The sequence below is a fragment of the Castor canadensis genome, chromosome 11, assembly GCF_047511655.1.
Source record: "Castor canadensis chromosome 11, mCasCan1.hap1v2, whole genome shotgun sequence".
Lineage (NCBI taxonomy): Eukaryota > Metazoa > Chordata > Mammalia > Rodentia > Castoridae > Castor > Castor canadensis.
In genome coordinates this window covers 80,744,324-80,888,502 of record NC_133396.1, presented here as the reverse complement: position 1 = coordinate 80,888,502, position 144,179 = coordinate 80,744,324, and the positions used below count along the sequence as shown (strand labels likewise).

The following is a 144,179-nucleotide window of genomic DNA, read 5'->3' as shown; positions in this document are numbered from 1 at the left end:
GAGATACAGCAGTATGAGGACAGAGAAAAAGTAAAAAACTAAAGACTCTGATACATCAACTGCACATTCCTATCACGTAAGGATCTGGCAGTGAAGTGTCTGGAATTCTTTTTTAACTGAAAAAAAACTGTAATATGCCAGAGAATTTTGACTCAGCCTTATCTGAAGCCTCAAAGTAATGTATTCAAAAGTTGTATTACAGCTAATATTCAAGCATCTTGATTGCACGTAGAGCACAATAGAATGATGGAATACCCAATTTGTCAAAATAGGTGATCGGGATGGAAGAAAAACTTGTTCTTGGCTGTCACTTATCCCCATATGCTAAGATAATGTTGCATTTATAGCCTTTCAATGCATAATGGTCAGGTGGATGAACAGTCTTTATTACCTTTCATGTGTTTTATTTTTTCTCTTCTAGTTTAAATTCATTTTCTTCTGGAACTCCAAACACTAGGCTATGTTCCCAGGGCTGCTGCTTGTGATAGGGGAAGAGATTAATGGATTGCATGTGTAAGAGGCTTGATGTTTCCAGAGGCTTTTCTTGTATGTGCACCCATTTTCAGAAGAGGAAAAAGGTGATCATCATGCTAACAAGAGCTGCTGACTCTAGACCCTGTTGTCATTGCTGCTATGGACATTGGATGCTAACTGGCATCTCTGTCTACAATGACTGTTAGACTGCCCTCCTAACATGCATGACCCTAACAGCTACAAAGTGTTGGTTAAGTGAGTTTAGGTCTGATGTCCATACACTAGCTGCAAGATTTCAACTAAATCAGTAACTGGTCCTTTTTTTTTGGCTTCTGTTGTGGGATAAAGATCCCCCACCTAACAAGATTTACAAAACGATGTATTCCCCAAATATAGGGAGGAGTTTAAATTTCAAACAGTAGATATTATTGTCATTATTAATATTGTTATTGTTGTTGTTATTGTTATATTATGGCCATTTATCCTGTTCATGGCATCCTATCCTTTGAGACTCCTTCCTATATTGGAGAAATATTCCAAACTATGAGCCATCACCACTCCAAGGTGAGAGTCAGAATGCAAATTTGCAGCCTTTCTTACAGCTAGTGTTCAGGCACATGAATTAATTCCTGCCAGGTAAGGATGTCATCCTACATCATAAGATGTTGATTGAGAAGGAAGCACCAAGAGGAAAAAGAGTCTACGTGGGCCTTTCATTTTTACATCTTTGCTGGTGAGGGTGAGGCAGAGGTGCCTGGTTTTTGTGGTGGTCATTTCCCTGGGAATCCATGGGCATTCCTGACAGGGAAGTCACAGTTTAGAGCAAAAGCGGTTTCCATAGACCTTTGGCTTTATTTGGTTTGGGATATTGCTCCTTAAGGTGTAGCCTCAGTTTTCCAGTTTCTTCATCAGTTCTGTTATCCACCCCATGGATTTTTTTTGAATCTTTTTTTAATAAATTGCCTTTCTATTTATTGAAGAAGAATAAGCTTCTATTGTTTGGAGATAAGAACTCTGACTAATAGAATTATAGTTCTGATTTCTCAGATGTGGAAACCGGTGCTCTAAGAGGTTAAATTGCTCACGGTCACAGAGGTAGTCAATGACAGAACAAGGATTTGAATCCAAACTGTCATAATCCAAAGCCCACATTCCAAACTGAAAAGAGTTAAAAAAAAAAAAAAAGAGTATATCATAAGGTCATAAAACTAGTGAGTGAGTCAGGGTTGGGATTTTTGCTTTTAAATTAGAATAAACTATTAAAGTATCTGGTCTAAACTGAAGCTCTGAGAAATACAGTGTCAAAGCAGAGGCCATAAATCAGATCTTCTGACTCAGAATTTGATGTGCTCTTCTTGACACCTCTTATCCTCATATGGCCATCATATTCTACTTTGTTTCCTTGGAGACATGTTTAGTGCCTTTGGGTTCAAGAACATTATACAGAGAGGAGATTCCCATTGTTTCCTGCATCCAACACCTTTCTGTATTCAACTTCCATCTCACTGAAATATACCTTTTTTTTTTTTTTGGTTGGTACTGGAGTTTGAACTCAGGGCTTCATACTTGCTAGGCAGACGCTCAACCACTTGAAACACTGTGCCAGCCCATTTTTGTGTTGGGTATTTTCCAAATAGGGTCTGATGAACTATTTGCCCAGGCTGGCTTTGAACCATGATCCTCCTGATCTCTGCTTCTTGAGTTGCTAGAATTACAGGTGTGAGCCATCAACACCCAGACTCCTTTTTTGTTTTTGTTTTTTTAAGTATGCACTTTAATAATTCAAAAGGGGTCTATTTTTAAAATTGTTTATCAAAAAATTACCAGGTATCCAAGCCCTTTACAGAGCTTCCAACAGCATCCAGAGATTCACAGCCTCTGTGGTCTATGGAAGCCACTACGAGCAAGGCCCTAGGAAGAATCTGCCATTTTCCAGTGCAAAAGAAGTAGCGGTCACTGGTTATGATGACCTTGTACTTTGGATCTGATTTGTTGTACCTTTCTTTATAATAAAACACCAACCGCTTAAAAAATAAGGATTACTTAATTCACCCAGTCAGCAGATATGAAGAATGTTTTAAGAGGTGCAGTCACTTTGGAAAATGGATCATACTCTTGAACTCATGTAGCATACTAGATATGCTAGATATGTTTGTGAATAAATTGATGACATGAATGTTTGATGCCTCTTCTTTGAAATAGAGAATGTGACAATTGAGCATATGCTTATTTTATTATTTGAGTAATTCTCCAATTTTAGGTTTTTTCATCAAGAGCTATATGATTTAACTTCTTTTGTAGTCTTAAATTGTGAGATTTTATTACTAAACTTTGATTCACAGGTCAGGACATTGATGGTAATTTATGTTTTAAAAATAAAATGCAAATTTTACCAGTTGTTTTATAATAACTTCTAATTTAAGGAGAGAAAACATATATAACTTTAGTTTCCTCCTTCCTTCAAAGGAATAATCGCATTTTCTCCATGAGTGATAAATAATCCTGAAAAGAACCAATAACATAAATAGATTGAAATTCTGATTAGATGGATATTTAAGAGCTTCATTGTTTGCTCTAGACCTATAAGCTAAAACTGAAATCTTTGCCTCAATAACTGTACTACTGACCAGTAGCTGGTCTCCTCTGCATTTGACAAAGATAAAATGCTTGCAATGTACTGTAAGACCAGAGGTATAGTGGTAGAGCACTTGGCTAGCGAGCATGAAGCAGTGAGTTCAAACTCCAGTACCACCAAAAAAAGGGTAAGATATAATATATAAGCATAGAAGATACAATAGAGGAAATATTCCCAATTTTTTCTGGAGCTTTGTCTATAATATACCATAGATAGGAGGTAAAGGTGGTTCTGATGAGTAATTTTATCAATGAATCAAGTTAATGAGTAATAAAATACTGCTTATGGCTTAAAATGCAATGACTTAATTTCTAGGGTTTTGTAGTAGGCAAGGGAAAGTAGTCAGCTATTAAATATTTTAATCCTGGTTTGTTCACTGTTGGAATATCACCAATGGTAGAAAAATATTGTGGAAAGATTGCAAACTTGTTAAAAAAGAAAAAAAAACAAGGAAAAAGAAAGACAGAAGGCAGAGAGGCAGGAGAGGAAGGAAGTGACCTGACATGGTGATACACTCAGGAGGCTGAGACCAGCCTGGGTTACACAGTAGGTTTGAGGTCAGCCAGGGCTACATAGCAAGACCCTGTCCCCAAATAAAGCAAAATAAAACAAAAAATGCTGTCTTAATTTTCCCTCATTTTTGAATAACAGTTTGGTTGGATACAGATTTTAGATTGCAAATTATTTCTGTCAACATTTTGCAAATACTATTTCATTGTTTTCTCGACTCTGTTATAGTTTGGAAAGCCTGCTATTGATATAACTTTCCTTCTTCTGTGGTTAATATGGTCATTCCCCAGCTGTTTTAATATTTTTATATTGCTTTGAAAGGCTGCAATATCTGCATAATGTGATGTTCATTCTTACTTATCCTGGTTGGAACTCACTCTGATTTTCATTCTTAGGGTCTTTGTCTTTCCTCAATTTTTGGAGATTTCTCAGTCATATTCTCTTCTAATATTGCTTTACATCTGTGGGACAAACTGAGAGTTGTCCTCTAATGCCCTTCCCCATCCCCCTCTATTTCTTTTTTAAATGGAGTTATTTTCTGACAACATGAATGGAACCCTTCCCTCTACTGGCTTTGTGATATAAAATACCTTTGTATTCTGGATAGTGCCTTTAAAATGCATAACCTTTTCCTTTTCTTGCAAACTTCCTTCTCCCTCACCCATTCCAGGGATGCAGACATGATGGCTAGAGCTAAAATAGCCACATGGGATTCTGAAATAGAATCAACAAATTAATCATAATAGAGCTACCTTATGAGCCCTTAACATTTGGATCATTATATGGAAGAGAAATAAATTTCTGTTTTCTTTAAATGTCTTTATTTGGGGCTGGAGATGTGGCTCAAGCAGTAGAGCACCTGCCTAGCAAGCACAAAGCCTGAGATCAAACCCCAGTACCACAAGAAAGAAAGAAAACAGGAGAGAGAGAGGGGGAAGGAAGGAAGGAAGGAAGGAAGGAAGGGTTGGGTTGGGTCTGGAGACCTAAAGGACAGATGAATGAGTATCCCACCCCTCATGGAGAGAACTATGACTCCTGCATCCTGAGAGGGAGTTATAAACCTGCATTGCTGTACCCTGAGGAGGAGATACAAGGTCTCATAGATCTGCCACAGGGCTGATGAGCAAAATGCTCTCAAGATTGTTTCCCCTCCCCCAATAAAGGTACAAACTAAACCAGTTCACCTGAGAAAGCCCGTGAATCCATGGCCAATGAGAAAAACCCACCTAACCCAGAGTTAAAACGTCCATAAAAGCCCCAGCCTTCACCTGAGCAGGGAGCCACTGGTTTCTGGGCTGCCCTGCACTGCTCTAGCTGTAGCCTTTCCTTTCTCTCTAATAAATCCTACTTCATATACCAGCTTTGGCTCACAAGCTGCCTCGCGAGCCAGCTCTCTGACCAGTGAAGGCAAGGACCCTCGACACCGGCCCACAACACTGTACACTGGCAGGTAACAGAAGGGATGGAGGGAAAGAGGGAGAAAGAGAAAGAGAGAAACAAAGAAACAAAGATTAAACATCTAAATTTTGAGGTCCCTTTTTTCTTAATAACTTCTTTCACATTTAGACAATTGTTGCTCTGTTCTGTCTGCTTTCCCTTTCCTTATGTCTTCCTTAATACATATGTGTGTGAAAATATATAGGTGAACTTCCACTCCTCCTATTCATGTTCATGTTTTCCTCTCTCATTATTTCTCTGTGCTTTCTGAGTACTCAGTTCTTTCTTCCAATTCATTTCTTTTCTTCAGATGTCTAATAACTTATTTAAAATGAGGTTCCCAAAGAGGGAGGGAGACATGAAAGTAGAAGGGAGTTATCAGGGAAGAGAAAGAGGATCAGAGGGGGGAGACAGGGGCATAAGAGAAGATAAGAGGAAGAGTGAATATAATCTAGCATATTATATGCATGTATGGAAATATCACAATAAATTCATTATTTTGTACAATTAACATATGCTAATAAAAATTACCATACAATTCTCATAGCTTCATCTATTTTTTCCACAGTACATTAGTACTTTATGTGCTAATGTTTTCATGACCTAAGTACAAAATTATAATAATAAAATTTGGTGTAAAGTATATTTTAAAATAAAATATAATTAGTTTCCCTTTTAGTTTCTAATGTTAAAACAAAAATTTCTAATTTCTACTGAAAGGAAAGTGAAGAAGCAGAAAAGAGACATACTGAGAAAGAATTTATGACCTTCACAAGCAGCAGGTCTTTATTCGGGAGAGGAGCTCGGAGAGGGACCCTCAGCCATCAGAGTAACACTGAGAGGGGCAAGAGCTCACCTTTCTTACAGGCTGGGATTTTAAACGTCCTGTGGCAGGAAAAGGGAGGGTGGAGGGGGATGTGCATTAGGTAAGATGGTTGGGAAGGAGGATGGGGGGAGGTGATGGACATTAGTGGGAAGGTCACTGGAGTTGGGCACGTATGTGTGGTGTTGTCACGACATTCCAGCAGTTCCAGCATTTGCATTGTTTTAGTGTTTCCCGACATTCCAGCATCTACAGTTTCCATTTGTTGTTTTCAAATAAACCTGGTCTTTTTCATAATAAACTGTTCTTTCATTCTATCCCTTCCTGTATGTTTCTGGCATTTAAAAAACACTTGTGTCATGCCAGTGGTTCACGCCTATACTCCCAGCTTCTTGGGAGGCCAAGGTCAGGAGGATTGTGGTTCAGGGCCAGCATGGGGAAATAACTTGGGAGACCCCCATCTTCAAAGTAACCAGAGCAAAATGAACTTGGAGGTGTGGCTCAAGAGGTAGAGCACCTGCTTTGCAAGTATGAAGCCCTGAGTTCAAATCCCAGTCCCACCAAAAAAAAGAGTTCAAAGCTTTATCAAAGCTAGTTATACCAATAGATAGCAATTGTAAAAATACCCCCAGCATAGCTGTTTGTTTTCTTCCAGTTGAGGGTTCAAAGGTCTTGCACTGATTTTTACAGTAATTTCTTAGGTTGAGGTTATATCTCCCAGGTAGTACAAATTTCCATCCTACTTCTACTCCTGGGAAGGCCTGGGTTGCTTACACATCCCACTCACATCACCCAAATAAGCCAAGCTTACTTCCCACCTCCCCACAATGGCAGTGTTTTCTCCTTTTCCCTGAGGATGAGGCACCCCTGCTGGGCTCCAGTCAGAGTGACCAGATCAAATACAGAACACCAGTATAATTTGAATTTCAAATAAATAACAAATCATTTTTATCATTATTATGACTCATTTAACTTGAAGGACATACTTATATGAAAAAATATTTTGCTGTTTATCTGAAATTCAGATTTAACTGAATATCCTGTATTTTTCCTTGTGAAATCTGACAACCCTAGTCAGTGTCTCTCTTATACTTGGCCTGAGGCTATGTGTCCTGTCCCCAGATAGACCTCAATATCCCAGCCAGCAGAACCTAGGATCTATCTGCAGTTTCAGTAACGTCAACTATGGTAACACAGGCTCTGAGTTTTCATTTCACCTTGAAAACAAGAATGTTCCCCATTTTTCAACACTGCTTATATATAAATATTTTAAACTGCTTCCACATTGTAACTTACTTTCTATGTGACAGTAGTGGGAAAGAAACTTCCTTGTGTCAGCTAGTCTTCCATGTTGTCAGAAAAGCCTTAATTAAATTATATATGTCCCTCATCCTCTACCTGAGCACTGTACTATGGCCATTCAATCAAAAAACAGGAGCACATCAAAAAGTTCAATACCCAATGAAAAAATGGGCACATGAATTGAATAAGGGAATTTTCAAAGGAAGGGGTACAACTAGTCAATAAATACATGAAGAAGTGCTCAACTTCCCTGGCCATAAAACACATGCAAATGAAAACTACACTAAGATTTCATCTCATCCCAGTTAGAATGGTCATCTTCAATAGCAAAAACAACAAATGCTGGTTAGGATTGTTTGGGTGGGATGGGAAGAGAGAACCCTTATTTACTGTTGAAGCAAATGTAAATTAGTATAACCACTATGGAGAGCAGTTAAAAAACTAAAAATAGAACTGCCATATGATCCAGTGATACCACTTACATACCCAAAGGAATGTAAGTCAGGATACAATAGAAACACTTGCACAATAATGTTTATTGTAGTGTTACATGCTGATTTGAAGTGTTGTGGGCTGGTGTCGAGGCTCCTTACCTTCATAAGCCAGAGAACTGGCTCGTGAGGTGGCTGACTGACTTGTAAGCCAAAGCCAGTGTATGAAGTAGGGTTTATTAGAGAGAAAGGAAAGGCTACAGCTAGAGCAGTGCAGGGCAGCCCAGAAACCAGTGGCTCCCTGCTCAGGTGAAGGCTGGGGCTTTTATGGACGTTTTAAGTCTGGATTAGTGGGTTCTTTTCATTGGCTGTGGATTCGAGGGCTTTCCTCAATGAACTGGTTTGTTTGCCCCTTGTTGGGGGGGGGGAGTCAATCTTCAGAGCATTTTGCTCATTAGCCCTGTGGCAAATCTATGAGACCCTGTATCTCCTCTTCAGGATGCAGGAATGCAGATTTACAACTCCTTCTCAGAATGCAGGAATCATAGTGTTCTCCATGGGTGATGGGATACTCACTTATCTGCCTTAGGTATCCAGACCCAGCAAGTCCCCCCTCTGAGACAAGTACCCACCTGCTGTTGGGGAGAGGGACGATGACTCATCTAGCTGATTCATGCTGACAATGGGGAGGGGGGAGGGGGATAGGGGGTGGTATTTGTCTCAGGGATTGAACCCTGTAGTCTCCAGAGGCTCATGATAGAACTGGATGGAGGGCTCTGGCATTGGCTGCATATCTAGGGATTCAGAGTCTACAAAATACTGCAACTCCCAAGAAAGCTCTAAGCTGCTTTATGGTCTTGGGGGAGTGGAAAATGCAGGGTTGTGTTGATCCTCTCATGACTCAGGGAGCAGGTCTGTCCCTTTAAGATCATGCCTAGCCTTCATCCCAGGAATGCAGGGGTGGTTCAACATATTAAAATCAATAAACATAATAAACCACATTAATGGAAGCAAAAACAAAACGACTTGATCATCTCAATAGATGCAGAAAAAGCCTTTGATAAGATCCAACACCATTTCATGATAAAAGCTCTAAGAAAACTAGGAATAGAAGGAAAGTCCCTCAACATTATAAAAGCTATATATGACAAACCTACAGCCAGCATTATACTTAACAGTGAAAAACTGAAACCATTCCCTCTAAAGTCAGAAATGAGACAAGGATGCCCACTATCTCCACTCCTATTCAGCATAGTACTGGAATTCTTAGCCAGAGCAATTAGGCAAGAAGAAGGAATAAAAGGAACACAAGTAGGTAAAGAAACTGTCAAAATATCCCTATTTGCAGACGACATGATCCTATACCTTAAAGACCCAAAAAAACTCTACTCAAAAGCTTCTAGACACCATCAATAGCTATAGCAAGGTAGCAGGATATAAAATCAACATAGAAAAATCATTAGCATTTCTATACACTAATAATGAACAAACTGAGAAATAATATATGAAAACAATTCCATTTACAATAGCCTCAAAAAAAATCAAATACCTAGGTGTAATTTAACAAAGGATGTGAACTACCTCTACAAGGAAAACTATAGACTTCTGAAGAAAGAGATTGAGGAAGACTATAGGAAGTGGAGAGATCTCCCATGCTCATGGATTGGTAGAATCAACATAGTAAAAATGTCTATACTCCCAAAAGTAATCTACATGTTTAATGCAATTCCCATCAAAATTCCAATGACATTCATCAAAGAGATTGAAAAATCTACCATTAAATTTACATGTAAACACAAGAGGCCACCAATAGCCAAGGCAATACTCAGTAAAAAGAACAACACTGGAGGTATCACAATACCCAACTTCAAACTATATTACAAAGCAATAACAATAAAAACAGCATGGTACTGGCACAAAAACAGACATGAAGACCAGTGGAACAGAATAGAGGACCCAGATTTGAAGCCACACAACTATAACTAACTTATCTTTGACAAAGGAGCTAAAAATATACGATGGAGAAAAGACAGCCTCGTCAACAAAAATGGCTAGGAAAACTGGTTAGCAGACTGCAAAAAACTGAAACTAGATCCAAGTATATCACCCTATACCAATATTAACTCAAAATGGATCAAGGATCTTAATATCAGACCCCAAACTCTAAAGTTGGTACAGGAAACAATAGGAAATACTTTGGAATTAGTAGGTATAGTCAAGAACCCCAGCAGTGAGATTTCCAAGATGGCGGCTAGAGGGAGGTAGCAGAAAGCATGTCTCCTAAAGTGAAATCTTGGAGAGACGCTGGAGACACACCTTGCAGGCAAGGCCACCGAGAAGAGGCAAAACTTTGAACCCTCCACACCTCCAGCCTGCACAGAGCATCCCCACTTCACATTGAACGAAGAAACCAAGAGGGCCCCCAGGCCACCAGTCGCCCGTGCCCAGGAGGCTTGGGAAGACATGGACAAGGTGAGCTAAGCGGTATGCAGTACTCCCAAAGACAACCCTGGGCCAGATCAGCATAGCCCCCTGGACAGACTGACCCCCACCTGGGGAAAAAAGAGAAACTGAGTAATAAGCAATAAGAACAATAAAGACACGTAGCAAAGATGGTGAGGAGACCTGACAGCCAAAGGGGGGGGAGGAGAATCCCTCCCAGAAACTGTAAATAAACAAACCAGGCCTGGCTGGATAGGGCGGAAGTGGGGGCAGGGGCGCACCCAGCAACCAGGAGCAGGAAAGCTTGTGAGAGTGGCAGAGGGAGGAAAACCCCACAGGAGGGGGGAGGACCCACTTCCCACGTGAGCTGTAAACAAACATGCCAGCCAGCAGGAGCAGCAGCACATGCCCAGCAAACAGGAGTGGGAAAGCTTGTGAGAGTGATGGAGGGAGGAAAACCCCATAGGAGAGGGGGGAAGACCCACTTCCCATGTGAACTGTAAATAAACACGCAGGCCTGAGAAAGCGGGTGATGTGTCACCTCCGCCAGTGTGCTTGTAGCAGTGGCATCACGCACAGGAGAACTCTGAGTAAACAAAGCCTGCAGGGCCATGTGAGTGTTAAGCTCACCCCAGAGATCTGCATAAATAATGCCTCCAGCAACAGCAGGCTGACAGCAGCGGGCAGGCAAGCCACAGCCGCAGATAGCCATTCACAGAACTGTCTCCAGACTCTTTTATTTCTCTCTCCCTACCTTTGATGAGAAAACAATCGAACTACACCTGCATGCTGAAAAACTTACTGAAACAGTATTGCACTTGAACTTGGGACACTTTGTGGTTTTTTCTTTTTTCTTATGTTACCCCTTTGATAACACAACTACAGAACAACATTTGAGGCACCATCTCCAGGATTGGAGGCTGAGGGATGAAAACTGAAACTTCATTGCATTTGATCTTAGAGGTTTTTTTTTTTATTTATTTAATTTAATTTTTATTTTTTATTTTATTTTTTTATATATACATTTTTTCTTTCATTTGTTTATTTTTTATTTTTATTCTTATCTTTATTCTTTTTATTTTTTATTTTCAATCCTCTCTCCATCTCTCTAATGCCTTTTCAGCTTACTGTTGATTAGTACACCGTCTCTCCCTGTTTATATCTTTGAAACTTTTTTGTTTGTTTCTTTGTTTTGCTTTTTGGGTTTTTTTCTACTTGATTATTTGTTTTTCCCTTTTCCTTTAACTTCTTTGCTTTCTATCCCCTCTCACCCTTCCATTCTAAATATCACAAGTGCTATTATTACAGCCAGAAAATACTTAATTGCACACAGTACAGGGACAATAACAACACCATGGGCAATGACGGGAAGACAAAAAAAACAGGGAAACCACTTTCCCCACAGCAAAAAATTAGTACAGTAACCAGAGGGAAATGAAGAAAACAGATACTCAGATCCAGACTCCAACAAAATGAAGATAAACTATGCCAAAGAACCCAATAAGGCCCACAAGAATAATTTAAAAGAAGACATACTACAGGTACTCAATGAGAATTTTATAGAGATGATACTGGATAGGGTCAACCAAAATATACAGGAGACACTCAAGAAATTCTAAGACAACAAAAATAGAGAATTTGAAAAAGCAAAAGAAGAAATAAAGGAAACCATAGAAGCACTGTATAAACACCAAAGTGAAACAGAGAACATGATTAATAAAGAGATAAATGAACTCAGGACAAAAATAGACAACATTAGAGATGAAACAACCCAGGATATGGAAAACCTTAGAAAAAAGAATGAAACAGAACTGCAAAACAAAACGGAAGGCCAATCCAGCAGAATAGAACAAACAGAAGACAGAATCTCAGAACTCAAAGATGAAATGGTAATTAAAGGAAAAACTGAAGAACTATTAATTAAACAACTCAAGACCTGTGAAAAGAAAATGCAAGAACTCACCGACTCCATCAAAAGACCAAACTTGAGAATCATGGGAATCAAAGAAGGAGAAGAGATGCAAGCAAAGGGAATGCATAATATATTCAACAAAATAATAACAGAAAATTTCCCAAATCTAGAGAAAGATAGTCCCACACAGATGCAAGAGGCCTCCAGAACACCAAACAGACCAGATCAAAATAGAACTACTCCACAACATATCATCATTAAAACAACAAGTACAGAAACTAGGGAAAGAATATTGAAGGCTGTAAGAGAGAAAAAACAAATAACATACAAAGGTAAACCCATCAAAATCACAACAGATTTCTCAACAGAAACATTAAAAGCAAGAAGAGTGTGGAGTGAGATCTTCCAGGCACTGAATGAAAATAACTTCAACCCCAGGATACTCTACCCAGCAAAACTATCATTCAAAATAGATGGAGCATTAAAAGTCTTCCATGATAAGCACAAACTAAAACAATATGTGACCACAAAGCCACCACTACAAAAGATTCTTCAAGGGATTCTGCACACAGAAAGTGAAACCCAACTTAACCATGAAAGGACAGACAGCACCAAACTACAGGAAAAGAAAAAGCAAGAAAGTAGAGAGTAACCTCAACTTAGGTACACACAATCAAACCTTCAAACAACTAAAACAACTAAATGACAGGAATCACCACATACCTATCAGTGCTAACACTAATGTTAACAGACTTAATTCACCCATCAAAAGGCACCATTTGATGAAATGGATTAAAAAGGAAGATCCAATAATTTGTTGCTTACAGGAGACACATCTCACTGACAGAAATAAGCATATGCTTAGGATGAAAGGCTGGAAGATTTACCAAGCCAATGGCCCCCAAAAACAGGCAGGAGTAGCAATACTTATCTCTGACAAAATAGACTTCAAACCCACGTTGATCAAACAAGATAAAGAAGGACATTCCATACTAATAAAAGGGGAAATAAACCAAAAGGAAATAATAATTATCGACCTATATGCCCCCAATGTCAACACACCCAATTTCATCAAACATACCCTGAAAGACCTAAAAGCATATATTAACTCCAACACAGTGGTTGTGGGAGACTTTAACACCCCATTATCATCAATAGATAGGTCATCCAAACAAAAAATCAACAAAGAAATCCAAGATCTAAAATATACAATAGATCAAATGGACCTACTTGATGTCTACAGAACATTTCATCCAACTTCTACACAATATACATTCTTCTCAGCAGCCCGTGGAACCTTCTCCAAAATAGATCATATCCCAGGGCACAAAGTAAGCCTCAGCAAATATAAGAAAATAGAAATTATACCATGCATACTATCTGATCACAATGCATTAAAACAGAACTCAACAACAAAAGTAAAGACAAAAAACATGCAAACAGCTGGAAACTGAATAACTCATTACTTAATGAACCATGGGTCATTGATGAAATGAAAGAGGAAATTAAAAAGTTCCTGGGATGGGAATTCCAAGATGGCGGCTAGAGGGAGGAAGCAGAAAGCGAGCCTCCTATAGTGAAATCTTGGAGAGACGCTGGAGACACACTTTGCAGGCATAATCACCGAGAAAAGGCATAACTTTGACCCCTCCACACCTCCAGCCGGCGCAGAGAATCTCCACTTCACGTTAAACGGAGAACCGAGGAGGGCCCCCGGGGCCGCCAGGGGCCGGCGCCCATACGGCTTGGGAAGACGCGGACCAGGTGAGCTTCGCGGTACCGCGGTTCCCCCACAGACAAGCCTGGGCCAGAGCAGCATAGCCCCCTGGACAGACTGACCTCCACCCGGGAAAAAAAGAGAAACTGAGTACTAAGCAATAAGAACAGCTAAGACACGCTGGAAAGAGGGTGGGGCGCCCTGAGCGCTGAAGATTGGGGGAAGGGAATCCTTCCCGGGACTGTAAATAAACGAGCTGGGCGGGCCGGAGAGGCTCTGGCGGGAGCGGGGCGCGCGCCCAGCAACCAGGAGCGGGGAAGCTTGTGAGAGGAGGGAAGACCCACTTCCCACGTGAACTGTAAATAAACACCCAGGCCTGACAACGCGGGGCAGTGGCACCTTTCCCAGTGCTTGGAAAGGGGAAAGCCTGTAGCAGAGGCCGCCGCACAGGAGAACTCTGAGCAAACAAAGCCTGTGGGACCAGGTGAGTGCTAGCTCACCCCAGAGATCTGCATAAATAACGCCGCCAGCTACAGGCTGAGAGCAGCAGGCAGGCAAGCCACAGTTGCAGATACCACTCTCAGAACTGCCTCCAGACGCTTTTTTTTCTTTTTCTCCCTACCTTTGATGAGAGAACAACCGAATTACACCTGCAAGCCGAAAAACTTACTGAAACTGTATTGCATTTGAACTGGGGACACTTGGTGGGACTTTTTTTTTTTTTTTTATCTTCTGTGTGTGTGTGAGTGTAGTTTTGTTCTACTTTATGCATCCCCTTTGATGAGACAACTACAGAACAACATCTGAGGCACCAACTCCAGGACTGGAGATTGAGACGGACATCCAAATTATTAAGACTGAAATTGCATTGCATATAAACTTGGAAGTTTTTTGGTTTTTTGTTTTTTGTTTTTGTTTTTTTTTTTTAATTTTCTATTTTCCATTTTATTTTAATTCATTTTTATAAATAGATATTACTTTCATATACTTATTTTTAATTTTTTTATCTTTGATTTTCAATCCTCTCTCTGTCACTCTATTGTCTGTTCAGTTTACTGTCGATTAGTACACTAACACTCCCTGTTTATACCTTTGAAACTCTCTTGTCTGATACCTTGTTCTGCTTTCTCCCTCTTGTCTGTATATTTGTTTTCCCCTTTTCTTTAACTTCTTGCTTTCCATCTCAGCTCACTCTTCCATTCTCAATATTACCATTGTTATTATTACAAGCTAGAAAATACTTAATTACACACAGTACAGGGACAGTAACAACACCAAGGACAATGACAGGAAGACAGAAAAAACAAGGAAACCAGTTTCCCCACAGCAAAAAATTAGTACAGGAACCAGACTCCAACAAAATGAAGATAAACTATGCCAAAGGACCCAATGAAGCCTACAAGAATAATTTAAAAGAAGACATACTACAAGTACTCAATAAGAATTTTATAGAGATGATACTGGATAGGGTCAACCAAAATATACAGGAGACACTCAAGAAATTCCAAGACAATAAAAATAGAGAATTTGAAAAAGCAAAAGAAGAAATAAAGGAAACCATAGAAGCACTGTATAAACACCAAAGTGAAAGAGAGAACACAATGAATAAATGGATAAATGAACTCAGGACAAAAATAGACAACAATAAAGAAGAAAACAGCCAGGATATGGAAAACCTCAGAAAAAAGAACGAAACAGAACTGCAAAACAAAACGGAAGGCCAATCCAGCAGAATAGAACAAACAGAAGACAGAATCTCAGAACTTGAAGATGAAATGGTAATTAAAGGAAAAACTGAAGAACTATTAATTAAACAACTCAAGACCTGTGAAAAGAAAATGCAAGAACTCACTGACTCCATCAAAAGACCAAACTTGAGAATCATGGGCATCGAAGAAGGAGAAGAGGTGCAAGCGAAGGGAATGCGTAATATATTCAACAAAATAATAACGGAAAATTTCCCAAATCTAGAGAAAGATATTCCCATACAAATGCAAGAGGCCTCCAGGACACCAAACAGACCAGATCAAAATAGAACTACTCCACAACATATCATCATTAAAACAACAAGTTCAGAAACTAAGGAAAGAATATTGAAGGCTGCAAGAGAGAAAAAACAAGTAACATACAAAGGTAAACCCATCAAAATCACAGCAGACTTCTCAACAGAAACATTAAAAGCAAGAAGAGCGTGGGGTGAGATCTTCCGGGCACTGAATGAAAATAACTTCAACCCCAGGATACTCTACCCAGCAAAGCTATCATTCAAAATAGATGGAGCAATAAAAGTCTTCCATGATAAGCAGAAACTAAAACAATATGTGACCACAAAGCCACCATTACAAAAGATTCTGCAAGGGATCCTGCACACAGAAAGTGAAACCCAACTTAACCATGAAAAGGCAGGCAGCACCAAACCACAGGATAAGAAAAAGCAAGACAGTAGAGAGTAACATCAAGTTAGGTACACACAATCAAACCTTCAAACAACTAAGATAACTAAATGGCAGGAATCACCACATACCTATCAGTACTAACGCTTAATGTTAATGGACTTAATTCACCCATCAAAAGACACCGTTTGACAAAATGGATTAAAAAAGAAGATCCAACAATTTGTTGCTTACAGGAGACTCATCTCACCGACAGAAATAAGCATATGCTTAGGATGAAAGGCTGGAAGAAGATTTACCAAGCCAATGGCCCCCGAAAACAAGCAGGAGTAGCAATACTTATCTCTGACAAAGTAGACTTCAAACCTACATTGATCAAACGAGATAAAGAAGGACATTCCATACTAATAAAAGGGGAAATAGACCAAAAGGAAATAATAATCATCAATCTGTACGCACCCAATGTCAACGCACCCAATTTCATCAAACATACCCTGAAAGACCTAAAAGCATATATAAACGCCAACACAGTGGTTGTGGGAGACTTTAACACTCCATTATCATCAATAGATAGGTCATCCAAACAAAAACTCAATAAAGAAATCCAAGATCTAAAATATGCAATAGATCAAGTGAACCTAGTAGATGTCTACAGAACATTTCATCCAACCTCTACACAATATACATTCTTCTCAGCAGCCCATGGAACCTTCTCCAAAATAGATCATATCCTAGGGCACAAAGCAAGCCTCAGCAAATATAAGAAAATAGAAATAATACCGTGCATACTATCTGACCACAATGCAGTAAAAGTAGAACTCAACAACAAAAGTAAAGACAAAAAACATGCAAACAGCTGGAAACTAAATAACTCATTACTTAATGAAGAATGGATCATCGATACAATAAAAGAGGAAATTAAAATGTTCCTGGAAGTCAATGAAAATGAAAACACAACCTACCGGAACCTATGGGACACAGCTAAGGCAGTCTTGAGAGGAAAGTTTATAGCCATGAGTGCATATATTAAAAAGATTGAAAGATCCCAAATCAATGACCTAATGATACATCTCAAACTCCTAGAAAAACAAGAACAAGCAAATCCCAAAACAAATAGAAGGAGAGAAATAATTAAAATAAGAGCTGAAATCAACGAAATAGAAACCAAAAAAACCATACAAAGAATTAATGAAACAAAAAGTTGGTTCTTTGAAAAAATAAACAAGATCGATAGACCCCTGGCAAACCTGACTAAAATGAGGAGAGAAAAAACCCAAATTAGTAGAATCAGGAATGCAAAAGGGGAGATAACAACAAACACCATGGAAGTCCAGGAAATCATCAGAGACTACTTTGAGAACCTATATTCAAATAAATTTGAAAATCTAAAAGAAATGGACAGATTTCTAGATACATATGATCATCCAAAACTGAACCAAGAGGAAATTAATCACCTGAATAGACCTATAACACAAAATGAAATTGAAGCAGCAATCAAGAGTCTCCCCAAAAAGAAAAGTCCAGGACCTGATGGATTCTCTGCTGAATTCTATCAGACCTTTAAAGAAGAACTGATACCAACCCTCCTTAAACTGTTCCATGAAATGGAAAGGGAAGGAAAACTGCCAAACACATTTTATGAAGCCACTATTACACTTATCCCAAAACCAGGCAAAGACACCTCCAAAAAGGAGAACTATAGGCCAATCTCCTTAATGAACATCGATGCAAAAATCCTCAACAAAATAATGGCAAATCGAATTCAGCAACACATCAAAAAGATTATTCACCACGACCAGGTAGGCTTCATCCCAGGGATGCAGGGGTGGTTCAACATATGAAAATCAATAAACGTAATAAACCACATTAACAGAAGCAAAGACAAAAACCACTTGATCATCTCAATAGATGCAGAAAAAGCCTTTGATAAGATCCAACATCATTTCATGATAAAAGCTCTAAGAAAACTAGGAATAGAAGGAAAGTTCCTCAACATTATAAAAGCTATATATGACAAACCTACAGCCAGCATTATACTTAACGGAGAAAAATTAAAACCATTCCCTCTAAAATCAGGAACCAGACAAGGATGCCCACTATCTCGACTCCTATTCAACATAGTACTGGAATTCCTAGCCAGAGCAATTAGGCAAGAAGAAGGAATAAAAGGAATACAAATAGGTAAAGAAACTGTCAAAATATCCCTATTTGCAGACTACATGATCCTATACCTTAAAGACCCAAAAAACTCTACTCAGAAGCTTCTAGACATCATCAATAGCTATAGCAAAGTAGCAGGATATAAAATCAACATAGAAAAATCATTAGCATTTCTATACACTAACAATGAGCAAACTGAAAAAGAATGTATGAAAACAATTCCATTTACAATAGCCTCAAAAAAAATCAAATACCTAGGTGTAAACCTAACAAAAGATGTGAAAGACCTCTACAAGGAAAACTATACACTTCTGAAGAAAGAGATTGAGGAAGACTATAGAAAGTGGAGAGATCTCCCATGCTCATGGACTGGTAGAAACAACATAGTAAAAATGTCTATACTCCCAAAAGTAATCTACATGTTTAATGCAATTCCCATCAAAATTCCAATGACATTCATCAAAGAGATTGAAAAATCTACTGTTAAATTTATATGGAAAAACAAGAGGCCACGAATAGCCAAGGCAATACTCAGTCAAAAGAACAATGCAGGAGGTATTACAATACCTGACTTCAAACTATATTACAAAGCAATAACAATAAAAACAGCATGGTACTGGCACAAAAACAGACATGAAGACCAGTGGAACAGAATAGAGGATCCAGATATGAAGCCACACAACTATGAGCAACTTATCTTTGACAAAGGAGCTAAAAATATACGATGGAGAAATAGCAGCCTCTTCAACAAAAACTGCTGGGAAAACTGGTTAGCAGTCTGCAAAAAACTGAAACTAGATCCATGTATATCACCCTATACCAAGATTAACTCAAAATGGATCAAGGATCTTAATATCAGACCACAAACTCTTAAGTTGATACAAGAAAGAGTAGGAAATACTCTGGAGTTAGTAGGTATAGGTAAGAACTTTCTCAATGAAACCCCAGCAGCACAGCAACTAAGAGATAGCATAGATAAATGGGACCTCATAAAACTAAAAAGCTTCTGTTCATCAAAAGAAATGGTCTCTAAACTGAAGAGAACACCCACAGAGTGGGAGAAAATATTTGCCAATTATACATCAGACAAAGGACTGATAACCAGAATATACAGGGAACTTAAAAAACTAAATTCTCCCAAAACTAATGAACCAATAAAGAAATCGGCATGTGAACTAAACAGAACTTTCTCAAAAGAAGAAATTCAAATGGCCAGAAAACACATGAAAAAATGCTCACCATCTCTAGCAATAAAGGAAATGCAAATTAAAACCACACTAAGATTCCACCTCACCCCTGTTAGAACAGCCATCATCAGCAACACCACCAACAACAGGTGTTGGCGAGGATGCGGGGAAAAAGGAACCCTCTTACACTGTTGGTGGGAATGTAGACTAGTACAAACACTCTGGAAAAAAATTTGGAGGCTACTTAAAAAGCTGGACATCGATCTACCATTTGATCCAGCAATACCACTCTTGGGGATATACCCAAAAGACTGTTACTCCAGAGGCACCTGCACATCCATGTTTATTGCGGCACTATTCACAATAGCCAAGTTATGGAAACAGCCAAGATGCCCCACCACTGACGAATGGATTAAGAAAATGTGGTATCTATACACAATGGAATTTTATGCAGCCATGAAGAAGAACGAAATGTTATCATTCGCTGGTAAATGGATGGAATTGGAGAACATCATTCTGAGTGAGGTTAGCCTGGCTCAAAAAACCAAAAATCGTATGTTCTCCCTCATATGTGGACATTAGATCAAGGGCAAACACAACAATGGGATTGGACTATGAGCACATGATAAAAGCGAGAGCACACAAGGGAGGGGTGAGGATAGGTAAGACACCTAAAAAACTAGCTAGCATTTGTTGCCCTTAATGCAGAGAAACTAAAGCAGATACCTTAAAGCAACTGAGGCCAATAGGAAAAGGGGACCAGGAACTAGAGAAAAGGTTAGATCAAAAAGAATTAACCTAGAAGGTAACACCCACGCACAGGAAATCAATGTGAGTCAATGCCCTGTATAGCTATCTTTATCTCAACCAGCAAAACCCCTGTTCCTTCCTATTATTGCTTATACTCTCTCTACAACAAAATTAGAGATAAGGGCAAAATAGTTTCTGCTGGGTATTGAGGGGGGGAGCAGGAGGGGGTGGAGTGGGTGGTAAGGGAGGGGGTGGGGGCAGGGGGGAGAAATAAACCAAGCCTTGTATGCACATATGAATAATAAAAGAAAAATGAAAAAAAAAAAATGACCTAAGGAAAAAAAAAAAAAAAAAGTTCCTGGAAGTCAATGAAAATGAAAACACAACCTACCGGAACCTATGGGACACAGCTAAGGCAGTCTTGAGAGGAAAGTTTATAGCCATGAGTGCATATATTAAAAAGACTGAAAGATCCCAAATCAATGACCTAATGATACATCTCAAACTCCTAGAAAAACAAGAACAAGCAAATCCCAAAACAAATAGAAGGAGAGAAATAATAAAAATAAGAGTTGAAATCAATGAAATAGAAACCAAAAAACCTATACAAAGAATTAATGAAACAAAAAGTTGGTTCTTTGAAAAAATAAACAAGATTGACAGACCCCTGGCAAACCTGACTAAAATGAGGAGAGAAAAAACCCAAATTAGTAGAATCAGGAATGCAAAAGGGGAGATAACAACAAACACCATGGAAGTCCAGGAAATCATCAGAGACTATTTCGAGAACCTATATTCAAATAAATTTGAAAATCTTAAAGATATGGACAGATTTCTAGATACATATAATCATCCAAAACTGAATCAAGAGGAAATTAATCACCTGAATAGATCTATAACACAAAATGAAATTGAAGCAGCAATCAAGAGTCTCCCCAAAAAGAAAAGTCCAGGACCTGATGGATTCTCTGCTGAATTCTATCAGACCTTTAAAGAAGACTGATACCAACCCTCCTTAAACTGTTCCATGAAATAGAAAGGGAAGGAAAACTGCCAAACACATTTTATGAAGCCAGTATTACACTTATCTCAAAACCAGGCAAAGACACCTCCAAAAAGGAGAACTATAGGCCAATCTCCTTAATGAACATTGATGCAAAAATCCTCAACAAAATAATGGCAACCAAATTCAACAGCACATCAAAAAGATTATTCACCACAACCAAGTAGGCTTCATCCCAGGAATGCAGGGGTGGTTCAACATATGAAAATCAATAAATGTAATAAACCACATTAACAGAAGCAAAGACAAAAATGACTTGATCATCTCAATAGATGCAGAAAAAGCCTTCAATAAGATCCAACATCATTTCATGATAAAAGCTCTAAGAAAACTAGGAATAGAAGGAAAGTCCCTCAACATTATAAAAGCTATATATGACAAACCTACAGCCAGCATTATACTTAACAGTGAAAAACTGAAACCATTCCCTCTAAAGTCAGAAATGAGACAAGGATGCCCACTATCTCCACTCCTATTCAGCATAGTACTGGAATTCTTAGCCAGAGCAATTAGGCAAATAGGTAAAGAAACTGTCAAAATATCCCTATTTGCAGACAACATGATCCTATACCTTAAAGACCCAAAAAACTCTACTCAGAAGCTTCTAGACATCATCAATAGCTACAGCAAGGTAGCAGGATACAAAATCAACATAGAAAAATCATTAGCATTTCTATACACTAATGATGAACAAACTGGAAAAGAAGATATGAAAACAATTCCATTTACAATAGCCTCAAAAAAATCAAATACCTAGGTGCAAACCTAACAAAAGACGTGAATGACCTCTACAAGGAAAACTATAAACTTCTGAAGAAAGAGATTGAGGAAGACTATGGAAAGTGGAGAGATCTCCCATGCTCATGGATTGGTAGAATCAACATAGTAAAAATGTCAATACTCCCAAAAGTAATCTACATGTTTAATGCAATTCCATCAAAATCCCAATGACATTCATTAAAGAGACTGAAAAATCTACCATTAAATTTATATGGAAACACAAAAGGCCACCAATAGCCAAGGCAATACTCAGTCAAAAGAACAATGCAGGAGGTTTCACAATACCTGACTTCAAACTATATTACAAAGCAATAACAATAAAAACAGCATGGTACTGGCACTAAAACAGACATGCAGACCAGTGGAACAGAACAGAGGACCCAGATATGAAGCCACACAACTATAACCAACTTGTCTTTGACAAAGGCGCTAAAAATATATGATGGTTACTCCAGAGGCACCTGCACACCCATGTTTATTGCAGCACTATTCACAATAGCCAAGTTATGGAAACAGCCAAGATGCCCCACCACTGACGAATGGATCAAGAAAATGTGGTATCTCTACACAATGGAATTTTATGCAGCCATGAAGAAGAATGAAATGTTATCATTTGCTGGTAAATGGATGGAATTGGAGAACATCATTCTGAGTGAGTTTAGCCTGGCCCAAAAGACCAAAAATCATATGTTCTCCCTCATATGCAGACATTAGATCAAGGGCAAACACAACAAGGGGATTGAACTTTGATCACAAGATAAAAGCAAGTGCACACAAGGGAGATATGAGGATAGGTAAGACATCTAAAAAATTAGCTAGCATTTGTTGCCCTCAATGCAGAAAAACTAAAGCAGATACCTTAAAAGCAACTGAGGCAAACAGGAGAAGGGGACCAGGAACTAGAGAAAAGGTTAGATCAAAAAGAATTTACCTAGAAGGTAACACACATGCACAAGAAATCAATGCGAGTCAACTCCCTATATAGCTATCCTTATCTCAACTAGCAAAAACCCTTGTTCCTTCTTATTATTACTTATACTCTCTCTTCAACAAAATTAGAGATAAGGGCAAAATAGTTTCTGCCAGGTATCAAGGGGGTGGGGGGAGAGGGAGGGGGCAGAGTGGGTGGTAAGGGAGGGGGTGGGGCAGGGGGGAGAAATGACCCAAGCATTGTATACACATATGAATAATAAAACAATAAAAAAATCAAAGGCAAACAGAGGCTGACTGTCAGGATACAGAGGAATGCAAAAGAAAGCATCCTTTAAATCTAGTACAGAGTAATATTGGGTTTTTGAGGGTACTTGAACCAATAGAGTATAGGGATTGGGAACAATTGGGTGGAGAGGAATGACTGCTTCATTAATGAGCTGGAGGTCTTGAACCAACCTCCATTTGTTTGGCCCTTGTGGACAGCAAGAATAGGGGTATTGTAGGTGCTGGAGCAACTAATTAGTAGCTCTTGGTTTTTTAGAGAATTTATGATAGGTAGGAGGCTTCATCGTCCCTCAGGCTTGAGGGGATACTGTTTTTGATGTGGAAACTGGGAGGGATCTTTGAGTTTTATTTGAATTGGAAGGGCCATTTTGGGTCGCCCATCAGTCCACACTGTGGGATCTACTTGTTCCTGAAAAAGGGGGCATCAGGCTCCTCAACATTGATGCTAAGAAGTGGAGCCCCCAGGATCCATTAATCCATAGGAGGTGGCACCCTGCCTTCCATCTGAAAACAGGGGCACTTAGACCTCCAGAGGTTACCTTTACAGAGAGAGCAGGGTCCTGGTGGGGGCTGGGGCTGTCTTCCAGGCTGTCCCCCTTTTGAACATTCTCTGCAGAAGTGCCCCTCCTGTCCACAATGGTAGCAAGCTCAGCTCCCGTCAGGTAGGGCACTGAGAGCTGAGATAAGATCATGATGCTTCTTTATCTTTTTCTCTCTTTTTTGGTATACAGACATGGCTAATTGCATGAGTTGGTCTGATGATTTTTCGCTTTCAGCCACAGACTTTTGGAGTTTTCTACATATATCTGGGGCTGCTTGAGTTAGAAATTTATCTTTGAGGAGAACCTCTCCCATCTGTGACTCTGGGTCCACTGCGGTATGCTTTTATATAGTGTCCTTAAGTCACTGTAAAAAGGTAGGGGGGTTTTCATTAGGGCCTTGTTGTACTACAGTCACCTGGGAATAGTTTAGAGGTTTAACTTTGGCCCTTTTTAGCCCATCCACTATAAGATGGGTGAAGTGGCATCGATGCCATTCATCCTCCTCACCATTTTGACCCCAATGTGGATCTGCCAAGGGGACTGCCTGTGCCCCTGTGGGTATAGGCATATTCATTCCCTTATTTCCAGGTGCCTTGGGTATCGGGGCTTGTTGTAGATGGAAATTGTCTCCAACCTGAGTGGCTTGGGCTATGACCTGTTGCTTTTCTAATGAGGAAAGAGTCTGGTCCAGTAGAAGCATAATATCCTTCCATGCCAATTCAAAGGTTTGGATCACAGAGATAAAGGCTTGGATATATTTGCAAGTAAATGTATGGAACTGCATAACATCATCCTGAGCAAGGTTAGCCAGGCTCGGAAGATCAAAAATCGTATGTTCTCTCTCATACCCAGACTTTAGATCAAGGGCTAATACAGCAAGGGGATTAGACTTTGGTCACATGATAAAGCGAGAGCACACAAGGGAGGTATGAGGATAGGTAAGACACCCAAAAAACATGATAGCATTTGATGTCCTCAGTGCAAAGGAAATGATGCAGAAACTTTAAAATGACAAAGGCCAATAGGAGAAGGGAACCAAGAACTAGAGAAAAGGTCAGTTCGAGAAGAATCAACTTAGAATGTAACACATATGTACATGAAAGCAATGTGAGGAATCTCCCTGTATAGCTATCCTTATCTCAACTAGCAAAAATCCTTGGTCCTTATTATTATTGTTTATATTCTCTCTTTAACAAAATTAGAGATAAGGGCAAAAGAGTTTCTGCCTGGAAATGAGGGGATAGGGGGGTGGGGGGGGAATGGAAAGGGTGAGGGGAAGGGGGAAGAAATGACCCAAGCATTGTATGCACACATGAATAAAAGAAATAAAAAAAAAGAAAGGAGAAAAAAACTCTTAAAGACAGAAAGTTAAAAATTGCCTCCCTTAAGGATACCTTAGAAAGGACTAATAAAAATTCATAGATAAAAAAAAAAAAAAAGGCTTCGATGTATTGGTCTGGGGCATCAGTATAGCTACCCAGATCTTTTCTGAATCCCCCTTAGATCTGATAACTGGATGAGGACATAGACTCGCCCTCTTACCACTGCCCGTTGAAGGGGGAAGCACCCACTAGGAGGTTCTGAATATGGGGTGGCTTAGAAGGTAGGACAGAGGGTGGAGCAATAGGGATGGGGGCCTTGTCATTGGTAAGGGGTTTTTCTGGTCCTCCTTCCCCATGTTTATCCTGTGGCTTACAAATAATGGCCAGGGTTTGAGTACCTAGATAGCAATTATGGAGCCATTCTGGGTAGTCTTGGAGATAAAAGAAAAGCTGTATATAGGGGACCTCAGTCCACTTTTCCTCCTTTTTACAGAAAAGCTCTAATTGGAGTATGGTATTATAATTTAAGGAACCCTCTAAAGGCCAATTCTCTTGGTCACCTAAGGGATACTGAGACCAGGCCTCAGTGCAAAGAAAGATGAGGGGGTTTTTTTTCTTGAGATTAATAGGGTCAAGGTCCTTCCAACGTTTCAGTAGACAGGCCAGAGAAGACCTCTTGGGTTCCAAGGCCAGAAGACTGGAAGGAGCCAGTCCTACCTAGAAGAACTTGTCAGACTCCCCTTTTGTCGGCATCCCCACTGGGGAACAGACTTAACTAAGGAGAGCAGGTGTCCTGTCTCATGACTTCCTTCCACTATCTGTGACCAAGACCCAAGGAAGTGACTGGTCAGAGCAGGCCACCTTACCAATGCAGTGAGAGAAAAACCCTTGGATCCTGCCTTTTAGCTAAAAGCAGGCAGCCTCTTTAACAAAGCCTACCTCTTTAACAAAGGGATGCATCACCTGGAGATTAGGTTCTCTAAGGTTAGAGAAGGGCACTTAGAGGGGGTCCCGGGGCAATCACAGAGCCTCAAGAGGACAACTAGTGTTAATATTTGGAGGAAAAAAATTTTATACTGAGGCCAAAAGTACAGGAAATTTTAAATGAGAGGTTTAGATGCCATAGCAATGCTCATTTTTTGCTGTTCCCAGAAGGTTACATTGTGCTCTTTGGGACCATAACCTTGAGATAAGAATTAGCTCCAAGGACTGGCTTGGTCAGGCTCAAGGCATGAGGAGGGCTGGGAACTGGGCCTGCTCAAAGTGCTGCTCCCCTCCCCCCACCCCCAGGATGAGCAATCCCATCTGCACAGGCCCAACCCTGCGGCCTGTTGCCTCATCTCCTTGCATGTATGCATGCCTGCACATGTTTATTTTCACTCTCATCTGTTTTGGGGGGAGTGGCAGCGAGTCACAGTCACCACCATGTATGGCTGGCGGCTTTGGATGCATGCTGGGCCCTCTCTATGGATTGCTTTAGCTATGGCAGGCATTACCACTGCACCGAGGGGCCAGCGTCCCTGTGCACACGCACGCCTGTTTGTTTCCCCCCTCCCCTTGTGGTGGCAGAATTAGGGCTTGAGTGTGTGGTGCAGCCACAGTTTTCTGCGGGCGCCCAGCAGCCAATTTAAAGTTGCTGTGGACTGAGGGGCATGACAGGTGTGGGAATCACTTAAAAAAGTCATAAAGTACCATGGTATGAGTTTTCCATGGGAGGCCAGGGTCCCAGTAAGTACAGGGAGGATTAGGCAGACAGAGATGAAGGACAAGGTGGCTGGACCGGGGAGGGAGTGTGTGAGTAAAAGTATGTTTGCTGCTTCTAGTGGGGACAGAAGGGGTGTCCTGACATCTGAGGTAAGGGAGGGGAAGGTAGAGCCTGGAGGCAGGACACACGCCTGAGGGATTAACAATTAAGTGCGCTTCCAGGTCATTCCCACTAAGTGGTACTGGAACACTGTCAGCCATACAAAATATCCACTCTTGGGTCACTGCCTCCAGCAGAAGGGGTATTTGACAGGTGGGAAAACTTGAAAAATTGTCAGGTACCAAAATCAATCAGGTCTCCTCCAACATAGAATGAGGCATACCCAAATAAACCCTGGGCTCAGTCTCAGCCCGCAGGAAGGAAGCAAAAGCACCCCCAGAGCCAGAATTACCATGAGGCAAAGTTGGCTAGGAGCTGTTGGTTTGATACCATGATGGGAAAGTCCCTCGGGAAGACAGGAACTGAGACAGGGTGAGCAGTGCAAGGAAGTCTGCTTTTGGCTAGTCCTCAGCAGGGGATCTTCCCCAGCAGGAGCATCCAGCAGGGGGCCAGAAACTCACAGTCGCACCTTAGATGTGCTCCTGTGGTTTGGCGCTCAAGTCATACCAACCTTGGTCCAGGAGAGATGTCTCTTCATGCGGTTGCCAAAATGTTATGTGCCAATGTGAAGTGTTGAGGGCTGGTGTCAAGGGTCCTTGCCTTCACAGGCTAGGGAACTGGCTCATGAGGCAGCTGACTGACTTGTGAGCCAAAGCTGGTACATGAAGTAGGGTTTATTAGAGAGAAAGGAAAGGCTACAGCTAGAGCAGTGCAGCGGAGCCGGGAAACCGGTGGCTCCCTGCTCAGGTGAAGGCTGGGGTTTTTATGGACGTTTTAACTCTGGGTTAGATGAGCTGTTTTCATTGGCCGTGGATTCACAGGCTTTCTTAGATGAACTGGTTTGTTTGCCCCTTATTGTCAAGGGGGGACAATCTTGAGAGCATTTTGCTCATCAGCAATGTGGCAGATCTATGAGGCCTGTATCTGCTCTTCAGGGTGCAGATTGCAGATTTACACCTCCTTCTTGGGATGCAGGAATCATAGTGCTCTCCATGGGAAATGGGATACTCACTCATCTATTTTAGGTTTCCAGACCCACTAGTAGCACTGTTCACAATAGCCAAGCTATGGAAACAACCCAGATGTCGAACAATTGATGAATGGATTACACACACAATGGAGCTTGCTCCACCATAAGGAAGAATGACACCATGTGGTTTGAAGGTAAATGGATAGGATTGGAGGACATCATGTTATATGAAGTAAGCCAGGTTCAAAAAGACAAAGGCTACATGTTTTCTCTCATATGTGGAAGATAGATCCAAAAAATAGACATACACACAAAATAAACATGATCATATACACATTTACAGGTAGAATATGTTGGCAATAGTGTAACTATGCTATGGAACTTGGAGGAGGAGGGAAAGGAAAAGATAATGATAGAGAGTCACCAATATTGAAATACTTCTCATTTGCACAAGTAGGGAACATAAAGATATGTACCGAAAGCTGCCAAATAATGGGGTGAGAGGTAAAGGGGTAAGGGAGAGTAACAGAGGATACCAAACTGACCAAAGTAAAGCATATTCACAGCTGAGGTACATTGAGAAACCCCTTTGAACATCAATTTTGGAACTAATAATGAAAGACAGGACTGTAAAATAGGAACAGTGTATGGGGGACACTGTGGGAAGGGGAGGATGAATGGAGGAGATGAAGATGAAGGAATAGAGTTGATGGGCTTCATATATAGAGAGGACATAGAGTGAGGAACCCCCTGCAATTGCTTTAAGTGCAATGGGGAAAGGGTGGCAGTAGAGAGATGGAGGGGCAATCAAACCAATGTGCAATGTAAGGTTATTGAGAATTGTCACAACAAATTCCCTCCCACACAGTGAATATATGCTAATAAAAGTGGGGAAAAATAAAATAAAATATTAGAACTCAATTTTCAAATAAAAAAAAAACAGAGCCACAGAGTAGTTAAGTCACTCGAAATAGTGGAAGGAAAGGTCCTCATGAGCATCCTCCAGGGATGCCTGCCATCTCAGCAAAAGGATGTTTTCCAGTGCTGGGGATTGAACCCAGGACTCTGCACAAGCTAGGCAAGCTCTCTGCTACTGAGCTACAACCTCAGGCCCAAAAGGAACTGAACTCAGGGCCTTATGCTTGCTAAGCAGGTGCTCTATCACTTGAGCCATACCTCAGACCTTTTGCTTTTAGGTTGTTTTTCAGGTAGGGTCTCATGCTTTTGTCCAGGCCAGTCCAGACATGATCATCCTACCTCTGCCACCTGAATAGCTGGGTTTACAGGTATGCACCACCACACCCAGCTTGTTTTTTTTCTTTTTTGCTGGGGGGGGCGGAGGGGCAGCACAGGGTAAGTGGTAGGGAGGCTTTTTTTGAGATAGGGTCTTGCAAACTTTTGCCTGAGCTGGCCTCAAACCATAAATTTCCTATCTCTGCCTCCTGAGTAGCTGTGAAATATGTATATATTAAGACATTAAATTAGTCAAAATCTAGGAAATAGAAGGCACCAAGTCATAGGATGAGAAAATAATGTGGTTTTATATTGGAATGTTTCAAAGAAAGGCCCTTTTCAGGACAACCCTGTCATAGTTCTCAGAACAGAAGAAAACTGTTTTGTTCTCACTTTGGACATGAAAAATCCCCGAACCAAAAATTCCTAAGTCCTCTCCACATATTTTCTGATTTTTTTTCCCCCAAGAATACCACATCCGCCACACGGTTTCCAGGAAAGGCCTGATTTGGCCTAGACTCCACATGCACTAAAAATCTCAAATTCAGGCCTTTGACACATCTCACAATGTAGTGATACTTTCTGCTCTTATTTCTCTGTGTTAACGATAACAATTTGTTCAAGATAAACATTTAAAAAGACGTCACTGTTCTTGAAACTCTCTTTTGGCACTGGTAAATTTTTTTAGTACTCTAGAAGTCTTAAAAGTTGATCCATACCCTGAGCTTTACACCCCTTCAGCGCACTCTGCTGCTAAAAAGTCATGCTGTATAAGCCCTGGAATGTGCATTCCTCCCAGACAGCTCCTACATGGATGTGAGTCCAAGAAAAGAAGCAGACATTCTGCTGATAGGAGTTATTTATAATTCAGAAGAGAATGGAAAGATGCTTCCGATGGCTGTCTTGGACTCAAAACTTATCTGACCCATGAGAGCTTTGGGGCTAACCCATCCACCAACTTGGTCTGGAGTGCTTCCTCCAAAACAGGTCAATTCCCTCTAAGAAAACTCACTGGCTGATAGTTTGAATTACTATCATCAAAACTTTCCAAATGAACTACATCAGGGAAACATCAGATTTGGATATGTGTTGTATTACAAAGTTAGAAGTAGAAATCAGCCAGGCACCAGTGGCTCACTCATGTAATCCAAGCTACTTGGAAGGCTGAGATGCGGAGGATTGGTATTGAAGGCCAGCCCAGGAAAATGGTTAGCAAACCTCCATCTCCAAAATAACCAGAGCAAAATGGGCTGGAGGCATGGATGAAGAGGTAGAGCACCTGCTTTGTAAGCACAAAGCCCTGAGTTCAAACCTCAGTCCCACCAAAAGAAAAAGAAAAGTAGAAATCAGATATAATCTTATCACTCAGATATGTCACTCCACATAAAATGCATTTTTAACAAAAATGGAATCATACCCTACAAGTTTTAGAATTTGCTTTCTTCACTTGTGTATGTATTGTAAACATTTTCTACCTCATTAAGTATTTTTCTATAGTTCCATTTTTTGAGGGCTGGTGGAGTGACTCAAGTGGTACAGGCACTGTACCACTGTCTAGCAAGCATGAAGCCCTAAGTTCAAACCCCAATGCTGCCAAAAAAAAAAAAAAACATTTTTTGTGACTATATATTCCATTTTATAAAGACGTTTCAACTTATTACATGAGTCTGTGTTTGGGGCATTCAGATTGTCCCATTTCTCTTGCTCTGTGATAATTATCATTGTAGGAAAGTTTTTTGTTTTTGTTTTTGGCAGCACTGGGGCTTGAACTCAGGGCCTCATGCTTGCTAGGCAGGCACTCTTACCACACTCTGCCTAGCCCTTCATTGTGTTGGATATTTTCGAGAGAGGGTCTCCAAACTATTTTATGGCTTCAAACCATGATCCTCCTGATCTCTACCTCCTGAATAGCTAGGATTACAGGCGTGAGTCACTGGCGCCTGGCAGGAAAGTTATTCTCGCAGTCAGCCATAATTATTAGATCCTAAGGATAAGTTCCCAGACATGAAATTGATGGGCTAAAGGATGTGCACATTGTCAAGATTTACGAGGTTTCTCAGTCCCATATGGAGTATACAAGGATACCTATTCACTACCTACTTTAAGGAATAAAGAGTTCTGGGCTTCAGACGCCCCACAACTGATGAATGAATTAAGAAAACATGGTATATATACACAGTGGAGTATTATTTAGCCATAAAGAAGAATGAAATTGTGGTTTTTGCAGGTAAATGGATAGAACTAGAGAACATCTTGTTAAGCAAATTAAGCCAAGCTCAGAAGGTCAAAGATGACGTTTTCCCTCGTATGTGGAAGCTAGCCCTATAAAAGAAATGTACACATAAATACACATATGATCTCATATACATGTATGCAGAGAGAGAGAGAGAGAGAACACATGAGGGAACTGCGGGAGGCAGGAAAGGGAAAGAGAATATGGGAGAAAGAAAAATATTGAAGCATTGCATCTGTGTATGAAGATAACACATCACAACGCACTGTAAGCTGTTAAATATTAGGGGAGCATGGAAAGTAAGTATGGAGAGGGCTAACCTGATTAAAGCCATATGTACATGTGTGAAATATCAAGGCAAAATCCCACCCCCAAAACTATCAATATACACTTTAACAAATGAAGGAGAGAAAGGTAAAACAGGTCCTGTCTGGGGATGGGTACGTGGGAGGTGGGAGGGCATAAGGACAGAGTGAAGGAAGATGGATAGAGTGGATGTATTAGAATTCATACATGCAAATGGAGCAATGAAACCTGCTGAAATTGTTCTAGAAGGAGAGGGAATGAGGGAGAATAATGGAGGAGGTGAGTCTAAGCAGGGTTTTTTGCAGCACTGGGGCTTGAACTCAGGGCCTACACCTTGAGCCACTCCATCAGCCCTTTTTTTGTGTGTGTTAGGTATTTTCAAGATAGGGTCTCACAAACTATTTGCCTGACTGGCTTCAAACCACAATCCTTCTGGTCTCTGCCTCCTGAGTAGCTAGGATTATAGGCATGAGCCACTAGCGACTGGCTAATTAAGATATTTTGTAAGCACATATGTAAATGTCACACTTTTTATCCCCCTGTACAACTATCATATGCTAATTTTTTTTAAAAAGTACTGGAGGAGTGGCTCAAATGATAGAGCGCCTGCCTAGCAAGCGCAATGCCCTGAGTTTAAACCCAGCAGTACAAAAAAAAAAGAAAAGAAGTATAAAGAGTACTTATTTACTAATCCCAGCTATAGTATACGAGAGGGCCTATTTACTACCTGCTTTCAGGAATACAGAGTACTTATTCACTATTTGCTTTAAGAAAGCATGTACAAAGATAAACCAGTGATCATAATGCAAAAATAGCCTTCTTAGTTAAAAGTATTTACATGGTTCCGTTAAACAGTGACCTCTCCTAATGCATTTAATTTGAAGTATGATTTTAAGTTTCTGTAACCTAACAAACGTAGAAAACAAGGTATTTCTGTGTTTGGTTTTCTTAGCGGAGAACGCCACCTCTCAAAAGGACGGGCTCTCTGTCTGTGCTCATCCAGCCCGAGATGAGCACAGCACCTTCCTTCTGCTCTTGATCATCTTCTGTTTTATATTCCATTCCCATGATGCCCGGGGAAACACACAGCGCTGACAGGCTGAGAAGCCTTCTCTGAAGACTGCAGCCCACACTCATCCATCCATCCCTGAACTCCTATTATACTTATTGTCTGCACCACACAATTAGCACTTTATTATATACTGTCTTGTTCTCTAATTGTCTGTACCACACAATTTAGCACTTTATTACATTCTGTCAGATTCTGTAACTGTGTCATGTATTTTTGTCTTACCTCTCCACCTAGATTACAAGCACAGGGTGGCAGGGACCCTGTCTAATCCCGTTTTGCCATTCCCCGTGGCACTAAACAATATACTGGGCACAAGCAAAGTAGACCTTTGACAAATTCTGGCAGTTTCTTGGCTGGTGGTGAGTGTGGGGTTGGAAGGTTGGTTGGTTGACTTTCTGATGGACTTTAAATACTCTGAGTTATCTAAACTTAGAGTAAGAAACAGCTAAGGTACTGGGTAACAGAAGAAGGGCACCATGATTGTGCCAGCCATGGCCCTTCAAGCCCACCTACTCTGTTGCTAGCAAGTCATTCAGTATCTATGTGCCTGTTTTTCTATGAATGTAGAATTGGGAAGCCAAAATGTGCGACCAAACCAGACCACTTTTGTTTGGTTTGGTGGTACCGGGGTTTGAAGTCACGGCCTTGAGCTTGCTAGGCAGGCACTCTACCAACTGAGCTATGCCTCAAGCCCTCAGACCATATTTTTTTCTTTTTTTTTTTTAATCATCATATTATTATTATACTTGGGATATACTGTGACATTTACAAAAATGCTTACAATATATCTTAGTCACATTTACCCCCTCCATCTTTCTCCTTTATCTTACCTTCCCCATTCTTAGAATAGTTTCAACAGGTCTCATTTTTCCATTTTCATACATGACTACACATTCACCCTTTCCTCACATCCTCCCACCTCCCACTGGTACCAACCCCCAAAGAGGAACTGAGTTACCTTCCTGTCCTCCGTTTTCAGATCATTTTCAAAATCACATATTTTCCATCTGAAGATTCGTTACAGCCTTCTCTGCTGTGAACAGGAAAGGCTATGCTCTGGAATTAAAGAAACCATACCAGCTTGTGGTACTAATTTTTCTTTTTCTTTCTTTTTTTTTTTTTACTTGATGGTAGTGGGGGTTGCTAGGCAGATGCTCTGTCACTTGAATTGTACCCCAGCCCTAACTTTTCAATCTGTCCTCTCTGAAGCTAACCTCTGCTTCCTCATGTCTGAAATTATTCCAGTGAGTGTGATTACTTGTGATATTGCCACTGAGTCTCTGTAAACCTGTTGGTGTGTTCTTGCTTTTCCCAAATTCTACTACTCTAATGCCTTGAAGTAAGGGCTAAGTATTATTAATAGCATAATAAATATAATTAATACCTCTGAATTACACGCTTCTTGAATGGTGTCTGTCTTGGCTGTGATTCATGAGCTGCTTCTCAGTATGTGTGGAAAACAGAACCAGATAGAGTTACACAATTTGTCTTCCAAGGCTGAAGTCATTTACACTTAGTGGTCTATTACATGACATCAATTTACTTCTAGTAAATAGTAAAACACCCAATATCCAACACTAACAAATCTCTTCCATACTCTGTCACTTTTACCTCTGCTATAAACATTTAGGTGTACTGAGTGTTAAGTTAGCCATATTTCTCTGAATTGGAGTTGATGCAAATTAAATGTTCTGTCCTGTGTGGCATGTGTTTTGCCACACACACCATGTCTTCTCATGTTTTTGTCCTAACTTTTTTGAGGAGAAGGAACAGTATTTGAGATTGAATTCAGGGCCTCACACTCTCTAGGAAGGTTATCTACCACTTGAACCACTCCACCAGCCCTGTTTTGTGTTGAGTATTTTGAGATAGGGTCTCAAGAACTATTTGCCCAGGCTGGCTTCATCTGAACCACAATCCTCCTGATCTCTGCCACCTGAGTAGCTAGGGTTATAAGTGCGAGCCACCGGTGCCTGGCTTGTCCTGGCTTTTCAACTGGCAGGTGCACAATAAACTGTAACTAGTCAAATAGTTGTTTAGTATGTAATTCTCTCGAACAGGAGAATTAGGCCTCTCTTGGAAGTGCTGCTTTTATCCTGGGTCTTTTCTACCCCTGGGGATCTAAGTTGCCTACACAGTTTAAAGGGCTTCTTTAGAGGCTTTTCAAGAATAGCTTCTCTCCCTCTGCGTGTGTTACCCAGTTTCCCTTTGGTAAAGGTAGGGTTTTCTGTTTGCTACCTATGTAAATTGGCTGCAATTATCCTTTGAAAATATTTTTCAAGGTTGTCACAGTCAGGATACTACATGCTGGAGATAGAAAAATAAACACCACCCACTTGGGAACTCATACCCAAGAGACCCACAGACAAACAGAAACAGATATGCCAACAGACAGTTCCCAAACTGTCAGATACATGTGAATAGATTGAGTGTGGCCAGGATATCAGCTTGAACCCAACGAGACCCACGCCCAAGAGTCAACTCTGTCTGATAAAATGTAAGGGGACAGTGGACCGACCTGGCTACAGGTGCTGATTAGTCTGAAGGGAAGGGAAACTGTTATGGTGGTCTCAGGGCGGAGAAGGAAGGATGGGAAGAGGCACCCTTGGCAGGGAGCTGTTTTGTCTCCAATGATAGTGACTCATGCCTGGGCCATACAGAGAGAGAATCTGTAGGGAGAGGGAAGGGCTCAGTGAGACAATGAACACAAATCAGCTGTGTAGGGCCAGGTGGAAAAATGTGGAACAAAAGAGAAGAGGAGATCTCCCCTCACACACAAGTTTAAGGATGCTAAACTTGATAGCCCTAGGGACAACCTCTGCTGAGAGTGGGTGAGATGAAACACTGCCCCCCAGTGGCTTCATGGCAGGAGATGTCTGCAAAAATCCCTGAAGTGGGAGAGTAGGTAAGGACAGCAAGAGGTACATCGGAGGTGCCGCCATGTCAAGCCTGCCCAATAATGGAGACATTTGGAGGGGTGCACACTCTGCACTGGACAGGTGGGAACACAAGTTAGCACAGTGTGAATTAGCACCACTGTGGTAGAACTGCTCCTGTTAGTGATCTACCTACGTAATACTGTAAGAACATACACAAAAGCACCCATTTTCCCGTAACAAGATTAAGCAAAGTGATGCCTGTCCTAGAAATAATGGAATGGTGGAGAGACGAGAAGACAAAATAAGTAACAAAAAGAGTGAGGCTGAGGGGCACTGAGCAATGGTGAGAAGGAACTCAGCCAAGTTTCTCCTTTCCAGAGAGCTGCTTAAGGAAAAGTTCTCAGTAGCGGATCTAGAAGGTGGAACCAAAGGAAGCAGTCCTGGGCTGGGGAGAGGCTGAAGGCCTGTCAGGTAACTAGACAGAAATAATTGCAAACAGGTTAGAAAATAAGACATCCCTTGAGCTGAACAAATGGAATTCTACCCACGTGCACACAATTAAATACAGTTCAAACAAAAACCATTCCACACAGTTCTAAAGGGCACACTCTGCCTCTGTGAAATGGGGCTAACAGCAGGTATGCACCTGTATGGACCACAGGTTGTTAAAAACAGCTTAGTACTTCCCTACAGGTTGCCAAGTAGTCACTGCTTCCGGCCCCGGGAGTGCTGCTTCCAGATTTTCCATCCTCCAACTAAAGGGTTGAAACATGAGGAAATACAGATCGCATGTTTTTCTCTCAGGGATACCATGTAGCTTTAGGTAAGCATACAAACTAAAGCTAAGATGCCTCACCTGAGAAATACAGCATAGAAATAAGGAATGAGACTTTGGAATCACTCTGTGAGCTTTCCATTAAGCCCAGATGAACGTGGCCCAAGGGGACAGTGGAAATGACAGTGAAAGCTGGAATCTAAGTGCAGTGTGCCCTGAGGTCATGCAGAAGAAAGGGGAGAGACAGATCAATCCCCACCCGCAGCCCCCCAAGGCCCAGATCCGGAACTATGAGGATTCAGCTGTTTCTAATCCTGGCAGAAGTAGGAATTCTGAATTTTTTCTTCTGTCAGAAGGTTCATAAAATGAAGTTCTTTATAAAAGAGCTGAAGTGTATTTCTCCTAATTGTCCCTTTCGTACGGCCAATGCTCAAGGAAACCACAGTTTTATTCATAAAAGAGAAGATACTCTTTAAACTTGATCGAGATTATTAAATATCCTCTACTTATCAAAAATTAAAAACCACTGTGTGTACTCTTATTAACCATCTCATCTTTATCTTTGAAACCCAAAGAACCAGTATTTGGGGGAATTTTTAAAAAATTTTTCGTGCCTGATTTCTGTTTCTCCACATTTTTTCATTGTTTTAATGAGAAAGAGATTGAAGAAGAATGTTTAAAATTGAAGATTTTACACTGCAAAGATTTTTTGAGGAGGAGGACAGGGAACGTCAGTAGAAACATTTTCTAATATTCTGTCTAATATTCTCATTAATTCCTAGTATTCCCAGAAACTTGGAGTCTGGAAAAGACTCATAAAAGAGAAAGCAATTTCTTCTGATAGACTGCCACCTAGTGGTAGGTTTCTGCCACACAGTATTGGTAATAGGATCAGCTGTTGGGCCTTGGATGCTTTTGGAAGACCCCTATTACCCTTGTCGCTCTCTGGGGAACCTCTGACAGTATTGTCACAAGTAAACTATCACTCGTGTGTTTCCCAAAGGCCTAAAGTTCATGCAGGCAATGGATAATACAGCTGAAATCCTTCAAAAGGAAGTTTTACCTCTGTGATTACTTATTTTCAATGAAACCCTGCCAAGCAAAATTAATATTATTTTTAATGGGGTAATTATTTAATTGCACAGGAGAAAAACATGTTATAAAACAAGCCTTTTATAAGTAATAGGTAGAGAATGACTTCACTTTTTATTTAAAAAAATTAAAAAGTGTACACATGTATGCAAAAATCTGGAATGTTACGTACCAATAAATCAGCCAAAACTAATGTTACTAGCACTCTCTTCTGTTTACAGCCTATAATACCTTCACAGTTCCCCATGCTGATAGTCAAATCAGGCTCACATTTTCCAAGGTTTTCTCCATTATTAGGTGGTAATAACCTACCTACCCATTGACCACATGTATGTCTGGAGGGGCAATTTAGGACCACCAAATCACAAAGTCAGCAATGAGACAACAGTTTCCAGATTTAACCCACCAGCAATCCCTCCTCTTTTTATTCCTCCTATCTCTTTTTGGTGGTGCTGGGTTTTGAACTCAGGGCCTTGTGCTTGCTAGGAAGGCGCTATACCCTGTAAGACTTGCCCCAGCCCGTTTAGTTATATTTCAGGTAGAGTCTTGCATTTATGCCCAGCCTATCTTGGACCACAATCCTTCAACTTAAGCTTCCCAAGTAGCTGGGATGACAGGAGTGTGCCACCACACCCAGCTTTTTTGTTGAGATGGCCATTTTGCCTGGGCTGGCCTGGAACTGCCATCCTCCAGATCTATGCCTCCTGAGTAGCTGAGATTGCACATGTTAACCACTATGCTCAGCTCAATCACTCCTCCTTGCTCTCCACATTTTTTTTTTTTTGCAGTGCTGGAGTTTGAACTCAGGGCCTATACCTTGATCCACTCCACCAGCCCTGTTTTTGTGGTGGGTTTTTTTCAAGATAGGGTCTTGTGAACTATTTGAACAGGCTGGCTTTGAACCGTGATCGTCTTGATCTCCACCTCCTGAGTAGCTAGGATTACAGGTTTGAGCCACTGATGCCCAGCACTCTCCACGTTTATTACAGTTCTCTGTGCAACACCACACCTTTAAACACCAGGGCTCCCCGAGTTGCTATAACACCAATCTATAGAAAGGCACCTCCTCCATCAGGGCTGAAGGCTGTGTCCAGGCCAGAAGGCTGGCTCACTGCTCTGTTATTTACATCCATTCTGTAGTCCATACTAACTAAACCTTGTGTGGTGTGCAGGCATACTGTGTGTCACACAGAACAAAACAGAACAAAAACACTGTAAGTTGTGATCAGAAGGGAAGTACTGGGCATTAAGAGAGGAAGGATGTCCCCAGTACTGGGAGGACCTGACATGAGGTCCCTCTCAGGAAAGATGGGAAGTCAGATGGATAGGGAGCCTCTTGGGCTCATGGAAGAGACCCAATCTTGGTAAGGATGTGAGGTCTCTGAGGAGCTTAACAGAGACCAGAATGCGATAAACACTCCACTGAGAAAGAACACCACAAAATCTCAGGTGTAAAATCTGGAGTCATGACAGTTGTAACAATCATAATAACCAGTAAAGTAGAAACAACCCAACTGTCCATCGCAGGTGAAAGGGTAAGTACAATATGGTTTATTCATGCATTGGAACAATATTTGACCTTTAAAAAGGAATGAAGTACTGATTCTTGGTGCAATACGGACAAACTTTGAAAACAAGCTAAATGAAAGAAACAGGACACAAAAGACACATAATGCTTGGTTCCATTAAGTGAAATGCCCAGATAGCCAAATCTATAGCGACAGAAAAGTGAATGGTTGCTCAGGAGTAGGGGTACAGAGGGGAATGGAGAGGGGCATGACTGCTAATGGCTTTTCTTGGGAGGAGTGATGAAGATGCTCTAAAACAGATTGTGACAATGGCTACACAACTCTGTGGATGTACTAAGACCACTGAACTACTAAAATAGATGGCTTGTGCACTATCATATCTCAATAAAGCTGACAATTTTTTTTTTAAATCTAGAATTGCATATCCCAGTTTAAGAATTCCAAGCTCTTTCTCCTAGGAAACCAATGTGCATTCTCTAAAGGGTAAGGCAGCTCAAAACTGTCCCTTCTGGGGCCTAAGGCTCTCTGAAACCCAGCATGGGCACCAAGCAAGGTGGCACACATCTGTATTCCCAGCACTCGGGAGGCTAAACCAGAAAAATCCCTAGTTTAAGGACCCTGTTGAAAGGAAGGGAAGGGAAGGAAAGGGAAGGGAAAGGAAGGGAAACAAATGAACTAATGAATGAAGGAGAAGGAAAAAAGAAAGAAAGGAAGAAGGAAGTAAAGAAAGGAATGGAAGAAGGAAGGAAAGGAAGAAAGAAACCCAGCTTATATGCAGGGTTTTGTACCTCCTCAAGAGATGTCCCTCTTTTAATTGGCACTCACCCTCAAAAAACAAAATCTAGGTTGGGCACAGTGGTTAACACCTATAATCCCAGCTACTTGGGAGATAGAGATAGGGAGGATTGGGGTTCAAGGCCTGCTCAGGCCAAAAAAAAAAAAATTAGCAAGACCCTCTCTCAACAAACAAGCTAGGCCTGACAATGCACACCTGAGATCCCAGCTACACAGGAGGCATAGGAAGGACGAATAAGGTCCAAGACCAGCCCAGGCAAAAGTGCAAGACCCTATCTGAAAAATAAAACAAAAAAAGGAGATGCTAAGGTCATGACTCAAGTAGTAGAGCGCCTACCTAGCAAGCATGAGGCCCTGGGTTCAAACTCCAGAACTGCAAAAAATTAAAAAGATCTAAAGGACAAGGATTTTGTCCCTAGGACAAAACAATCAATCCAATCTCTATTCAGGGCCTGATCCCTTCTCCAATGATCTCTGAACTTTGACACGAAAATATACTCACCTTTCACCAACCCCACCAACACACCCATACAAAAAGAATTCCTAAGAATTTGAACCTGTAACCTGATTATACAAAGAAAGAGGATCTGTCTCACCTACAGACAGAGGACAGATAGCATCACTTCAAGACACAGCTTAGCTCACCCTCCTTCATGCAGGCTCCCCAGTGGAACAGTCCTGCTGCTGTCTAACCCATTCCTCCTTTCTGGTAAGGGCATCGCCACCAGAAAGCAAGGGGAATCTTTGGGGGGCTCGCCCCTCAGCCTCAGTCAGTTCAGGAGCCTGTGATGGGGTTCCACCTGCTCCACAAGTGCAACAGTTGCCAGTTTAACCACGTTCAGCGCATCATATCCCTGACGCTCTTTCCCCTGTATCAGTGGGCTTCACACTTGGGTTACAGCAAACGAAATCAAATGTGGAACCCCATTTATTTTTCTTAAATGAAAGACAATCGAGGGAGCAAACGTCTCCAAACCTCATCCTTCTGGCTTGCAGGTAAACAGGCCACGGTATTCTGCACTGTGGGAAACAAAGGAACAGAAAGGCTGCCTGCCTTGAGCTCCTCATGGTGGAGTTGGTGTAAAGAAAGAAAAGCATTGGGGCCGGTAGAGTGGCTCAAGTGGTAGATTGCCTGCCTAGCAAGTGTGAGGCCCTGAGTTCAAACCCCAGTGATACCAAAAAGAAAAAAAAGCATAATTTTGCCAGTGTCTTATGCCTGTAATCCTAGCTACTCAGAAGTAAAGATCAGGAGGATCGTGGTTTGAGGCCAGCCAGGGCAAATACTTTGGGAGACCCTATCTCGAAAAAAACCCATCACAAAAAAAAGAAAAAAAAAATGAGGTAGTGGAGTGGCTCAAAGTGTAGGCCCTGAGTTCAAATCCCAGTACTGCAAAAAAAAAAAAAAGGAAGGAAGGAGGGAGGGAGGGAGGGAGGGAGGGAGGGAGAGAGAGCCAGACAGACAGAAAGAAAGAAAGAAAGAAAGAGCCAAAGGTAAGAAGGTAAGAAATGATGATTGAGCACAGCAGAGGAAATACCACAGAGCCTTTGCCACTTACTGAGAAGGGGTTAGAGGACTACAGTTGATTGACACTTAGCTCGGCTGCGTTCCAGGAAGTCTTTCTGAAATATTTTCCTGCTTCATCACACACACACACGATATGGTAAATATAGTAATTATAGTAATTATAGAAAAGTGCAGAAATTATAGGAACACTGAGATGAGACTCTAGGCTGAGGGGTGTGTGTGCGTGTGTGTGCATGTGTATGTGTATGCGTGTGTGTGCATGTGTGTGTGTGTGTGTGTATGTGTGTGTGTGCGTGTGTATGTGTGTGCGTGTGTATGTGTGTGTGTGTGTATGTGTGTGTGTATGTGTGTGTGTGTGTGTGTGTGTGCGTGTGTGTGTGTGTGTGCGTGCGTGTGTGTGTGTGTGTGTGTGTGTGTGTGTGTGTGGTGGCACTGGCATTTAAACCCAGGGCTTGCGTGTGAGGAAGGCACTGTGCCACTTGAGACATACCTTCAGCCCTTTTGCTCTGATTATTTTGGAGATAGGGTCACCCTTTTTGCCCAGGCTATCCTGGGCCCAATCCTCTTATTTTAAGCTTCCCGCCTTTGTTGGGATGCCAAGCACATGTCACCACACCCAGCTTTTTCCCATTGAGATGGGGTCTCATGAACTTTTTTGCCCAGGCTAGCCTAGAACTGAGATCCTCCCAATCTCAGCTTCTCACATAACTTGGGAAGTCAGGAGTATGCCACTGTGCCCAGCTATTGGTTGAGATGAGGGTCTTGGGAACAATTTCCCCAGGCTAGCCTTGAACCACCATCCTCCCATTCTCAGCTTCTCAAGTAGTTAGGATTACAGACATGAGCCACAGGCACCTGGCATGTGTGTTTGGGGCACGGGGAGGGTGGGGAGTTGTTTCTTTGTTTTTTTTTGGTGGGACTAGGGTTTGAACTCGGGCTTCACATTTGCAAAGCAGCACTCTACAGCTTGCGCCACACTTCCAGTCCATTTTGCTCTGGTTATTTTGGAGATGGAGTAACAATGTAGTTGTGGCAGCTGGCCTCAAAAACTGCGATCCTCCCCCATCTCAGCCTCCTAAGTAGCTAGGATTATAGGTATGAGCAACGGGTGTCTGGCTGTGTGTTTGGTTTTTTAAGACAGGGCCTTGCTATGTAGCCCAGGCTGGCCTCAAACTCATAATCATACTGCCTGTTTCCAGAGTGCTGGGATTACAGATTTGTGTCATGCCTGGCTAAATTTACCATATTTTAAAGATCATCCCCTTGGCCAAGCACCCGTGGTTCACCTTTGTAATCCTAGCTACTTGGAAGGGTAAGATCAGGAGGATCACAGTTCAAGGCCAGCCTGGACAAATAGTTCATGAGACCCCCATCTCCTAAATAACCAGAGCAAATTGGACTGGAGGTGTGGGTCAAGTAGCAGAGCACCTGCTTTGCAAGCAGGAAGCCCTGAGTTCCAATAACAATCCCATCAAAAAAAAAAAAAAATCATTGTCTCCCCCACAAGTCACTTTAAAGGCCCTGTGTGTGTTAAGAGCACAGAGTGGACACTGTGTGTACCCCTACTCCATTCTCGTGACTCTTCCTACCCTGCCCTTTTGCTCTCCACCCTCTTTCCTTCCATCTCTCCTTGTCAGATGTTAGCCTGGCACAGCAGTCTGCAGGACGTCCCTGTCTTCTCCAACACCCATCTTGCACATTTAATCCCACACTTTAGCACTGCTTCTTAGCAAATCCTAACACCTTATTACAAGGAATTGCTTTGTACTATATTTATACAAACAGTAGTTTCTTTATGCGTTTAGAATATTGGTTTATTGTTGACAATGTTAAGTCTAATAATTTACCTTCTAGGGACTGAAAGTTTTAATTTTGCATATATTAAGCTGTGACTTGAAAAAAATCACTTACATTGTCCCTTTTGGATATAATATTCTTGTTGACATTACAAACAACAACAAAAAACTATGCTATATCCTTAGCAGAACTTCCTTCCCTTTTTCCTTCCTTTCTCCCTCACTGTCTCCCTCCATCCATTCTTCCCTTTCTTCCTTCTGCAGGATAACATACAACACCTGGACATGATGGTTTGTACCTATAATCCCAGCACTCAGGAGACTGAAGTAGATGGATCATGAGTTTGAGGGCAGCCTGATCTGGGCTACATAGCAAGACCCTGTCTCAAGAAAAAAAAAAAAAAGTACAAGCTCCCAGGACTGGATAGGGATGAAGCTCAGAAAGTAGTACTTTCTTACCTTATGCATGATCTTGGATTTGAACCACAGTACTGGAAAAAAAATTTTTTTTAAAGTAAGGCCTGGACAGCAAAAAGCAGAAGGCTAGACATGTTTCGTGGGAGCACCTCAATGACCTTCAGCCACACACCAACCCCAGTATGGTGCTGGAAGCCAGCCCTAAAGACAGTAGGGCTGAGTCAGTAGATTACTTGGAATCCTGTTCCTCAACCACAAATGGCACTCCAAAGCAGCCATCCATTTGTAGCCATTCTTGGTCTTGTTTGAGTATTAGAAAGTGCATCTTTAATAATCCTGAGTGTCCTTTGATGGGCCTAGAACAATTTTCTCATTGTTGTTGGAGCTATATGCCTATGTGGAATTGATATGACAGTGTGGCCCCCATCTGATGAGAGAAGCCTCTGTGGCCCCTTTACAAGTCGGGTTTACTCCTCACTCAGAGATGGACCGTGGACATCTTGGTTTAGAAGGTGAACTAGGCCAGGTGCCAGCGGCTCACATCTGTAATCCTAGCTACTCAGGAGGCAGAGATCAGGATTGTGGTTCGAAGCCAGCCCTGGGTAAGTAGTTCTTGAAACCCTATGTCAAAAAAAGACATCATAAAAAAAGGCTGGTGGAGTGGCTCAAATGGTAAGAGCACTGGCCTAGCAAGTGTGAGGCCCTGAGTTCAAACCATAGTGCCGCCAAAAAAAAAGACTGAGATATCTTTGGATGTCCTTGTATCAGGAAAGAAAATCATCCCAAAAATCATTATTGGTTTAGTTCTTATTTATTCTGTATTTACTGATGACCTGCTATGGGTTAGGTTTGGTGATAATATAAGAGGACTTGCAAGTCATGTTTGTGGAGGATGTAATATATAAGCAAATTAGTACATTATAGTTTGATAAATACAGTAATTGACTACCTGGTTCCTGTACCATGCACGAAACAGGTACAAGAGTGTTTTGCCACACGAAAAAAATGCTCACCATCCCTAGCAATAAAGGAAATGCAAATTAAAATCACACTTAGATTCCACCTCACCCCTGTTAGAATAGCCATCATCAAAAACACCACCAACAACAGGTGTTGGCGAGGATTCAGGGAAAAAGAAACCCTCTTACACTTCTGGTGGGAATGCAAACTAGTACAACCACTCTGGAAAAAAATTTGGAGGTTTCTTAAAAAGCTAAACATTGATCTACCATTTGATCCAGCAATACCACTCTTGAGGATATACCCAAAAGACTGTGACACAGGTTACTCCAGAGGCACCTGCACACCCATGTTTATTGCAGCACTATTCACAATAGCCAAGTTATGGAAACAGCCAAGATGCCCCACTACTGATGAATGTATCAAGAAAATGTGGTATCTATACACAAAGCAATTTTATGCAGCCATGAAGAAGAATGAAATGTTATCATTTTCAGGTAAATGGATGGAATTGGAGAACATCATTCTGAGTGAGGTTAGCCTGGCCCAAAAGACCAAAAATCATATGTTCTCCCTCATATGCGGACATTAGATCAAGGGCAAACACAACAAGGGGATTGGACTTGATCACATGATAAAGTGTGAACACACAAGGAAGGTATGAGCCTAGGTAAGACACTCAAAAAACTAGATAGCATTTGTTGCCCTCAACGCAGAGAAACTAATGCAAATACTTTAAAGTGACTGAGGCCAATAGGAGAAGGGAACCAGAAACTAGAAAAAAGGTTAGTTCGAGTAGAATTAACTTAGAAGGTAACACACACGTACAGGAAATCAATGTGAGTCAACTCCCTGAATAGCTATCCTTATCTCAACCAGCAAAAACCCTTGTTCATTCCTATTATTGCTTATACTCTCTCTACAACAAAACTAGAGATAAGGGCAAAATAGTTTCTGCCTGGTATCTAGGGGTTGGGGGGATAAGGGAGGGGGTGGGAGGGTGTAAGGTGGTGGGGGAGGAATGACCCAAACATTGTATGCACATATGAACAATAAAAAAAAAACAGAATGTATTGCCTATATCTGATTTTAATGAGGCAATCCCAGCTTACTGAAGCCTTATAAGGAAAAACTTTTCTAATCACAATCATAGGTCTTACCACATTGCCTGTGGATACTTGTGCAGTCATTTGTGGCTTTGTAACACTGCATTCCTAAGCCAAACTGGTTTGTAGCTCTTATCTTTGTTATTACTTATACTGCATTGGGGGAATATCTTAAATTTGATTTTTCTAAAGGTTTTTTGTTTTTTTGCGGTACTGAGGTTTGAACTACAGGCATCACCACTTACTAGGCAGGCCTTCCACCACTTGAGCCATTGAGCCAACCCTTTTTGTGCTGGGTATTTCTGAGATAGGGTCTGGAGAACTATTTGCCCCAGCTGGGTTTGAACCTCTATCTTTCTGATCTCTGACTCCCAAATAAGTAGGATTACTTACAGGTATGAGCCACCCACGCCTAGCCAACATACGAATTCTTTTTAAAATACCCATCACGTGGGATTGTTTTTATGATTTAAATGTTAAATAGCTAGGATGGTGCAGGAAAGTAAGCACTAAATACATAGTTATAATTATCTCTAGGAGTGTGTGCATGGAAAGAGCTATTATATTTAAAAGCACTTACCAAACTAGAAATGTATTTGGGGAAATGTATTTTGTCTAAATGAAACAATAAGCACTAGCCAATAGCTTTCATGAAAAACTGAGATCAGTTCACATCAAGAGAAAGTTGAGGACTTGTGCGTGGCTGTGTCCCCCGTTTAGAAAGCAGACGCTTGACATTCTTACAAGTAGAGACATTTTGGTTAAAAATACTTTTTCCTTTCAAAACGTTTGATTGTTCTCCAGAACACACCAGAAAAGCTCCTGTGTTAGCAGCTAACCCTTTTTAAAAATACGCTTTCCCAAGAGAGCCTTTCTTGCAGGGCCTGGGCAGAAGGAAAGTGAAGACCGAGGAGAAAGGCCAGGCGATGCGGAAAGACGGGAGAGGCTGGCGTTCTGGGGCACTGAGCTACCAGTCAGAAGCCTGGGCAAGAGCCCCTGTCCCCTGAGTCACCCCGACCGCGCGCCGCGGAGGAGGCAGGGACTACAACTCCCAAGTCCCCGCGCGGCGCACGTGGTCCCGCGCCCGGGCGCCGCGTGTATAAAGAGCGCGGCCCGCAGCCCGGGCAGAGTGCGGCGCTGTACGGTGCGGAGCGGAGTGGAGTGCGATCGGATTTCACTGTCAGGGTGAGCGCGGCACGCCACTCGCGGGAAAGACAGACGGACGCCGACTGAGGCCACCCGGTGTTCCCGCCGGGAGCGCGGGGGGACCTGACGCGGGGGTGGGTGAGACCGAGGCGACCCGAGCAAAGGAGGAAGGCGGACAGCTGAGGAGTGGTGCGGAAGGGAGTGTGAAGGCGACGTCCCGGCCTGGAGCAGGTGTCATTCCCGAATCCTTTACTGATCACACAGTCGGGCCGCCTAGGATCCCTGTGTCACTTGATCACTTAGTGACTGAGTGATTAAATCTCATACACCTCCCGCAGGTTTTACGAGAAATTGGTTGTATTTCTGCTTCTTTTGGTTTTTTTCAATGTCTTCTTGCGCAGAGCTATTTTCCACCCTTTTTTCTTTAAATTTTGAAACTTTGCCTTTTAAAATTTTTTAAATTCTTTGCAGTGTGCTTGTGGGTCTAGGAGTAAGATCAAGTGTACTACCCCTCCCCAGTGTTTCAGTAGTTACTTTCTAAATTCACAGCAAGCCTCAGGCTGGAGAACATTTTAACTAACCATTTGCTCTGGATACAAGCTGTGAATTTCACAGCAGAACATTCCCAAGTTTATCCTAAAGCTCCAATATTAAAAATGATCATTGTCTGTTAAAATTGTGGTGATTTATCCCATCTCTTTCTGTATGATTTTAACAGGTCATAAAGCCAGTAGACTTTACTCTGTTATGGTTGTTCGTTTGGCAGTACTGGGGGTTGAACTCAGAACCTGAGCTTGCTAGACAGTCACTCTACCACTTGAGCCACGCCTCCAAGCCCAAACTTTATACTTTAGAGTATTGCTCTAGGCAAAGGTAAATTTTTGAAGCTGTTCCTGTCCCCCACATGGCTTGGAATCAAAACCATCTGCTTCTAACTCTGATGTGAAGCTTTTAATGAAAAGCAAATGTTTGGGGGAAATTTTGAAGGTTAAGAAATAATTTTCGGCTTGAACTATCAGGGATTTGGTGGTACTGGGGTCTAGCACCTGCAAGCGCTCTACCTCTGAGGCTATGCCACCAGAGGTATGATTTTTAAAGTGAGTTTTTAAAAGTTAGCCAGACTGGAGGAATTGAAGAGGGAGAAGCTTGGGACACAAAGGCAAACCGGCCAGACAGTGAAAGGCAGGTAAGAGCTACAGGGACTTAGTGCAATTGGGCTGGTGTTCTGCAGGCATGAAGAGACTTTGTAGAGACAGATTGGGAAGCTGGCATTTTCTGAATGGTGCAAAGACATGATCTGGAAGATTTGTCTGGCAGCCTGTGGGGATTAAAGAGGCAGGAGATCATGACAGTGATCCCAGCCTCGTCCTATTCTCCCACAGGCCCCATGTTTTGAATTTTTTTAACTACTCTAACTGTATATAAGTCATAGTTAATTTGATTTCTTTCAATTAAAGACACATAAGCCTTCCAATCCAAGCTTCTGGCCATCCTAAAAATGTAGTGTTACTAAGTATAAAATGCAGCTAAAAACACAAGAATATGGAAGTCCTTAGTGTGAACAGGCTAGCAGTGTTTGATTCAGGAGACTTAATGCTGACTCAAGCTCTCAGCCGTCTTATCATTTGAACTTTCCTTCACCCCAGGGGCCTCCTGGACCTGTGGTTGTGACCACTAGTCTAGATAAGAAATAACAAGGGGGTAAGTCATAAGAAGGTCAGTAAGGGTAAGGAAGAACTAGCAGTGAAGAAGATAGCAAGCCTGTGCTGGTGGCTCAGGCCTATAATCCTAGCTACTCTGGAGGCAGAGATCAGGAGGATTGATGTTCAGAGCCAGACTGGGCAAATAGTTCTCAGAACATTCTCTCAAAAAACCCCTCACAAAAATGGGGCTGGTAGAGTGACTCAAGGTGAAGGTCCTGAGTTCAAACCCCAGTACTGAAAAAAAAAAAGCAGATAGCAGATATTTGGTCCCTGACTAGACAAAAGTAGTGAAGACTGGGGAGGAGGTGCTCCCAGAACAGAAGTGATTGTGAAGATGGCACCGGTAAGCACATGCTAATACTTGCTGTCATCCTGTGCCCTTTAGACAAGACTATATGGAAGGCACTGAACATATATGTACTCTGTGCCTGTCTTTATTTATTATCCTCACTCACAGAAGAGTAAGTGAAGCACACGGAGCCTAAATAACAGGCCCAAGATCACCGATCTGGTAACTGGTAGAGCCAGGATGCAGACCCATAAAGTATGACCCTTTAACACCTCTACTGTAAGGAACAGAGGAAGAAATCATTTCAAGGACAAGATGGCAGCTCTGTGTTGGGTTTCTTGAGTCAAGATACTTGTAGAAGTGCCAGGTGAAGATAGGCATAGGATCAGTCTCATGTGAGGCTCACACATTCCTCTGGCTAGACAGGGCCTCCCAGGTGTAGGGAAGGCGGTCACATGCCGCCTAAGGATTAGAACCATGTCTTATGATTTCTTGTCTTGTGTCTTCCTCAGGGGCAGGTGATTATGTTTGTCTTTCTAAGCTTCCAACATGATTTTAGTCTCAGATTTGAACTAGGAAATGTCAGAGAAATCCTAGTATTCAGTAGATCCTAAAAGACTCTCCTTTATGGCCGTTCACTACAGAGCAGTGCTGCATGCAGGATTTGAGCTTGATTTGAGGAGGAAGTCTTGTTGGGAACATTCTGTTTTCAAGGACAGGTGTCATGTTGGCTTGTCACAAAAGCAGTGTTTGTCAAGAGCTCACTGGAGCCAGGATACTCGGAGGATACAGAAAAGTAGAAGATAGGGATTCTGAACTTCAGAAGCTTAATCCATTAATGAGATTAGCAGTTTTAAGACAAAAGCAAATTAAATGGGTTGCTTCATAATTAAGTACTACAAAGTCAGGTATGGTGGTTCATGCCTGTAATCTCTATATTCTGGAGGCTAAAGCGGGAGAATCATGAATTCTAGGCCAGCCTGGGCTACATAGTGAGACTGTATCAAAATAATAATAATAATAATGAGTACTATATTATGTGGGTCAGATTTCAGTATAGTAGACACTGGGCTCTTACTTATTTTCTTTATTTTTTATTGTACTGGGGTAAATTGTGATATGGCAGTCAGCTTTTAAATGTGCCTGTGATATCAGAAATACAACATGTCCCTTCTTGCTGATCACCCACCTATAGACATTTTGTATTTCCTGTAAGCCCACTGTCTTTTGTATAATTGTCACAAAAGCTACCTGATTATCGTGTATTTTCTTCATTGTTACACATTACATAGGTGGCTTCAAATTGCATTTGTGACTTTTTATGTCTTATAGCTCAAAAAAATGTTTCTATTAGTAGCAAGAGACAGGCTGAGAATTAAATCAGGCAATCTGCATGGAATTCAGGCTGTGTCACCAGTGTGCTCTGTTGCCTCTCTTTGTCCGTTTTGTCTTCTCTACTAATTCTGGACAGGTTCACTCTGCCAGTGCATGTAGAGGGATCCTTTGCCCGAAATGAGTGGCATGGGTTGACTCTTTCAGCAGTGAGTGTCCATCTGGGAAGTCATCATCTAGTTACAGTCTGAACATCTTATTCATTCTCCCACATAGTCATCACTTGTGAATTGAAAGCCGAGTGTCAAGCAGGTTGCTGTGCTTATGGCAGGGAAAGAAAAGACAATGACACATTTCCTGACCTCCCTCCGTAGCCTGCTGTGGTGGGGAAAGGAGAGATTAAGGAAACTGTGGCAAAGTTAGAATATAGCAGAATAGCTAGGTTAATCTAAGGATAGTTATATAAATCACACTGAAACCTTAATACTTTCAGTGCTGTTTTTAAGTGGTATTCTAGCTTAAAAGAATGAACATACAGAAAAAGGAGAGAATGCCCTTTTTTCTGACCACCTTTTCAATTAAATTATAGGAATTTCTTCTATTTAACTTAATGCTAGTGAGGTTGCAGTTGCTTCTTGAGTCTGCTGTTAATTTACTCCTACTCTTTGATGCATGGGATTGCCTCAGTCATCTGTGTAGCTAAAACAGGAGGCCTTCCAGATAGTATTTTCCAAGGCCCACTTTCTCCTTGTCTTAAAGTTTTCTCCCCAATAGAATTATACTCTTGAAATTTTACTTGCTTTCTGTGTTTGTATGCTTGCAAGCATATTTTTCAGTTCTAAACTAGCAGTGAACTTTGCCCGGGAGTTAGATCATTAATTAGCATTCCTTGAAGAAAGAGGAATGATGATGTGTGTTTTCCAGACTTCAGCAGCTCCATGGCTTCTCCAAAGAAGAAACTGCAGGGTCTCGTTGCTGCCACCATCACACCAATGACTGAGAATGGGTAACTATCACTTCAGGCCATAAAGGAATCTGTTCTCATTCAACCAAAAAGGACAGAGCACTCTATAAATAACTCTCCCTTAGGCTCTGAACCACTTAGCTTCTGTGGATCTCTCTTCTATACTGTCGCTGATCCCCAAGTCAGAGAAAGGCTCTATATCACCATGCAGAAAGGGAGAAGGAACAAAATGGCAGCTTGCCTTTCTCCCAGGGTCTGTTGATCCACAAAGCAAATTCTAGGATTTCACCACAGCCCTGGCTTTCCCAAGTAGGACCAGCAGAATTAGATGAGGAGAATTCCATTTTAGATTTGATACCAAGCTCTGTCCTGGTCCCTCTAGGGATCCTGTCACTAGACATCTGTATGATTCAATCGGGCTGTTCAGGAGCTGGTGAAGCTCACTGGTAGAGCGCATGCTGGACATGCATAAGACCTTGGGTTTGATCTCTAGTATCACAGAAAACAAAACACAGCAAAGCCAGGCTGGTCATAAGACTTTATGAAAATATCCTACCCTTGGGAAATTGGAGGATATCTACCTGACGGACCCTCTAGGCATGTTTATGGTCTCATTTCAATACTGATTAAATATTGGGAGGGGGAGAGAAAGAACAGAGATAGCAGAAAATGATTGTTGAATAATCATTCTCCCAGCAAATATTTTGACTTCTGGATGAATACTGTGTCAGTCCTTTTGCTCACAAAATAAATAATGGGCCCATGCCATAGGTGACCCTCAACTATCTATAAGCCCCCAATAAACATTACCACAACAGCAAGGAGATCCAGCCACTTGCTGGATCTGAATGTTTTTTACCCATTAGAGGTATTAGACTATCAAATAATGGTTTTTTCCGGCTTCTTTCTTCCTCTATAAAAAATAATCCTCACCATACCACGTCATAGAATTTTGAGCATTAAATGAGATAATCTGTGCAACAGGGCCAGTGTGTACTTAGATCAAAAAGTATGAACTGTTATAGCATAAGACAAGGGCAAGGTGTCATTTGTTTTGTTTTTTTTGGCTTTAGTGGGACTGGGGTTAGAACTTAGGGCTTTGTGCTTGCAAAGCTGTCACTCTACCTCTTGAGCCACACCTCCAGTCAATTTTGCTCTGGTTATTTTGGAGATGGGGGTCTCATGAACTATTTGTCCAGGCTGGCTTAGAATTGTGATCCTCCCAGCCTCAGCCTCTCAAGTAGCTAGGATTGTAGGTTTGAGCCACCGGTGCCTGGCACAAGATACCTTTTGGAAAGCCCTTGCTTTTTGGTGTTCTCTTACTGAGTTTGTAAACCCTAACCTTCCTCCTTTAAAGCAGATGAAATTTCTTGTACTTTCAGTATTCTCATTCAGAGATGACCACATAAGTTCTCCTTTAGATTAGTGGAGTCTAAAATATAATTTCTAAGCTTCATGAAAAAGCCCATCCTTGCTGCTTGTAACATCCTGAGTTGGCATTTAGATTACTCAGCTGGTTAATAACAGGGCTTTTTTTTTTTTTTCCTGTTACTTCTCCCTTTCCACAAGTTCTGAGAAAGACTGAAGTCAGCTGTTTCTCAACCACTTGTTGGGCAGATAAAGCAGAAGCCATGTGACTGCATGCGCAGGCAGGACTTACTTCCTAGTCCAGAGCAAGATCCTGTCTGTGAGCTCAAAACACTCCATCTGCTCCATGCTACATTAACCTATGAGCAGGCCCCACGTAGCCTGGAAGTGGCTTCTTAAAACAGCCTTGTTTGTTTATCTGGGACCCACTGAAAGTGTGTTCTTCCTCCCTGCTCCGCTGTTTTCCTGGAAGCCCAGACTCCATGTAGAAAGAATTTAAAGTCTCTGCTTTTCTGGATCTTTTTCCATTTCTCAAAAATCTTCTGACACTAATGCCTCCATTTCATTATTTCCTCTTTTTCATCAAATCTTCTTTTCTAAAAACTTCATTTTCTGTGGGCTTGGGGCCTGGCTCAAGTGGTAGAATGTCTGCCTAGCAAGCATGAGTCTTGCATTCAAACTCCAGTACTGTCATAGATAGATAGACAGACAGACAGATAGATAGATAGGCAAAAAAAAAAAAAAAAAAAAACCAAAACCTTCACTTTCCTGAGGTATAAAGTCAAAATAAGGAGCTTTCTTTTCTTTTTTTTAAAGTATCTTGCCACATCACCTAAACTGGACTGGAGCTTGCTTTGTAGCCCAGGCTGGCCTCAAACTCAAGAGCATCCTGCTTACACCTCCTGAGTGCTGAGATTACTGACTGGCATGCCCAGCTAGCATGCATTTTTGTATGGGCCTTTTAAGAATTAAATTAAACCTTATATATATGTCAGTGTATAGCCCATGGTAGGCACACAAGCTGTGCCTTTTTCTCCCACCACCTGCTCTAGCAAATGTTGCTATATGTACAAAGCAGGTTTGGGACACACAATAACAAGTGGACATTAACCTACTTGAGACAAGATGAAAAGAAGAGATACATGGAATCTAATACTTAAAAACATGAGAGTGTTCCCTACCTAGCTTATACCAAAGTCCACAACCTCCATAATTCTGAATGGCTGAACACTGACTTTTACTTCTTAATTCTCTGCAGCTTTTTTCCTTCTTAATTCTTGTGAATACTCACAGTTCAGCTCTCTTAACATAAGTAGATGTCGCAGAATAGGAAAGTTGACAGAAAAAAAACAAACAAACAGAAAAAAAACACTTGGTTAAATGCATTTTAGTTCGGGTATCTGCCAGCTTTGCTACCAAGTAGCCATCTTGCCTTTTAAGAGCTCCCTCTAATATTCTGTAAAGAGAGCATTCGGTGGTGTCATCTGTAAGACCCTCTCTGACTCTGCGAGTCTGCAGGCCTCCACCGTTTTGTCATTGCAATGCTGTGAGCTTCTCCATGAAGTAAGACTGTGTAAAATACCTGCAAGGCACTTGACACACCTGCAGCCCAGTAAACAAACAAACAAATACACTTATTTCCTAGTAAGTAAATCCGATCATGTCACTCTTAAGGAATCTGTGTTGACCCTTTTGTAGAAGCCCTGCTACTCTCTGTATGGCCCATGGACCAATTACTCTAGTGTCACACAGGAACATGGTAGGAATATAGGGTCTCAGGCCCTGCTATATACCACTTAAGGCCATCTTCACAGTGGCCCCCAATGATTCTTTTTGTCCCCTCTCACAGTGCTGGGACCTTGATAATTCTTTAGCACATCAAGGTCTGAGATGAACTGGTCTAAAGATTAAAGCCCAGCCTCCCTGAGACAGCATAGGAGATTCTCCACAATCAACCTTCTATTTCTACTGCTTTGCTTTTGTTTCCCCAAACACATTTTACCCTGTCTTCCCTTCCAGACTGTGTGCCTCGACTCATTCAATTTTCCTCTCCTTTTTTTCACCACCACCCTCTCCTCTCTGTCTATTTCATGTGAACATTTCTATTTATCCATCAAAACCATTGCAGGGCGAAGGAGCCACACAAAATGGGAAACTCAAGAAGGACTAAATGGTGGAGGTTTAAATGCCCTCTCCAGCAGGGAGCTCTGGGCACTTTTAGAGAGAAAATAAATGATTTGCAGGGAAAAGAAATAGGCCCAGTGAGCAGACACTAGTTTGTAAATGATTCTCGCTGGAAACAGAATGGGAGAAGAATGGACAGTAGCTTGTGAAAAGTCTGTCTTGGTGTGGCGACATTCCCATCTTTCTTTGGACCATCTGAGTTTAAAGATGGCGCCAGCAATTGTATTCCTTCTAAAGGGACTTCCATAAGTAAGGAAGCTTTAGAGAGTGTATTTCTGCCTGCACCTGGGGGAGAAAACAGGTCACAAAGTCCTTAGTTCTGAGACTACTTCTAATGCTTTTTGACCTCCCTAGTTCAAACTGAATGCCAAAGCACCACACTTTGGGCATCATTTTCCAAGCCCCATCCCCATCCTTTGGCAGTTCTTCCTCCTTCTCCTTTGCATACATCATAATTATTTGTACATACCGATTATTGCAATAACTTTTTGTTAAGTGCCTGTCACTTCCAGCAGACTTTGAGCTGTTTTGTCTTACTCAGCAGGTATTTCCTGAGTGCCAGACAACATACAATATACAAGGATTGAGCTTGTATCTTGTTTATCCTTGTGTCTTCAGCATCTGGTAGAGTTGTGGTCAATTTTGTTATTTCCTGAGTGAATGTACTACAGGGATAGCTAATGATGCAATGCAAGTACAGGGAGGAAAGGAAGCAAATGCTGATTGAGTAAACTCTGCATGTCCACCATCATGATGGGCATTTTCATCTACAAGTTACAGTTTAGGTTTTTTTGCAGTGCTGGGTTTTGAACTCAGGGCCTTGTGTTTGCTAGGCACATGCTACACCACTTGAGCCATGGCCCCAGACCCCAGTTCAATCTTGACAACCGCTCTGAGAGAGCTGTATCTCTGTTTTTGCAGTTGAAGAAACTGAGGTCCTAAAGGATAGCCCACTTGCCCCAAGCAATGTAGCTGGAAAGGGAGGTCTTTCTCTACCCATCCCAACCACACAAGCATCTCCTTTCTCTACTAGAAAAAAAGGCTTGCTAGCCTTAGTTCCTTCAAAGCACCATTTTTAGCTGGGCACATTGGAACACACCTGTAGTTCCAGCTACTCCAGAGGCTGAGTTACAAGGTCACTTGAGCTCAGGAGTTTGAGACTAGCCTGAGCAACATAGCAAGACTCTGTTCTCTTTGCCACCTCTTCCCGCCACCAAAAAAAGTCACTTTTTCCTCTAGGCAAGTACATGGTTATTAGAACAGAATGTCCATTTCGGATTGGCTAAAATGTTAGAAGAAAGTTGTGTTTTCTTCCTCAAGTGCTTGGCTTCTGCATGGAAATTTGTTAAAGAGACAAACCTGTTTCCTAGTCAGAAACAGCATGTCTTGCTGTCTCTTTGTGGCAGATAGCTTTTTTTGTAATTTTTTTTTTTTTTTGGCTGTACTTGGAGTTTGAACTCAGAGCATTACACTTGCTAAACAGGTGCTCTGTCACCAGAGTCACTCCACAGCCTGCTTATTGCCCACTTAAGTATGTGGAGACCCAGTGACCAAGCTCTCAGAACAGAACATTCCGGACGTCCACCTGGGTGGGGCAGCTTGTTCTCTGCACACTTCTCTGCCTGGAACGTTTTGAAATAGGGGAGTAGTGATTTTGCCATGAGCACACATGACTTCTATCTGATTTTGAATGAGAATTATGTATAAAAAGTGAAAGGACATGGGAAGTCCTATCTTCCCCTGCGTGTCACCCATCAGGAGTGGGAACAAACAGAATGTCTCTGAAAAGTCAGCTGGGAAATTATCTTTCTCTCGCTCCCTGAGAGAAGAGCCGTAGCTTGCCCATGCAGTTTCACATCCACCACTCTAGGCCCCAATCTGCAGTAAAAATAACTTGATGAGTTCTTTCCTCGTCTGAAGTTTAGGTAGGCTAAATGTCTAAGAATAGATTAGCTAAATTAATTATGTTTACCCATAAAATGAAAGTTATGTAGCCAACGTAATAACAGACTATCTAAAAACATGGGGGAAATGCTCAAGTTAGAGTAAGTGGAAAAAATACTGCAAAACTATTTATTTGATGGCTGTATATTAGAAAATAATATATATAAAAAAAAAAAGAGAAAATAATATAATCTGTATTTGTGAGTAGAATACCAAATTATAACAGGAATCATCCCCAAGGAGATGCTGAATGGTTTTTCTTTTTCCTTTTTATTGTGTGCAAACTATATAGCTTCTATAATAGAAAATATAATAAGTACCTTCATTTGAAAAAAGAAAAACATGGGCTGGGCTCATGCCTTTTAATCCCAGCTGCTCAAGAGGTGACTATTGGGAGGAGTGAGGCTAGCCCACCCAATAACAAAAAAGTTAATGATACCCTCATCTCCACCAGTAAGCTCAGCATGGTAGTGTGTGTCTGGAATCTCAGCTAGGTAGAAGGCTTTTAGTCTGAGGCCTGCCCTGAACAAAAATGCAAGGCCTTCCCTGAAAAATAACTGAAGCACAAAAAAAGTTGAAGGTTTAGCTTTTGTGGGTAGAGTGCTTCATGGTTCCCAATAGCCATGGGAACCGAAATTTAGACAGTAACCTAGGGGTAAGTATAACAGTGACCACAGTAAGCATGGAATTTGGTTTGTTGGTTGTTTTCGACAGTACTGGTATTTGAACTTAGAGCCTCAGCTTTCTAGACAGGTGCTCTCCCACTTGACCCACTCCACCAGCCCACTTTCTCCTTTCTTAAAAGGAGAGAAGGGGGGAGAAATGACCCAAACATTGTATGCACATATGAATAAAATAAAAATTAAAAAAAAAAAAGAGGAGAGAAAATACATCACCATTAGCACTCCTCACCTGAGTGGACTTGTCAGCTGAAATACAGCAAGGCCTGATGGAGGGTTGCAGAGAAGGCGGGTGAGTGTAGGCAGAAGCTATCCACTTAGGCCACAAAACTGTGAGGTTCAGTGAGGAAGAGAAGGAGGCTTGAGAGTCACATACCTGCCTGGCTCTACCTGAGGGTGCAGCCACCTCCTTAGAGACAAGGACACCAGGACAGGGCCAGACACACAGCAGCACTCAAGAATGTGGGAAGGAATGAGGTGCACAGGGTTTTTCCAGACCCAGCTCCATGGTATCTCCTTCCTGGCCTTCCTACTTGGGATTTACCAGTCTCTCTTCTGAACCCCCATACACATAATTTCCACTCAGTCATAGCTTTCATGTTTTCCTCTCTGTTATGGTTCATATAGACACTATCTCCCTTACTCAGTTAACATAACAGTGAAATTTCAGAATGCTGAAATTTTGGTGAAGGCTGAAATCAGACATGTGCCTATACCACCACTCCTTTGCCCAGCCTTTGGTGAGCGCCCTGGCTCTGCCAGGCAAAGCTCAGGACAGGGAGGAGGCAGTGCTGTGTACTGGGCATGAGCCATTGTGAGGGGGTCTGCTCCCCTTGCAGCCTCGTAACTGTGCCAAAGCACCCCTTTTTCTGAGTGGCAGGCTCAGCCGCACTAGCTGTCTTTCTCCCTGAGCATATGGAGGGCAGTGATTGCCTTGCATCCTTTGCTCTTTGTGTCTCTCTCTTTAATCTTAGAGTCCACTGCCTTTTATTTTCTCCTTGTTCCTCCTCCCTTTCACAAATACCCTCTGATGTCTGCTTCCTAGATGCTTCAGATTTTTTTCTCTTATTTTTGTTGTTGAAGGAATCCAGTAGCTAAAGATAAAAAGAACATTAGTAAGGTTAAAATTAAATTAGGATTCTCTGGTCCTCCTAAGAAAAGTACAAGTAGCAAGAGCAGGCACTTTGTGTTCTTGGCAACATAATCGTGGTTCTGTGACATGAAACCCAGACTTGGCACACAGTTCTCCTTTGGATTTTCACTCTCTTCTGCTCATTGCCCCACCTGCATTTTGATTGGGAACACTTAATACAGTTGTGAGTCAATTTACAGATTTTAAAATCAATATGATTTTAAGGGAAAATACCCTATCACCTCAAGTTGCATCAGGTCTCACAAGGTCAGTGTGCCCCATACTACAATGGGCAGGCAGGTCCCCTGGGGATCTCACTAAAATGCAGGTTCTGGTAGACGAGGGGAGGGGGGTCAAACTGGCCAAATTCCCATGCTGCTATTTTCCAGGCTTGTCAGCTCATTTTGAACAGTGACAACAAAGTGCCTTTCCAACTTTCTTCAGTTTGAAACTACCAAATACAAGCTGGGCCCAGTGACACAAGACTTTAATCCTAGCTACTTGGGAGGCTGAGATTGGGAGATCACAGATCCAGGCCAACTGGGGCAAAAAAGTTCACAAGACCCCATCTCAATGGAAAAAGCTGGGCTTGGTGGCACATACCTGTCATCCCAGCGATGCTGGGAAGCATAAGTAGGATCATGGCATAGACCAGCCTAGGCAAAGAGTAAGACCTGATCTCAAAAATAAAGCAAAAAGTATACTCTCTCTACAACAAAATTAGAGATAAGGGCAAAATAGTTTCTGCTGGGTATTGAGGGGGTGGGGGGGAGAAGGAGGGGGCAGAGTGGGTGGTAAGGGAGGGGGTGGGGGCAGGGGGGAGAAATGACCCAAGCCTTGTATGCATATATGAATAATAAAATAAAATAAAATAAAGTAAAAAGGACTGGGTGCCTGGCTCAAGTGGTAGAGCACCTGCCTAGCAATGCAAAACCTAGTAAATACAGATGAGGCTAAGTTGTCATTTGTTGTCACAGATGTTAAGTGCTAAAATTCTTAAATTGTTAAGATTGAATTTTCCTGTCTTCTAAACCTAAGAAATGATTGTTCCTCACCAAGTAGAATATTTTAAGTTCTTATTTTACCATGTCCCCAACCATCACTCTTCCCGAAAAAGGACAAAAGATGATTAGGTAACTGCTTTTTAAATATTACTTGTGGTGAGGTTTAAATGTAAAACCTCTGTCAATAACTAAGAGTGTTCTGCTCATGTAAGTGGGTAGAGAAGTCACCTAATTCAGAAGAACAAAAACAAAAAAAATGACTTGGGCATTATGCAGACTAAGAATTTCATAAAACCAAGTGGATTTTTAATAACTATTAATAGGAGAGAACAGTTTATAGATCTGGGAATTGTTGGAAGTTCATCTAAAAAGACTAACTAGGGCTGGTGGAGTGGCTCAAGTGGTAGATTTTCTGCCTAGCAAGCATGAAGCCTGGAGTTCAAACCCCAGTATCACAAAAAAAATAATAATAATTAAATAAAAAGACTAACTATCCATTCTTTCTCACTCTCCCCATGCCTTTTAGAGAAATCAACTTTTCTGTAATTGGCCAGTATGTGGATTACCTTGTGAAAGAACAGGGAGTGAAGAACATTTTTGGTAAGTTACCATGTGATTTTTCTGCATGTCTCTAGTCCAGTCCTTAAAAGATAGGTATTACCTGCCTACCTGGCTACAGAGTCATTGTGTCACAGGACATGGTGGAGCCTGGCTAGGTTAACTAAAAATGGTGAATTTGTAGACCCCTGATGTTAGATCTCAAGAGATGATCTCATTTAGTGGAGTGCCAACAAACAAGGATTTGTTTTTATCTCCATTTTGAGATGAAAAATCCATGACTCAGATACACATTTCTGATTAAGTCTTTCAACCAAGAAGCATAGAATAACAGCTGAGCCCTCCTCGTTAGTAACAACTAAGCTCCCTTAGCTCTTTTAAGAATGGGCTTTGGTCTGCCTTGCCTGAGCTTTCAAATTACGAATGGAAGAAAGACTCCAAATGCAGCACAGAATAAATCAGAGAATTAGCATTTATCCCCCTTTATTTCAGACTGCAAAGATCTTCAAAAAGAAAAAAATATCAGGCCAGGCTTGTTGGCATACACCTGTAATCTCAGGGAGAATGAGGAAGGAGAGTAGAAAGTTCAAGAACAGCCTAAGCTATATCATGAGTTCTAGGTCAGCCTGGGCTACATAGCAAGACCCTGTCTTTAAAAAAAAAAAAAATCAGACCCTGAACATTTTAAGCCTAAAAAGTATACCTACCTGCATTTTATGTGGTATTCTGGGCTGTCTGCTCCCTGGATACATTTTCATTCTGTATTCTGGCCCTAGAAGCACCACGGTCAAAATCAGCAGAGGTTAAAACTTGGCATGAGCCAGGCACAAGTGACTCACGCCTGTAATCCTAGCTACTCAGGAGGCAGAGATCAGGAGGATTGTGGTTTGAAGCCAGCCCAGGCAAATAGTTCACAAGACCCTATCTCGAAAAAATCCATCACAAAAATGAGCTGGTGGAGTGGCTCAAGGTGGAGGCCCTGAGTTCAAACCCCAGTACCAAAAAAAAGGTATAAAAAAGTGACCTGGGGGCCAATGTCAGAACCAAAACCTAAGGGCTGGCAGAGTGGCTCAAGTGGCAGAGTGCCTGCCTAGCAAGAGCAAGACCCTGAGTTCAAGCCCCGGTACCACAAAAACAAAACAAAAAAGAGACCTGATTACACACCACTCAGTGTAGATCCTATGTATTTAAGCCATGGTAGGGAAGAGAAATACTCCGCAGAGTGCCCCAAGTCTTCCCTGGGCATAGGGAAGGAGCTGGACTGTCCCTATGACTGGAGCAAACTCATGCCACCATGAGACCTACTGTCTCTTGCCTCCCAACCTCCCCTATTCCAACCCAGTACTTAGAGATTCAGAGTGCTGCCCTATCCAGGAAGCCACAGTAATGTACACTACTGCCACCTCCATCTTCCTACTGTCATTAAGAGATGATGGCATAGAAGAGGAAGAGGCCCAGTGTGGTGGCATGTACCTGCAATCTCAGCACTCAGGAGGCTGAGGCAGAAGGATTGTGAGTTAGAGGCCAGACTAGACTGCATGGTGAGACCTGGTCCCTTGTTGAGAAAGAGAGAGAAAGAGAGTGAGTCAAGTGATAGAGAGAGAAAGAAGAGTAGAGGAAAGAGGATGAATTTTGGAATCGAATTTAAATTATTTAGTGTTTCTGACTTCATTATTCTTCTGTAAATGAGAATTTCTGCTGTGCTGGGTTGCTGTGGGGAAGGGGATGGTGACTGAAGGCTGGGCCCCTGACTTTTGCAGAGCAGTTCATACTTCTCCCTTCATATAAGGGAATATATGAGTCCTTGGTACAAAAAATATTAATTCTCCGTGCTTACTTATGAATTATTTTGTTTAAATGAGGCATCTTATAGCACTACAACCATGTCAAAGACAGGTATTTTAGATCTGTAATAAGCAGAAGCACCTGGTGAGTAACTCCTCTTATGACCTCCTTGACCTGCAGGACTGGATGGAGCAGGTTTTCCTATCATGTTTGCCCTGATAGAGGACTGGGTGTTTGGAAATTGGCCAAAAATGTGGTCAATTATCTCTGTCAGCATTCAAACTATTTGCCATCTGTCCCTAGTGGCAAGGAGAGGTAATTACAAGTCACAGTTAACCTTCCCACTGCTTTTGATGAGGTGAAGGTAGAAAAAAGCCCAAAAAATAGACACATGGCATTTTCCCCTCCCAACTCCTTGCTGTGGTATTTGTCAGTGTCCCTTCCTCTCGAGCAGGGATTTGGATCCCACACTTCCAGACTTGGGTTTGGAGGAACAAAAGGCATTGGACGGCCCACTGACTGACTGACTCTTTATTTGGAACAGTGAATGGCACAACAGGAGAAGGCCTGTCCCTGAGCATCTCTGAACGTCGCCGGGTGGCAGAAGAATGGGTGACACAAGGGAGGAACAAGTGAGTGACCCTGCCAAGACAAAATACACTACATCAGCAAGAGCTGTATTGAGTGCAACTCTTCTTCAGTGACATAGCTGTCCCAACTTCCAGTGAGCTGGTGGGAAGATGAGCAGGGGTCCAGGGCACCCTGCACTTAGGTGAGGAGCACCCTTTCTTTCTATGTGGAAGGGCAACCAAACTCCAAAGTACCCCTGCTCCCATCTGAAACCTGAAAACCCTACCCCCTAATCCATCTACAGAGCCAAACCCCTCAGGGTTATCTTCTTTGGGCAGAAAGAGGAAATGGGGAAGTGATCATGACTGATTGCTGGGTGCCTGACTTTTCCACTGATCAGCTCATATCTCTTCCCTTCTCTGGGAGGGTGCCAGATGTTTATGTCAGCCCTCACATTCCTTCAGGTCTTCTCTGTGCATAGGGCTCAGTATACTCTTCCTCTTGTGCTGTTGAGGGACTTTCTGTACCCTCTAAACTTCCACATAGTGTTCTGTTTTTGTTGTAACACCCAGTTCATGCCATGGTAGAATAAACAGGACACTGTCAGTTCCATCACCACATCTTAGTCATTCTCCGTTTTATCTATGTGTTAGTACTCTGCTAACACAGAGTACTAACACAGCCCCAGGGATAATAAAGCCAGGTCTCTACCTCTGGTTGCTTTCCATCCAACGGAGAGTCAGATCATGAAATCTAACTCTCTGACCCTTCTGATAAGTATATAAGAACTCCTTAGGTGTTGCCTAAGTGGAGGCAAACATTGGAGGTAAATCCCGAGTGAGCCTAGACAACAAATTGTCAGTGTGAAGCCCTACCGTCTTTGGGGATCCTAAAATGGGTTCAGGGCAAACTTGAATACTCTGAAATTAAATGCCAGGTTTGAGTGCAGGTCTCTTAAGCATTTGCTGGTGATCCATCAGCTTTCAGTTAATTTCAGTCAGGTGTGGGGCCTGAAAAGTTTAAAGACATGGGCAAAGTGGAAAAAGAGGAGGCTAGAGATGAACATTAAGAAAAGCAAAAGGGGAGGATGGAAAGGTGGATCAGGTACAGAAAGCCCTCAGAAGGGCAGTGAGAGGTCGGGAATGAACCCTGTCATGTGGCACAGTGTATGTCATACACACTGTGGCACAATGATTCAGAGCAGGGACTGTAGAGCTAGCCTGTCTGTGTAAAGTGGGGACAATATACTTTATGAGGTGCTGAGAACTAGAACGGTGCTGGTACCTTTAATACACATAATACTAAGCAGTAGAAAAGAACTTATAACTATTTTCCGTGAGTGCTGGGTTGTTATATTTTTTCAAGTAATTATTAGATTTTGTGAAAGTCAATAATGGAGGATTGAGGAAATCACTTGACTTGACAGGAGGGAAGTCACCCATGACCTCAGAAAGAGCAGGGCCAGTTGGGTTACTGTAGAGAAGCCAGACTGCAATGAGCTGTATAGCAGCAGAAAAGGAAGTAGAGGCAGTGACTGTCGTTTGTTCTTGCTGAAGTTTTCAGGTGAAGGGAATGAGAGATGGAGTCCTAGATTAGGGAGGAAGAGGCAGGGTTGAAAGAAAGGTGGTTTCTTTTCCTTAAACTTGGGAAGTCTCAAACCAGTATGTATGCTAAAGGATCCTGCCATGGGAGAAGAGATTAAAAACACAGAAAAGTGGAGAACCATCTTTGCTGGAAAGTTTAAGAGGGGTAGTTGAAATTCAATCAAAGGTAGCTATAGACACAGCTGAAAAACAGGAAACACAGGCCCCCAGGAATGTAGCTAAGCATAGAGGTGGAGAGCAGGAAAGGTGAGAGAATGCAAAGCTTCTTTATCTTTGGGATCTGAAGAGCAATGACACCTGCCCAAAAGAATTTGTTGGGTGGAATTTAGAACGTGATAGGAATAGATTGGGAGTGGTCACTGCTATGAATGGGGAAGGGAAATGATCCAGGAGGGCCAGAAGACTTTTAGGAACCCCCTTCTCCTATTGGGAAGTTTGTATTAAAGCCCAAGGTAGTTTCTTCTAGCTGTGCCTGTCATCCCAGCTACTTGGGAATTCTAAATAGGGTCACAGTTCGAGGTCTGCCCCAGGCAAAAAGCAAGACCCTATCTAAAAAATAACCTAAAAAGCAAAAAGAGCTGGGGACATGGCTCATGGTAGAGCACCTGCCTAGCAAGCGCAGGGCTCTGAGCACAAACCCCAGTACTGGCCAAAAACAAAATAAAAAATAAAATAACTTTGAGTAGTGGCAAGCTTACTTACTAAATGAGGGCAGAGATATTTTCATACATTTTCGCCTCGTTTTTTATAAGCACCGAGGTAATAGCACTGTATCTTTTTAGTGTTTGCACTTAAAAAGATTTTAGTGATTTTTTTGTGTATTAATTTTTTTTTATTTTGCAAAAAAGATCACCACAAGCTCTTTTAATTAGATTAATTTAAAATCAATCACAGTAGAATTTAAGAATCTTGAGCTTGAGATCAATATGCATTAGCTAACTGCTTAAACCAGCCCAAACCAGCATGGTGTGGTCTTTTGTGTCCTCAAGTGATTCACATTGCTTTCTCTTTTACAGGTTGGACCAGGTGGTGATTCACGTAGGGGCACTGAGCCTGAAGGAGTCACAAGAACTGGTATGTATGCTGTTCCATCTGGGAGAGACTGCTCAAGGGACCTCCATTTTCATGCTGAAATTAGTATCAGTGCTATATTTGGTCTGTGGTGGATGCTATGCCAGATGAGATAAGGTGTGGGACCTCAGGAGGCACCATTGAGAAGTAGCAGTGAGCCATAGAAAGGCTACTGTGGCCCAAGGTGATGACAACTACAGGATTGGAGACGGTGCGACCTTTCTCCAAGCAACGTGAGGATGGGTATAGATGCAGTTACATTTGTAGGTGAAGTGCAGAGCTTGAGCCAACTTCTGTTTTCTCCGGAAAGGCCATCTGCTGGACAGAAAGAGGATGGGAAATTGAGCCTTGGAGAAAGGGAGGTAATTGCAACTGCTGACTTGAATGGAGATAAATGCGAAACACAGGATTGTCCAGTGGAGCTGAAAACCAGCTAAAGCTGTAAACCGGATTTTATCATGTCACCAGCACAGCTGTGGAAATTTTTCTTTAGGTACATGATTCAGGTAGCATATCAGATCAACAATGCAAACAATTGGATTGCTCTAGATTTAGGGATTAGCAGGTTAGGTGGAACAAAATGCAAAGGAGGAAGCAGTTAAAGTTGTTGATAGAAGCTGGGCACTTGCCTACAATTCTAGCTTCTTGGGAGGCTGAGATCAGGAGGATTTCGATTCAAGATCAGCCTGGGCAAACAGTTCACAAGGCCCCCATCTCCAAACTAACCAGAGCAAAAATGGACTGGAGGTATGGCTCAAGTGGTACAGCAATTGCTTTGCAAGCAGGAATCCCTGAGTTCAAACCCCAGTCCTACTAGAAGAAGAAAAAAAAAGTTGTTGGCAGAAAAGCAGATGGTAGTAGTTTTGAGGCCTGAGTGAAGTGCTTGAGAAAAGAAGACACAAAATTGTTTATCAGAAGGTCCAGTGCCAGAACTACTACTAATTAACCATGTTTCTAGGATTTAGAACTGTAACTCCAAAGATTACAGTGATTTGATCTAGCCCAGTATCTTTTTTTTTTGCAGTACTGGGGCTTGAACTCAGGGCCTATACCTTGAGCCACTCCACCAGCCATTTTTTGTAATGGGTTTTTTGGAGATAGGATCTTGCAAACTTTTGCCTAGACTGGCTTTTAACCGAGATCCTCCTGATCGCTGCCTCCTGAGTAGCTAGGATGACAGACGGAGCCACTGGCACCCGGTGTAACCCAGTACCTTCTCGATGGATTTTGTTTGATTGATTTTCCTATTATTTGGACTTATAAGTGAGATACATTAATACATACTTGCAAAATTGGTTGAATGCGCTTAGGCAGCCGGTCCCTGGTGGTTCACACCTGTAATCCTAACTACTCAGAAGGCAAAAATCAATAGGATGTTGGTTCAAAGCCAGCCCAGCCAAATAGTTTAAGTAACCGTATCTCAAAAACACTCGACATAAAACAGGGCTGGTAGAGTGTCTCAAGTGGTAAGAGTGCCTGCCTGGCAAGAGTAAGGCCCTGAGTTCAAACCCCAGTGCCACCACCAAAAAAAAACTGCTTTAAGCAAACCACCAGGCACAACATTAAATTACTAGCTTCATAAGCCTGGAGTTAAAGCTAGGAGACTTGATTCATTCTTCTTATACTTGATTTGCTCTTATAAAAGGTCTTTCAACTAGGGGAGTATGATGTAAGCACTGTTTTTTCTCTTTTCAGTAGCTTTCTTTTCTAATGTGTAATACACATTTTAAAATATTGTCATCTCAGGACACAAAAGAAGTGTCATCCACTGGGCTGAGCACAACAATAGTACAGAGATAATTTTGGGGCTGATCCTCTGGGTGAGGGGTAATCTCCTGGAATAGAGGCAGTCTTGCCACGGAGGCAATGATGTTGACATCTACTTAGCCTCACCACCGATGCCCTGAATGGTGTTTGAATGGGGGCTACCATCAACTTTCTCTGGGTATTTCTTTTTCATTGCTCTCACTCAGGTTACGCTTTTTTTTTTTTTTTTTTGCAGTGCTGGGGCTTGAACTCGCAGCCTTCATCTTGAGCCATTCCACCAGCCCTTTTTTTGTGAAGGGTGTTTCGAGATAGGGTCTTGCAAACTATTTGCCCAGGACTGGCTTTGAACTGTGATCCTCCTGATCTCTGCTGCTGAGTAACTAGGATTATAGGCATGAGCCACTGGCACCCGGCTAGCTCTTTTTTGTGTGTGTGTGTGTGTGTGTGTGACAGTACTGGGTTTTGAACTCAGGGCCTCATGCTTTCTAGGCAGGCATTCTTACCAGTTGAGCCACTCCATCAGTCCCTCTTCTCTTTTCTTAAACAAAGTACTAAACAATGATTCAAATGCATCTGATGCTGTGTAATGAAATTATATGCCGGGTCCTGACTGGTCTTTGCACTATATCCCAAACTCCTCTTTTAAACTCTCTAAATTTACTTCTGCAGAACATTAATCATATCTACTACATAGAGATTTTTATAATTTGATGTCTCAAAGAGAAGTCCTTTTCTCTTTCTGGTGGTGGAGCACATTTTGAAACGACAAGCATATACTGAGTCCTTGTTATATGTCCAACACAATGAACACAAGGGTGAACAAGGTCTGACCCCTGCCATCAGGGGACTAATGCTCCAGTGGACGGACAGTCACCATACCCAACTTTCTTACAGTATGGTAGATATAGATACTGTACTTATGATAAATTAGAAATGTCCCGAGGCAATGAAACCTCCTTGTAATTTATGCTAATAAAAAAAAAAAGCCGAATGCTGATGGCTCATGCCTGTAGTCCTAGCTACTCAGGAGGCAGAGATCAGGAGGATAGTGGTTTGAAGCCAGCCCAGGCAAATAGTTCGTGAGACCCTATCTTGAAAAAACTCATCATAACAAAGGGCTGGTGGAGTGACTCAAGATGTAAGCCCTGAGTTCAAACTTCAGTACCACAAAAGAAAAAAGTAATAGATACAGAAAAAAATATTTTTGAGAGCCCAGCGAGAGGAAGTGTTCATTTTTTTTCTAGCGGAATTTGAGAAACCATCAAAGCATGATACAATACACCTTTTGTGATGTATACAGTCTTTTACTTCTTAACCTTTCTCAACTGCATTCCCAGTCTGTAATGTAGACTTGAAAATATGACTATCATGCCGTTAGATGGGAAAGATACTATCATTCATAGGCTGACCAGTAGGAGAGAAATTACAGCTGCAAGTTTCTCTGCTAAATACTGTTACATCAAAAGTGAACCACTCATGTCTCCTTAGCAAGGTTTTATGAACTGACAAAATCCAAAAAAGTGGCCAGGCACATGCTCAGAAACCCAGCAGGAGGATCACAATTTTGAGGCCCGCCTGCTCTACATAGCAAGACCCTGTCTCAAAACAAAAATAAAACAAAACAAAAACCCCAAATAAGTATAAGATTAAGTACATAGCTTACCTCCACCAAGGATCTCTACTTTGCAACCTGCAATTTTCCTGGCAATGACATTATCACTGAATTTGGCCAATCTTTCCATTCCCTAGTGGCGTATTAGTTGGCACATTTGAGGAGGTTGTTTGTTGCTGAACACTAATATGTAAGCTGTAGGTGGCTACAGTAAATCACTTACTCTAGAATGGTCTTTCTTCTTATAAAGGCCCAACATGCAGCAGAAATAGGAGCTGATGGCATTGCTGTCATTGCACCTTTCTTTCTCAAGCCTTGGAACAAAGGTAAGTAGATACGCCTAAATGCACAGTGCCTCACACAGTCAACTTCTTGCTTCCATTGCAAATTCTTATTAAATTATATTTAATTCTTAAAGGCAAAGCCCTACAGACTAGAGGCATGGAGTTTCAATAGTACAGTGGGTCTCTGAGTATTTGTTCCTTCTAGGTCCATAGATTGCATTAAAGCACTTCAATTCTTTTGCCAAGTAATCAGATTGGGTCATCTACTGAGCTCCAATTGGTAGGTACCTATATTTGGGTTAGGCGTCCACTCATTGTCCAATAAGTTGTGTAGGGTGCCAGAGTAATGTGGCAAAGCATGGAACTGCTTTTCTCCAAGAAGAGGAGTATATGTGATAGTCATTTTGAAACTACATGTTCTATTTAGGGTTGATGAATAGTAACAAATTTGAAAAGATTTCACAGAAATATCCATTGTCTTCCAAAATGTCAAGCTATTGATTTCTCCTTCTCCACTGCTCTCTCTGTAGAAACTGTTTATGTGTCCAAGTATACAGAGACATTTTAAGCCTTACTGATTAGCAATAAAAGAAATTTTATAAGATAAAAACGTAAGATGTTACTTGGTTTTTTGGGTTTTCTTTATACTGGCCAAGATGCTATTTGTATGCATGATTAAGTAAAGCCATAGTCAAGTGTATAATAGTTGTTCAAAATCATCATGAAACATCACCTACTTACTGTTGGTAGATAAAAAATAGTTGCTTAGTATAGGTAAATAACTAATTTGGAGATTTACAATGAAGATTTTAAAAAATTTTTTCACATGGTTTTACACATTTTTACATGAACAATTTTTGTAAAAGATTAAAAAGGAAAAAATTACATATGATAAGTTTGTCTGAAGTATTTATCATGGACTGACTAAATAATCACAATATTGAGAGGAAGTAGAAAAAGCTCACTCTCCGCCTACTTGGCAACATCCAAAGGGAAAACAATTCTGCTGGACTTTTGTATCATGTGCAGTGATGTTGCCATTGAAACTTATGGTGGGTGACATAGGGATTCCCACTTCCTCAGTAAACCAGAGTGCACTCTTCTGGTCTGTCTGGATCACTCTCAAAAGGGAAAAGCACCAACCTTCGTGGAATTTTTATGAAATATGTCACCTCTCTCATAACACCCCTCTTGAGGCAGATGTTGTCTATACTGTTGTATTAGAGTGTTCTCAGTTATGACTGTATTGCTCTGATCTAGTCCTCAGTCCTGTAGATCTTTGCATACTTATAGCCTTTCTGTGAGGTACAAAGACAAGGATCTTATCTGACAGGCTTCTGGTTCTTATGCCCCCATTGTCTGATAATACATGGTTTGCATCAAATTCTTACTTTGGGTTGGGGGGCAGGTTGTGCCCAAGATCTTTGGATGGGAGGGCAGGTTGTGCCCAAGACCTTGAGCGTGCTTACTCTGTACTCCATGCTGAATTACACCTCCACCCACAGTTTAATAATTTAGTATGGTAGGAAAATAATCATCTTATTTAGGTTTCTACAGAAAGAAAAATAAAGCTTCAGACAAGGTAGGTGCCAGTGGCTCAACCTGTAATCCTAGTTACTCAGGAGACAGAGATCAGGAGGATCGAAGTTCAAAGACAGTCCAGGCAAATAATTTCTCGAGACCCTATCTTGAAAAAATCCTTCACCAAAAAAGTACTGATGGAGTGGCTCAAGGTGAAGGCCCTGAGTTCAAACCCCAGCACTGCAAAATACATAAATAAAACTTTAGACAAAGTGAGTTGCAAAGACGTTACAGTAACAATATGAGGAATGGTAAGAGTGGTCAGAATGTTTAGCTTCTAAGAAGGATGGCTGCATTTCATCAGAGGACTCTTTTTTTTTTTTTTTTTTTTTTAAATCCGAGAAAGCCACTGGGTTTTGTTTTAGTAAAACTGGGGTTTGAACTAGCTGCTTGCTAGGCAAGCACTCTCCCCCTGAACCACTCCACCAGCCCTTATTGGTGTTGGATATTTTTCGAGATAATGGTATTGTGAACTATTTTCCCTAGGCTTTGAACCTCAGTCCTCCTGATCTCTGCTTTCTGAGTAGCTAGGATTACAGGCCTCAGACACCTGTGCCTAGCAGAAGCCACTGTTTTACAATTGTTCACACCCTAATTTTTTCCTTCTATTCTTTCAGATGTTCTGATTAATTTCCTGCAAGAGGTGGCTGCCACTGCCCCTGCACTGCCATTTTATTACTATCACATTCCTGCCTTGACAGGAGTAAAGAGTAAGTATGGCTTCTTTTGATATTTCCTCCCAACTCTCACATCTTACCCTATTTCACTAAGAAATCCCCACTCCATCCCACCCTACCCCATAAACACACAACACAATTGATGAGGTACTTCCAATTGCTTCAAAATGAGCCTCTCCAATACATCAATCCTTTATCAGTCATTCACATAGTGGAATTTCCATAGTGGAAATTCTTAGGTATGAACGAAGAGTCAAGCAGTGAGCACTTACAGCAAACACCTGTGTCTCCATCTTCCTCTATGAGAAGATATGAAACAGTAAACCCCATTAGAGAAGGACTTCATCTGTCTTGTACCTGCAGTGTTCTCAGTGCCTAGCCTATGGAAAAGTACTCTGATCTCTTCTGACTTTTTTAGCTTTTCTTTTATTATTACTGTACTTCTCCAGTAAGAAGAATTTTACAATTAGGTGAAATTTCTTAGATTAATTTTTAAATCCATTGTTTTCTAAATTTCATAAAAGAAAAAAATGGAGGGTGTGTGCTGTCTTTTTTTTTTTTCTCCCTGTGGTGCTGGAGATTGAACCAAGGGCTTCACACATGCTAGGCAAGCACTCTATCCCTAAGCTACATCCCTAGCCCAAGGCTGTGCTTCTAAAATATTCTGAGGAAATAGCAATTTTTTTTTTTTTTTTTTTTGGTAGTATTGGGGTTTAAACTCAGGGTCTCATGCTTGCTAGGCAGGCACTCTACCACTTAAGCCACTCTGCCAGCACTTTTTTGTGATGGATTTTTTAAAGATAGGGTCTTCTGAACTATTTGCCCGGGACTGGCTTTGAACCATAATTCCCCTGATCTCTGCCTCTTGAGTAGCTAGGATTACAGGCGTGAGCCACCAGTGTCTGGCTGAGGAAAAAAGAATTTTTCTTACTTTCTCATACTAGTCACACAACACAAAACACTACTTCACCTCTAGTCACTAAAATAAAATGACAGGAAGGGGGGAATTGCTCTCTACCAACAACTAATTCTCTATTGGAGACTCACTGGATGTTCAATAATTCAGTTCCATTCTGACACTACATACCTAAAGATAACATCAGACCCCACAGGTTAAGGGCTCAGTCTCACGAGACTGTCCCACTTCAAATGCAGTCTCAAGTACCAGGTTGTGACCTGGACTCTGACCACTGGCAAGTTGGGGTTTCCATTCCTCAGGTTTGATTAATTTGCTAGAGCAGCTCACAGAACTCACGGAAACACTGTACCCTACTACTCTCTATTTACTACAAAAGATCAACATGAAGAGATGCACAGGCAAGGTAGGTGGGGAGGGATGTGGAACGTCTGTGTCCTCTCTGGATGCACCACTCAGCAAGAATCTCCACATGTTCATCCAGCCCAGAAGCTGTCTGAACCTTGTTTTTTTGGGGTTTTATGAAGACTTTATTGTATAGGCATAACCATTGGTGATCAACTCAATCTTCAACCCCTGTCTTCTCCCCCAGAGGTTGGGAAATGGGACTGAAATTCTCAACCCTGTAATCATGGGGTTGGTTTCTCTGGCAACCAGCTCCATCCAGAGACTGTCCAAGAACCCACCAGGAGTCACCTCATTAAAACACAAGGTGCTGCTATCACCCAGAAAATTCTAAGGGATATAGAAACTGTGTCAGATGCACCTATCACTCAGGAAATTCCAAAGGTCTTAGGAGCTTGATGTCAGGAACCAGGGTCAAAGACCAAATATCAGAACAAAAGGTTTTTCTCACACCCCTAGGAGCTCAGTCTCAGGAACTGGAGGCAGAGACCAAATACATATATACAATATCACTAGTATCCATCTACTGTTCTCAAGGAATGCAAAGCTTAGGTTTACAATGTGACACGCACACAGGAGCTATTAGGCAGGGGCAAGCGATTATGCCATCACCAGTCAATTCTGGCAGACAACAACACTGATGTGGGGCCGTATGCATTAATGAGGCATTATCATTTCAAACAGTTCGTGCTGAGGAGTTGTTGGATGGGATTCAGGATAAGATCCCAACCTTCCAAGGGCTGAAATTCAGTGACACAGATCTCTTAGACTTCGGGCAATGTGTTGATCAGAATCACCAGCGACAATTTGCTTTGCTCTTTGGGGTGGATGAGGTAAGTCACACTCTGGCCTATACCAGCAGGTAAGTTTCCCTCATAAGCAGTTATGTAACCTTTTATGTTGTAGCATCTCTTTCTCTTTCTCATAAAAGTGAGTACTCTGTCTGTTTCTCATTAGCAACTGTTGAGTGGTCTGGTGATGGGGGCAACTGGAGCAGTGGGCAGGTAAGCATCATGTCTCCCGTAAAGGCACTCCTCACTGGAATAGTTATATTTCTTGTGGCTGGGGGCAGGGCTCAGCTGATAGAGCCCCTGCCTAGAAAGCCCAGGGCAATGAGTTCAAACCCTAGTACTGTCAAAAAAAATTTATACTTCTTACATGTCCATCCCTTCTAATAGAAGCTACCTTTCAGTGAAAGGGAATTAAGCAGAACTTAGCAGTTTGTTAGAATCAGTCATTGTTATGTCAAAGTATCCATTGCAGTCAGAGCTGAGAAACGTGAGCATACAAGCTGAGACCTGCACAGGAGCTGTAACTTAGTGAACCTGCTGTTAGCTCTGTAGAACCCAGTGATCGGTGGTGTCTCAAGGCTGGCCTCATGCTGCCTTTGTCACAAATTTGGTTACAGATAAAAGAAATCCATTCAAATTAGCTTATGTAAAAGAAGGTAAGTTATTATGAAATACTGAAAAATGACATAAAACCCAAGAGAAGGAAATGCAACCTGGCCCCAAAGAGTCTGAAAGCCAGGAATGACAAAGCTCTTAGCGCCAAGGCAAGTCATCCTCCATCCATGGTATTCTGGGGACTTGCCTCTGCAACCTCTGCACATCTCTTTATTTCTCTTTTCTTTCTCTCCAAATGGCTTTCTCTTCTTCACTATGCATGCTGCTAGTCATTGTTGCCCAAATTGGCATCTCAGGGATCATAAGATAGCCCTGCCTGGTTTAGTTGTCTACTGAAGTCCATGCTGCTGTGATCAGAAAACCAGAATCGTGTGGCCCAGTGCCCACTCAGCAGAAGGTAGGTAGTTCAGTTAGCACATCCACTGCACCTTTTAACCTAATGAATTTGAATTTGCCTGCAGGCAGATGGAAATGTTTGCAGAAACTGAAAGTACATTTCCTCAGTAGAGGAAAAGTTCCTGGTGAGCATGGCTTTGATAAGCACTATTGACTTGGGTATTCTTTTTCTTTGGGAGGTCCATGGAGAGGCAAATACTGGGGATTGGACCCAGTGTTTTACCACTGTTCTATATCCCCAGCCCCTTTTTTTCTTTTTTTTATGCTGTGGATGAAACCCAGGGCATTATACATGCTAAGAACATGCTCTACCATACCACTCCAACTTGGATACTTTTTTTTGGTGGTGCTAGGGTTTGAATGTAGCACTTTGCACTTGCAAGGTAGGTGCTCTACCACTTGAGCTACTCCAACAGCCTTTTTTTTTTTTTTTTTTTTTTTGGTGTATTGTTTTTTCTGTTTTTTTTTTTTTTTCTTTTTTTCTTTTGGCAGCACTGCAATTTGAACTCAGGGCTTCACACTTCGTAGGCAGGTACTCTTAATGCTTGAGCCACTCCACCAGCCCTTTTTTGTGATGGGTTTGTTTTTTTTTTTTTTTTTTTTGAGATAGGGCCTCACCAACTATTTGACCAAGACTGGCTTTGAACCTGCATCCTCCTGATCTCTGCCTTGTGAGTAGCTAGGATCACAGACATGAGCCACCATCTTGGATACTCTTAATGGCTTGTTCACCAAGCCAGGATAGCCTGGAACATCCAGCATACCTTCAGAGATGTTTCTAACCAGGAAACCTGAATGCCACGTTTGCTGACCAGAGAGCCATTTTTTTCTCCTGGAAATTTTTTTTTTTCTTTTTTTTGAAATAGGGTCTCTCGAACTATTTGCCCGGGCTAACTTCGAACTGCAATCCTCCTGATCTCTGCCTCCTGAGTAGCTAGGATTACAGGCGTGAGCCCACAGAGCCTGGATCCCCTGGAAATTCTATTTTTTAACTTCAGGTTTTTTGGTCTCCATACTAGGCATTAATTCTGTCGACATAATCAAGTACATTTGGTTAAATTTCATTGCTTCTTAATTATAATCACCTTCCTATCTGTCTAATTAAGGATATACCGAAGGACCCCTGGGGTTCAAATTTCAGTATTCTGAAAGTTGTCCTAATAATCCTAATAATGTGAACATCACATTCTTAAAATCCTTTGCTGTGACTCAGGGTCTACAACATATACCAGGACCAACAACACTTCTGTTACTGGTACAGCAAGATGAATAAATTTTCTGGTGCCAATTTACTATGTTAGAAGATATTTGACTTGCTTTTGTTTCCTTTAAAGAAATTGAGGTGCTGGTGGCTCATGCCTGTAATCCTAGCTACTCAGGAGGCAGAGATCAGGAGGATCAGAGTTCAAAGCCAGCCCGGGCAAATAGTTTACAAGACCCTATCTCAAAAAAACCCATCATGAGAAAGGGGGCTGCTGGAGTGGCTCAAGGAGCAGGCCCTGAGTTCAAACCCCAGTACTGAAAAAAAAAATATTGAGGGCAATTCGAATATAGCTCAGTGATGGAGCAAATACTTAGAATATACAAAGCCTTGAGTTAGATTCCCAGCACCCCAAAAGAAAGAGCAAAAGAAATTGCAGCCAGGTGCCAGTGGCTCACACTTATAATCCTAGCTACTTGGGAGACTGAAATCGGGGAAAATGGAGTTTCAAGGCCAGCCTGGGCAAATAGTCACAAGATCTCCAAAATAACCAGAGCAAAATGGACTGGAGGCCAGCTTTGAAAGTGTGAAGTTCTGAATTCAAATCCTAGTCCAAAAAAAGAAATGGGGAAATGCTTTATTATGAATTTCTACAGCCCTCTACCCAGCTTGCTGGCTTCTCTTAAGAATTCAGCAGTAAGTATGTTTGTCTCTATTGGTTGGGTTAGAGATTGTTTTTTTAATCCACAAGAACATTTTATTAAGTCAAATAACTGTTTCCCTTTCATTTTTATTGAACTATCATAGAAGATAGCATTGAGTGATACAAAGACCCAGTGGCAACTCAATAGCCAAATGAGCAAAATGGAAATGGGCCCACCTTGAGGACTCTGAGAGGAATCAACACGGCTTCTGCCGAGCACCTGGACGAGCACCTGGACTTGGCACTTAATATAAATGATCCTTCATTTTATCGTATTTCTAATCATCTAGAAACCCGTATCTAATAACCTGGCAAAGAATCTAGGTTATTTGTTGGGATTTTCTCCTTTTGCCGCAGTGCTCCATGCACCCAGTTTCTCAGCCTACAGCATTTTGGACTCCCAAAGATGCTACATTTGGTCCACAGTTCTCTAGCAGTGAGCACTGTGTGAGCCCTGTGGCAGCGCTGGCCTCAATCCCACCCTATAAGCATACCGCCATCTTTTACTTTGTTTTTCCTTTTAGCCTTTTCCCATTTTCTTCTTTTCTTTATCTCCTTTGGCGTGCTCTGCCTTCTCTGTTGGCAGTGCTTCAAAGTTTGTGAGAACTCAGAACTAAAGACTGTCCTATAGATCTAAGTCCTCTAAAACAGACTTGTAGGCGTCCAGGTTTCTTTTTTCCCTCTAAACAGCAGAGAAGCATGAAGGGCTGGATCTTTCCCACTGAATTATTGAATCTGCAATATTTGCTGTTGTCTTGCCAGTACTTATAATTACCTGGGAAAAAAGACAAACCAGATGTTGGAAGCTTTTGAACGGAAAGACTTCTCTTTGGCCCTAAACTATCAGGTAACTTTTTCTTCCCTTCATGTATGTCACAGCCTTATTTCTTCCCCACTTGAGGATCCTTTTTCTTCGTTCTCATCAGCAGTCCTGCTACACCTGCCTTCATTAAAATTGCCTCTTTCCCTCTTGCTTTACCTTTCTTCTGTTTCTTACTTTTTTCTTGTTTAAAATGGAACTTGTCCCCTTTATCCATGTCCTCTACATGTCTAATCAAGGCAGGCCCCATGCGGGAATGACTTCTCTCTGTTCCTCCCAGAAAGGATCTTATTTTTACTCTTCTCTTCAAAGTATTTTTGTGACTATAAAGCAGTGTCCAGCATGGTAAAGCAATTATCTATCAAGCACCAAGCCCTGAGTTCAAACCCCAGTGCCTAAAAAAAAAAAAGTCCATAGACTTCTGAGAAATGACCACATGCCATTCCTTCGAGGACATCACACTTGAGTCATCACAGAATACCAGCAAGTATGAACCAAGAAACACAAAATGGGGAGATAATGATCCAAAGTTAGGGTGGGCCAGGCCTGTCAAACCTGGAAATGTGCTGAGAACAGGAAACATCCACCAGGCAGGCAGTAAGTAAGTGGGAAATCAAAAGGAGACACTGGTTTTGAAATAGGAAGAGAAAAGGGACCAGCCCTGTGCTACAGAGAAGACCATAGAGGCAGTAGTGGCTGTTGTGAATGCTACATGGAGAACAGTCTAACTGTGCAGAGAAAGAAGAGCATCCCTGAAGGGTAGAGCCAGTCTTGACAGCTAGAGAGCATATAGACTTGAGGTACAGGCAGTAAGAAAGAAGGAAACAGAGTAGACAGGAGAGAAAGAGTCTTAGGGGCCCAAAGGCATGGGGATTTTCAGACAGTATAAAGTACTGAGAGGAGCACCCCAGGCGGATAAGTGAGATGGAGGGGCATAAACAAATGCCAAGCAAGTGGCTGGACCTAATAAAGCTGAAATGAAGGATCTGTTTGAACATGACAGGCCATCAGAGACTACAGAGCAGAAGGACAGAGCATCCTGGGAGTGACAGGAGTAACCTGCAGCTCCAGCTCAAAGAGAACATGAGGAAGCAATACCAGGAGTGTCAGATCATTCCCTACCCTTAGGCCTCAGAGTTGGGTCAGCATAAATTGACTTCCTCCTTAAAATTTAAATAGTTTATCTAATATTCACCTTTGTCTAGCCCCAGACCAGGAGAAGCCAAGAGTAGGTGAATCCAGAGTAGGACCCAGGAAGCTATGCCACCTGAACTACCCACTGGCAGGATTTGGCTTAAATTAGAATAAGAAGTCTGAATTGTACAGACACTGCTATCTCTTTGCATTCATTTTTTTCCCTTAGTCTCCTGGAAGTTATTTCCAAAAACTCCAACCTTTTCTAAGCTGAGTGACAGGGAAATCATAGATGGAGTAACTGAGAAGCAGCTATGATGCTAGCCTTTCCAACATCACTGGCTAATTCTTTTTTCCCTTTAATCCCTACTCAAGTGAATTATCCCATTCAAAACAGTGTCAGTAAGGAATTCAGTTTACTACATTCTCTGTTTCTTCTTACAGAAGGCAAGTGTGACAGGGTCTCATTTTCTCATTTCTTCATGTGCCAGAGGCTGAGCTGGCATGTGGATTATTTATGCCACCTGCCTAGTTTCAATAAAGCTAGTTACTGCCCTCTTGGAGCTTTCACTCAAGTAAAAAGTTATGGCTCAGCTTCTCTCATTTGCTCTTGTGGTCTTAAATGCCATCTATGATATTTACATGTGTGAAATGACACAGGTACAATGATATACCTTGCAGCTCTATTTATAATACCAAATACAGAGACAGCCCAAACACCCATCCATAAGGCTGAACATTAATGGTTAAATACATGATGCTCAAGTTATGCAGTGGAATTATATGTGGCCCTTTAAAAGAATGAGATAGCTTTATATTTTCTGATCAAGAAAGAGCTACTTGATGTATTAAATGGAAAACAGGGCAATAAATGTAGTGTGCTATAGATGGTGTGGGGTCAGGGAGAACATACCACATATGTTGGTAAGGCTGTGAGTACTAAGATTGTATTCTTTGTTGTATTTTATTTCTCAGTGATTAAAACAACATAAATATATTACACATTTGGTAAATGTTTTTCAACATCAAAGTAAAATGTAATTGAACATCTATCCTGAGCTAGGCACCAGTGGTTCATGCCTGTAATCCTAGCTACTTGGGGGGCTGAGATCAGGAGGATTCCCATTCCAGGCCAGCCCAGGCAAATAGTTCACAAGACTTCATCTCCAAAATAACAGAACAAAATGGACTGGAGGTGTGGCTCAGGTAGTAGAGACCTACTTTGTAAGCATGAAGCCTGGAGTTCAAGCCCCAGTCCCACTCCAAAAAAAGGAAATGTATTCTTTAATGAGCTAGCTGGGACTCTTATTTTTAAACCAATTTGTTCATGAATTCATGGGTTTGTGGCTATTACATAAAGCTGGGATTGTTAAAGTTCTGCCTCAATACTATTTCTTTTTTTTTTTTTAGAGAAATAAGTGCTATGAAGCCTTGTTTCTATAAATTAGTAGATAAGAATGGGAGAAGTTTAACTATAGCTATGTCATCCAATTCTTTGAACTTTTTTTTTTTTTTTTTTTTTTTTTTTTGGTGGTACAGGAGTTTGAACCTCATGTTTGCTAGGCAGACACTCTTGAGCCACTCTGCCAGCCCTTCTTTGAACATTTTTTAATCACAGTCCAAAATCACAGAATGCTTGATTTTCAATAATTTTTTAGCTGTCATATGTTGAAAGCAAAGAACTGAATTAGTCAGAAGAATCACTCTGTCACTCTCCTTATCAGTATCACTACTAACTTTTTTATGGTACTGGGAATCGAACCTGGGGTCTCACACATGGTAGACAAGAAAGAACCTCTCTCATTAAGCTAATATCTCTGGCTCTTTTTGCTTTATTTTAAAACAGGAGTTCTAGCCTCAAAATTGTCATCCTCCTGCCTCAGCCTTCCAAGCAGCTGGAATTTTAGGCATGCACCACTACACCCAGCTTAATACTAACATTTTGATTTACTCCTTTAGTTCCCCAGAGGTCTCCCAAGGCCATGATAATATAGGTCTATCTTTAATTTTTTCAAAATTGGGACAAGGACTTTGAAAGTGAAACTATCAAAGGACAACCTGTACTTCCAATACATGGAAATTCTTATGCTGATGAATTTTTAAAAACAGCACTTTTGAAAGCTGAGGATCTAGAAGTTAATTCTCCTAAGTGTCTTGTCAAAAGTGTATCTTAGAGAATACCTCAGAGGTGTTATGAACTCCAGCCGGAAAGCCCCTGCACTCAGTGCTAAATTTGGGTACTCACCTGTACATTCTGTCACTGAAGCTTCTTTCCTACATGGGCCCATTCTGTAAAATCCTTGTGTATGAAAACACCTGACTTTACCTTGAATGGATCTCCACTGCCCTTAGTTGGTTTTTCTTTTTCTACCCTGATAAACCTCCAGAAAACTAAGGTGTATAGTTTCTATAATTTGATTTCTAAATTGTAATAAATTGTTTTCACAGTTCAGTAATACAGATTTCTTTGTTCCTTTCTAGTTTTGTATCCAGAGATTTATCAACTTTGTGGTCAAACTAGGTAAGTAACACATGTGTTTCCTGTTTTGCTGCTGGCCAAGTATAAAGGAAAAGAAATTCTATCGCTTTCTTTGTGGGCCCAACAAGAACACCTTTTAGCCAGGCACTGGTGGCTTACAACTGTAATCCTAGCTTCTCAGGAGGCAGAGATCAAGAGGATCACGGTTTGAAGCCAGCCCAGGGAGATAGTTCGCCAGACCCTATCTCAGAAAAATCCAGTACGAAAAAAGGCTGGTGGAGTAGCTCAAGTGGTAGAGAACCTGCCTAGCAAATGTGAGGCCCTGAGTTCAAACCCCAGTGCCACCAGAAAACAAAAAAGCCACCACTTTTTAGTGCACTGTTGGAAAAAGAGTTCTGTTTCTAATGCCAACCCTCAGGGCCAAGCATATAAAAAATGGTGAAATGAACCTAGCTGGAAGGTGTCTGGCCATCTTCTACAAATCTTTCCCCTCCGTTTTAGCACGCTGCTCTGCAGCACACTCTTCCTCCTTACACTGACACTCCCCTTTCTTGCCTCTGCTTATTAAAATTCTACTACTAAACTTCAACCTAAGTACTTGAAGGAAGGCAGTCTGAATACAGATCTTACTAAGCTATGAGTGACTGACAGCTCTCCCAAGTGTATTTGAAATTTAAAAAGAGTTTATTAATACAAGTAAACTTAACTATAGTTGGATGAAGTCTGGATAATATGACAAAGGAAAACTGGGAGGAAATACAGAGAATTTGAGTAGAAGAACCTGTCCAGAATCTCTTAACTCTTATTCCACAACAAATGACAAGTGCTGCCCTTCACTGCACTTCTGGTAGAGGTTGGCCCTTGGGTCCATGGAACCTGGCTCAAGTCCAGGAAGAGTTTTAAGGGTGTTCTTGGCAGGCCTCCCATCTCTCATTGAGAGCCTTTCTGCCTGGTGCTGGCAACTCCTCCCTCCCTGGCACCCATTGTATGTTTGCTATTCATTCCCACTGGGCGTTTGCCATGTTCTTTTTTTTTTTTTTTTTTTTTTGCAGTACTGGGGCTTGAACTCAGGGCCTATACCTTGAGCCACCCCACCAGCCCTTTTTGTGATGGGTTTTTTTGAGATAGGGTCTCAAGCTACTTGCCTGAGCTGGCTTTGAACTGTGATCTTCCTGATCTCTGCCTCCTGAGTAACTAGGATTGCAGGCGTGAGCCACCAGTGCCCAGCTTCACCTCATTCTTTTAATCCTTCCAAGGCAATGTTTCCATTTGTTTTCCACTTTCATGATTTTTGTCATAGTTGGGTGCTACCAGTGCTGTTAATTACCATTCTTATTCCCTTTGTCTAACCCATACTTTTCATAAAATTGTGGTTTTTAAAGTACAGTAAAATAGATCCTGAGCTGGACGTGGTGATACACACTGCAATTCCAACAACAGTAAGCTGAGGCAGGAGACTTTCACGTTTCAGCCTGGCTTGATTTATGTAGCAAGACTCTGTCTCAAAAAAACAAAAGCAAACAAAAAAATACAGAAATAGTAAAATCCCAAGAGAGCTGCTATTTGACTGTGTACCACATCAGACTGTCTTGCTTAACACCAGTGGCACAGCAACTTTTTGTAAAATGCTGGGGGCTCATGACCGTAATCCTACCTACTCAGGAGGCAGATGTCAGGAAGATTGCCATTTGAAATGAGCCTGGGCAAAGCAAATAGTTCATGAGACCCTATCTCGAAAATACCCAACACCAAAAAAGGCCGGTGGAGTGGCTCAAGTAGTAGAGCACCTGCCTAGCAGGCATGAGGCCCTGAGTTCAAACCCCAGCTAAAGACATACCGCCTTTCAACAAATCTCACATTTTAACTTCAGCACAAAATTAAACACATTCACTTTTACTTTGCTTTGTGGGCACCATTTGCTTTTTGGGAGGCAGATTTCCACAAACCAAAGGGCAGAGAAACAGGGCAGAGAAACACTCAGCATGTTACACAAGGATTTAAACACAACTGATAAGGTGGGACTGGCTGACATCTTCTCTGCATCAACTGAGCCATGTAATATGCATACAGGAATTTACATTTTTTTTTGTTTTTGAAATGTCCTGTATTCATTTTTTTGACCACACTTGATCAAAACCACAGGTACTTAATCTGTGGATAGAAGGGCTTCCTGTAATTTCTAGCTGTTTCCTGGATGGCCCGCTGTCCCCTAGGTTGGTAGGCAGGTTTCCATTTAGCTGTTGGGACACTTTAGTTCCACTCGCTCTAAGCAGTCATCCGATCAGTTTTATAGCCTGGTACCTATACCAAGTGCGCAGTGCAAATTTGGACCCAGCATTCACCAGTGACACAGGCTTAGAATTTCCTGCACAAGGGATTTTCCCCCCACAGTCCTGGCAAAAGTCAACCTTCCTGTCTCTTTATCCTCAGGCCAATGAACTGGGTGTCCATTACTGTCTCTTATTTCTTTTCATAGAAGGCTGGTCACCAGTTTTACATGGAGAGTTTTATTCTAGCTTCTCACCTGTACAGGCTCAAGGCTTTATCTTTCTTCCTGTACCAGCTTTATGACAGCAACACGAAAACAACAGCAATGGGTCACAAGACACCAGAAGTGGTGCTTTTCTGTTTCTCAGTGCCCTCTGAGCAGACTTGAGCTAAACCCTATCTAGCAATGCACAGTATCTTCTTGCTGGGGATTGAACCAGGGCTTCACACATGTTCAGCAAGCACTCTACCACTGAACTCCCCAACCCCTCTTTTTGCTTTACAGTTTATCAATTTGTTAACATTTTCCAGCATTTCTATGGGTTTACAGCAGGAAGAGGGATTTCCTGTGTCTACTTGATCTGTTGTATTGACTAGAAACATTCCTATCTTTTATTTCACCTACCCTATTGTAGTAATCACTGTTGGCATATAGCCTCTTCTTAGGGATGTTTGTGGGGAAATGGACAGTACTAGAGATGTTCTTCATTTACTTTTCCTGTCTAGGTTTTGGAGTGTCACAGACCAAAGCCATCATGACAATAGTGTCTGGGATTCCAATGGGGCCACCCCGGCTTCCTCTGCAGAGAGCCACCAGGGAGTTTACTGATCATGCTGAAGCTAAACTGAAGAGCCTGAATTTCCTCTCTTTTGCTGGTTTGAAGGATGGACACTTGGAAGCCTGTGGCTAGTGCCTCTCTAATCAAAGTGTGTACACTGACACCTAATCCGCCTTGAATAGTGCCTCCTCCTCAGGGACTTTTTAGATGACCTTGAACTAAACTTTCTCCTCGAAAATCAAATCTCACATCAATCAACCTACAACCTTTTACTTTGTGAAGGGGAAAAAAAAACCCAACACTAAAAGGAGTCGGGCTCATGCCTGTAATCCTTACTACTTGAGGCTGAGATCAGGAGGATCGTGGTTCCAGGCCAGCCTGAGCAAAAAAGTTCATGAGACCCCATCTCAATGGAAAAAAGCTGGGCCTGGTGGTGCATACTTGTCATCCCAGCTATGGGATTTTATGTACAGAGCACAAAATAGGGGTATTTCAGTCCAGGCCATCCTGGAAAAAAAGTGAGACCCTCTCTCCAAAACAACCAGAGCAAAAAGGTCTAGAGGCATGGCTCAAGCAGTAAGGCACATGCCTAGCAAGCATGAAGCTCTTGAGTTCAAACTCCATACCACCAAAAAAAAAAAAAAATCCCTCTCAAAGGAATCATGAAAGCTGGAGGCATGGCTCAAGTAGTAGAGTGCCTTCTTTGCAAGTATGAAGCCCTGAGTTCAAACCTCAGTTTCACCACCTAAACAAAAAAAACGGAATCATGAACCTAAGTTATTCATCTCACAAACTTTTTGTAGAGAAATTCCTGTTTGGTTAAAATACAATCAAGAAGTAAAATTGATTAATTTCCCCTGCCTTTGGGAGCTCCTATTAACTTGATTTCTAGTTCTTAACCTTATTTTAAAATTTTCTGATTTTAAACACTATAATGTTATTTCATTTTAATAAATATTTGCTTACAGTTTAGGAGAACTCTGTGTTGTATTTAGGCAGGGAGTTGAACTTTAATGCCAAATTACAACACAACTACACCAGCTCACTCAGCTGCTCAGACCAACTCTAGAACTCTGCTTTCAGATTAATTTTCACGTCACAGTTTTCTCTGAAAACATAGAGTCAAGTGAGGGCTTGCTCAATTCCTGTATATAAAAGGGTGCTGCTGTGGTTTGGAGGTAGTTTGTCCCCCAAGGATTCATGTGAAGGAAAGCTTGGGCCCAGTATGGTGGTGTGCAAAGTGATAGAACCTTTTTTTTTCAATAAATTTTTTTGTAGTACTGAGGTTTGAACTCAGGAACTATACCTTGAGCCACTCCACCAGCCCTTTTTTTGTAAGGGCCTTTTTTTCAAGATAGGGTCTCAGGAACTATTTGCCCAGGCTGGCTTTGAACCAGGATTGTCCTGATCTCTGCCTCCTAAGTAGCTAGGATTACAGGTGTGAGCCACTGATGCGCTGCTATTCTGCCATTTTCAAACAGTCACTTTTCTTTAAGTGATCAAAGATTTGGAAAGGACCCAAACATCTTACTTGGGCTTTTTCTATCTATTTTCTGTCACCTTTCTGTTGGGGGGAGGATTGACAGTATTGGGGTTTGTTCTTTCCTGGCAGGCGCTCTATGGTTCGAGCCACATCTCCAGCCCTCTACGTAGCTGTTTTCATTCTATCATGTCACCAGCTCTTTAATGTGTCTTCTAACAAACCCTCATGTGTGATTTGTAAAGAGAAAGTACACTGCCACCCCTTAGTGATTTTAAACCTATCCAGTCTATTAATTACTTAAGATTTTGTTCTCATAATGTCTCTGATTATTTGAAATTCATATCAGTTTTGTTCTATCTTCTCCCCTCTTTTTGCCTGGGAATGTTTTTCTCTTTACCTCCTTTAGGAGTTAAATCATCTGAATTAGAAACTGAACCACAATGGTTTATGTCAGCTTATATTCTATTCTTTCTCATTGAGCTTTTATTTCTTTATAGCTGTTAATTTCCTGAAAGCTGAGTTTTTGTTTCATTCTTTGGTTCTGAGGATGTCATACCCTTATACAGTGACCTTAAAGATAGGGCTAAGTTTGTCTCTATAAATTTTAACATTCAACTGCTCATTGTATGTTCTGGATTGTAACCTCTTTGTTTCAAGATAGAAATCTAAAAATCAGCCCATTGGGAATGATGGGAGGGGGAAAAAGTGATTTCAGGGGCTGATTGCACTTAGGAGTTCTTGGGTTTATTCAAAGACATAGGAAAATGCTGTGGGGAGGAGGAAGAGGGCTGAGAGTAGTGAGTAATACTTTCCTAGAAAGGCTGTTTGCCACAACTGAAGAAAAATTGCCTCTTCATGATCATCCAAAGGGCACAGAAAATCTCTGCTCTCAGGGGACTTTCTAGAGTGACTACAGCCCAAGCCCATTATGTCCTTCAAACTCATCCCCACTATTACTCTTTCTTACAGCCCATGAAATGTAAATCTTCACATTTGTGATTTTTTTTTTTTGACCTTATGTTCTATAGAGTTTTACTACTTAGAGGAATTATTTGAAGTCTGAATGAAAGATGCACTCCACTGAAGGGTATGGTTTTAATTCTTCTAGGCAGTTCATCCCTGCTGACTACTTTCAAATAATTGGCTGAAGGGCTAGGGACTTGGCTAGAATGGTAGAGTGACTGCCCAGCAAACTCAAGGCCTGAGTTCAAACCTAGTACCACAACAGCAACAAAAAGGTACATGTATATTTGTGGCTACAGAACAGTTCTAAGATATATAGTAAAACAGAAAAAAAGGATCCAATAAAATAGTTGGCTTGAGAGTTTTTGTTTTGTTTTTTGCTTCTGATATTATAGAAAGTATTTTTTACTTCTACTCAGCATCTAGTTTATATCAGGCAAGTTTCCTTATTGAGTTCCTTTTCTGGGTTTGTTTGGTTTGGTTTAGCTGGGTTTTGTTCTTGGTTTTGTAGGACTAGAGTTTGAATTCAGGGCTTCACACTTGCAAAGCAGGAACTCTACCACTTGAGTCACACCTCTAATCCATTTTGCTCTGGTTATTTTGGAGATGGGGGTCTCACAAACTGTTTGCCCAGGCTGGCCTTGAACCACAATCCTAATCTCAGCCTCCCAAGTAGCTAGGATTATAAATGTGTGGCTCACAGGAGCCCAGCTTAGTTTGGTTTTTGTTGTTGCTATTGGTGTTCACTTGTTGCTGAAGGTGTAACTTTTGTCTGCTCTAGCCCAGGCAGCCTTTATTGAAAGGAAACTCAAATCATCTGGAATTAACAGGTGTTTACCTCAGGGTTCACTGGATTCAGTGGTACTCTTCGTTTTTTGTTATTTGGAGGCCTTTTTTTTACTATTTTCCACAGCACAGCAATGCAGGGGTTTTTTTTCCTTTTTAAATCATATTCAGCATTTTTCAGCATTAACTTCATTTAATGCATCCGTTTTCAAACTTTTAGAATCTTTAGTTTTAGGTTCCTTTTCTAAATATGGCATATTTATACTTTATATCCCATTCTGAGAGTCATTTTCTTTTACTAGGTGGTTATATCCCTGTGCTGGTTAATTTTGATTTGTCAACTTGATTGAATTAAGAAATGCCTAGGAGTTTAGTAAAGCACAGTTTTGTGTGTCTGTAAGGGCATTTCCAGAAACAATTAGATTAGGAGGGCTCTGGCATTATGAATGGAATAATCCATTGATAGATTCAAAATTAGAATACACTTAGCTACTCAGGAGGCAGAGATGAGGAGGATCGCAATGTGAAGCCAGTGTGGAGCAAATAGTTCCCGAGACTCTCTCACAAAAAAGGGCTAATGGAGGCTCAAGGTGTAGGCCCTAAATTCAAATGCCTGCACCACAAAATAAAAAATAATAATAATAATAGTCTATTGGGAGGTGATGGGACTGTGGAAGGTGGGGCCTGTTAGAGGAAGGAGGTTACTGGGAGCATGTCCGTGGCGCTATATCTTGTCCTGCCCTTCCTGTTATAGCTCCACGCTGTTTCCTACCTTGCCATGGGATGAGAACTATCTCCGCTACACTATCCTAGCGCCATGATGTTCTGCCTTACAGTGGGCCCAGAACATGAAGCAAGTGACCGTAGACCGAACCCTCTGAAACTGTGAAGCAAAACAAATCTTTCCTCCCTTAAGTTGTTTCTGTCAGGTTTTTGGCCACAGCAATAAGAAAGTTGTGACTGGTAGAATCCCATTTACCTTTACTGAAATCTTTCTAAAGGAGTTCATTCATGAAATTATAACACATTCTATACTAGTATCCAGTAGGAAAGTAGAAATTCTGGATATGTGATACTACTGAACACTGAAAAAAAAAAAATCCCATAACCTTGTAGAAATGTGTTAAGTCTCAATGAAAGCTGCAATAAAGTAAGCTCAAATATACAAACACATGGAAAATAAAACCCCTCATCCTGATATGGGAGCCATAAAAGCAAATATGAATATGGCATTTCCATGACAAAGAAGGAGGCCAAACGGTAAGATAAAGTTTAATCCCTACAAAGTTAAGGCAGAGAAAGCAAATATAACTGTAGAAGTGGGACTAAGCCAGTTGCCAAGATCTATGAATGTGAACAAATTTCTAGATAGGTAACCACAAAACATGCAGGCAGACAAGTGGTTCAGTAATGTGAGAAATATGCTCACCTATCCAAACTCAAAGACTGGACTCAGAGACACATGGAGTACAGTGAAAGGGAGACTTTAATGGTGGTCTTGCAAGATTAGGTGTCTGGTGCAGACACCCACAAAGCGGTTACAAGAAGCACTGTATTCTCCAGTACACAAGTCCCTCCCCCAGTTCCTCATTGGCTGAGGATTATGGGTTGTACTTCTTTCCCCTAGTTGTCTAGATTTTCTATTGGATTATTTAAAATATGCCTCTCTTGGGATGCCTCAAATTTTATAAGCAGGCTTTAGGTGATATCCAACTCCTTTGTGGCAGGGAAGTCCTCCCTGTGATACATGCTTTCTGGTACATACACAGTTTTTACCTATTTCCTCATTCTACCATGATTTACCCCTCCCAGTTTAAGTTTCCTTATCAGTTCACCCTCCCCCAACATCTGCAAGCTGATATGCAAGCAGCCAGGGTTAAATGCCTTGCCTTGAAAATGGACCACCACTGACTTTATCTCTAACAGTAGAAACTGGTATAATTGTGCACGCTTCGGCAGCACATATACTAAACTTGCAACGATACAGAAAAGACTAGCATGGCCCCTGTGCAAGGATAACATGCAAATTAGTGAAGAGTTCCATATTTAAATTAAAAAAAAAAAAGAAACTGGCATAATTGAAACTGGAGTTCTAGGCCACAATTCCAACTCCAGGGGTTCCACAAATCTAATTGCTTGCCTCAGGACACCAAATAAAGAACCAAGTGATGGCAAAGTGCAGAGAAAAGAGATTTATTTTACTTTTATTATTTATTTTTTTCAGTACTGGAGTTTGAACTCACAACCTATGCCTTGAACCACTCCACTAACTTTTTTATGTTAGATTTTTTCAAACTGTTTGCCCAGGCTGGCTTCGAACCTCAATCCTCCTGATCTCTGCCTCCTGAGTAGCTAGGATTACAGGCACGAGCCACCAAACCCACCAAGAAAAAATATTTATTATGTGGCATGGCACACTGTGAAGCACTTCAGCCCATCTTCCCATGCAGACATGCACTGTAGGTTTAAGTAGGGGAAGAATTAGGGACAGGGAGGAAGAGGCATGCATAATTATTAAGCAGGTATGTTCTGGTGGTCATGGGTGGTAGTCACCAGTGGTCTGGTTGCTCATCATCTTAGACTTGGCCAAGTGGGGCTTTGTTACAATAGGATAGTCTGCTGCCTGGCAGGTGGTCTGTCCTGTGGAGGCTCTGCTGTTCCCTTTCCTGGGAAGGTAGTTTTCCTTGTAAAGATGTTATTAATTAGTCCTATCCCAAGGTGATTACAGGAAAGAGAGACTCACAATGAAGGAGACATTCTAAATGGAGGCACGAATGCCAAGCTTCTATGTTGCTTTTAGTTAAGTCACGGGCTCAAGGAAGGAGTCAGTGCTTTTCCGCAAAAGCAGCTTTTATCTGTTACATAATGGATATAGAAAAATTACTTCCAATGTCATGCTTTGCCTGTTTTTGTTTGTTGTTTTAAAGGTAAATATTCACTGATAACATAGGCACACCAAGCAATAAAACGTAAGTTCTAGCAGGTGCCTGTGACTCACCCCTATAACCCTACCTACATGGAAGGCAGAGATCAAAAATTCAAGTTTCAAAGCCAGCCTAGGCAAATAGTTCATGAGGCTCTCTTTTTTTTTTTTTTCCTGGCATTGGGGTTTGAACTCAGGGCCTACTCCACCAGCCCTTTTTTGTGTTGGGTTTATTTCTAAATAGAAACTATTTGGGCTGGCTTCAAACCATGATCCTCCTGATGTCTGGCTTCTGAGTAGCTAGGATTGCAGGCATGAACCACTGGCACCCAGCATGTGAGACCCTAACCACTGGCACCCAGCATGTGAGACCCTATCTTGAAAATACCCAACACAAAACAGGGCCAGTGGAGTGGCTCAAATGGGAAAGTGCCTACTTAGCAAGTGTGAGGCCCTGAGTTCAAACCCCAGTACCACAAAAAAAAAACCTAAATCTTAGAAGATAATCCAGATTCTATTTCTGATAGGCTTTGTGTTTTATAGTTTGATATTTCATTAACAAAACTGTGCTTAGTGAGTGAAATGCATATCCTTTACTGGGATGTTCTGAATTGGTATTATAAGAGGTACTTAAACTACTTTTGCTGAAAAACACTGAGTCCTTCTTGTCCCCATGAATTAACTAAAAGCAGGAGAAGCATGGCATCTCTGCCTCCATTTTATTTCTGCCTTGCTCTAAGCCATTCTCTTTGCAGCCACTTTGCAATCGCCTTGGATTCTAGGAAAGATAGATGATAATATCTTCATGACAAGGGACAGAAGCTACCCATAACAGTAGACTTCCCCAAGGACCAGTTGACAATGAATCCAGATAACAACTCAAAACCTCTCCCAGAACAAGGACTGAGATAATGACCAACCAGTAACTAACTGAACTGTTTAATTATGCATACTTTTTGTCCTCTGCCCCAAGTTCATTTGTCTACTGAACCCTATAGCTCATGTCTGTACCCTGAAGATGGCTGAAGATGAGCTGAGTGCTTACTCTGCCTCTTCCCATGGTGTGTCCCAGGTTGTGTAATAAACCTCCTTTCTCTGCCATCCATGCCTCTTTATTTGGTGTTTAGAGGCGAGTGATCAGACCTGGCATGAGGAATCCAGGAGTTTGGGCCTTGGGTCCAAAACTCCAGTTCCAGAATGTCCCTAAAGGTTGGCACATAGAGCTGGGCACCAGCAACTCATGCCTGTAATCTTAGCTACTTGGAAGGCTGACGTCCGGAGGATTGAGATTCAGGGCCAGCACAGGTAAATAGTTTGAGAAACCCCATCTCCAAAAAACAGTATTAATAATAGCCAGAGACAAAAAAAAATAAAAAATAATAGCCAGAGCAAAATGGACTGGAAGCATGGTTCAAGTGGCAGAGCACCTGCCTAGCAAGTGTGAGGCCTTGAATTCAAACCCCAGTAGCATGTAATTTTTTTGTGCTTTAGGAAATACTGATTACTACAGCTCACCCCACATCATTTGTCTATTCAGCTCTTGTCTTTCTTACTCTTTGTGGGACTTCAGCCTTTAATAATATGGGCATAATACCATAAATATATAGCAAGGAAAAGAATAATTCAGATACTGTATTTTTTTTGTTTCTTTTTAGAAAAAAGAGGTTCAAGTGTGGTATTGTTAGTGGTGCTGGTGCAGTCTGTGATCAGATTTCCAATTCTCTGTATCCAGTGGGGAAGAATCCATGACAGGACATGTGGGTATAAATGGAGTTTATTAAAAGTTAGGGAAGGGAAATACAAAGGGGAGCCTAGTGGGGTGCAGGTGGAGCCTGGAGGCCAAGAGAGAAAGAGAGAGAGAGAGATTAACATCTAAATTGGCATCTATACTGACAAAGTATATTGTGCCATCAGAAATACCCAAATGGCTTTCAAAAGTCTTAGAAGTGATAAAATATACCATCTTTTCACTTTTAAAATTAGAGTGATAGCCTGGCGCTGGTGGCTCATGCCTGTAATACTAGCTATTAAGGAGGGCAGAGATCAGGAGGATCATAGTTCAAAGCCAGCCCTGGGAAAATAGTTTTCAAGACCCTATCTCAAAAAAACCCATTACAAAAAAGGGCTGCCAGAGTGACTCAAGTGATAAGAGCTCAGCAAGCATGAGGCTCTGAGTTCAAACCTCAGTGCCACCAAAAAGATAAATAAAATGAGAGGCCTAAAGACATGGCGTAAGTGGTAGAGCACCTGCCTGGCAAGCACAAGGTCCCGAGTTTAACCCCAGTACTGCAAAATAAATAAATACATTAAAAAAAAAAAACAGTGAAGTAACTATGGCAACGAGAGTAAAGTGTCTTGTCCAAAGTCACATATGATCTATGTCAGAACCAGAATATGAATATTAACTGGGTAATAACCAGACAGTATTTCATACCAAGAATCTCAAAACTATACAACCACTTTTAATAATACCCCTCAGCCAGGGTTGTCCCTAAGGTTTGAGCCCAGAGACTCACTAAAGTAGTAGAAAGTTGGGTTCAGTATGATGTGAAATGGTAAACAGTATAAAATAGTTGTGTGGGAGGGCAGATTGCCTTGTGGTTATAAACATGGCCTCATATCCAGACAGCATGGGTTCAAATCCCAGCTCCACCACTTACCAGCTGTGTGGCCTACAACATGTTTAATCTCTCAGTCCTTCAGCTGTTTCATCTATAACACAAGACTTACAATATCTACTTCCTGGGGTTATGAGGATTACTTGAATACGTGAAAAAGTTCTCAGAATAGCGCCTGGCACATCGTAAGCATAGTGGAATGTTTCTTATCATTAGTTTTGTAGCAATTCAAAGCATGCAGTATGTTCTTTCACAACAGAGAGAATATTGTATCACTGCGAATAGTTCTTTTAACTAGTAGCTGGAAAAATAAAGTTGAAAAGGGTATTAAACCAAAGGCAAGAACTGAGATGAAAACTTGAATTTATTATCAGAGTTTAGATCATGATTGATGCCATCCTCATATTCTTTCCTAGGTTAGAAAACTTTTAAATGTATTTTATATTTGTAATTGACACCGTAATTGTGCATATTTATGGGGTACAGTGTGACATTTCAGTGCATGTATACAATGTGTAATGATCACATCAGGGTAATTGGCATATCCATCACTGGGCTGATAGTTTTTTACTGTGCTCTCTCATCTAGCAGCAGAGGGTAGAGACAGTACCTACAAGTTCTTAATTGACACATGTGTGACTGCAACAGTGGCTAACACAGTGAGAGAATGCCTTTTGCTGAGTGATAGTACAGGAGCAGCAGGTCAAAGAGGCACAGATGAGTAGGGCACTGGTGACTCACGCCTGAAATCCTATTTGGGAGGCAGAGATTGGGAGGATCATGGTTAGAAGCCAGTCTGAGGAAAATAGTTTTAGAGACCCTGTCTCAAAAATACCCAACACAAAACAGAGCTGGCAGAATGACAGATCGCCTGCCTAGCAAGTATGTGAGTTCAAACACCAGTACCACAAAAAAAAAAAAAAAAAAAAAAAAAAACAACAGACGAAGAGTCACCATCATTGGAAGACTTGAAGTGATTATGTATGTATGCAGTAAGGAGGTATTTGGCATAACTTTTTGTATTAGCAGTGTGATGAGTAGACTGGAAGAGAGAAACTGGGAATAGGTAAACTTGGTAGCCAGTTACACAATTGGTAAAGCCCTAGCTTTACCAATTAAAGCTACATATTACAGCAGTACATATAGAGAGGAGGGAATGGAATGAATGATATTTAGGGGAAAAAAAATCAACAGAAGCTACATGTGGAAGATACTTGAATTTACCACACAAAAACTGGCAGTACAAAGCAGCAAACGTTTATTAACTCGCGGTTTCTGAGGGTTGGGGATCCAGGAGTAGTTTAGCTGGCTGGGTTCTGCTTATATCTTTCATAAGGTTTGCAGTTGAGGTATTGGCCAGCGCTTCACCCATGTCAAGGTTCAGCAGGGACTGGAGGATCTGCTTCTATTTTCACCCATGAGCGTTGGCAGACCTTACTTCCTAACTGGCTGCTGGCCAGAGGCCTTCGTTTCTCACCACAAGAGTGGCCGTATGTTTCCCCTGGATGGGAGATGAGAGAGAACCGGAGCCCAAAATTTGTTGTTCGTTGACAAATTTCTCATAGCTCTGGAGGCTGGGATGTTCCTTGATCAAGGTTCTGGCTAATGGGGCTCCTGGTGAGGGTCCTCTTCCTGGTTTGCAGAGGGACTCCCTGCTGTGCCCTGACAATGCAGACACAGGGCTCAGCTCTCATCCTCTTCTTAATAACATTTTTTTCTTTTTTGACGGTATGAGGTTTGAACTCACAGCCTCATGCTTGATAGGCAGGCACTCTACCATTTGAGCCACTCCACTAGCCCCTTGTCTTCTTTGGATAAGAACGCTAATCTCATCATGGGACACCATTGTCATGACCTTATCTAAACCCAGTTATGTCCCCCAAAGCTCTACCTCCAAATGCCATCATATTGGGGATTGGGGATTTAATGTAAGAATTTGGTGGAGGGGGGACACAAACATGCAGTCCACAGCAGAGTTTATCAGCATATAGATGGTAGCTGAAATCATGGAAGAGTAAGCTTGTCCAGGTACAGTGTGTATGAGTGCTGGGAACAGAACCTGGGTATGTCTGGCATTTGGAGTAGATACAGAGAAAGAGAAGTTGAGTAGAAGTCTGAAAACAGACAGAACCCTGCTCTCAGAGGTACTCCAGACTCCTCATTTTTGAGGGATGGTGGTGCTCACAGCATTTGCTTTGGGAGTCTCATCCCTGGAGGGGAACATAAAGCTAGATCAGAGAGAAATAGGTAATAGTCAAGGGTCACCAGCCTGGAAGGCCTAGGATCTCTCACCACTGAAGGCCTCTTTGAAGTATGGAAAGCCTTGGAAACTTAGCAGCCGAGTTCCACAGAAAGCAGTGTCCCCCATCATGGGCTGAGCCCCAGAAAAGTAGCAGCACAACTCACTGTCAGGCTTCCCAGCCTGCAGGACAGAAGGCCAGAACTGAAAGACTAGCATCCACCCCAACCCTGACTTCAGAGAAAGGAAGGCTGAATCTAGAGCAGCTGAGGGGCCTGCTTAGACTCACAGCCAGGGTGAAACAGAGAAGCCACACCCCAGAACAAGGTCAAAGATGAGCCAGTAAATGGTTAATGACTGGCTACTAAGAGGATGGGGGAGGGGAGGCCCAATCTGTGTAGCATTTCACATTCTCAAGAACACAGCCTAGCCTACACCCCTTCTGATTTCTTCCTCCAAGTTTTTTTTTTTCCATGCGTGTGTACGCACATTCTTTTCCGCCTTCTGACAGGAAAACCATCATTTACTTTGTAGTTAATGGACCACTAACCCACTAACCAACCACATCAGATATTTTAGCATCATAGCAAACAGGGTCACAATCTTTGTAATGTTTTACAATTCTTTCAAAAATGTGACCTACAGAACTGTGAAATGATAGTTATTGTGTTAAACAACTAAGCTTACTGCAATTGTTATGTAGCAATAGAAAACTAATACAGCCAAGCTGAGACTTTTTGTAGAAATTGTACATTCAATCTACATTTTCTTTTTTTTTTTCAGATTTTTAGTCTTTTATGTTTACACCAAAGTCTTTTGTGCTTATTTCAATCATGATCAGATAACTCAACTGCCACGAGCTATCGTTACTGGTGATTGTTGTTAGAATTAATGACCATAGGGTTGGGAACACATTTTAATATAGTTGTTAAATATCGCTTTGAAGCTGGGTGCTGGTGGCTCACACCTGGAGTCCTAGCTACTTGGGAGGCTGAGATCAGGAGGATCATAGTTCAAGGCCAGCCCAGGCAAATAGTTTTTGAGACCCCCTCCATCTCCAAAATAGCCAGAGCAAAATGGACTGGAGGCGTGGCTCCAGTGGTAGAGTACCTGCTTTGCAAGTGTGAAGCCCTGAGTTCAAACCACAGTCCAACCAAGAACAAAAATAAAAACCACCTTACACTAAGTGTTCAAAGTACACTGTAGGCATGTATGGAATTATCACAATAAAATCCTCTTATGTTATTAATGTATGATAACTCAAAAATAAAACAATTTTTTAAAAAAGAAAATTGCCAGTCCAATACTTATTGGTCCCAGCTTTGGTACATATACGACTTGTTTAAATTAAGAACTTAAAATGTCAGACACATTACATTTGGATGAAGCCTTTAAAAAAAAAAAAAAAGACCATATCTGAAAAAGAAACTAAGAGCAAAATATGGTAGAGCTCTTGCCCACCAAGCAGTGTTGCCAATGCTGCCCCTCTCAAGACACCATGATCTGTATAAATCCTAGTTCTGGTAGCAGGCATTCTTATTTCATTCCCAGTCCTCTACCATTTGCTTATTTAGAGTTAAGTGATGTATCAAAACATCGTCCCCAACTTCCCATCATGCATTTCAGTGGTGGATGTTAGTTAAAACCATTGTTCCTCTTTGCCAGAAACTTTGCCTCAATCTGTCTCAGTCTGTTGGACTGGCAGAAGTAACAAATGACATGAGACTTTGTCAGCTCTCCCTCTACAGTCCACACATTCAATTAAAGACATATCTTTGGTCTTTATTTTCCACCAAATTCAGGAACTAAGTCAAGTCTTTCATAAATTATTTCCAGCCTAAAAGATAAATTTGAAATGTTAAGTAGTTCAGTTGATTTTTTTTTTTTTTTTTGGTACTGGGTTTGAACTCAGGGCCTCATGCTTGCTAGTCAGGCACTCTACCACTTGAGTCACTTGGCCTGCCCCTCAATGCCATTTTTTGAGACATGGGCCCACTACATAGCCTAGGCTGACCTGGAACTCATTGTGTATTCCAGGCTGGTTTTGAACCCCCATATTCCTGCCTCAGCCTCCCAAGTGCTGGGATTATAGGTGTGGAGTACCACACCCAACTGACACCATTCCAAATTCTTAGAAAGAGTTTCTGATTTTTTTAATTAAGCTTAAAAAAAAGTCCTACCTGGCTCTGTGCTGCTTTACTAATCTGAAGTCTCCTAGTCACCTGCTGAGACCACATAATGGTTGTTTTGAAATCTGTCCACTTTCTGTACTTCTGGAGCATGTTTTGAGGCTTCATCTGCAAACCTTAAGGAAGATCTTAGAAGGTGCTCATTGCCAAGGTCAGCCTACAAAGATAATGGGATGCAGTATCCTGGAGACTCTAGGTCTCAGGTGCAGTCTAAATTAAGAACCAACTCAAGATGGGTGTGGCGGAGCATGTATCTATAATCCCAGTACTTGGGAATCTGAGGCAGGAGGATAATGGGGGCTAGCCTAAGTTACATAGTGAGACCTTGTAAGAAAGGAAAGAAAGAGGAAAATGAAAGAAAAAAAGAAGGAAGGGAGGAAAAGGAAAGCCTGAATAACAAAATTACCTTAACCCTAAGAATCTAAAGATCATTTTTGCACTTACATGTTGACATTTTTGTTGTGTTTAATATCTACTACAAAACAGTAGTGATGCATTTAAGCTACTTGAGTCTCCCTTATCGTTAGTAATTATCAGATATCCCTGAGTTCTAAACTCCAGTACCACCAAAAAAAGAAAATAAATGAAAATAAATGGCTCATGCTTATAATACTAGCTACTGAAGAGGCAGAGATCAGCCCAGGCTAATAGTTCTGGAGACTCTGTCTTTAGCTAGTGGAGTGGCTCAACTGGTAGAGCACCTGCGTAGTGAGTATGAGGTCCTGAGTTCAAACCCCAATGATGCATAAAAAAATAAAAACCAGAAATCAAGACACAACACAAAAAAGGACTGGTAGAGTGGCTCAAGTGGTAGAACACCTGTGTGTGAGGCCCTGAGTTCAAATCCCAGTACTGCCCAAAAATAAATAAAATAACTTCCAGATGCATGCTACTTTTAATACACTGTAGGGTACAAGAGAAATAAAAATTTGAGGTCTTTTTCTCAACAATTTATCTCTGCCCTCCCCTGCTTTTTTTTTTCTGGCAATGCTGGGGATGGAATCCGTGGCATGCTAAGCAGAAACTACCACTGAGCTGTACTTTCACCAGCCCTAGATTTTACTCTTACAGAAAGCAAACATGAAAAGAAAATAATGAGTAAATGCTAAACTGTTCTGATTTTAAGAGTGTTACTGGAGCCGGGCACAGTTGGCTCACATTTGTAATCCTAACTATTCAGGAGGCAGAGATCAGGAGAATTGTGGTTTGAAGCCACCCTGGGCAAATAGTCCAAGAGACCCTATCTCAACAAAATCCTTCACAAAAAAGGGCTGGTGTAGTGGCTCAAAGTGTAGGCCCTGAATTTAAGCTCTAGTACCTCAAAAAAAAAAGTGTTCCTGGAGACCAGTCACAAGACCTGGCTCTGGGTCAGGTTGCTAGCTCACATCAACAGAAAATGCTACAAAATTTATAAAATGGAAAAAAGTGATTTATTTACAGATTTGTCCAAAACAGGAGAAAGCCATTCTCAGTCTGTCTCTGCCTTTCCCATAGCAGTGTTACAGAATATGCATAGAACAGAATAGAATAAAATATGCATATGTGGTTCAGCTGTGGCCCACTGAGTGGAACTGAGAGATAAATCCTCCTCCTGTACCAAGGGCCAGGGTTCCCAGGGGAACTGTGTCCATTCCCAGCATGTTATTTCCTATAGGAAGCAGAAACTGAAAAAGACCAAAAAAAATCCTAATTTTTTCATTAAAATTAAAAAGACCCTGTTGCAAGAGCAACTGAAATGGATTAAGAAAATATGGTATTGATATACACTGGAATTTTATTCAGCCATAAAGAAGAATGAAATGTCATTCAAAAGTAAATGGATAGAACTGGAGAACATCATCTTAAGTGAAGTCAGCCAGGCTCAGAAGGCCAAAAATCACATGTTCTCCCTCATATTCGGATTATAGACCCAAAACAAATGCAGTAATATTATTGGACGTGGGTCACATGCTAAGGGGAGAATGCGCATGGGAGGAACAGGGAAAGGTAAGGAAACCTAAAACTTGAATGTGGTTGATGTGCTCACTGTAGAGGAGTGAATAAAATAATCTTAAACTGACAGAGGCCACTATGGGAAGGGGAGTAGGAAGTAGTGAAGAGGTCTGGTACAGATGAACCAATGTGGGTAATAATACACAAGTGCATGGAAGCAATGCTAGGAACCTCTCTGTATAGCTATCTTTATCTCAAACTAGTGTAAGAAAAATGATCTTTTCTATTAAAGTATTTATTACTCTCTTAGATTATTTAAAATTCCTCAGATTGCCATCTTAGGTGACTTGCATGTTTAAAGGGTCCTTGCTTCTTTTTCTGGATTATGTACAATTCCATTGCCCGCCAAACTGCATGTCCTAACCCATCCCCTAAGTCTTTTAGCCAACCGAGGGAGATTGTGAACCTTTGACCTGGACAAATCCCAGGTGAGGGGCAGGTACAACTCTGCCAGGGGTATAAGGAGGAGCCACTGTCGGCCATTTTGTGCTCGTGTGTTGCTTAGCAGGAGCGAGCACACGCTTGCACCCTCTTGATCAAGAGAAATTGCCTTGTCAAGATTTTCTCTCTTGTGTTTCTGTTTTCAGCACCGCAGGGTCTTTAATTCCAACACTAGCAAAAATGCTTTGTTTTTCTTACTATCTCTTATGTTTTCTCCAACAAAATTGGAGAACAAGAGTGCAGAATGGGTTCTGCCTGGAAGCCGGGGTGGAGGGGTGTGAGGCCCAAACAATGTATGCACATGTAAGTAGATGTAAAAGTGATAAAAATTTTCAAAAAAGATTAATTTTAAGGAGTTAAAAAAATGAGCAACTGAGTTTTGAGCTAAAGAGGTTGCTCAGTGGTAGAGCACTTGCCTAGCATACAGGGACCCTGGGCTCATCCCTAGCACCACAGGGGTGGGGTGGGGGGGTGTTTGAGATGAATAACCATTTTTTCTGTTTATGTATTTTACTTTATTTTTTGTTATTGTTGTTTTGCTTTGTCTTTTTTGTTGTTTTGCTTTGTCTTTTTTTAGATGGAGTCTCACTAGGTAGTTCAGGCTGACCTGGAACTCATGATCCTCCTGCTATAAGAGATACTTACAAACTGCTTATTTTTTTTCTGTACTGGGGCTTGAACTCAGGGCCTTCACCTTGAGCCACTCCGCCAGCCCTTTTTTATGATGGGTTTTATTGAGATAGAGTCTGAAGAACTATTTGCTTGGCTTTGAACCTCGATCCTCCTGATCTCTGCCTCCTGAGTAGCTAGGACAGGCATGAGCTGGGCTTAGAAACTGCTTTTGCTAAAAAGTACTGGCTTTTTTCTTGGCCCACAAGTTGAACCAGGATAAAAGCTTACCATCCCTGCCTCCATTTTCTATCTGTCTCTCCTGTAATCACCCTGGGTTCCAGAAAGGGCAGGACAAATCAAGTTAACATCTTTATAGATAGGAACTGAAAATACCCCCAAGGAAAGGAGCAGCACAGCCTCAATCCAGGACAGACCTCCCCCCATCCCATTAGGACAATCAAGTATAAAGATGAGGCTGTACCCTGGAGCAGGAATAGTCATCTCATGGAAATCTGATCGCTCCTGTCAAGCTATAGCGAGTCCTCCAGAACTCCTTGCAGAACCAGAACTGAGATAATGGTCAACCAGGCTACCTTTTTCCTGTATGTATACCTTTCCTCCTGCTCCACTTCTTCCTCTATTTAAACCTGAAGCACATGTCTGTACCCCAATGATGGGCTAAAATGCTTACTTTGCCTCTCCCCAGGGTGTGTCAGGTACACAACAGATCTCCTTTCTCTGACCTTCACCTCTACTGATCTATTTGGCATATTGGGACAAGTGGCTGGACCTCACATGTGGAACCGCTGGTTGAACCTCTGTAACTCTAGTTACACCAGAACTCTGGTGTAATTCCAAGGTTACATAACCTCGGCCTTCCAAGTGCCGGGATTTTAACACCCACCTTGCAAATATGTTTTAAAGGGATCAGAAAGTTTAAGTTTAAAAACATAACAAAGATAGACATGATGGCTCTCCTGTAATCCCAACTACTCAGGAGGCAGAAATCTGGAGGATCTTTGTTTGAGGCCAACTGGGCAAAAAGTTAGGAAGAGCCCCATCTCAGCTATTCATGGAGGCATAGATAAGAAAATGCAGTCGGAGACTGGCTCCTAGGCAAAAATGTGAGATCCTATCTGAAAAATAACTGGGGGCTGGTAGCTCAAGGCTATAATCCTAGCTACTCAGGAGGCAGCGATCAGGAGGATCTCAGGTTCCAAATCAATGAGATCCTATCTTTAAAAAAACCCATCACAAAAAAGGGCTGGTAGATGGCTCAAGGTGTTCGGCCCTGAATTCAAACTCCAGTACAAAAAAAAAAAAAAACCCTGCAGTAAAAAGGGTACGAAAATGTTAATTGCTACAGAATTGCTTTTGTCAGAGCAAGTTCATAAAAGAGCTGAGTTGCTAGCTGTTTTGGGCCACACTCCCAACTCTTTTTGCTTTAGTTATTTTTCTGTAACTGGTACTGGAGTTTGAACTCAGGTCCTACACCTTGAGCCACTCCACCAGCCCCTTTTTTGATGGGTTTTTTCAAGATAGGGGGTCTCAAACTATTTGCCCAGACTGGCCTTGAACAACAATCCTCCTGATCTCTGCCTCCTGAGTAGCTAAAATTATAGGTGTGAGCCACTGGCACATAGATAAAATTGGTCATCTTCAAGTCATCAGAACCTTCCTCACACTTGCTAGACAGGTGTTCTTACCACTTGAGCCACTAGACCAGTCCTCTTTTGTGACTGTTTTTTTCAAGATAGGGTCTCTCACACTGGTGCTGATGGCTCATGTCTGTAATCCTAGCTACTCAGAAGGCAGAGATCAGGAGGGTTTCGGTTCCAAGCCAGCCCAGAAAGACCAATCACAAAAAAGGGCTGGTGGAGTGGTTCAAGGTGTAGGCCCTGAGTTCAAACCCCAGTACTACAAAGAAAAAAAAAAGATAGGGTCTCTTCAACTATTTGCCCAGAGCAGGCTTCAAACCATGATCCTCCTGAGGAGCTAGGATTACAAGTGTGAGCCACTGGTGCCAGGCTAAGTTTGTACATTCTTTATTTTCTATCATGTAGCCTCTGTTTTTGTTTTGTTTTGTTTTTGGTAGCACTGGGATTTTAACTCAAGTCTTGAGCTTGCTAGGCAAGCACACTTACTGCTTGAGTCCACTGCTTTGTAATAAATCAGCATCCCTATCTCCTTCAGAATTACTCATGAGTGCTGTCTAAATATGTGTTTTCTGAATTGTAATTCATAAGACCACAAATAAAGTTCTTTTGATTTCAGTTTTGGAGCTTGAATTAATTGACAATGGGAAGCAAGAGAGTTCAAAATTTAACAGTCATAAAGGTTAAGATGCAATTATTCCAAATACCTGGAAAACAAAAGGATATTCAATTTAAGCAGAAACAAACAAACAAACAACTACAAGAAAACTTGCAGATTGTATTCATACATTAAACTAGCATTTACTGAGAACTTACAGTATTCCAGGTACTGCCTGAGTTATCTTGGCTAGCTAAGCAGTCCCTGCCATCTTTCAAGAGTTCCATCTTTCAAGAGTTGGCTTTCAGAGCGCAGAATCATTACAAAGCACCTATCAAAGATCTATTATATGCCAAGGGCTGATATAAGCTTCTCTTCATTTATTTATTTGTTTGGTGCTGGGGAATGAACCCAGGGTTTGTACAGGCTGAGCTCTCTCACTGAGCTATGCCTTCAGCCTGCCATCTCATTTAATCATGTCAATAACCCGCTGGAGCTGTGGCTCAAGTGGTAGAACAGTTTACCGAGCCAGAGGCCCTGAGTTTCAACCTCAGTGCTGCTAAAAGAATAACCCTACCAAATTAGCAGCAAGATTGCTTTGAAGAGCACCTAATCTTACCAGAGGTTTGTAGGGAAGGTTTATTTTATTTATTTGCAGTGTTGTTTCCAGAATCTAAAATTTGTACTACTAGCTGCTCTTCCATAAAACTGGGAGTTGTTTTTTTTTTTTTTTTTTTTTGGCAACACTGGTTTGTACTCAGGGACTCACACTCGCTAGGCAGACTACTACTTGAGACACTCCACACCAGCCCTTTCTTGTGATGGGAATTTTCAAGATAGGGTCTCTGTGAACTAATAGCCCAGGGCAGGCTTTGAACCAAGATTCTCTTGATTTCTGCCTCCTTAGTCAGGATTACAGGTATGAGCTGTAGGCCCCAAAAGTGACCACGCAGAGAGGAGTGATCTGGCCAAGAGATTCTTTGTTGCCAGGTGGGAGAGGGAGCAAGCTGAGAGAGAGAGAGAGAGAGAGAGAGAGAGAGAGAGAGAGAGAGAGAGAAGCAGGTGCTTAAATACTGATTGGTTAGGATCTTATGGTTCATGCTGATTGGAGGTTGGGGCAGAAGGGGAATTCAAGCTAGACTTGAGGCAGGACCGTGACCCTGGGAGACAGAAGCTTAAGGGTGCAGTAAGAACTGAAACCCATCAGTGCCATTATTGCCAACATGAGTCACTGGCTCCTGGCCTGGGAGACAGAAATTAGTGGAAGAATTTATTGAAGACAGGCCCTGCATCTGCATTGTCTTTTCTTTGAAGCCAATTCATATGAGCTGAGGAGGCAACACCGAGGCCTTTCTTTAGGATTTAGAGTATTATGTGAAAGGGATGGGTTCTTAAAAGATTAGAGAAAGGATTAGGCAGGGAAGGCAAAGGTAACAGTCAAGGTACTAGAACCCTCCCATCCCCCACCGCCTCTACATGCTAGGCAAGCCTTCTATCACTGAGTTTCACCCCAAGTCTGGCAAGTTCTAAACTTACTCTTTTCCTTCTGAAGATTGATGTTTGTTTGTGTGCCTGGCAATGAAATCCAGGGCTTTGTTCGGTCCTAGTCCCTGCGGCCAGTGTGCGAGGAGTAAAAGATTTCACAGAAAAACAAGAATTGAAGCAGAAGCAAAGTTTTACTCACTTTCCAAGTATCCAAGGCTGATAGAAAGAGATATCTGCCCAGAATGAGGTTAAGGCTGGGGTTTATAGACTTTTAAGATATAGAAGGAATATAACTGCTGACGTCTTGTTTTTTTGGTTCAACTAGATCCTCCAGGAAGTGGCTGGAATGGTCAGTTTTTCAATGTTTTCCAGGTCAGTTGTTACCTTGTACAATCTTTCTTATGACATCATGAGGTCAAATATGTTGTCAACAAGATATGTGAGGTTCCGCTTGAGTTTAGAAAAACAGTTTCTTTTGGGTGCTGGTGACTCACACCTGTAATGTTAGCTACTCAGGAGGCAGAGATCAGGAGAATGGGGGTTTGAAGCCAGCCTTGGGCACAAATAGTTCATGAGACCTTATCTCAAAAAACCCATCACAAGAGAGGACTGGTAGAGTGGCTCAAACAGAGCACCTGCCTGGCCTGCCTAGCAAGTATGAGGCACCAAATTCAAACCCTGATACCACCAAAAAAAAAAAAAAAACCAGTTTAGGCAAGACAAGATGGAGTTCTTTACAAAATGGAGTAGGAGAGGCTGATTTGACTTGAGGCCTTGTAGGCCTCATTCATGTTAGGAAAAAGACTCTACCAGATAGATAATTGTAATCTACGAAATGAAGTGGCAATAGACAGATTAACGGGGAAAAACAAAACAAATGGTTTTTTGAGACATGGTCTTGCGTCACAGCCCAGACCCCCAGACTACTGGGATTGCAGGCGTGCACACCAACAAGCCCGGCTCCCACAAGTCTACTAACGTGCAAAAACACGCCGGGGTTGGGATGCACCATGATGCTCTCTGCTTGTTCTGCAGGCACAAAGTCCCGGGTCGCTCTCTGCTACCACAAAAACACGCTAATGGGTCGCAAAGGATGTGACACAAAGGACGGCTTCACAGCTGAAGATTATGCAGACCTCAGCAAGAGGATCGGGATTTGTTTTTGAGGGAAGGGAGGTGATGGAGGTCCAGGCAAGGTTAAGAGGAGGACAAACATCAGGAACGAAGGTTTCTTGTTATGCAGATGCGTCTCCCAGGAAATCCAGCCGGGCCAGGTGTGAGGACCCCCGCCCCCATCTCCTGCCTAGCTCCCGGCAGGAGCTTCACTAATGCAGATTTCCTTTGTACACGTAAATATCTTTTGCAAAAGGGCAGCCCTTCAGAATTAATCCTGTCTATAGTTTCTCCGAATATAAACCCAAAAAATGTATCTCGGGGTGGAATATTTTCGGGTACCATACGTCTTTAGGATAGAAGCTGCAAAACACTGGGCTGCATCAAATGTTGCAGGCCCTCCGCGGCAGCCTCCAATGCGCAAAAGCGCGGAGCGTCTTACAGGAAGCGGCAGATCCTGCGCGGGCGACGGGGAGCAGCGGTTCTCCCTGGCGGCGGGAAATGGCTGCGGCCCCGACCCCTCCCTCGGGACGCCGCGCCCTCGGGGTCGCCTTCTGCGCATGCGCACGCCCACTGACCCCGCCCCCTGCCGCCGCGGTCGGGAGCCATTTCGCCGCTGCCTCCATGCGTGTGGTGGTGCGCTCTTTTGCTCTCGCTGTGGAAGGCCGGGGCCACCAACTGTCTTAAGAGGGCTGTGTTTTCGGACACCGGGAAGCCGAGGCCGGTAAGGGGAAGATGTTCTGGCTACTATACGGGGCATGGCGGGGGCCGGCAGGAGGGCGGCGGGCCGCGGCTCTGCTGCCGGCTTTGTTGCGAGGCGCGGGCGGCGGCGGCGGCGGCGGCGGGTGGGGGAGGGGGCGAGCGGCCGGCGGGTGCCCGGATTGTGTGCGGCGCTGATCGTGGCGCACTTGCGCAGTCGCGGGAGGCCTGGGCCTTTCGCCTTCTCTTTCCCCCGACTCGCGGCTCCCGCGCGCAGAGCCCGCTTCCTCTTTCGGCCTGGCACGCGGAGGGCCGCGGTCGCGGCTGGGAGGAGGGGGAGGGGGAGCGAGGGAAGTTGGCGGCCGCTGCTTCGCGCCGCGCGCGCCCAGGGTCTTCATTGCTGCACCCGGTGCAATCCCCATTTCGGATGCAGTAGGACCGGTTAGGTACAGCCCTTGCCCGCCACACTGGTTGCTTGGCGGGGCGTGGGGGGGATAGGGTGAGCAGCAGGCCGTATAGTGCTACTTAAGTCAGCGCAAGGCAGGCATTTGAGCCTGGTTCTCGCCTTGGGCCCCTGAACGGCTCTACTGCAGAGATGGGGAGGGTATTAGCTTAAGAACCGACTGCCCGTGAATGGTAAGAGGGACTCGAAGAGCGGGCTTTAGGGTGGCGAGAACGGAAATAGGAAAACCAGGTAGGAGATTGCATTACCCCATGTACAGTAGTGGCGGCGGGTCGCAGCGGAGGTGGAGATATTTTGAAGCCAAAATCGCCTAGTGGCGGAAAGGTAGTGAGTAGATCTGGGTCGTGCTCCCTTTCTTAAAATTCTGGCTTGTCAAGTTAGGATCTCTTACGGGGATAAGTTATTTTGTTTTCCCATCTGTCAAAAGGGAGTAGTAATAATGCTTATCCATATGGTTTCAAGGGTTAAATAAACTAGTTTTGATGTTTGGCACAGTAAGGGCTCTACAAAGGATATCTGTAAAGGACCTTCAGGAAGTAGATTCCCCTTCCAAAGTTGTATGGGGTGGATGATGCAGATCACGATGCACTGGGCTGGCCAGGGTAGCCTGCAGATAGGATGAACTTTGACTTTGGAGCTTAAAAGAGAAAAGTCTAGACTTCCAGTATATACCTGGGCATCACTTACATACAGTTGGCGTGAATATTACGGAGTTAAATGAGACTACCCCGGCTAAAAGGAATTTGATAGTATAGTCCTGCCTATTTTTTGTTACTCACGCACTGGGGCACTGGGATTTGAATTCAAGGCCTACTGCTTGCTAGGCAGGCCCTTGTACCTCTTGCCACTTTGCCAACCCTTTTTGTGTTGGCCTTTTTTTTTTGGCCACACTTGGGTTTGAATTAAGGCCCTCACGAATGCAAGATGGGCACTCTTACCACTTGAGCCACTCTACCCCCTTTTTATGATAGGTTTATCAAGATAGCGGCTTCTGAACTATTTGCCTTGGGCTGAACTGCAATTCTCCTGATCTCTGCCTCCTGATTGCTAGGATTACAGGCTACAGTGAACCACTGGTGCCCAGCTTTGTTAGCTGTTTTTTCTTTTGAGTTTTTTTTTTTTGGTGGGGGGCAGTGCTGGGGTTTGAACTCATGGCCTCACGCTTGCTAGGCAGGCACTCTACCACTTGAGCCATTCCATCAGTCCCCGTGTTAGCTGTTTTTGAGATAGGATCTCCTTTATGCTCCAGCCCACCTGGACCATGGTCATCCTATTTTTGTTTCTCTGCTAGCTGGGATGACAAGTGCACACATGCCCAGCCATTGATTGAGAAAGGGTCTGAGAACTTTTGCCTGGGTTCCCAAATGGCAACTCTCCTGATCTCCATCAATGAGTGGCTAGGATTACAAGCTAGAGCCATTGCACTGCACTGGACTTGATTTTTAATTATTTATAGTTGGACATTTTGTTAGGTTACCATTACACTGTCACAAAATACCTGAGATATAACCAGTTCATAAATGGAGGTTTATTTTGGCTCTAGGTTTCAGTGGCTTCAGTTGAGTTGGCCCTCTGCTTTGGGCCGGTGGTGAGGCACATCACATGGTAGGTAGGTAGTGGGGAGTTAAAGCTGCTCAGTCTCCTAGCAGGTCTGTGGGTGGTGGTTGGGTCCCAATATCCCTTCAAGGATAACACCCCCTTTGACTGGAAGACCTCCCACTAGCCCCACCTCTTGAACCTTCTACCACTTCCCAATAGTGCTATGGACTAGAGCCCAATCCTTTTACACAGGAGCAGTTGAGGAGGGGTGGGGAACGACACTTGCTTAAAGCATCTTCAGCTTGCTACAGCTCGTCAGTTAATAGGGTATTCTATTCTGAAGCCAAATGACTGGCTAAGGTTAGATTGCGACCCAAGAATAAACCCCAGTAAGTTTATACTGATAATAGCTTTTTTTCTTTTTTTGGTGAAAGTCAGGTTCACTAGGCAGCATACTACTCCTGGATCAGTTTTTATCTTACACTTAGGTTCTAGTAAAATACACCACATGTGAACAGAAGCCAGATTTCGTTTCTTCTAACATCACACTGAATTCATAGATTATTTTCTATAGTTTCTAAATTTGATCTTGGGTATTTTGCTGTTACACTTTGAACTCAGTTTTTAGACTTTTGGTCTTCCTACTTCAGTATTTTATAACTAGAATAGAGTAAGAGTGCCAGTAACTATGATAAACTTCAGTTTTATCTCCTACAGTCTTTTTGCAGTATGGCGTTTGAACTCAGGGCCTTGCACTTGCTAGGCAGGTGCTCTTCCACTTGAGCCGTGCTCTAATCCTATATCCTACAGTCTTAATAAATACTAGCACAGAACAGGCTACTTTTCAGTTAAAGAAGTGAATGGCTGATGTATAATATGTAACCTACAACATTCAGAATAGTTTGCCAACAGTCAGAGTGAGAATAAACCATTGGATGTTTGTATAAAATGGTTGGTGGCCATTTCCTAATATGTTCGTTAGGATTTGATTTGAGATCTCCATCATAACTTGAAACATTTATTTAAATTTTCTAAGCCTTAGTTTCTTCCTCTGAAAAAAAGACAATGATAGTGTGCACCATTCATTGTTGTAGACAATAAGTGAGGTAACTCATAAGATGCTCTTTGTAGCTGTAGGACATTATATAAACTATTTAAAAGATGAAAGTCATTCATTAGTCTGTAGAGATAACCATTGTGGGGGGGATATGTCTAGTTTTGATTTATACATACATTTTTATGTAGATCAAGTCATAGTATTGTATGACAAGCCATAGAATTTTCAGTTACACGGTTGTTTCTTTAGAGGTAAGTAATAGCATGATAGAATATGGTGCATTTAACCTAGGTTTTCAGTAATTCCAGATACTGCTTATTTCCAAGTTTTGTTACCTTAATCTTTTTTCTTTTTGTTTTCTTAGGTCTGCAGAAGACACCTAAATCATGGGTGACATTAAAAATTTTCTGTATGCCTGGTGTGGCAAGAGGAAGATGACCCCTGCCTATGAAATTAGAGCAGTAGGGAACAAAAACAGACAGAAATTCATGTGTGAGGTACTGAAGAATGCAGTTCATCTATGTAATTTGTGAAGTTTATTTTGGTGTTAAAAGAATGTTTTGTTTAGAAATGTTAAAATCTGATGCACATTGGGGAAAAACAGTTTTATTGTGACTTGGTTGGTGTTGTATTTAATTACTGGTTATTTTGAAACAAGCATTACTTTTAAAACAATCACATAGGTAAGATATTATAACTAGAGCCTGTGTCCCTCAGTACCAGTAGTGAAGTTGGAAAAGATCTTACTCATTTAGAATCAAGACTTATTTAAATGAAACTGATGCTGGTGGCTCACGCCTGTAATCCTAGCTACTCAGGAGGCAGAGATCAAGAGGATTTGTGATTTAAAGCCAACACCAGGCAAATGGTTTGCTTGACTATAACTTGAAACAACCCTTCACAAAAAAGGACTAGTGGAGCAGCTGAAGTTGTACGCCCTGAGTTCAAACCCCAGTATCACCAAAAAAAAAAAACCTCAAAATAAGTGGAGAGCTTGCTTCCTTGATTATTATAAAACCAGACTTTAATGTGAAATATTCTGTTCAAGGGCATGTCTGAGCTAACTTAGCTTGTGATTTGAGTTAATTGTCTTATTTTTGGATTAGCTTATTGCTTGACACAGTGTAGTTCATTTTTCATAAGGTAACCTATATGTTTTCAGATGTATTGTTTTTAGTGTATTCATTTACATATGTATGTTGGGTAGCTGTTATCTCTTAATGAACTAACTGAATTTCAAGTTTTTAGAATCTTAGAATTACTCAGTTTTAATATGCTTTTTTTTTGGTTTTAAAGGTTCGGGTAGAAGGGTACAATTATGCTGGCATGGGCAATTCCACCAATAAAAAAGATGCACAGAGCAATGCTGCCAGAGACTTTGTTAACTATTTGGTTCGAATAAATGAAGTAAAGAGTGAAGAAGTCCCAGCTGTTGGGGTAAGTACTTGTAGCCAAATATTAGAAACGTGTTGTATGTGGGAGTGAAAAATGGTTTCCCTCACCCTTCTACACTTTCTGGAGTTCAAATTCAGCTAACAAAAAAGATAAACAGGAAAAACAGTATACAAATTTATTACGTGCAAGGGGCCGTCACGTGAAAGAACTGAGTGCCCAAAAACCCAGTGAGTTATGGAATCTTACACAGATTTTCCCTGACTTAAAAGGCTCTTCTTGTAATGGAGCAAAAGTGATAGGCAGTCAGTAGAAACGAAACTTCAAATTTTGACACCTCCTTGGGTGGTAATAAGCAAAATAGAAAATTCACAACGCCCATTTAGACATGGTCACAAGGATAAACCACCAGTACTTCACAGTGAACTGTATTGCTAAGATTTGTTTGGTAGGTTAGGTGTATTAAACGAGCTTATTGGAACATAACACCATGTAAGGTGAGCATCTGTTTGACCTTGTGAATGCACTGAAGAACAGGTAGACTGTCTGGGCCTGATGTCAGCCTTTATTTTCCTTTCCTATGATTCTGTTAATCTTCCCAGGTTGGTGAGTTTTGTGATTGTAAGATTATGCAATCCCAGTAGGAATGGAGACCTAGGATGATAATTTTTCACTCTTCAAATATATTCTCTTCATTGAACCTTGGCATCTTATATTCTCCATAGTACCAGATTAAGTGTCTAAAGATTCTCAATTTTTTTTTTTTTTTTTGGACGATACCAGAGCTTGAACTTGGGACTCATGCTTGCTAGGCAAGTGCTGTAGCCCTTTTTTGGGTTTTTGGGAGATAGGATCTAGAGAACTATTTTCCCTGGGCTGGCTTTCAACCACTATCCTGCTGATCTCTGCTTCTTAAGTAGCTAGAATTACAAGCGTTAGCCAGGGACGCCTGGCTAATGACACATTTTTAATACACTCTCCCCACCTTTAATTTTAATATTACATATTAAAAAAGTAAATCTCATCACTGGGAAATAGGATATTGTCTCCTCAGTCATTGCAATTCTTTTGGAGGGCATTGTATCTTAATGGTGTAAGTAGAGAATGAGGTAGGAGGAATTGTGGCCCTGGAGTGGGTAAGGTGGTAGAAAGGAAGGATACCTTGGGAGTTGCCTGTTACTAAGTGAATAGCAAGCCTAGATGATTGCTGAGGTTATAGTGGATTTGTATCAACAGTTAAGGAACCTTGAGTTTAACAAGCTCTCAGTTTTAGAAAGGAAACCTGCCACCTGTTTCTGTTAGTCTGGCTGGGGCATAAATCTGCCTTATACCCTGAAGAAGGTATTATCTCTTTCACAGTTACATGCTATTAGACATCTTGAAAAGAATTGTAGAAGCATAAAGATACTCACAAATTATATCAACAAATTGAAGACATGATGAATGGTAGACTTATAATATACATCTGCCTGGAAAGTTGCATGATTTGAAGATGTTAGTTCATTACAAGATAGGAGTAATTTACTCTTCTGGAGTAAATTGTATAATTTTAACATTATTTGAGAAATCAGACAAGTTAATCAGGAAAAATAATTTGAAAGATAGCCAAGCATTTGAAATTTGAAAAAAGAACCAAAGAACACTGCACCTCATTGTTAATAAGGAAATTTTTTTTGTAGGATTACAGTAAGTTTGTGTCCTGTTAAAGTAAAAGAAAAAATAAACTGTAATGCAGAACAGGTCTTTTAATAGGAAAGGCCATTTTATGGGGAATCTAAATGAAGAAAACATTTGATTACACAAAACTACCTTTTTAAGGTTAATATGCAGCATTAACAAAAGGATACATGATCTGTGACTTTGACAAAGGATAAATACCACAAAATGTTCGGTAGAAATTAAAGGGCAAGATAAAGAATCCAGGTTAAAAAAAAACAAGTTAAAATAATGGGTTGCTTTAACAAAAAACAGCTGAAATGATGATAAAGATGTCAAATGTGGGCTGGAGGTCTGACTAGTGCTTGGCTAGAATGGAAGTACTGAGATCTGTGCCCTGCACTGCATGCTGAACGCCTTTGATACTCTTGGGGCATAGATTGGGAGGGTGACAGTTCAAGGCAGCCTGAGCAAAAAGTTAGACCCTATCTGAACCAGTAAGCTGGGCATGTTGTAATGCACTTGTCACCTTAGCAGCCACCACAGCTATGTGGGAAGCAGAAATAGGAAGGATTGTGGTACAATCCAGGCAGGCCTAGGCGAAAATGCAAGATGCTATCTGAAAAAGGGCTGGTGGTATGGCTCAAGTGGTAGAGAACTTAACACACATGAGGCCCTGAGTCAAGCTTCACTATAGCCAAAAAGAACGTAGGGCAAGGTACAGAGTTTATTATGATGTTCCTTTTTCATTTATTTAAAATTAGCTATAATCTGCATGTTCATCAACATGATGTTGCTGGTGTTGTGTAGTGAATTCATACAATGGAGCAGTTAAGTCATTAAAATTCATATAGATCAGGATTTGTAAAAGTAGAAAGTATATACGTGTTGTCCATTTGTCTTGGACATTCCCTTTCACTGGAATGCTCTTCCTTTAGATTAAGACTTTTGTTGACTCTTCTGTTTCATGTCTTTTTCTCAGAGGTAATCTTATATGTACTTAAAACAGTGATGTCACGATCCCTCAGGGCCTCAGACTTGCTAGGCAAGTTCTCTAACACTTAAGCCACTCCACCAGCCCTTAGAATACAGTTCTGTGAGGATTAGATCATCATTTTTTATTGATAGATCCTCAGCACCTAGAATGATGTCTAGCTCATGGACACTCCTAAAAGATACTTACTGAATATTTGCTGTAGTATGAAGATATGAGGTGGAAAAAGTAAGCAACACAAACTAAACTGACCATTTTTTGTAGAAGAATAACATTTGTATGTGTATTACATATATATCTCCAGATGGAGGATTATGAATGCTTTTTATTGCCCTATTTTTTCCTGTGGGATTGAGAAACAGGATAGTAGTATAATTGCTAAAAACAAAAGGTGGGAAAAATACTGTGGAGAAGGAGGTATGACACATGGGTACCTTTGAAGTATTAAAAGAAATTTAATAGTACTTGCAAGGGAAAAGCACTGACATTGCTTTGACTTTTCCTCATACAGATTGCACCTCCTCCACCCCCAGTTACTGAAACATCTGAAACCACTGCAAGTACTGGGGAAGATGCACCAACAACCATGGGAGGGCCTCTTCCTCCACATCTGGCTCTCAAAGCAGGTAAGGGACTTGAATATGTGCACATGGCTGAAAAGATACACAGTCTTGGTCATCATCCCAGGTTTTCATTTGGATAAAAGAAATACAGTAAATTCATGAGGTTAAGAGAGGCAGTCCAAGGCCTTCATAAATTTCTAACTGCTCACCAGCTTACTGTCTTGTACTGCATTTTTTATCTCAGAATAGATCTTGCGTAGGGTAGGATTTTATGAATCCCCTCCCCCCCATCACCCTCTGTTACAAATTCAGGGCCTCTCACATACTAGGTAATATCATAATACAGGTCTGCCACTGAATTACATATCCATTCGACCTTTCCTTATTTCTAGCTGACTTCCTACCAACAATAGACTTAACTGCTCTGTGGAAGAACAGCATCTGATGTACATCATTGTCTTGAGGAGTAAATGAACAAAAATGGGTGTTAGGCTTCAGTAACTATTCAGTGCTGCTGCTATTTTGCTTTCTCATCAGGAGTCACTTTGTTAATGCCTCTACAGCTTCTACTATCAACAGTCTTACAGTTAGCTTTCTTTTCTGGGTCTTTACTAAAGCAAGTTTATCATTTGATGTATTGCATATGTTAGAAAGGTTTATAACAGATTTGCATTTAAAATACAAGCTGGATTGTCAGTTTCTGGTGTTCATGAGTGAGGGCACCTCTTATCAGCCTTAACATTTTCAATTTAGATCTGTACTTCAGGGATGTAATACATTGCAAAGAAGTTCTAGACTTTTCAGGCCCCTTTCCAAGTTGAATCCTTGGGGTCAACATAGAGCGCCAATGTCTACACTAGGAAATCTCTTTAAAATATTTAAGGTTTTTTAAAGCTTAAATCATCAGAAGAGCAATTTTTTTTCTTTAGCAGAAAATAATTCTGAAGGTGAGGAGTCTGGCTTTGGTGCTGCTGGTGGGCCCACTTGGGACCGGGGAGCCAACCTGAAGGATTACTACTCAAGAAAGGAGGAACAAGAAGTACAAGCGGTAAGACTCCAGTCCTGTTAATGTCTGTGGAAATGTAATTTAGGACTTAACATCACAGCAGGGTTCAGATATTTACAAGTTAATTTGGTGTTTTAAGTGGTTATATAAGATTACTTGTTCACACAAGTCACCGTAAACCTAAAGTAACGATTAAATCTGGTTATTTAGGTTGCTTATGGAAAAATAATACCTTCTTCCATAACAAAAGGTGGTCTTACCTGCTTGGTAGGAAATGTAATTATAAATCTTAGGAATATTCTATAGCATCTTAGGACAGTTTATTTTTGCCTTACATTTTGAAGTACTAAAAATGCAAAAATTACTGAAAATTTATAGGAACAACTGAAATACAGTGTTATCAACTAATAGACAATAGAACCTTCGGTTGCATTAAAAACTGATTCTGATTGAGTAGGACTAGAAACTTCTTTTGTTTAGTTTTGAGAGATGCGACCTCAGTATGTTGCCCAAGCTGCTCCTGAACTCAGTGATCCTCCTGCTTCTGCCTCCTGAGTGCTTGGTTTACAGGTGTACCTCAACACATTGAGCTCAGGCACACTGTAAACCAATTACAGGCTCCGGGGTGTGGTGGCACACGACTCTAATCCTTTAACTCACTAGGCAGAGACAAGGGAACATGAGTTTGAGGGCAGTCTGGGCTACATAGGGAGACCCTGCTTTAAAAAAGTAAATAAGTAAAACTTAAGGTTAGGAGTGCGGCTCAGTGGTAAAGTGCTTGCCTAGCATGCACAAGGCCCTGGGTTTAATTTCCAGCACCACAAACAAAACAAAAAAGATTTTTCATTATAACGAAGGATGGTGCAGGGCTGGTAGTGGAGTGGCTCAAGTGGTAAAGCGCCTGCCTAGCAAGCATGAAGCCCTGAGTTCAAACCCCAGTACCACAAAAAAAAAAAAAAGATAATGAAGGATGGTACAAAGAAGATAGTGGTATAAATTTTTGTACCTTAAGTATGCATGACGAAAAGTAGTGCAGCTGAATTTAATCATAATTGATTCCACAGACTCTAGAGTCAGAAGAAGTGGATTTAAATGCTGGGCTTCATGGAAACTGGACCTTGGAAAATGCTAAGGCTCGTTTGAACCAGTATTTCCAAAAAGAAAAGATCCAAGGAGAATATAAGTACACCCAAGTGGGTCCTGATCACAACAGGTTTGCTTGTTTCACTCTTCCTTCTATAGTAAGTTAAGGTTGTTTGGATAATGGTTTAGCCACATGTTCTCTGATTTATTTTGTGGATCTGCAGTGAATTATGAAAAGATAATTATACAGTACTATATATAATTATACAACAGTTGTCTAGAATTATATGAGAATTATTCTTTTTGTGCCGTTTACTATAGTTTTTGCTTTTGAGTGTGATACTAGCTGTATAAGATGTTGTGTAAAAATTGATTTGTGTTGCTAGACCTTTAAGATTCTCATTTTAATGTGAGAGGCCAAAGGTACAGCTGTAAGTGTTGGTTTGTTGCTAATTGACCTACCTAGCTAGAGTTGGTGATTTGTTCACTGTGGAATCATGGAATGATTGCAGGCAGTTTTAAGTACCATTTGATGGGTCAGGTTAGACATGTAAGTTTCATAGTTCAGCTGTGGATTGTATTGCATGTAGGTCCAATTTTTCACTGCAGTTTGAAACTTGCCAGTTCTTTTTAAGATTCTTGATGTTGAAGTAACTTTAAGGTCTGTAAAGTTGGAGGACGGCCTCATTTGTATGTTGTTTAAATTCATGTATATTTTCTGTTACATTTTTCAAATTGAACATAAAGGCAAGTTATGTGACAGTATGTTTCTCAGCCTGCTTGCTGTTCTTCCTAAGAGCATTCCAGGGTGTAGTAATTATTACTCCCAGGAAGGCTCATATAGATTAGACTTTATTGGGGGCTCACTATTTTTATTGGACGAGAGGGGAAGTGGAAACCCGAATGATTCGAATTGGTATCCTTAATTATGCAAAATAAATTATTCAAAATAAATTAAAAATATTTTCCTTGAAAATCAAAATGTCTCTTGGATGCATCTAGCAATCCTAAAATAATTACTAAAAAAAATAAAATAAAATTTTGACACTATGCTCAAAATGATCAGAGCATGGCTCCTCCTGCTTCCCCCACTGTTTTGTTCAATCCTGAATTCTCAAATACTTATCTTATTTCCTAAGTCAGATTTTTAAAACCCTCAAGTTAATAAAAAAAAAAGACATTTATTGATTTGTTTTCTCTTATATTTTGTCCTGAACTGATTGGGCTTAGCAGCTCTGTGGACTTCAAGAACAATAAGATACCTAATTGTGCCTTAAGCTCATTTTGCAAACATTTTCTAATGTTAGTATCTTATTGATTTCTGATGCAAAAAAATAAAGAATTCAGGATAAGACAATGTAGGGGGCAAACAGTTGGGGGAGCTGGAACAGCATTGCTCCTTGTATGTCCTTTATTAAAAGGCATAACAGACAGCAACACCAGAGGTCTGTGTTCATATACACATGTGCTGCTGCTTAGGCTGAACTAAGCAATCACATGGAAAACTATTGTAAACTGATTTCTGGTGTCGCTGTTCCCCCTAGGTGGAGGAGAATGATTGATTGCTGACTTTAAGCCTGGCTGAGAAACATATTGTCATCGGTCTCATTAATGAAAGGGTGGATGTTGTTTCCCTGAAAGCCAGTGGCCTTTGACCCCTGAAGCCCCTGTACCTGAAGGTCAGTTCTTGAAGTATAGGAAGGAAACTAACATTTTTTTCTTAAGCTTCACCTAACCTTTTACTCACAGCACAAAGCGAAGTTTAGAATGTATCTCAGTAATGACAGGATCAGAACATTTAGTTTTTAAAGGGAAATTTTTCCCTTGCTTAATGACCCCAATTCATTCCTTAAAATCTCCTACCTCTTTTAACTATAATGCGAAAAGGGGTTTTGTTTTTTTTGTTGTTTTTTTTTTGGTGGTGTCCTGTAGGATCTGATACATGTAGAGTAAATAGGTTTAAGTTTGTTACAAAGGGCTGCTTCCAACTGTAGGGCAATATCAGAACTCCACCTCAGGAGCTACTGGTATATACACAGCCTATGGTAGGTTGTCTTAACAGATTATAGTCATTAATGGGTGGCCTATGCACAGGAATATTAAGCTAATCAGAACTGTAGTTTTATGAGTTTGGTGCCTACTCTATTTCTTGGCTCCAAGCAAAGTGGAAAATCCCTTTTCATTGAATGTGTTATGGCTATTCAGAATCCAACTTTTGGAATAAGAGTAAGTAAATACAGAATCTAAGACCCTAACATTTTCCTTTCATGAACAGTAGGCTCATCCACTGATTATAACTGTCTTGTGCCATGTCGTATATTATGTAAAGATTACATAATTTCTTCTAGGTTTTGATAGAAATAAATGTCTAGAATGTTTTTTTTTTACCCCTAGTGATTTGCTTAAAGCGGTTAGAATGCCTCCCTTACTGGGAGGCCTGGAGTTAGTAATTTCTGATAGTGAAATTCCTAACCTTGTTTATGTATGTTCTTACAGGAGCTTTATTGCAGAAATGACCATTTATATCAAGCAGCTGGGCAGAAGTAAGTGTAAACTGCTTCCTTGATATACTAAGTCGTTATTTATTTATTTGCGGAACCTGAGTTGGAACTCTGCCCTCCTGCCTGCTAGGCAGGCACTCTTACCCCTTGGGCCACTTTGCAGCCCTCTAAGTCTTTGTATAGAAGAGAGAAATATTCACATTAAAATACGGAGCCACATATGCAAGCTGTATTGTTGAAAATATGCAACAGTGTAGGGAAATTTTGAACTTTTTTTCCTTGTGAAGACCTGATAATTTTATGTATGAGATACGTCAACAGTAATAACATTAACAGGAAAAAAAGTATAAGAAATTTAGTAACATGCAGAAGCATGAGCCATACACACAGTACTACACCTAAGTGAGGGTTAGATAGTTGACACGTCTATAGAGCTCTAACGCTGTTTCTTTTCTTTCTTCTTTTGGGCAGTGCTGGGGATCGAGCCCATAGCCTTCTGCATGCTAGCCAAGCAGTCGACCACTGAGCTATATCCCCAGCTTCTGTAAAGCTCTAGAGGAAGGTGTAAATAGGGCTTTGACATCTGGGAACATGTAGCAGGTACACAGTGGGCAGTAGTTCCTTGTGTAGCATACATAAAATCTGGGTAATAACCACCTGTGGTAGTTGTTCCAAATGTCAGATCCCAGTTTTCTTTTTGAAAAGATCGTTTCTAGGCAGAAAATAGGCACCAGAAAAGAGTGTTTACCTTGACTGCCTGTTAACTTTGTAAACTTCCTCAATACATACAAGTTTCTATTACCAAATGGCAGTCTTTCAGAGTTAATTCTACAATTTTTCAGAATGACTTTTTTTTTTTGCCGGCACTGGGGTTTGAACTCTGGGCCCTGTGCTTGACTGTTTGCCAGCGTTTTTGTGTGTGTGTTGGGTATTGTCAAGATAGGGTCTCAAACTTTCCTAGGGCTAGCTTTCAAATGCAGTTGGCCTGATATTTGTCTCTCCTGTAGCTAGGATTATAGGTATGAACCACCAGCACCTGGCTAAGAAAACTTGTGAGGCAGATGGTTGTGACCACTGGAGTTTGAACTCCATCTTACAAGTCAGGCATTCTTACCACTTGAGCCACTCTGCCAGCCCCAAAATGGCCATCTTGAAGTATATTTCATGGCAGCATATTTTAGGTCTCCTACTATCTAGGACATACTAGAATTAGTATTTAACATGAAACAGGTTCAGTCTCCCACTAGATAATGTGAAAAAATGCTAATGTAATATTTTAAGCACCAAGTAATGGTAGGATTATTAGAAATCTGCTATTGTCAAAGAACCTTAATATTTTTTCATCTTTCTAAATAAGAATTTTCTTTGAATTTGTTCAGGTGAAATTAGTACGGATTAAGTCAGATAAGATTAGAAGCCTAAAAGGTGACATTCTAGCGTTTAAGAGTCAGGCAATCAAGAATCAGTTGTGGGCTGGGGATGTAACTAAGTCCTCAAGAACTTCCCTAGCATGCACAAGACCCTTGGTTCTATTTTCCCAGCATCATCCCACCATCACCACCACCATCAAAAAAAAAAGGAAAAAAAGTTCTGGAATGTAGCTCATGCACAAGGCATTGGATTCCATCTCTAGTTCAAAACCAAATCCAAAAATACCCCAGAAAGTTGCTCTGAGGAAATATGTGAAGACAGATTGAAATTATTACAGAATTTGAAAAAGATGATGCCTGTAGTTTTTATTTTTAAGCACAAAAGCTTAAGACTGGCAGTGTGTTAATGCTTGAAAGGCAAGGAGGTAGCTGTGTATCTAGTTATGTTACTAACAAGTATTGTGTGATAATGAATAAATATATACTTTAGCTCACTGGGTCTCAACTTTAATCTGCAAATTTAGAAAAGTGGACTGAGTTTTTTTGTTAGTACTAGGGTTTGAACTCGGCTTACAAAGCCAGGTACTCTACTGCTTGAGCCATACCTTCAGTCTGTTATTTTGGAGGTGGGTTATCTCAAACTGTTTGCCCTTAGCTGGCCTTGAAAGTTGATTTTAGCTTTCTAGGATTATAGGCGTGAGTCATCTGTGCTCAGTTTGGGCTGAGTTTTTCCTGCTTTCAAATTACAAGTTGTTGCAGAATTACAACAGTGTTTGGCTAGTGAATAAAATGAGAAGGAACAGAAGTTCAAACCCATACATTTTACTCTTTGATAGTTAAGGGCCTGCTTGCTTGTTTCTTTGGTGGGGGGGATGCACTACTGGGTTTTGAACCCTGCCTCATGCTTGCTAGGCAGGCATTCTTGCATTTGAGCCATGCCAACCCCAGCATTTCTCTGGCAATTTATACTTCAATCTTTGGTAATCCTAACCTTCCATTTTTAGGGATTTTTGCACGTGAGCATGGATCAAATAAGAAATTGGCAGCACAATCCTGTGCTCTATCACTTGTCAGACAACTCTATCATCTTGGAGTGATTGAAGCTTATTCTGGACTTACAAAGAAGAAAGAAGGAGAGAGAGTGAGTCTTTAGACTTAATAACTTAATAGCCTAGATTAAATTTAACTTTTGCTTAGTACTTGGCTAAAGAAATTTAAATTACACTTCTAAGACTCAGCTACATCAAGAAATTAAAATTTTTAAAAAATGACCTTACTGCCTTTCAATGAGTAGTGAGTAATCAGTGAAGACATTATTTAATTCAAAGTAACTGATTGTTGGTTTAGGGATATTATAGACCTAGTGTCAGCTGCATACACTTTATCCAGTGATAGATTAGAGTTCTGTTCATATGTGTATATGATTCTTCATGTTCATCCTCTTTCTGTAGGTGGAGCCTTACAAAGTTTACCTCTCTCCAGATTTGGAGCTTCAACTGCAAAATGTGATTCAAGAGCTAAATCTTGACATCGTGCCCCCAGTAAGCAAATAGTTTTTTAGTCTACTTTGTATAGAACGTCTTTCATTCGACAAGTGACTCATACTGCTTGCTTTTGTTTTATTTTTTGATAGCCTGTTGATCCAACTATGCCAGTTGCACTCAACATTGGAAAATTAGCTCACTTTGAACCATCTCAGAGGCAAAACCAAGTAGGTGTGGTTCCTTGGTCACCTCCACAATCCAACTGGAATCCTTGGACTAGTAGCAACATTGATGAGGGTCCCTTGGCCTATGTGAGTAAGCACTGTTTTTGAGATAAGAGTCTTGTGTTTTATTCTTGAACTTTGATCTCTATGGTATGTGGTTCCAGATGACCACTGTTGAGGAAAAGTTGTGAATACTCAGTACACAGAGTTCAGTAGTGTAGTATGGAGACTTGATTGTTTTGTTTCTTTAACAAAATGCTGCCTTTGAGCAAATCTAAAAATTTTACTTTGTCATCTAAATTAAGCACATTTAAGTTTTACCTTGCTGTTTGAGCAACATTTGCATTTTCAGAAGGCATACTTTTCACAAAATTAAGGGTGGGGAAATGTTCAATAGATCATGCAATATAGTTGACATTAATGAGGGACTGACCAAGTGCTTCTCCAGATCAAATGAGATATGTAATGAGTGCCTAGGGTTTTGAAAATTTTGTTTATTTTTGAACATGCTTGGTCAAAACTACATGTAACAAATTTGTGAATGAGACAGTCTTACTGTTTTTAACTAATAAGAGTAGGCTAAAAAACTGCCTTCCCATTTTACAGGCTACTCCAGAACAAATAAGCATGGACCTCAAGAATGAATTAATGTACCAGCTGGAACAGGATCATAATTTACAAGCAGTGAGTCTGAAGTATTTAGACACGATGCCCAGAGGTTCAGAGCATTGTAGTTATGGGTAGAAGAACAACAAGAGTCCTCTTTCATAGGAGAATGGATGAAAGTCACACCAAACTGCTAATTATAGTTACCTCTGAGGGTAGCTGCTGTGACTTGAGTGAAGACCTGAGAACAAATTGCACTTCCTCATGAAATTTAAGTGGAGAGATTGTGACAATTTTTTGTTTTTCAGTAGTAGAACACCAGTTTGTTAATGTTATACAACATACAGGGAAGGGGGACTACATGTGGAATATTTGTGGAGAATAAGGGTTTGGAGAAGACCATGAAGTAGATTCTTGAGAAATTCAGTAAAGAATCAGTTTATTAAGAGAGAGAAAAATCATTCTTTCTGAAGTAAAATATTTGGAGTACTAAGCTAAGAGAATACATATTTTTAAATAGGTCAGTTTTTAAAGGCTTAAAGATACTTGCTTCTCATGAAATTTGGCTAACACAAGTGCAACTGTCTTAACATAGGTCTTACAGGAGAGAGAGTTATTGCCTGTGAAGAAGTTTGAAAGTGAAATCCTGGAAGCAATTAGTCAAAATTCAGTTGTCATTATCCGAGGGGCTACTGGGTGTGGTAAAACCACACAGGTTCCACAGTTCATCCTGGATGACTTTATCCAGAATGACAGAGCAGCAGAGTGCAATATTGTTGTAACTCAGGTAAGTAACAAACCATGAGGTGTGTGTATAGTTTGAAAGATATGAGTACCAAATCTCCAATATTCTATGCTAGTAAGCTAACTAGATCATTAACAAAAAAGGGAATCATTTGGCCTAGAATCAGACTTAAGAATGGGAGTTTTCTTGAGTTTGCTTCCAAGTAATGGTGTTCTCCATAACTGTCATTTTAATTTTGAATAAAGACTAGCATAGGTAAGACTAGACAAGCAGGGGGGACTGAGCATAACTATAACTCAATTTCTAATGCTACTACTTAGCAGTCTTGAGGCCCTGGAATCAAGCTCCACCCCCCAAAAAAAAAAACACTCACATGACAGTTAACTTTCTGAATGCCTAATGTATTTCAGGTACTACACAGTCGATTTTAAAATTTTTTGTTAGTACTGGAATTTGAACTCAGGGCTTTGTATTCACAAAGTAGGCACTCTACTGCTGTAGCCATGCCTCTAGTCTGTGATGGGTTTTTTTGAGATAGGGTCTCGGGAACTGTTTGCTGGGCTGCTGTCAAACCACAGTCGTCCTGATCTCTGCCTCCTGAGTAGCTAGGATTATAGGCGTGAACCTCTGGTACCTGGCAGTGGTTATTTTTTGAAGGATAATATCTTCCATAAGATAAAAGTGAAGAATAAGTTTGAAGAATTGATCTTTTTTCCAGTAATACAGAAACCAGCAAGTGTATGTCTTCAAACATGGAATAAATGACTCATGGTTTTTGTTTTGGGAGAGGATCTTACCCAGGCTGACCTTGAACTTGATATCCAAATGCCTCCTGAGGACTACAGGCATGCACTACCAGCTCCAGCTCATTGTTCCTAGTATTTTAATTTACGTGGTTGGAAGAGCATAATTGAATATACCTATTCATTTGGATAAGTTCTTGGACTTGAAATTGTTGGTCACAGGATATGCATATTTAGCAGTTGTGGTGGTGCAAATCTATAATCCATCCCAGCATTTGTGAGTCAGGCATCTGATCAGGATCTCAAATTTAAGGCCAGTCTGAACTACATAGCAAGATCTGTCTCAAGGTTTGGAGATTTAACGTTGGCTACTATGAGCAAGTCGCTTGGTTCAAAAAATAAAAACAAACCAGAAAATCCAACTTGTATGCAGTCTGTTGTACTCTGCTCAGTTGAAAAGTTGTACTTGTTTCCAGTCATTCAGCAACGAGTGAAATGTATTTTAAATGTTTATTGCTTTGAAAACTTGAAGTTAGAGAAGCTTATTTCCTGACTGTTTGCTTTGATAACTACTATTCTGTTCATACTTGAAAGGAATTTAGGAGAAAAGGCCTTTTGATAATTTTAGCACATCTTTATTTTTAACAACCTCCATTGTGACTTCACTGTTTTAAAGATGGTTGTATATGAGATGGCAGTAGTTAAGGAATATAGATTACTGAGCAGAGAGGCCTTTTTGCTCTCTTACAGGATTGATGGAAACTATAAGGACAGTAGACCTGAAGATAACCCTAACATGATAAAACAGTCACTGAGTATCAGCATGTGAACAGGCCTTAGAAGAGTTATAGATTCTAATAGATTTGAGTTTCTAGAAGCTGGCTATTACTAGAAATGCTAAAAATTATAGACAAAAGTGAATTGACAATATGACTATCTGTTGCTTTAGAATTCAAACTTTTTGTCTTTTTTTGGCAGTAGCAGGGTTCAAACTCAGTACTTCATGATAACTAGGTAGGCAGTCTAATACTCGAGCCATACCCCAGCCCTTTTTGCTTTAGTTATTTTTCAGATAGGGTCTCAGATTTTTTTTTTCCCCCCTGAGCCAGCCCTGATGCCATCCTCCCTTATATAATTTATATAAAACATTAACTGCTAAGTTGCTATCATTACGGTTGTTGTTAAACTTGTAACCAAGCTCAATTTGCTCTACAGTGTAATCTCATCAAAAAAGAATTAGAGGGCTGGGATAGTGGCACCTGCCAAGCAAAGGTGTGAGTTCAGATCCTCTTACTGGAAGAAAAAAAAGGAGAAGCCAGCTTGAACTGTAAAAGAAGGACCATGTCTCAGAAACAACTCTTAATAGAGCATGTGTAATTAATCTTACACTGTTTAAATCACTTTTTTCTTGTTTCAGCCCAGGAGAATCAGTGCAGTTTCAGTGGCAGAGCGAGTTGCCTATGAGAGAGGAGAAGAGCCTGGAAAAAGCTGTGGCTATAGTGTTCGATTTGAATCTATACTTCCCCGCCCTCATGCCAGTATAATGTTTTGTACTGTAGGTCAGTAATGTGTTTGATCTTTTATTTGGGGTCGGTAGTCACGTTTCTCGAGAAAACTTAGTGACCGGCCAGAATGACTAAAAATGAGCCAGTCTCGGAATTCTTAGATAGAACTTTAAGCAATTTCTACTTCAGAGACAACTTAATCACGAAGTCAATGAAAAATAAATATATTTCAGATTACACTGCCACCTAGTTAATAATTTGTGTGTATAAACTTATTTCCTAAAATACTGGGGATTTATTGAAGTATTGTTGATTGGAAATACTTGATTGTGTACCTCTCATTTTCTTTAATTAGCAAAGAAATGCATCTTAGTAGTTGTTCTGGTCTTTTCAAGGTGTGCTCCTAAGAAAATTAGAAGCAGGCATTCGGGGCATCAGCCATGTAATCGTAGATGAAATACATGAAAGAGACATTAACGTAAGTAACTTGTGAATTACAGTGAGGTACTGAGGCTACTTTCTCTGAATGGAGAGAAATGCCATTGTTTTATTTTCCTACTTCCCACTATCAAAGCCTGTGAACTTCAGTCACTAAGATGTTTACTCCTTATTTTAGCAAGTTCACTCAATTTTTCTTGTTGCTGCTAAACTCACAGAAACCATTCTAAAATTGAAGACCTTTTTTTAAATATGGAATGCTTCACTAGTTTGCTAGTCATCCTTGCACAGGGGCTGTGCTAATCTCTATAATCCAATTTTAGTATATGTGCTGCTGAAGCAAGCACTTTGCTTATTTTTTTTTTTGATTGGAGTAGGGTTTGAAGTCAGGACTTTGCTTTGCACTTGAAAAGCAGGCACTCTACCCTTTGAGCCTGGCCTCTAGTCCATTTTGCTTTGGTTACTTCAGAAAAGGTGTCTTAAGAAATATTTGCCCATTCTGACCTTGAAATCAAATCCTCCTGATCTCAGCATTCCAAGTAGCTGGGATTATAGGAGGGGCATTAGCACCAGACTCAGTGTTGTTTTTACCTGAATTCTTGTATAAATACTAGGATAATGTCATGGAATTTTTGTGCTACTGGGTTTTGAATTCAGGGCCTACACTTTGGGGTCTGGAGAAATAATTGCCTGGGCTGGCTTCAAAGTGAGATCCTCCTTATCTCTGCCTTGTGAATAGCTAGGATTACAGGTGTTAGCCACTGGCACCTGGTTGGATCATTGTTAAGTACTCTCTTGAAAGTAAAATTAGTTTGGGTGAGCTTTTTGAAGACTGTCAAATATATGTTGTTCCATTATCATGCAAATGGAAACAAAGCCTTACTGAGACTGTCTCAAAACAAACAGTGGATTTGAAGTATGTAAACTCATTGAGAAACAAATGGTTGACTCAGTAGGAAAATGAGCAAAATATAAATGCAAGAAGAAACATTTGGTGATAAACATGGAATTATTTAGACTTGTTGAGAAATGTCAAGCCTATAATGTGCTGGTTTGTCCATTTTAACAATAAAACTTAAATGATAGTGCCAAGTGTTTGAGAGAATGTGGATCAATGGGATATCTTACCTGCTCTGTATGGATACATATATATAACGTAACCAATTAGGAAATTAACTTTTATCTCTTTTAATGTTCAACATTTACATATTCAGTAGCCCATCGATTCTATCCCTAAACTTAAGCAAAGAAATGTGTACAGCAGGAGATTTGCTATAGTAAGTGAAAAAGGAAATAAAAAAATAATACAAAATTTGCCTTTCCGTAAAGTTAGTTAAGTGGAGACCTATATTATGTAATCTGGGCACAGAAGCACACATGTGTACTAAGGGCTATTGAGGAAATTTAAGAAGGATTATGAGACTGATGCCAACTTGGGCAGCATAGTGGGATGCTGTCTCAAACCAGTACATATGTAAAAATATTTTCATATGTTTACATTTGGAAATGAAAACAAACTTAAGATTCAAGATGGTGGTGGTGGGAGATAGATTGGGGAGGACTACACAGCTAGATGAAATGTGAGGGAATTCATGTTAGTGGGGGTTTTTTTTTTTTTTTTAAATCATATTGTCTTAGCCATTCTTTTCTTTGAACCAAATATAACCCTTCAACATAATTATACTTGCTTCTTATAGGTGAGCATATAACTGGTTTTTGGATTATCATGGTGGTTTTTCTCATGTTTCTAATTATAGTGGTATGCCTGTCAATTTAAATTTCATTGAAAAATTGGAGATGAATTCTTTGTTCTCCTTAATTTTGTTGTTTTCAGACAGGGTCTTCTGTCACTATTTAGTCTAGGCTGATCTCAGTTGAAATCCTCCTGCATTAGCCTCCCAGAATTATGGGCATTTGTACTTTAGCCAGCCATAATATTGGGTGGGTTTTTTGGTTTGTTTTTTTCCCCTTTTTCTTTCCCCCTATCAAAATAGATCTAATTTTTAAATCCCACAGCTTTAGGTGGGTGCCCGTAATCCTAACTACTCAGGAGGCAGAGATCAGGAAGATCACTGTTCCAGGCCTGGGCAAATAGTTCAAGGGACCCTATCATGAAAAAGTCCGTAACAAAAAAGGGTTGGTGGAATGGCTTAAGGTGTAGGCCCTAAATTCAAGCCACAGTACCACCAAAATAAATAAATATCACAGCTTTTAAGCTTGCAGATTTTTTAAAATTTTACTACTGGATTCACTATAACCTTTTTTCTTGCACTATTACCAGTTATACAGTGTATTTCAGTTGTGTCTCATGGCAAATTTTATATGATTTTGTTTTCTGTGTTTACTTTTTCAGACTGACTTCCTTTTGGTTGTACTGCGGGATGTGGTTCTGGCTTATCCTGAAGTTCGCATTGTTCTTATGTCTGCTACTATCGATACCAGCATGTTCTGTGAATATTTCTTCAATTGCCCCATCATTGAGGTTTATGGGAGGACTTATCCAGTTCAAGGTAAATTTTTTGTGGGAGTGAAGCAGGAACATGTAGAGTTTTTATTGTAATAGGATTTGGGTTTTTTGGTTGGGGGTGGAACGGGTTTGAACTTGGACTTTCAAGCATGCAAAGCATGCTGTGTACGTCTTGAGCCATGACTCCAGTCCATTTGCTTTGATTATTTTAGAGGTGGGTCTGGAACTATTTCCCAGAGCTGTCCAGGAGCCGTAATCCTCTTGATATCAGCCTTCCAAGTAGCTAGAAGCCACCTGTTCCTGGCTTGAAGTTTCTTAATCTTGGGAATCATAGTAATAACTTAAAAAGATATATAACGTGCATCTCTATATTCTTGGAGAATTTCTTGCCTATGATTTTTCAGAAGTCAGTCTAAGGAGTATGGCCATTTTTCACTATTTGAGGCTTTTGGATATTGAGTGAAATTCTAGGCCTAAACTTACAGCCACATTTAACTTAAAAATTATATATTCAGTTCCTCCACAGACAGGTTTGCTTTCTACAGTGTTACTTAACAATGAGCCATAGTACAAAAGAATTCAATGGAGAACCCAAAAGAGACAACTTAGCTTAAATGTTTGAAATTTCATATTGTACTTTTATGATGAAATTTCATACCATGCTGTCTAGTTAATGAATGATACATTTGTTTGGCGTAGCCATAATGTATGTTCTGCCTGCCCTTTAGCCACTTCAGTAGACAGCCTCATTTAAGATATTGTCTCCAAAACATAAGAAAAGCAATTTGGTTGTGCCAAAGAGAAGCCAAAAAGTGCCTTGCCTTCCCCCCACTCCCCTTTTGCTGTAGTTTGGTTTGGACTCAGGGCCTGCACTTTCAGCCACTCCACCATCGTCAGCCGTATTTTTTTTTTTTTTGTAGTAAGTTCTTTTTGAGATGGGGTCTCTCAAACTACTTATTTAGGCTGGCTTTCAACCCCTTGATCTCTGCCTGCTGAGTAGCTAGGATTACAGGCATGAGCCACTGGTGCTTTTTTGTTTTTTTTTTGAAGGAAAATGTGGGCATACTTCACTTAGTAAGGAAAGAAAATCATATTCTGAGGTGCCAAAACCCACCATGAAAACTAACACCTATTCTGTGTAATTAGGAAGGTAGAAATAGAAAAACAGGCTAGTTTTTCTACAACAGTTCAAACAAGTGCTATGGCTGTAGTGCTTAGCTAAGGTGGAAACAGCATTAACTGTTTATGTAATTATGTATTCATAGGAGAAAGCATTGAATATGTAGAGACCAGTACTGTCCATGGTTTCAGGCATCTGCTGGGGTCTTAGGACGAATCCACACAGATGGGAGAGAACACTGTATGTTCAAGTGGAAATCAGTGTATATACGTAGATATTCATGTGATATTCTGTTGAATTTAAACAGCCAGGGCAAAATTAATAAGAGAGTCCTTAAAACAAGTAGATGTTGAAGTGAGATTAAGTATTTCAAGGTATTTCTGATGAATGAAAGTTCTATTACAATATGATTCATCACTGTTTTCTAAGACATTCATCTAGTAGTTTCATTAAAACGAATTATCTCACAGTCTTAATTGACAACATGCCAGTATGCTCTAAGAATGACAGTGTAAGTATGAAATGGTACTAACATTTTGAAAAAGTGCTGTACTTCTATGCCTGGACTTTAAAAATCAGTAAATGTATGTGGGGGGGGGTTCAGATTTCTTTTAGACTGAGAAGATGCAGATTAGTAGGAATAAGACTAGAATGAGGCATGGGATATTCATTTAGCTAAGTATAGATAAAATGGGTAAGTATGAAAGGATGTATACAACTAGTATTTGTACATATTTTTAGTAGAACTGTCTACCAAGTGGACAAAGAAGCAGAGACACCCCAATAATAAGGAACATGCCTAGTACCCAGGTCTTGTTCCTTTCCACTTAAAGCAACCAGACATTCTTGGCCAAATGGAAGAAAAGTCAAGGAAATAAATAGGATGAGTCAGGAGCAACTTGCAAAATAAGGAAGCACTTTCCAAAAAATCCACAGTGATTGGTTAAAGGGATACAGGAGCCAACATGAAAGAACTGCCAGTGGCCAAAACTGGAACATTTTGAGCAAAAAAGTATCATAGCATAATGGATTAAACCTGAAACACAAAGTAAAGTTTATATTAAAAGACTGAATAAATGAGGAATAGGGACATTTCATACAGCAGAATTCAAATAATTGTTTAAATCTTCCCTTCCCTTAAACAATGGGACTTGACCTATCTCTGAAGTGGGTTGTGCTTTTAGTAAATTGTTCCAAAGTATAGTATGAAAGCTCAGTTCAAAAGAGTAACTTCATCGTAAAGGTATTTGGTAAACATAACCTTAAGTGATCAGGTATAATATCATTATGGATAAGTCACTGATACTATAACCTGCACCTGCCAAAGAATCTTAAGATGGATAATTGATTGGACATCATTCAATCTTTGCAGCTGTGAGGTTCTTCAGTAACAGCTAAAAAGAACCCATTTTATTATTTGTACCTGTAGAGGAGGGATGGATTATGATATTGTATTGAGGGTTTTTTATAAATAACTTCCACATTGTGGGAGTGTATAGTACAATGCATGTGCGTAGTGGGCATTCCATTAAGTGGTGAATGATTTGCACAGAGACCCCAGCTTCTTTTGTGGGAATGCCTACAAGCTATATTTCATCCTGTTTTTAGTTTCTCAGAAACAAATACTGAGTTTGATTAAGAAAAATGATTGCTATTAGTATTTCTTGGCAGTTGTCAGATTGAAGGGTATTAAGGTAATTTTGAGCTATGTATTTAAGAGTACTCCATTCTGAGAGTTGACAACCTGTACATACCTTATTGGATTTTCCCTGGCAGAATATTTTCTGGAAGACTGCATTCAGATGACACAGTTTGTTCCTCCACCAAAGGACAAGAAAAAGAAGGACAAGGAGGATGATGGTGGTGAGGATGATGATGTAAGTCAATTTCACAAAGAATTTTTATTGTGGGCAAATGGCACTTAGAGAAGTACAGAGGTTTTCCTAAAAATAAAAAATGCATTAGCACTGCAGAAAACTTTAAAAAACTGATGTTAGCGTTAATCGTTGGGATAGTTACTGTATTTTATTCCAAAGAATTCCAGGTTCAATGACAAGTCTACCACTGTTAGACCATCTGTAGCTTAGAAATGTAAGATGTTATGTTCCAGATCATCAGGGAAACTGGTAAGAAGGCAGAATCTTGTTTGGGTTTTTTTTTTTTTTTTTTTTTTTGAGGGGGGCTGTTGAATTAAGGGCCTTGTATTTCATAGGCAGATGCTCTACCACTTGAGCCACTCTGCCAGCCCTGTTTTGTGTTGGGAATTTTTGAGATGGGGTCTCTCGAATTGCCCGGACTGGCCTCAAACTGCAGTCCTTTTGATGTCTTCCTCCTGAGTAGCTAGCATTATAGGCATTGAACCCTTGGTGTCTGGTTAAAAGGCAGAATTTCAATACCTCAGCAAAGATCTTCTGAATTAGAAGCCGTATTTTAATGAGATCTGTAGATGACCATTTATGACAGTCATATGCAGTAGCAACTGTAGTCCTAATTTAAATAGACAATGGGATAGTGCTATTAGGTAGACAGTGTATTAAACAGTGAGGATTCCTAGGGTGTAACGGTAAAGAGAAATGCACTTACCTATCTTCTAAGTACTGGGTTTTAAACTCCAGGCTTTGGAAGCCAGGCATGATTCCACATGAACCATACCTCCAGCCATGTTTGGTGTTTTTTGTTTTTTTTCTTTTTTGAAAGACAGGGTCTCAGTGAAGAGTCCTCAAACTCTTCCTTGCCTCAGGCTTTTCTGGGTGCTAGGATTATAAACTTGAGCCACCATACCGGGCTGAATAAAAAATACTTTTTTTAAATGAAGGCCTAAAATACTATGTGGCAGCCCGCACAGAATTTGGTAGAAAATAATGTGAGGTTTTCTCTTTATCAGAAGACCTGAAGGTACGATTAGATATTTAGAACGTTCCCTAGGTAATTAGACAAATTTTAACAATTTTGTTTTCCTTAGTGAGGTGTTGGGTTTCTTTTGTTTTTTGTTTTTTCAGTACTGGAGTTTTTCAAGATAGGGTCTCTTGAACTATTTTCTTGGGCTGGCTTCAAACTACAACCCTTCTGATACCTCCTGAGTAGCTAGGATTGCAGGCATCAGCCTGGCATTAGTAAGGTCTTTATTGTTGATTTTAAAGTGCACATTTTGGCCAAGGGTTAATTGTTACAACAAATGTACTCAGTAGAAGGAGACTTTCAGAACCAAATATAAAATTTTATGATTGAATTTTAGTTACATGCTACTGGAGAATTGTAGTGGAAAAATTCTGTTTATCAATGTAGACTTTATATTGACTGAAACTAGATTTGTTTGATATGCTAGTGTGACTAATCAGCTCACTTGAGCATAAAGAACAAGTCTCAAACACAAGTTGTAATAATTGGGACAATCCAAAATACGACATTCTGGTTTTTTTTGCAGGCAAATTGCAATCTGATATGCGGGGATGAGTATGGTCCAGAAACAAAGTTGAGCATGTCTCAGTTGAATGAAAAAGAAACGCCTTTTGAGCTCATTGAAGCTCTCCTTAAATACATTGAAACCCTTAATGTTCCTGGAGCTGTGTTGGTTTTTTTGCCTGGCTGGAATTTGATTTACACTATGCAGAAGCATTTGGAAATGAATCCACATTTTGGTATGAGTTGGTTAATTTTCACATTTGCGAGTGGAATGATTTTGCTTGTACCCTAACAATTAAGTACAGTTTTTTTGTTTTGTGGGGCTGGGGTTTTTAACTGGGACTCAGAAAGCAGGTGCTATACCCCTCCCAGTCCATTTTGCTCTGGTTGCTTTTGGGGTCTTGTGAACAATTTGCCTCTCAGCTTCAGAGTTGGTACCTGGCAGAATACAGAACATTTGATGATAAGTTTTTAAATAAAAAATGTGGATAGAGAACAGTTGTAAAAAATAGCTCCTTTGTAATTCCTAACCTTTGCGTATTATAGGAAGCCACAGATACCAGATTCTACCTCTACATTCTCAGATTCCTCGAGAGGAGCAACGCAAAGTGTTTGATCCAGTACCAGTTGGAGTAACCAAGGTAAACATTAAAAATTACGGTGATAGGTTTGGAGGTGACAGATGCTGATATAACCACCACGAGAAAGTATTTTGAGCCGTACAATGTGAGGTGTAACTGAGTCTGTTTCTAAGCTTAGTAGGTTTTTCTTGGGTGTATGATTTTCCTTGTTATGACTACAGTAATTTTATCATTGTATAACAAGTACATAACTTGAATGTCTTATGTGCATATTTTTCTTTATCATTTTTTTGCAGGTTATTTTGTCCACAAATATTGCTGAGACAAGTATTACCATAAATGATGTTGTTTATGTCATTGATTCTTGCAAGTAAGTTTCTAGGGAATCTGTTTGCCTGTTTGTATTACCAACAGAAAAGTGTGCGTTAACGGATTCAAAAACACCATGATTTATTTTATTTTTGCTTAGAGACAGAGTTACCTTGTAAGTTGTACCTTGAAAATTACTGTGCATTTTTATCTAATAGTTGTAATTAAAAGTAATTCTTTGATGTAGGGAATCTTGAGGGAAAAAAATCATCACTAATCAGTTATGGTGGAAAGGGACAATTTAAATCCACTGTTTATATTAGCTTGGTGTTTGCTCATTGATTGGTTGTTTCCATTGACTACTGCCATACTAATAGCATGCACTTTTTATATGTAAAAATGCTTAGTATTGGCTGGGCATTGTGGTACACACCTGTAATCCCACCTACTTGAGAAGGAGATGGAGGTCAAGAGAGTCATAGTTCAAGGCCAGCCCAGGTAAAAAGTAAGAACCCATCTCAACCAATGCGCCAGTTGTTGTGGTATGTACTTACAATCCTATCAGTGTTGGCGGCATAGGAGGACTGGCCCTATCAAAAAAAAAAAAAAAATAAGTCTAAAGGACTGGTTACATCGCTCAAGTTATAGAATGCCTGCCCAGTAAGCTTGAAAGCAGAGTTTCACCCCCTCCGCACCCCCTGTACCATTAAAAAGAAAAAAAAAAAAAGATCAGTATTTAGGATATAGCAAATATTCTACCCAAAGCTCACTACTTTTAAGATTTCAAGGCTTTCAGCTGGTGTGTAGTTCCAACTTTTGGGAGGCTGAGTCAAGAGGATCTTGACTCACCTGGGCTACAAAGAAAGAGCCTGCGATAGATAGATGGATGGATGGATGGATGATAGATAGATGATATAGATAGATAGATAGAGATAGGATAGATAGTGTAAGTTAAATAAATAAATAAACATGCACGTCATATTTGAGATGAGTGTGAGAAATACATAGGCAGGCATTGTTGATACATAAAATAATTACAGGATTGGCAAAGTTACAACTTGGCTTTAGGCTAGTTTATTTGTTGATTTTTTTTAGGATTTAGTTGCTCAGTCTATCCTCATTTTTGAAAATGATTTTGCCAGTCATAGATGTAACTTTGTGGAACTCTAAGGTTACATAATGGGTTCAAACAGTCCATGCAGGCACCACATATCGTTTAGGTCTCACAAATCTAAAGCTTGATTTTTTTGGGGTATGGGGTAACTAGGGCTTAAACTCAGCCTACATCTTAAGCAGCTCTAGCCCTATTTTTGTGAAGGGTTTTTTAAGATAGGGTCTCACCAACTATTTGCCTTGGCTGTCTTCAAACTGATCTTTCTGATCTCTGTCCTTAAGTTTATATTAATTGACTTACAGTTTATAATAAATAGATAATAGTGTGCTAATTTTCAGATGAGGCAAAGACGTAATACTTTTGCCAAGGTAGTCCTCTGTGCTGCCTGTGTTGAATTGCCTTTTAGTAGGTTGACTGCTGCAAGGTTAAAGTCAGGTTGCTGCTTCTTATTTGTGCTGTTCACAAATAGCTGTAACAAGTAGACTCAGCTATTTGGAAAGCATTCCTTCTTAGTGGATATATAGCAGTTATTGATAGTATGTGTGAGTCTTCGGAGTTAACATTTTTTTCCCCCTATTTAGGCAGAAAGTGAAGCTATTTACTGCTCATAACAACATGACCAACTATGCTACAGTATGGGCATCTAAAACAAACCTTGAGCAGCGCAAAGGTCGAGCTGGCCGTGTTCGGCCTGGATTTTGCTTTCACCTCTGTAGCCGAGCCCGTTTTGAGAGGTAGGACAGATTTTTAAATAAATAAAACTTGCAGTGGTTTCTTTTAATCCTTTATAATCCTGCATACAGCCCTCAACTTCATCCGTCTTCTTGCTATAAACATAATGAATTCAGTACATAAGTGCCTCTCAATAAGGATATTGGCATAATTTTAGCTCGGATAACGAGATTGTGGTAAGAATGAAAAGGGAAATAAATTGTTGGTGTTTCATTTGGTAAAAGGAGATAGGTACTTGGCCTTTGTATAGTTTTTTCACTTTGGTGATATTTATGGTGTAGGTGAATTTTCTGAAAGCAAGAAGTTAAAAATAACACCTTTGATTTTCATAATCACTGTATTTCTGAGAAAATGGTTTGAATAAGGACATTAATGATTCAGAAGTGTAGCTGACTTCACAAAAAGTGTACTAGAGCCAGGACTGAAATACAAGTGTTAATTCTTTGTCCATTTCCATTCTTCAGGTTTTTTTGATGGGATCTGTTTATTTAAAATATCCTTAGCTCTCTAATTAAAGATTAAAGCTATATATGTACTTAATGGTTCTAGAAATCAATGTGAAATACATTATCTACAGCTCGTTGATAATAGTAGAACTGGGTGGAACTCATGGGTTTATCACAATCTTGTGGGACAATTAGGTGAGCAATTTTAATAATATGCACTAGAAAAATCAGACATTTGATTTGCTCTTGAAAAGATAATTGTAAATAAAGGTTTATATGAGCATCAGAAACGAACTCAAGAGATTGGCTACAATATTTGGAGCACATGTAGCTCTTAAAGCATCATGATAGCCTTGGGAGCCAAGAATCTTCTGGTTAACTCTTCAGAATCTTACAGTAAAAAACATCTACCAATTAGTAATGGAATTAGTAGGATTGACCTTTAAGAAGGGACTTTTCCTCATTGTGAGGTGAGGAACAGATGGCTGTGTGAGTTTTTGTTTGTTTTTGCTCTGTGCATTTATGTAAACCTGTTTCATGTTGATCTAAATCTTGCCAGTAATGTTTGAATAATCTGGATGAATCTTAGGAATCTTCCTGACAGGTTTATAGGGAGTAAAACTAAATAAAGAAATATGGAGACCTAGTTCTTGATACTTTCTGTCTAAATTCACTGTATAACCCTAAACTTGTATAATTTTTAAGCTTCTGTTTCTCCCATTCTGTGAATCAAGATTTAGTTACTTACTTAACCTGTGTTTCCTCAGTTGTAAGTCAAAGGGAATAACTAATAGGGTTGATGTGATAAGTAAGTTAGTAATTTGAAAATACTTAGAAAGTACCTGGTACATAGTAAGCTGTAGGTAAAAGTTGACTGTCATTCATTTATAATAATAAACTTCCTTAGAGTTCGTAGGTTAGATAAATTTATAAGATCTTTTTCATTGGACTAGAAACTTGGAGAAATGTAGAGAAAAGATTATTAACCCTTGTTTAACAAGACCAATGGGGTAAGAGTGATTTTTGGAGAACTTTTTTTTAATCATTAAGTTCTCAGTTGAAAAGACCATCAAGTTGTAAAGAGTAAGGCAAGAAATCCCTATTCACTAACTTGTCAAGGCAGGATTTGTAGTAAACAGTCAAATGAAAGGACAGCTGTACATTGATTTTCTCTGCAAAGATTTTGCTAAGTAACGTTTGTGTATACACAAGAATGTATGCTTGTCTTCTCTTAGACTTGAAACACACATGACACCAGAAATGTTTCGTACCCCATTACATGAAATTGCATTGAGCATAAAACTTCTGCGTCTGGGAGGAATTGGTCAGTTCCTGGCCAAGGCAATTGAACCCCCACCTTTAGATGCTGTGATTGAAGCAGAGCACACTCTTAGAGGTATGTTTAAATGCAGACCTGCTTACTACAGATGTTAGACCATCTATCTTACAGAATCAACAGGGCTTGAGTTAAGAAGACTCCTCTATTTTATAGACACTGTTAGGAGGAATGTGAAGGATAAAGGAAATAAAGTCTTATTTTGAGTAAAGTAAAGGCAGGATATCATCTCTTAACTAATAAGGATCAGACGTGTTAAAAGACTTGGAATATTCTTTGTATCTCAGATTTATGTATTCTTTTTAAGTCTGTTATAGAATAGTGTGGTATAGTGAAAAAGTAAGGGCACAAGAGCCAGAAGGATCTGCATTTGAATTTTGAATCTAGCACTTTATAAATTTCAGCCTTTCCTCTAGATTTCATTTCTTACCAAAAATTGAAATAATAAATGGGTGTTTTCAGACTTTTATGACATGTAGTTACTTATACTGATTATTCTAAGACTTCTCATGGCCTATTGTTAGATTTATAGCCTGTAGTGCCAAATTCTAGTACCTCTTTTATAATTAAGTTCTCCATAATTTGGTTTTGTTCTGCTTTTAAGGGACAAGAATTGACTATGGACATATATGCTAGCACTTAGCTTAACAAGTGATGAAATCTTACGTGCACTATCCTGACCTTAATCTACAAAGCAGTATTTCATCCTCGCCTGACATCCATTATAGTGTTTCTACTCACAAATGTCTTCTCTCACAGAGCTTGATGCATTAGATGCCAATGATGAGTTGACTCCACTGGGACGAATCCTGGCTAAACTCCCCATTGAGCCTCGTTTTGGCAAAATGATGATAATGGGGTGTATTTTCTAGTAAGTGCTCTGTTTTCTTTCTGATGGTAGAATACACTCACTATCTTAATACCTTCTGCATAAAAGCAAGCCTGGGGTAAGACAGAAAAATCTAATTATATTTAGGTTAAAAGAAATGGTATATTGAGATAGGAAGAGAGATGAAATACAAAAAACTAACAGTTGTAGTAGTTTCTGGGCCCTGTTTCTCAAAGTTAGCACTGGTTTCTCAAGAGAAGGGTCCTTTGAAAGAAGAGCATTAAGTTGGGTGTATTTGCTGGGTATGCCTTTGGGAGACAGAAGGAACATGAGTTTGAAACTAGCTGAACTGGAAGTGACTTAAGGTCAGCATGGGCTGCTAAGTTGAGACCGGGGCTCACGGAAAAGGGTTTTATTTTATCAGAAAATGTTGATGGTTAACCCCAGTACTGTGAAAAAGAGAATTTTTATTCATTGGAGAGATTTGTTAAGATGGGGAAGAGAGAATAGGAAAAAAACATGGTGCTGGTCAGAATTCATGGTAAATAATGCAGCTATTAATATCAGGTAATTTTTTCCCCTTTCTGACTTTGGAGAAGGCAGTTGTAAAGTTCTTTGTAAAAGAAGTTGTGAAGCTGGGCACCAAATGTTGTCCCTTTACTTGGAACTGGAACCATGCCAAAATAATCCTTTTTTTTTGTTATGGTTGTGTTGTTAGCCACAGAAGGAGGACTAAGTTAGTAGTTTCTTTGGAACGATTTAGTTAGTTAAACAACTTCTTAACATAATGGGAGAACTGAGGCCTAAAGTCAAGCTGAAAAATCACGTGCCGGGCAGGCATAGCAGTTGGAAGCCACCCAGCAAATAGTTCAGGAGACCCTGTCTCAAAATTAGGCAACACAGAAATGGGCTGGTAGAGTGGCTTAAGTGGTAAGAGCATCTGCGTCTACTTAGCAAGCCTGAGGCCTGAGTTCAAACTCCAGTGATGCCAAGAAAAAAGTTTCAGTATTAATAAAAGCAATAGAGGCAATAATAAAGACTCTTGCCCACAGATAACAATATACCCAGTATACTGGCAGCAAGAATGTGATCTAGACTTAACTGTATGTGTTGCAGTGTGGGAGATGCTGTTTGTACCATTTCTGCTGCTACCTGCTTCCCAGAGCCTTTCATCAGTGAAGGAAAGCGGCTGGGCTATATCCATCGGAATTTTGCTGGAAACAGGTTTTCTGATCATGTGGCCCTCTTATCAGTATTCCAAGCCTGGGATGACGCTAGGTATGGGCTTAAAAGATACTTTCTATATGAATTGAGCAAACTGTCTCTAGTTTCTAATCTGTATAGTTCTCTAGCATTTGAGAATAACTCAGTATTTTGGGTTTTTTTGTTTTTTAAAGAATGGGTGGAGAAGAAGCAGAGATCCGTTTTTGTGAACACAAAAGACTTAATATGGCTACACTGAGAATGACTTGGGAGGCCAAAGTTCAGCTTAAAGAAATCCTGATTAATTCTGGATTCCCAGAAGGTAAGAGTTCTCCCATTCCTAACATAACATTTAGGTTCAACAAGCAAATTGACAGCATAATGTATTTAAGTTTTAGTATACTTAAGCTTTTTCCTATGGTCTCAGCTATTTCTTAGTACTTTGATCATGCCTATACCATCCTTACACATTAATTCAATTTTAAAATGGGAGATTATGAGTGATGAATTAGTCTTACCTGTGCTTGCAAACAGATGACTCTAATGCTTGAGACACACTTCAAGTCCATTTTGCTCTCATCATTTTGGAGATGATTTTTTTCAGGAGGAGCTGAGTGGTAATTTTGAGATAGGATCTTGTAACTATTTGGGCTTACTTATAACTGTGCCCTCCTGATCTCTGCCTCTTGGGTAGCTAGGATCACAGGCATGAGCCACTGGTGTCTGGCCCTTCATTTCTTAATATACAGTTGAGCTACTGTATTTTTTTCTTGTCAAATAGATTAAACCTGGAAAATCGGAATGCATCACTGGAATTAAGTGTTTAGTTGGTGGATAGGAGATTGAAAGTTAGGCAAGATGGTAAATTTTGTCCAAAATCATTTTTTTTGTCCAAAATCAAAACAAGTTGAGTATGTGTATATACTAGAATCTTTGCCATAATCTGAGATGCAGATGCTGTTTTTCTGTTGTATAGATAATGAAATTGACCTCAAAAATTATTTCAATTCATTCAATCAGGATGTTGTAAAACTAGAAGTGAGGCTTGGATATATGTCTCCTTAAGTGCTTTGTTGTCAGGTTTTCCAAACAATGTACTTGGATGAAAAGAGCCTTCAATTCTAGTGGGTGTTCTTATAATTATCATCCATCTTTTCTATAAGTAGTAACTATTTAAAAATAGCAGATACATGTTTTGACTGATACCATTGGTTTAATGCTTATTCAGAGAGTTTGATGGTTGAAATTACCACACCAATCTTACTGTGGGGACAGTTTCTCCTTGAACTTAATTCTATTTTAGGGTTTAGAGAAAAATGTCTTAGAGACAGGGTGTTTGACAACAGGCTTGGGATGAGAATTTATTCTACTAATTCTGTTAAGTAGTTTGCATATGATGTGAAGATTAGTTCACTGATAATTCTTTTTAAACCATTTCTTAACAGATTGTTTGTTGACACAAGTGTTTACTAACACCGGACCAGATAATAATTTGGATGTTGTTATCTCTCTCTTGGCCTTTGGTGTATACCCCAATGTATGCTATCATAAGGAAAAGAGAAAGATTCTTACCACTGAAGGGCGTAATGCGCTTATCCACAAGTCATCAGTTAATTGTCCTTTTAGCAGCCAAGACATGAAGTACCCATCTCCCTTCTTTGTGTTTGGTGAAAAGGTAAGACAGGTTTAGAAAAAAAATTAAAAATTCAAATTGCCTTTTATTACTCTCTGGGAACATAAATTTTAATATTCACACCATAGTTTATTATATGGTAGTGTTTGACAATTGATGCTAACCTTTTATTTTTGCCCTTTTTTTTCTACTTGCAGATTCGAACCCGAGCCATTTCTGCTAAAGGCATGACTTTAGTTACCCCCTTGCAGTTGCTTCTCTTTGCCTCCAAGAAAGTCCAATCTGATGGGCAAATTGTGTTTATAGATGACTGGTAAGGGTTTTCAGATACGAACTGCCATCTTAGAATTGGGATGTGCTAGAATATAGCTCTAATCTAACTTAAAATGTAAAATAAACATAGCATCATTTGATGGCACAAATGAGGTACTTCACAACTTTTTTCCTGGAGAATTGTAAAGCTTGGTACAGTATAGTTTGCTATAAACTTAAGTTCTTAATGACTATATTGGTAGAAGTAAACACATTTAAAACTTCAGTCTCTCATAATTAGAATTCAAGTGGAACTTGGATACCACATGCTCTTAACATTAATTAGGAACGAAATTTTGTGCCTCCTACTTTATTGGAGACTTAATGATGTGTTTTAGAGGATTAAGACTCCTGCTGGGATTGTGTGTGGTGGCACGCATTTGTAATCCAGCACCTAGGAGTTGGAGGAGCCTGGGCTATATAAGAAGACTCCTGCAGTGTATTTTAGGAAGTTAATGCAGGTTTTTGTTATGTTCATCTAAGTCTGGGGCCATTCTAATGTAGAATTGGTACTTGTTAAGCAGTACTCTTCATTTTAATTTTCATTTTTCTCTATTTTAGGATCAGACTGCAAATATCCCATGAAGCTGCTGCATGCATCACTGCCCTCCGAGCAGCCATGGAAGCTCTGGTGGTTGAAGTATCCAAACAACCTAATATCATCAGCCAGTTGGACCCTGTGAATGAGCATATGCTGAACACAATCCGCCAAATCTCTAGGCCTTCAGCTGCTGGTATAAACCTTATGATTGGCAGTGCACGGTGAGTACCGCAATGACTTCTCTTTGAGAAAAGCCATAGGGTAGGGTATGAGCCTAAAATTCCCATATTCCGTCTAAAACATCAGAATATGTTAAGAGATAAGTAGATAGGGATTATTCAAATATATATATGTAGCCTGGGAGTCAGTGGCTCATGCCTGTAATCCTAGCTTACTTGAGTGGTAGAGATCAGAAGCATCCTTGTTGGAAGCCCACCAAGGCAAATAGTTCGTGAGATACTTTCTTGAAATACCCAACACAAAAAAGGGCAGGTGGAATGGCTCAAGTTCTAGAATGCGAGGCCCTGAGTTCAAACCCCCCAGTACCACCAAAAATAGAAACACATATGTAGTCCAGAGTGGGTTACATGACAGGAAAGTGGTATAGGCTAGATGATCTTTTCACGGTGCTGTTTCCACACCTTAAAAAAATGTTGATAAGGAATTAAATTGCTCCTTCCACACAATGGAAAACATCAGTGTTTATTTTAGGGAAATAGAATGGATATCTTAAAGCAAAGAAATGTGAAATTTCTCTTACTAAAATTTCGTTTGCTTCAAGTTTTTTCTTTTGGTGATTGGGGTACTGAGTTTTGACTCAAGGCATGTGCTTGCTATACAAGTACTCTTGAGACACATCTCCAGTCCATTTTGCTTTAGTTACTTTTCAGATAGGGTTTCACTTTTCCCTGGGCCAGTCTCCTCCTGCCTGTGCCTCTCACATAGCTGGAAATAACAGGCGTTCACCACCATGCCCAGCTTGTTGTTTGAAATAGGCCAAGATCATCCTTTCTCTGCTTCCCAAATATCTGGAATTGGAGGCATGAGCCACCATGCTGGGCTCTTTTTGCCCTCAACCTTTTTATATATTACACTAACATTATTTATTGTATAAATATTTTGTTACCCAAAAATGTCCTTTGGGTATTCATTGATGATCCCTTTTTGTATTTGATTGTAAATAGTTTTGATACAATAGAACTGTTAGTGCCCTTTATGAATTCTGGCTTCTTTAATACAAACATGGAAACTAGGCACAAACAATTACGTACCTAGGTCTGTAGATAGCAACAGATAGAGCCAGACCCAGCCACTGTGGTTCTTCTAGAAGCATTGTTCTTGTGTTAATACTGTGGCCCTTTTACTTGTTCAAATATGTAAAAGAATTCTCAGAAAGAATCATCTTCACAAAGATAGAGTATAAGCATCACAGGCTTTGATTTGATGTCATAGGTATACACAATTTAAGTATTTGTGGATATTTAGGCATAGAAGTTATATATGACAGGAGGGATGGTGAGCAAGGGGGCTTCACATGTAATCTGCGTCTGTGAAAGAGGAAAGTCCAGAAACAAGAACAAGTAAGAAATGGTCTCAGGATATATGGATATGGCAGTGGTTCACATTATAGTATTGAGAATCAAAATGTGAGGTGAGTAGATTATAGGCAGGTATGCAGTGAAATCAATAGGAACTGATGATGAGAGAATATGAGGTGGAAGGTAGTGAAGAGGAAAGAGATCACCAAATTAGCTGCTAAACATGCCAGTCTGATTTTTGTTTTTTGCTCAATTAAACATTTAGGTGTAGGGGCTGGGATGTAGCTCTGGCACAGCGCTTGCCTAGCATGCGCGAAGCCCTGGGTTCGATCCCAGTACCAAAAAAAAAAAAATTTAGGTGTAAACAAATTGCCAAAGACATTTTTCAAAGTAAGCTTGAGAGTTAATGCAGAAAGATACTTGGTAAAAATCAGCAAATACTTACATTTGTTGCCAGGAACCTCTTTCTGATGTATCATTTATGTATTATTTATCATTAGACTGAATAATGAGTGTTCAATTTGTCATGTTCTTGAGTATTAAAAGTGCTTTACTGGGTGTGGGCATAGCTCAGGTGTGCAGTGCTTGCTTTTTGCATGTGTGAGACCCTGGGTTGGCATCCCCAGCACCACAATAAAACCTACTTTGAATCAAAGTGTTGTTTTGTGCTTTTCCTAGGTATGGAGATGGTCCACGTCCTCCCAAGATGGCCCGATACGACAATGGAAGTGGATATAGAAGGGGAGTTTCTGGATATGGTAGTGGAGGCTATGGTAGTGGTGGCTATGGTAGTGGCTATGGCAGTGGAGGTTATGGTAGTGGAGGCTTTGGAGGTGGGGGTTTCGGTGGAAGTGGTGGAGGCTTTGGAGGGGGTGGTGGTGGTGGAGGCTTTGGAGGCAGAAGTGGCGATGGCTTCGGAGGTGGAAACTATGGAGGTGGTGGTGGCGGCTTTGGAGGAGGAGGAGGTGGTGGTTTTGGAGGTGGAAACTATGGAGGTGGTGGTGGCTATGGCTCCAACTCTTACCGAGGAGGATACGGGGGAGGTGGAGGAGGTTATAGAGGAGGTTCCCAAGGGGGCTATAGAGGTGGTTTTGGAGGAGATTACAGGGGATCTGGTGGAGATTACAGGGCATCTGGTGGAGACTATAGGGGATCTGGTGGAGACTATCGGGGATCAGGTGGAGAGTACAGAGGTGGAGGGGGCTATAGAGGATCTGGGGGGTTCCATCGAGGTGGCAGGGGAGGATATGGGGGTGGCTACTTTGGACAAGGAAGAGGAGGTGGAGGCTATTAAAACATGGTTATGTCAGTGCCTATGCATAGACAGTTTTTTGTTTTTTTTTTAAAGCATGCTATGTGTTTTCCCAAAATGTTTATTTGCACCAAAAAAGTAAACCCATTTTCAGCCTATTCTGTGTTTCATTGTAGTTTAAGGAAACTAAGCATATAGATACATTAGTGATTTTGTTTATATTATGTAAAATATGATTATACCACACTGCAGTTTGTATTTTTTCTTTAAGGAGTAAAGATCTGCCTTTTAAATTAACTTGATATTTTCTCGGCTTTCATTTAATACAATAGAAAATAAAATATTACACTGAATACTGGCTGTGTAGTTGATTGCTGATCTTACACACTGATTTTATTATGTCAGTTAGTTTGTACATTTTAGACATCAGAGAAAGTGATATTTGTACTCTTCATATTGAATTGCTTTTTCTTAAATTTGTTTTTATTAAGATGTATTTGTTGTACAGGGGGGAATCATTGTGACAGTTCCAAATAGGCTTATATTGTACATTGGTTAGATCATCACCACCGTTTTGTTGTTGTTTTTAAATGGGCTGGGGCTTGAAGTCAGGGCCTCAAACTATGCTTGCTAAACAGATTCAGGCAGCTTACCTCTTGAGTTACTATGGCAACTGTTTTTTTGTGTTGGATATTTTTAACATAAGGTCTCAGAAACTATTTGCCTGGGCAGGCTTAACCCATAGTCCTCCTGCCGGAATGGCTAGGATTATAGGTGTGAACCACCC

At 40.8% G+C, this 144,179-nt stretch overlaps 2 protein-coding genes, 1 non-coding gene and 2 pseudogenes across 5 annotated transcripts; 4 read left to right on the top strand and 1 right to left on the bottom strand.

Moving 5' to 3' along the window:
• The first annotated feature begins 694 nt into the window (after positions 1–694).
• On the top strand, positions 695–2,510 carry LOC109679309 (cytochrome c oxidase subunit 7C, mitochondrial pseudogene; annotated as a pseudogene).
• Positions 2,511–46,742: 44,232 nt separating this feature from the next.
• Npl (N-acetylneuraminate pyruvate lyase) lies at positions 46,743–101,931 on the top strand. The gene is made up of 12 exons (XM_020169528.2): positions 46,743–46,835; positions 51,045–51,126; positions 59,923–59,996; positions 62,284–62,371; positions 64,930–64,987; positions 68,614–68,689; positions 70,846–70,938; positions 72,911–73,059; positions 73,184–73,230; positions 76,695–76,779; positions 80,368–80,407; positions 83,360–101,931. Exons 2-12 carry the CDS (start codon positions 51,059–51,061, stop codon positions 83,542–83,544), a joined length of 963 nt encoding a protein of 320 aa, XP_020025117.2. The 5' UTR covers positions 46,743–46,835; positions 51,045–51,058; the 3' UTR covers positions 83,545–101,931.
• On the top strand, positions 88,588–88,694 carry LOC141414295 (U6 spliceosomal RNA). Its single transcript, XR_012439356.1, has one exon. It is a non-coding gene; the product is annotated as a U6 spliceosomal RNA (small nuclear RNA).
• Positions 101,932–105,098: 3,167 nt separating the features above from the next.
• On the top strand, positions 105,099–143,745 carry Dhx9 (DExH-box helicase 9). 3 transcript variants are annotated; one of them, XM_074047284.1, is made up of 28 exons: positions 105,099–105,233; positions 108,632–108,764; positions 109,564–109,704; positions 112,821–112,935; positions 113,805–113,920; positions 114,943–115,091; positions 117,458–117,504; positions 119,837–119,973; positions 120,284–120,373; positions 120,466–120,627; positions 121,147–121,224; positions 121,742–121,933; positions 124,052–124,193; positions 124,535–124,617; positions 126,931–127,087; positions 129,941–130,041; positions 131,589–131,802; positions 132,113–132,207; positions 132,444–132,517; positions 134,152–134,304; positions 135,984–136,144; positions 136,844–136,955; positions 138,030–138,191; positions 138,311–138,438; positions 139,562–139,791; positions 139,947–140,062; positions 140,623–140,823; positions 142,819–143,745. In XM_074047284.1, exons 2-28 carry the CDS (start codon positions 108,654–108,656, stop codon positions 143,432–143,434), a joined length of 4,083 nt encoding a protein of 1,360 aa, XP_073903385.1. In that variant the 5' UTR covers positions 105,099–105,233; positions 108,632–108,653; the 3' UTR covers positions 143,435–143,745. The 3 variants fall into 3 exon arrangements, with proteins under 3 accessions (XP_073903385.1, XP_020025105.1, XP_073903386.1); XM_020169516.2 differs by having other exon boundaries at positions 113,802–113,920; XM_074047285.1 differs by lacking the exons at positions 105,099–105,233; positions 108,632–108,764; positions 109,564–109,704; ... (1 more) ...; positions 113,805–113,920; positions 114,943–115,091 and adding an exon at positions 116,506–116,640.
• On the bottom strand, positions 124,824–124,924 carry LOC141414345 (U6 spliceosomal RNA; annotated as a pseudogene).
• Positions 143,746–144,179: the final 434 nt, after the last annotated feature.

Bases quoted from the DNA above. Each gene is read 5' to 3' on its own strand.
- Npl (XM_020169528.2), top strand. From the start codon at position 51,059: ATGGCTTCTCCAAAGAAGAAACTGCAGGGTCTCGTTGCTGCCACCATC. The intron at 59,997-62,283 runs GTAAGTTACCAT...TATTTGGAACAG, and splicing joins GGGAGTGAAGAACATTTTTG to TGAATGGCACAACAGGAGAA. The intron at 80,408-83,359 runs GTAAGTAACACA...TTTCCTGTCTAG, and splicing joins CAACTTTGTGGTCAAACTAG to GTTTTGGAGTGTCACAGACC.
- Dhx9 (XM_020169516.2), top strand. From the start codon at position 108,654: ATGGGTGACATTAAAAATTTTCTGTATGCCTGGTGTGGCAAGAGGAAG. The intron at 109,705-112,820 runs GTAAGTACTTGT...TTCCTCATACAG, and splicing joins AAGAAGTCCCAGCTGTTGGG to ATTGCACCTCCTCCACCCCC. The intron at 132,518-134,151 runs GTAAGTTTCTAG...CCCCCTATTTAG, and splicing joins TATGTCATTGATTCTTGCAA to GCAGAAAGTGAAGCTATTTA.